The sequence below is a fragment of the Phalacrocorax carbo genome, chromosome 4, assembly GCF_963921805.1.
Source record: "Phalacrocorax carbo chromosome 4, bPhaCar2.1, whole genome shotgun sequence".
NCBI lineage: Eukaryota > Metazoa > Chordata > Aves > Suliformes > Phalacrocoracidae > Phalacrocorax > Phalacrocorax carbo.
Window position 1 is genome coordinate 26,313,505 of NC_087516.1, and position 131,313 is coordinate 26,444,817.

Consider the following 131,313-nt stretch of genomic DNA (forward strand, 5'->3'; position numbering starts at 1 on the left):
TAGCTTGCTCTTCCCATTCGCGGTGGTCGTGTCATCGGCTGATTCATCATTAGACTCTCAAGACCGACCGTCATTAACGCATTTTCCTTCTTGCTTGGTTATTCCAGCTGCAGTGCTCTGTAGGTAGCAACTCAACTTCAGATTTCTTCTTGCTGGACAAACTCTTGCAAGTCATTTGCACTGTACTGTGATGTGATGTTCCTTCTCTGCTGTTACCTGCTTTGTAGGCATCAAAATAGCTAGCCCATCGCTTCTGGTGCTGAGCCATTCATCAGTAATGTAAGTTAAGATATATGACTCAACAGATGAGGAAATGTACTGTGAAAATGCTGTACTTGTCCGTTTCCGATTTGCGGCAACTGCTGGTGCTCTGTGTGGTGTCTGAAGGAGGCTGCCATCATGTGAATGCGGATGTCAACTGTTGAAGAACCCTGCTTTTCACTTACCTTTTCCATCCTAAATTCTGACTTTTCTAATTGAAGACAAAAATTTACCAATAAAAACCCTGGCGGGAGGCTGGTTCCTGAGCATCAGCCTTCCTGTACAGGAGGAGTGGGGGGGCTGGAATGCAGCATCAGTGTTTTTTGTCTTGAAAATAAAAAGTACACCAACACTTTTGTACACAAATGATTTTTTAAATAAACACACATTTTAAAAGATGTTGATTTTCACTGGGAATGCTTAACAATAAATGCATGTTTCCCTGAAACCAGTTTTCACTTCATTTCTGGTAATTTGAATTGTTCAGAGATTACAGGGTTTACTGCCTCCACCTCAGTGAGGAGAGAAAGGGATGATAATTTTCACGATGCACATTTCTTTAAAAATTTCTAAGTTGTGTAAATATAAGCTGTGTAACAAAAGCATGCATTATTTCAATGAGGACTGCCTCAGGTGCTGATAGCCTAAGGCGGATATAGCACAACACCTCCTGTCTCCTCTCAAAGGCTGTGTCTGAAGAAAGGAAAAAAGTTTTCTTGGGATTTTCCAGCACTGCCCCCATTCATCTCATCTGTGTGCATTTTAAATGACACTCTATATAAACGACAGTTGGCTCTTACAGGGGGAGGTGGCAGCCTGGTGGGTATATAACACTGCCCTGAGGCTAGTAGAGATGATAGTGCTGGGGCTTGCTCTGCCACCAACACGTGCTATTCACTTTTTTGGCATTTGTCAACATTTGTTCAATGGGGTGAAGCGGTTTCAAAGCCCGTGTCTGCCCAGCCGAAGCTCTGAGCAGTGAGTTTGCTGTGGAGCTGGTTGCAATACTTGCTCTCAGATCTAGATCCCATCATCGTGGGGGGGGGGTGCGTCTGTGGCTCTGGGCGGGTTTTGCAGGTTTGCAGGCAGGCTCTGCCAGACGAGATGGTGCTGCACACTGTTATGGTGTTAGAACAGCAGTATAAGGGTTTTTTTTTTAATTTATTTATTTAAATTTACTATCCTCAGGAGCTATGTTGTATTGTGGTACCTCGTTCATTAGTGAGGGTGAGGGAGCAGGAGCACTCCCCAGCCCCTTTGCTGTGGGTAGGGGCTTCTCTTAGCCTGCCCATTGATTTAGAAAAAATGAAGAAAAATCCTGTGTTCTTGCAGTTAGACACTGCTGTGACATGAGTAACTGAGAGCTACTTTGTACTGAAATACTTATTAAGTTGTCCAACAGATTTGTTATTTCTTCCAGCACCCCAAAACGGGAGGCGAGTTCACAGTTGAAATGGACTAACAGCACTTACGAGCTCAACTCCTCCTGTACTGAACTGTCTGTTTCAGTTGCTGTAACGCTGACACGTTTAGCTTTCGGGCAGGTAACGCTGATACTGCCGATACAGCAACTCCAGGATTTTAAAGTGTTTTAAGGTCAAGGCTGGAGCTGGAGCTGGAGCACCTCTACCTGGTATAATGTCAAATAAATTACATTGCTTCGCTTAGTGGCTGCTTTGTGTTGAAATACATGAAGTCTTTAGGTGGGTTTGTGGCAGCCTGGTGTAAAACAAATAGTAGTGGGCTGGGATGGTGAGGAAAAAATTAGTCTGGCGTTGCTAGGGGGAAACTGGGAAAGAAGCTGTTTTGTGCTGATGTTATATAAGCCACCAGACCCTTTAGCGACCCAAGTCGTCGGTATACAGCTGCCTTTGCTGGCAAGTGTGGTGCAGAGCACAGGCTCGTGGCCTCCTGCTCTTATGGCAGGTGGGAAAGGGACTGCGCACAGCCAGCACCTTGCTTTTCCTGTCCTGGTCTCTTCCCTTCCTCCATCTCTCCCAGAATAACTCTTCTTGCACCTGGCAGTTTAAGAACATGATAGGCAGCGAATAGCCAAGGTTCCTGCTGATCCTGTTGGAGAGGTTTGGGAATTTCCCCGCAGCCGAGCCATGCTACTGGATTGTGGGCAGCCCTTGCCTGTTTCAGGGCAAAGCTGGCTGTCCCCAGCCCAGGTGCACAGGCCCAGGTGCACGAGGGTGGCTTCGTTGAAGCAGGAACACCTCACCGGTCACAGCCCAAAAACAGATGAGCCAGTTATGCTCCAAGGTGGATTTTGGTTCAAAAAGCAGACCTAGAACTGGCTGGTCCCATTTCACGTGGCAGTTGGGGGTAGCCTGGCAGATAAGCCTTTTTTTTTCACCAAAGAGCGAGTGCTGGAAATTGTGTCATCACCACAGGTTTAACTTTCCCTGAAGGCAAGCTGAAGGACAAACACCAGACACAGAGGGGGTCCCTGGTGTTCCTGGAAGTGGTGGCCAACGTGTCTTCACATCCCTGCGAGAAGCTGTGTTGGATATTGAGGTGGTTTATCTCTAAAAAGTGGCTAAAGGATCCAAAGCCGTCAGTTCAAATGGAATGAAAACCCCTCACGTTTATGGCTTTTACTGTTAAAGAGGAAACTGATACATGAATCCTGTGTATGAACTGCCCAGAAGCAAATAACGTGCTGGGATGGGGGCAAGGAGGAGGGGTGTTCTCCCTCTTTTGCTTGGCATGTGCATTCCCCATTATAGCATCTTCCATGTTCGAGTCCTTCAATGCTCTGAACCACATCAGAAGTGCCAGGAGTAAATTGTGTCCAGGCCATACTTGTCAGAAGAGAGAGCTATTTAGACGTAGACATGTATGAACAAAGTAGTTACCAAAAGTTCACCAAGTCAGAAGATGCCGAGTTGGGGGGAGAGAACCCCAAAAATCCCAGACAGTTCTTAAGAACAGAGAGGGAGAGGGTTGTTCTTTGTACTGTTCATGTACTGTTCTCCTCACCTATGAATCGTCCTCACCTGTGAGGAGTTCAGCAAGGGGAAGTGCAAGGTCCTGCACCTGGGGAGGAACAACCCCAGGCACCAGTACATGCTGGGACAACTGGAAAGTAAGCTCGGCAGAAAAGGACCCGGACTAAGTTGAAAATGAGCCATCAACCTGGCCTTGTGGCAAAGGCAGCAGTGTCCTGGGCTGCATTGGGCAAGGTGTTGCCAGCAGGGTGAGGGAGGGGATCCTGCCCTTCTGCTCGGCCCTGGTGAGGCCATGCACAGCTGGAGCGCGGCGGCCAGATCTGATGGGTTGGGCTGGAGGCAGCCTGCTGTCAGGCCAGGCAATCGTGGCCTCAGGGCGTCTGTGTCTGTCCATGTCTGCAAAAAAAAACGACCCAGAGGAAAATATATGATGGGGCCACATGCTGTAGATGTGACATGACAAAGCCCTCTTGATAGCAAAATGGTTGGGAAAAAAAAGACATTTTTTGACTTAAAGGTGTGACATTTTGGAAAGAAATCAGCTCAGTGATGCTGAGTCAAATGACATTCTGACACCATCTCAGCCAACAGCTTTGGGCAGCTTCCAAAACGATCCTCAGGAAAATGTGTGCAAGGAAAAGCCGTAAGAGCAGGAACCCTCCCTCCCCTGGCAGAGGCAATGAGCGTCCTCGGCCTGTGGTGCAGCTCCCTGGGCAGAGGGTGGGACCGCGTTTGGGTACAACCCAGCAAGGGTCTGTTGGAAAAGGAACACATTACGAAGGCTGAGGAATGACCAAATAACAAATAGACTTGAGCCCTTTGGATCGGAACAAGATGGTGAGTCTGTCTTACTAAATTTAACAGGAAGACCCCTACTCCTGTTATCATAGCTCTGGGGGTGGAGGTGCCAAGGCTGGGGGCACAGGTCCCCTCAAAATGGCCAAAAAGTTCCTAATACCCAACGGTTATGTGGGAAAGGCTTGTCCAACAAGCTTGGAGGATGTGTAGAAGGAGATGGAGTGAGGTGGTGGGGATGGAGTTGTACCACAGCCCTGGTGGTGCCCGTCCCCCTCCCAGGGGCACGCACAGAGCCTCAGGGAGCAGCAGCCCGCAGCCAGCCTGGGGGGGTGATGAGCCAAGCAGGTGGACACAGCAATGGGCATTTCTCTGGGGCCAGGTGATATACAAGGGACGTGAGCTCAGGTTGGTATTAATTGGTTAGGAGTAAGTTTGGCCTGGAACCAAGTTTCCTGGGCCCCCTTCCAGCCCTCTGCTCCCCCAGAAGGGGCACCTTGTCGCTTTTCTGCTGTGGGTCCTGTGAGACTTGTGGCCCCAGCACGAGGCAGAGGTTCAGGCCTGGAGTCTCAATCAGGTGACTGGTGTTTTCAGGTGGCTGCAATGCTGAGCATGCGCTGAGAGGATCTGTGCCCTAGGGAATAAGCACTCGCCTCTTTAGGCCTTTAGAAACATGGGGAGTTGCATGGCAGGAGTTAGGGGCTTCTCTGCCCCAAGTCACTCGTGAAAATGGCACGAAGGCTCTTCCTCTGTGCAAGGTGACAAAATGGGCCACAGGTCCCAATCCAGCACTGTGGCCCCAGCCCAGCACCAGCACTGGACTGTGGGCCCAGGCAAGCCCCAAGTCCCCGGCAGCCCAGACGGGGGGGCAAGTGCCTGCCCAGATGCAGCCGCACGTAGGCTGAGCACCTAAGCACTATACACCCCTGCAGCACTGCTCCTGCCAGGCCACAGCAGAGTCCCACCATCTCAGCGCTGCTACTCCAAAAGCTTCTGCCATGCGTGCAACTGCTTGGACATTAAGGAAGCTGCTGCCAGCCTGAACACTAATAAAATAAATATATTGTTTTCATTATATTGTTAAAGTAGGTCAAAGCTCCCTCCATTAGCCTACTTAGAAGGCTTTTGGTAACATCTGCTGTGTCAGTGCGTTGACAGGGTCGGTGCCTGAAGGTTGCAGGAGATAATACAAAAAAGCCCTTGCATCACTCCCACATGCCGGCCTTACTGGATGCGAGGGCCACTGACAAGTTGAACTTGGTGTTATGAACCACTGTTGTGGCAGAAAAACTGAGGATCAGCAGAAATAGGAAATGGGAGGGAAAAGCTCCTACTGCGAGGTAAAGCTCCTGACACAACTTTGTATATAGAAGACAAAGCCCAAGTAATGCTCAATGGAAACAACCATTGTCAGTTTAGAGGACTCAGAGCCAAATACTCAAACAAATAAATCAACCACCCATTTCTCTAGGGATGTACCTCCAAGCACAACTATGTGTGTTCAATGAGAAGAGCCTGGCTTTATTTATTTACGCTCTCCCATTTAGGTATTTATACACATTGATACGCTCTGGTGGATGATCTTGCCAAGATGCCTTTGAAACTTGGAAAGCCACAGAGATGACCGTGTCTACCTCACAAGCAACACAACAGGACTGTACATGCCACCACGATCTGGTACGTACAGTCTGTGAGGGTTTGGTCTTTCATATACCTGTGGAAACCAGAAAGAATTAAAAATACTTTTGGGCGGGTGGGGGAATGCTGGATTTCCTGTGATAGCTTGTAATAGTCCGGATGACCAGAAAATTTCCCTAAAGTATTTGGAGATTTGGCCATTCAGTGCATGTTGACAGACCTTCCGGCAGCTCCTGAGATGACTATGTGGCTCATAGACTGGGTGACATTATGGTAACATACAGGTTACCAGAACCAGAACCTGCATGGTAGGTGCACTGTGACAAACAACTCCCCGCTTGATGAGGAGAGCAAGTAACAGCAGCAACCTGTGCTGAAGTAGGGAGGACACCTACTCTGGACATGGAAAGTCCTTGTGGGAAAAGCAAAGTTTAAAGTCTTGCTGCTAAAGCAGAGCCTGATAAACTGTGAATGCATCCCCCCAGAAGCATCAGAAATTAATCATGGCACAGAGTCCTCTTTCTCCCCAAATCCTTTTATGCCAGAAACTAAGCTCACACAGAGGAAAGCGAGAAGGTAATGCAGAAGACGTGATGTGCAGGCGTGGATGGATACAGCAGAGAGGGCCTTGGAGAATAGCTGGGAAGCAATGTACTGCAGCTAGAAGGTTGCGAAAAGGATGGGAAAGGGCACTAAGGAAAGGTACAGAGCTACTGTGGTCATGTCCACTCCCAGGGACTGGAGAATGGCTTCCTTGTCCATGTCCCAGTTCTATCCTGGTGTAACAGCATGAAGAAGGATGAACAGTAATCACTGCTACCACCATCTGGAATAATTTATCCATACTAGAGGTTGCTCCATCCTTTCCTGGTAACACTCAGGGATGAAAACAGCCAAGAGGTGATAGCATGAAATTACTTGGGCAGTGACACTTTCTCCTAATTTTGCAGGAAGTGGAAAAGAGTTTATCTGTGGGCAGCAGGGAGCAGGCAGTGTCCATGCAGGGTACCCTGCATGTGCTCTGGGGATGGCACATAAGCCTCCTGAGAGGAGAAGACTGATGACTCAGACCTCTGCCACTAGCATAAGTCCACCCCATTTCTGGTTTGGGGGCAGTACTGAGATGGATGATGCAGAGGCACCTGAATATATAGCAAAGCAAATGGTATTTTGAGTTTTCACTCATAGCACAGGGCAAAATATTCTAAGCATCCCAGCTTTCCTTGGCGTAGGGTGCCAGCCTACATGCCCTCTACCCAGCCAGATGCTGGCTGTTGCAGCTATGCCATGCCAAAGTAAGAAGTCAGATTATCGCCTATGAATTTTCTAGAGCACACAGTGATAACCCACCTTTACAGCAATCGGACCCAACACCAAAGCAACTCAGCCATAATCACCCGCCATCTCTTGCTTCAGAAGCTTTGGTGCATCAGGGTCAACATAGATCCATCTCCGCTTCCAGGGCAATGAGAGAATTAAATGCCTGAACTTAAGGAGCAAAACATGTTTTCTTGTTCTGGAGCATGCCCGCACTATGAACACACATCTGAGCTCTTGTAGCTGTTGAGTAATAGTCTTGTCGTGGAAGAAGGATGCTCGGTGTATGCAAAGTTATTTGGTCATGCTTCTTGCCTCAGCTGAAGTGCTGCTGAGACTACACTGCTGCCAGCATGACTTCATGAGGTACAAATTAGCTCGGATAACCTCTGTGCTCCCACTGAAAAGCAGACTGTCCCCAATGGCTGTCCCTCCTCATCAACACAGGGCTCAACTGTGCTGCCCATCTGTGTTGCCCCTGGATGTCTCAGCTCTGCTGACCGTGGATCTGGCTGCACAGTTGGTGATGAATCCACCAGGTTCAAAGTTGAATGGCTTCCTTGAATCATGGAATCATTTCTTGCCAAAGCTAAAGGGGTCACCACAAGTCCTGGCTCTTCCTCCTGTTGATTTGCAACACTCAGCCGTTGCACAGTCAGACAGTTCCCTGATAAAAGTTTGTCATGACTTTTGTTAGGCAGAAGCAGGAGGACTTCTTCCAGGGCAATGGTATGACGCCTGCACACTGCCTGTTGCAGGCAGTAATTCGGGTAACTCTTCACGTGCAGTTTGTGTCAAGCACCCGTGAGAGACACCAAGGCTCCAAGGAAGACGCTCACATCATCTTTAGGCACGTGTGATGCTGAGTTCAGTTACAACACTGCTCCTGCCAATTACTGGAGTAATTGTGGCTGCCGCTTCAGCATTTGTAGCCCAAGGGAGGGGGAGGTTATCTGAACTGGAGCAAGCCTGAAAGGACCTTTTGCTGTAGTCCCACTCATTTCTTTACAAGCAGCTGCAAATGACAAAAACTTGCTCATTTCCTTTCAGACTGCGGAAAAATCAGGCCAGGAACTTGCCTTGAGTGAGAGATGTTCCTGCTCTGAATTTGAAGTATTCTAGCATGTCAGATTTATGAAAGTAGTCATCCTGCGGGTCACCACAGTGACTGGGTGCTAAGGAATCTCTGATGGGAGCCACAGGACTGGCCACCTTCAGTCAGAAGATCACAGAGCGTGAGATCGAAGGGAGAAACTGGGTCACTTGCTGTCTTTGGTCTCTTGCAGTAAAACCACAGGAGTAATAAATTTTGGATCCACTCTCCTGACCTGGGCTGGGCAGAAGGGAGGGGAGAGGCTGTGAGCCCCCGCCTCTGCTTCTGCATCAGGGCTTCAAAGTTCTGCTCCTGAGGAAGGCTGGCTGCCTTCCAGGAACCAAGCCAAATGGATCCAGTCGGGCTTAAAAACTCTTTAAAGAATGGAAGCTGCTGTTGGTCTTTGAAGCTAAGGAGTGTTTTATCTTACTGAGCTTCCCTCTGACTGAGTACCCGGCGTACTCACCAGCAGGATGTTTCCCTCCTTGTCAGAAATTTAAGCAGGTGAAGGCTTCAAGGGACATACCAAGTGCTGCTGTACCAGAGGACTTCACTAATTGCTATTTAACACCTTGCTATTCCCTACACAAACCTGCTCCTGCACCGAGATACAATTCCTTGCTGAGGCCAACTAATGCTTTGTTATCAGCTACGCACATCTGCAGCCTGGCTGGCAAGGAGACTTTAGTCCAGCTTCTTTAGTTTGGACTGTTTCCTTGAGCACTGATTTGGGACTTGATTTCCATGCAGAAACCTATTACTGCTAATAAATATAATAATGGAGCACGCATGCAAGCAAACTAGGATCCCCATGGATGATATCTTAAAGAAGCAAATTTCCTGCGTATCGCAAGTGTTTGGTGATCCCAAATCTTTTTGGATCTTTAGAGGAGATGGTTCAGCTGTGACAGCCCCATCAGTTAACTTGGAACTGAAGAGCCAGTCTGATGTTGACTTGGTCCAACAACTTGTGCTAAGTAGCTAATGCCTGGAAGTACATTTTAGATAAGGATCTATTATTTATCAGCTCTAGAACTTAAAAGGCTTGTCAGCTTGTCAGAAAAGATTTATAATGCATATTATTTCTCCTGTTTAAGATTGCTCTAGAAAAAAATATTACTTTGTCTAAAACAACTATTCAGATTTAATTTTGTTGAGTGGTAGAGGTTCAGTTTAGTACGTTACAAAGTACGTTCTCAGGACAGCCTTCCTGTCTCACTGTTACGAAAGCTGTGCAGTCCAGGCATCAGAGGACACAGAGAAACAGAAATAAATACATGTCCACTAAGAAACAAAGCCACACTTTTATGAAGATGGGAACTTAAAGATGACGAGAACTTAGCTCTAACTATGTAACTGAATGCAAAACCTCAGCACCTTTAAATCCTACACTGGATAAAAGCCGTAAAAGGCTGGGTTTTATTGGGCTTCCTTTTATTCTTTATTGTACATTAACAAGTGAAAAACTCTTGAGCATCAGTTTGCTTATTACAAGGACAGAATCCCCATTCTTATGTAAAATATTTAAAAACTCATACATGGCCAAGTACAAAACCCCCACCTCTTTCTCTGGAGTAATTTGCCTTCAATTCCACAGTTTTACACTGATTAATAGATTTTATTTTTAAAGCCTCAGAAGAACAACTAGTGAAGCATAAATTTATGTATGTATAAATTATGCCTGTACTTCCCTGTTATAAAGGCTGATGGTTCCTACTACTGTCTATCCCAAGTGAGGCTGCTGTAATGACCCCTGGCCTCAGGGGATACTGTTCTTACAGAAAGACGTCCACCACTGAGGCAGCTCTGAACTGTGCCACGGGTGCTCTCACGACTCTGGCGAGGGAGTAGCGGGGAGCGGGCAGGGAAATTCTGTACGTAGCCTTTTCTGGGCAAGAAATCAGGGAGCCACCAGTAGACCTTTCCTACACTTTGTATGCTGCATTTTTGCTCAGCCAATTATGTCCAGCATAATTTGCTGCATGAATGTACTGATTGTCTTTGACTACGCTGATAATCAACACATAGAAGTAACTCAAATGTCCCCTTAAAGAAAACAGAAGAAAGAAACTCTACATAACTCTGCTTGTAAAAAGACAACTGAAAACCCTGCTCTGAGCATGGCACTGAACCTCTGGGAACCCCTTCTAACCTAAACTATTCTACAATGATTCCTTGAGTAACTTGACATTTGAACTGATTAAAAACTGACCAAAAAAACCCACAACCAAACCCCTAAAACCCCAACAATTATCCACCTCACAAAAATCAAAGCTTTTGGAAATAATTCTCAATACTTGCAAGATTTGTCAAGTCCAGATTTCAAATCATTGCTAGAGGGGACACCACTAGGTGCCAGAGCTCATTTCTAAAAGAGAGTTTCTTTTTCAGGTAGCGCCTAAAATCTTCTATCAAAAACATTTTCAAATTGTTTTAAACCAAAATACCATAACTTTTGCACAAGGGAAGTATTTGACCAGAACACTAGAAAGAAGCTACATCACTATCAGTAAATCCATCTTGTGAAATTATTTCAGTTTTAGAAATCAAACCCCTGATGGATGTGTAATTAACTGCTTTTAAAATCTCCCAGTCTCCCTCTGTAAAAAGCATTTCAAATCCTTCAATCAAAGCATCACCGATTGCTTTAGAAAGAGTTGCATATGCTGCTTTGTGAAAAGTCTGGTTTTCTCTCTTACAGAGGAAAAATAACTGTAACACCAGTTAAGCACTCAATAAGAGAGACTCAGTCATTGTTTAACAGCACACAACCGTGCCCTATCCACTTCAGGAGAGCAAGTAATCCTTAACCAATGTCAACAGTGTCCAGCTCTTCCACAATGCATCAAGGGATTTCAAAACAATCTCCAAAAGAGAAATGGTGAGCTGAGGCACAGGGAAACAAAGTGAACTGAACTGTTCACTGTCACCCTGCAGACCAACCCCCTGCTTCCCATACAACTTTGCATGATAAAGCACTGTAACTTCACCTAAAAACTATCTTTTTAACTATGTAACTGTCTATATTACAACTTCTTTGCTCAATACAATATTTCTATGAATGTCCAAGACCACGCACAGATACAGCAAGTAGTTTTCTGTGAAAGAAAATAAGAAAAATTAAAAAAAAAAGACTGCCACATGACACCTAGAAGCGTTTATTTTATGCAACAAACTTAAATATGATCATGTGTACATAAAAGTGTACACTGTATCTATGCTGAACAATGCCAGGAAACATAATATTGATGCAACAATCGTCTAAAATAAACATTAAAAAATGAGGCTGGACAGGAAGACAAAATGCAAAACAGACTTACTTCCAATCAGCACAATGCTTAAAATTGAGAGCAATCCTAAACATTTCCAACTTTCCTTACAAAGCTGCCAAAGTCCAACTATTTTTAAAAATTGATTTTTTTTTTCTTTACATCAATAATAAAAATCTGGTGACAAACATTATAAAATCAAATGCTGGACTGTCTTTACTCCTTTAAAATTTAGAATATTCCAACAGAACCGCAGGAGTAAAAACACTTAAGTGATATATGTTTTTATAAAACAAACATCAATATGTACATTTATTGCAAATTATATTAAACTAAAATGGAGGGAAAATTAAAAAAATGAAATGTCTACTTGCGAATTAATAATAATTTTAAGTGATTACTTTCCCACTCTGATAAAAATCAGAAAGCAACATTTATAAAATTGCCACCACATGACTTTTCATAGCAGGGAACTGAAATCTGTACATCTTATTTTTGCAGAAAAGTAGGCAGGCAGAAAGAATTATACATAAAACAGTCTCCAAAAGTAAAGCAAAAAAATTTTTTTGTGATTTTTTGTTTTTCCTCTAGTCTTGTTTAAAATCCATTCAGTAGACTTCTACTTTTTCTGTGAAACATGGGAATACCTGGCTCTAGAATCATGAATTTTCAATGTCAGTGTAAGGACCTCCTCTGACTTGCTTTAAAAAAAAAAAAATGCAGCATGAAAATTAATGGTGTAAATACACTTTTAAACTCCAGAATGCAGGAACTGGAACCAAGTGTTAAGCAATTTGCTTAATTATTGACTTTTCATAAAAAAAGTCTCTGGGGAAATAAGTACAGATGCTTTTAGCCTCTTTCTCAAGAGTTTCTGCTTTACATTTCCATTGAGAAGGATTAATTTCGTGTGAAAGGGAAGCATAGTTTTCCTTCTGGTTTCAGAGCTGAAAGCTGTGTGTTTTGAAGTAATCTCAGTTCCTGTACAGGAAATTTCTGAATCCTAGTTTTTGCAGAAGCTTGGAGCATGCCTTTATTTGGCCTTCATTTCCTCCCTTTTCGAGCGAGTTTTCTTTTTACCTTTTTTTGGGGGAAAAAGGGAAATAAAAGTTAATCGTAAGGACATGGAAATTACAATTGATTCTGAATCAAAATCCTACTTATATCCTTTACATTTTAACTTTTACACTCTATACTGTGATTCTTCCATCTTTTATCTTCTCAGTGATTACATAATTTATTAAATACAAGTGAATTTCCTTATCGTATAGCACAACTTCCTGATAAACTTGGAAATACACAGGTTGAAGAATAATAATTCTTTAAGTGAGTAATGTCTTTTCAGCATAACAGAAATACATTTATCTGTAGCTTTCACTGGAATCAGAGAATAAGAATGGGGGCTTCTTCTCATTAACTGCATTTAGTTACCCAGGTTTATAAAAACAGTATTACTTAAGGACAAGCACTACTTCAGAAGTTTTTCAAATATTCACAGTAACATGTACACGTCTACTTAAAAGCAAAAATCAGACACAGCTATTTTTACATACATTTTTCTAGAAGACAGAAAAGCTTCTCTGATTCCCTGTTGTATAAGCTACAATAAAAACACAGAATTGTCCTAGACAAGATGCCTGCTACACCTTAAGGAAGCCTCCCTCTGCTATCTCTGTATCCTCAGTATCTTCCTGGCTGCTCCCACAGGCCTTAAAAAGATCCATTGCATTTTGGGAATATTCTGGACTTGAGTCTATCTCCAACAGTGAATCTCCATCACTTCCAAGCACCTGGCTTCTGAAAAACGTTAACAATGTTTTGGTAATTTTTCCAAGAAACACTGAGGTATTACATATTTCAAAGCAGCTATCTGACACAGGTGGCTTATTTAAGGCTATGGAGAGCGCAGTTTGTTATGAAGACTTTAAAGAAAATTGATGTCTAAAACAAGCATTGCAAAGCAGTACACAAATTACTACTCTCTTGAAAGACTGAACAATTTACTAGTATAGGAACCTTGCTGTGAGTGGAAAAGGTAATTCTTTTTGGCCAAGGTTCTCTGCAAGATCTTTACAAAATCTCTACAAAGAAACCATTCTAATGATTCTTTCTTCCTTAAGATTAAATTGTGATTTCTTCCAACACACTGGTTTGCTGACCTTATCTTATTGCTCTACAACTTTGGACACTTTTGCATTAAAATTATTATTGTATCAGATTCGGCTAAAAAAATGTCTCAGAGTTTATGCACATTTGTGGTTTGTTTATATTGGAAATCACATTGCCACATTTAAACACTGGAGTATAGAAAACTAAGTTATCATCCAAGAGCTGTTCTGTAGTTTACACAGTTCCAAATTCCACTTTCGATTTACTTAATATGTCCTTAAAAATTGTTAATATTAACAGTAAACAAGCACAGACAAAAATATCAAAAAGGAATGGCAGTTCAAATTACAACTTGTTCTGTTCATTAAAGACGGTCAGTTTTCAAGCCTTTGTTATCAATGGGCTGAAGCAGAGCAGAGCACCTGAACTCCTGTGTACCTGGCATTACTGAATGCACTTGAAATACTCTCAACTTTTAGTTCCTTTACACAGCAATGCTAGGAAGGGGAACCAGGATGACACAACATACAATTTGGTGAAAACCAGTTAGGTTATCCTGTTCTGACCAAACAAATTAAGTTCTCCAATTCCAGCTGCCCTGGTACTTAAATTTGAAAAACAGAACAGAACACAACACAATATATGCTGGACCATGATGTTTACAAATCTTTGTGATTTAGTTGTGCCCTTTAACATATGCTGGATCTATTATAATTGCATTTCTGGGTCTATCTTGAGACAAGAAAGGCCCACCCCATCCAGGCATGTTTTATTTATGCATTTTATTTTTACCTTTGTAGATCAATCTGTCTCTGTGCTGCTGCTGGTTTTTTTGCTGTGTCTTGCTGTTTTGGTGCTTTGGCGTTACCTGCCTCTAAACTCCCTGGACTTTCTTGACTGACTGCTGCCCTTTTCCTTCCCCTGACAGGTGGTTTATTTGTTTCCTCATTTTTTGCAGTGGTACCCTGAGGTTCAGGTTTGGGTGGACGCCCTCTCCTGGTTTTTGCTGCAAGTGATGGTCCTGTTTCATCTACATTTTTTTCTTCTGGTTTTTGATGAATATTCTCAGTTCCAGATGCTGTTGCTGTTCTTTTTTTCCCACGTTCAGTGCTGTTTCCTTGTGTAGCCTGATCAGAATTAATCTCCTAGAAGATAAAAATCACGAAAGTGAAGACAAAAAAAGATTCCCAAAGGAAAACTCAAATTGTTACCTTCCTCTGACAGAAACATGAGTTTTTAAAACAGAAAGTTCATCTAAAAACACATCACATAGGCTTAAGACCTAGTAAAAAGTTTTACTAAATGGGATTTTGGACATTAACCTTGCAAAAAGATTTCCTACAACGTGTGTAATGTTACTATCTGCACGCAATGTATCTTTTAATTGCTTGAAAGTGTGATTACAGTAAGAGTAATAATCTCAGCTCCTCCCATGATGGTTCTTCTGGACAAGCTCCTTTTACTGCCTCTTTGCAAACTGACAGGAGAGAACTGAGGAGCAAGAGTAATGACTCCGGTACAGTAAATGATATTTACTTCAATATATGCAAATTTTGAGACCAACCTTCAGTAAAGGTGCAGATTACTAAAACCCTAAATACCAGTAAAAGGAGAAAAACCAAAGCTTGCAGGGAATAAAAGGGAGTAAAACCTAGTCACAAACAAAACTTGCTGTCTTTGTTAATTCTTTGTCATGCCTGAATAGGTACGGCCTACATGCATGTTTTTCTCATTACACTGAACAAGGTAATGGAGTGATTAAACTTCATGAAGCACCGTCTGTATATGTGAAAGAGAAAGGGTGGCGGCAATGTAGGTCCCTACACAGAAAAGTATTCATATGGAAACAAAGAGGAAGCAACTGGATGCTGGACCTTCATTTGAACACTGGCTTCTGAAGCAGTTAGGAGGAGGGGCACAGAAAAGGGGACTGAAGAAGCATGGCTGGGATGACTTAGCAATTTCGGACACACCAATTAAGGCCGCTCATTATTGTAAGTGCTGTGTCTGAACCAAGGAGTTTTTTGTTAAATATTCTATCATTATTTCTTAAATTTTTAAATAAGCCAGGCAGTCTCTGTAATCTTTATTACTCTTCTGGCAGCTTCACAGCAGATGTTTACAACCTCTATTCATAAGAACTTTACAGGTGACCACTCTTAAAAATTTCAACTAAAGTCAGATTTCAAGAACATAGAAAGCATTTTTGAAGATTCATTTCATAAATGTTTTGCTGAACTTTTCAGAACCACCCTGTTTTGGGGAAATAGAAGAAAAGGAACCATACTTTGAAATTTAGAAAGATTTTTTTCTTCTTTGTTAGCTCACAGGTGTGAATGTCATGTGGATGTAATTTTTAAAGATTGAGAAAAAACTAACTTTATGTGATGATACAAATCCAAAACACCTGCTTCTCACTCTGATTTCATCTAATCAAAAAAGACTAAGTAGATATATCACTTCTTAAAATGGGTACAGCATGAACCATCTATGTATCCCTATATTACTACAAAAACCTATTTTGATTTTAGAATCACAGAATCATCTAGGTTGGAAGTGACCCCTTGAAATAATCTGGTCAATCCTTCTGTTGAAAGCAGGGCCTCAAGGTTTATCCAGGGCCCCTGACAAGCCAAGCTGTGAACAGCAACATTCCATCACTTTTCTGGGCAACCTATTCCGGTGTTAATTTTCCTCACAATGTTGTTGGTTTTTTTTTTTTTTTTTCTTGCACCCAGACAGTATTTCCCCTGAAGCATCTTCTGCCCGTAGCCTTTTGTCCTGTCACCATGCAGCCCTGAGAAGAGAGTACTTCCACCTTCTCCGTAAATACCTTTTAGATATTGAAAGACTGATTAGATCCCCGCAAGGCTTCTCTCCTCTAGGCTGAACAAGACCAGTGCTTTCAACCTTTCTTCATACAACTTCTCTGAGTCTTTATCATCTTGGTGGCCCCCTGCAAAGCTCCTTCCAGTTTTTCAATATCTGTGGTGAACTGGGGATGACACAGCATTCTGGACACAGCATTCCAGGTGCAGCCTAATGAATGCCAAATAGGGTGGAATAATCCTATCCCTCAATCTGCTGGCTATACTCTTCCTGATGCAGCCTAGGACCCAGCTTGCTCTTGCTGCTGCCAAGGCACACTGTCACTGCCAACTCATGCTCTGCTGGCTCTCCATTGGGATGGTCCCCCAGGTCCTTCTCTGCCAACCTATACCCCAGCTGGGCAGATCTCAGTGTATTGTACTGCTGCATGAGATGAATCTATCCCAGGTACAGGACTTCACATTTATCTCTGTTAAACTTCATGCAACTGAATGTTTTGTAAGTTAAAAATCATTATGATTTAGGCACGATCTTCTCTAATGGAAGGGGCGAAAAGCATTAAAAATCCTTAAAGTTTAAATAATACTTTAGTTGTGACACAACCCAAAGTTAGATGTTTATTTCATGCTACAAGACCACTTGAAATTTTCCTGGCATTATCTTCAGTTAAAGCTACAGGTGTCAACCTTCACTCTGAATCACAGCCTGTTATTTATACTGGAAAATATAGAATAAAGGTGGGAATCTTCTGGAATTTTAGAAAAAGAAGGAAGAAGTCTCTTCTGATTTGCCATTGCTATTTTTAAGCACATGAGCTCTATTAAAGACTCTGGATAAAATAAATAGTAGCTTTGAAAATAAGGGGTCTTAGTCTAGGAAGGTGATAAAACTACATGAAATTAAGTCGGACAATTACCAGTTCCTCAGAGACCACCTGCAATGATGTGTACTGAATACAATGCCAAGCCTATTACAGAGATACAGTCCATAAAATCCCCAGACATACCTTGTTTTTCACAGGTTCTGTCTTTGCTGGTGTGACTGAAATAATCCTCACAGGATTTTCATCATTCTCACTGACCCCAGTTTCTGATATATCTGAACTTTGTTCCCTGGTAGCATAATTGAAGATGAAATGAAACCAAAACATACAGGAAAAAAAAGAAAAGTGTTTGCAATTATTTAAAAAATACAGTTAAAAAAAAAATCCATGCAGACAGATTGAATTAGTTAAAACAAGTGTTGAATTTGCCTGAGTCCACACTTACATTTTCTCTCCCAGAACCCGGAAAGGTCTGACAGGGGTTGTCTAGTCACTGAGCCAAACCCCTTATCACAGACACAATGCCATATAGTTCTTTTTACAAACTTAAGACCAATGCTCTAAACAACGCTGTGTTCTTTTTCCAGATAGAAAAAAAAAGGATACTGGCAAAGATAGTGAAGAAAAATAGAGACCAGCAATGCTCAAACATCAAGTTAATTTAAGCAAACATACAATAGTTTTAAAACAATATAGTTAAAAAATAATCAAGATGATTGCAGCATAATCGTGCACACTTATAGAACAAATTCTGAACTGAGTTATACTTCCCTTTGGCCTTATGAAATGTAGCAACTAGAGTTGACTTTCTGTACTTTCTTTAACCCTTTATCTTAGCCAGTTAACCAATTCCAAAACAAATTAAGCAATCTTAAAATTTGAAAGTGTAAACTGTGTCTCCAGATTTATGACAAATTTAAAAACTCTGGATCTACATAAAAATAACACTTACTAGAAGAAAGATCAAATATTACAATCATATGTTGCATCTTTCCACTGCGATCCTGGTCCTCTTCAGCAAGTTCTTTTTAATTTTTCTTAATCTTAAATAGGTCAGAATATTTAATCTACATCCAAAACGTTTCTTATTACCAATCAGGATTAATCCTAATTTATACATCAAAAACGTGAGAGTTGCAAAACCTGTTTAGTATTAATTATGGGTGATCTTTTCAATTAATATATTTTCTGATGTAAATATATTATGAATATTAGCAACCAAAAATTCAGACAGTATAGCGTCTCTTCTCTTCCATTATATGTAATCACAGGCAGGCCACACCTGAACACCGGACTGAATTTTTGTCTACTAAAAACCCCAAAACAAAAAGCAAAGATAGAGATTTTTACCTATACAGAACAACTATATTTTTTTAAAAATTGACAAAATTAAGACACACTTCAAACACAAAGGTACACACACCAAATTACCTCCTCTCCTAAAACATGCAAGCACACTGGAGAACATGAAGTAAAGAGCTGATGAAAGAAATTTCAGATTCTTGTACCTTGATCGGTTTCCTGCAGAAGAGCTCAGCTCGGAGTTTACACTGATATTGCTTCCAGTCTCTGATCCTGTAGTTCTAATATACGGTCTCCTTCCAGTTGCAGATAACGGTTTGTTTACTGTACCTAATACACCAGTTGGTTTTGGCTAGAAGAAAATGTATAAATCTTAAAAAATATGAACTGCAGATAAATATTTAAATTTTAATTTAGTTTTAAAATATACCCTGAGTATATTAAAATACTTTTTCTGGATTAACAGTCTCAGTCATGATGCCATCAGTTGAGAGCTACAGACCTCATTCTTTACTTAAAAACCAGTCTATCTTACTTCTATTTCTTATAATTTAACAGCACTTCATCAACTGCCTTGCTCTCTGCCATGCTCTGAAGGGATAGCAGCTGGAGAAGCCTCAACAAAAGCCAGAATGTTAGGTAATGATTAGAGGAATGAAAGGATGTGGCAATATGCTTTTGGTCTCAATACAGTTGAGAGCCTCTGGGTAAGGATGAAGGGGAAGGCAAAGGAAGCGGACGTTGTTGTGGGGGTCTACTATTGACCGCCCAGCCAGAATGACAACACCAATGATTTATTCCACAAGGAATTAGGAATCTCTCTAGATCAACTGCCCTTTTCTTATGGGTGATTTTAACTTCCCAGACATTAATTGGGAATATCATACAGCGGAGACAAACAGGTCCAGGAAATCTCTGAAGCATAGGTACTACGGTTGCTGACTAGGAAAGGTGCCTTTCTAGATTTTTATATTTTTTTTGTAAACAGAGAGGGACTTGTGGGTGAAGTGGTGATTGGTGGCTGTCTTAAGTCACAGTGACCACGAAGTGGTTGAGTTTCAAAATGTTAGCGATAGGAGAAAAACTGCCAGCAAAACTTCAACCCTGGGTAGGGGGAGGGCAGACTTCAGACTACTGAAGGAGCTAGTTAGTAAAGTCCGCTGGGACCACTGGGGTCCAGGAATGCTAGTCATTTTTTAAGAGCCATCTCTTGAAAGTGCAGGAGCAGGCAATTCCAAAGTGTCAGAAGTCAAGCAGGTGGGGCAGAAGGCTGGCTTGGCTGAGCAAGGATCTTCTATAACTCAGGCAGAACAGGAAAGCCTAAGGACTTTGGCAGCAAGGACAGGAGACATGGGAGGACTACAGAGATGCTGTTTATTCGCCATTGTAGGGAAAAAATTTGTGTGGCCAGATCTTCATTAGAATTCAAGCTGGCCAGCACTGTGAAGGACAACAAAAAGGGTTTTTTAAATATGTTAATAGCAAAAAGGGGATCAGAGATAACATTGGCCTGTTGCTTGATGAGGTCAGTCACCTCACAAATAGGGATGTAGATAAAGCAGAGACATTTAATGCCTTCTTTGCCTCTGTCTTCAACACTGGTGATGGGCCCTGGGACCCCCAGAGCCCTGCCTTGGAAGACCACAACTGGGGGTATGACAAACTCCCAGCTGACCCTGAACTTGTTCAAGACTTGCTGCTCCAGCAGTATGCACATAAATCTAAGGGGCTAAGCTAGCTGGTATTGTTGAGGCACCTCTCCATTATTTTTGAACAGCCTTGGGAGTCTGGAGAGGTCCCAGTTATCTGGAAGCTTGCTGATGACACCAAGTTGAGTGCTGATGACATCAAGTTGAGTGGAGAAGTAGATACTCCAGAAGGGAGAGACACTCTGCAGGAAGATCTGGATAGGCTGGAAGAGTGGGCTAACAAGAACCTTATGAAGCTCAACAATGAAAGTGTAAGATCATGCACCTGGGAAAACATAATCCGGGAGTGCAGCACGGACTGGGATCCACCTGGCTGGAGAGCAGCTCTGTGGAAAGGGACCTGGGGGTCCTGGTGGACAGGAAGCTCAACATGAGCAAACAGTGTGCTGCTGCAGCCAAAAAGGCCAACAGGATGCTGGGTTGCATCAAAAAGGGCATCACCAGCAGAGAGAAAGAAGTCATTATCCCACTCAGCGCTTGTCAGGCCACACCTGGAGTACTGTGTACAGTTCTGGTCCCCGCTCTACAAAAAGGATGTGGACAGGCTGGAAGGGGTCCAGAGAAGGGCCACCAAGATGTTCAAAGGCCTGGGAAGCCTGTCATACAAGGATAGGCTGGGAGAGCTGGGTTTGTTCAGCCTTGAGAAAAGGAGGCTCAGAGGGGATCTCATTACAATGTACCAGTGCTGAAGGGGCAGCTACAAAGAAGACAGAGACTCCCCTTTTACCAGGAGTCACATGGAGAGGACAAGGGGGGAATGGACACAAGTTGCTCTTGGGGAGATTCCGATTGGACACCAGAGGGAAATTATTCACACTGAGGACGGTCACCATTGGAATAATCTCCGAAGGGAAGTGGTTGACTCAGCCACGTTGGACACCTTCAAGAGTCGTCTGGACAGGGTGTCTAAACAAGACAGACATCTTGTTTAGACTCTGCTCTTCCTAGAAAGGTTGGACTAGATGATCCCTGAGGTCCCTTCCAACCTGTGATTCTGTGATAACTGTCCCAGTTTTCAAGAAGGGTAAGAAAGATGACCCTGGTAATCAGAGGCCTGTCAGCCTGACTTCAGTGACTGGTAAAATTATGGAGAAGGGTATTCTGGGAGTTATTGAAAAAACACTTGAGACACATGCAGTCATTGGTCCAAGCCAGCAGAGGTTCACAAGGGGAAAGTGCTGCTTAACCAACTTAATTTCCTTTTATGACAAGGTCATTCACCTAGTTGACCAAGGAAAGCTAGTAGATGTGGTGGTTTTGGATTCTAGCAAAGCATTTGATACTGTCTCTCACAGTATCCTCCTGGATAAACTGTCCAGCACACAGCTAGACAAGCCCACAATATGTTGGGTGAGCAATTGGCTGATGGGTCACACTCAGAGGGTCATAGTAAACGGGGTTACATCAGGCTGGTGGCCAGTCACCAGTGGGGTTCCCCAAGGCTCAACTTCAGGCCCAGTGCTCTTAAAATGTTTTTATAAATGATCTAGATGAGGAGCCAAATGTACGTTAAGTAAGTTTGCTGACAATACTAAACTAGGAGGAGCTGTGGACTCCCTCGAGGGTAGAGAGGCCTCACAGAGAGATCTGGATAGATTACAGAGCTGGACAATCACAAACCATATGAAATTTAACAAGATCAAGTACCTCATTCTCCACCTGCGATGGGATAATCCTGGTTATACATACAAACTGGAGGACGAGAGGCTGGAGAGCAGTTTGGGTTGATGGCAAGCTGAATATGAGTAAATAGCATGCCCTGGCAGCCAAAAGGGCCATCTGTGCCCTGGGGTGTATCCAGCACAGCATAACTAGCTGGTCGAGGGAGGTGGTTGTACCACATTACACTGCATTGGTGCAGCCCCACCTCGAGTACTGTGTGCAGTTTTGGGCGCCCCAGTAAAGAGGGACATCAAACTATTAGAGTGTGTCCAGAGGAGGGTGACCAAGATAGTGAAAGGCCTTGAGGGCAAGACTTATGAAGAGCAGCTGAGGTCACTTGGTTTGTTCAGCTTGGAAAAGAGAAAGCTGAGGGGTGCCCTCATCGCAGTCTACAACTTCCTCAAGGCGGAGCAGTGGAGGGGGAGTGCTGATCTCCTCTCTCTGGTGACCAGCATTAGGACACGAGGAAATGGATTGAAGCTGCATCAGGGGAAGTTCAGATTGGACAGTAGGGAAAGGTTCTTCACTGAGAAGGGGGCTGCTCACTGGAACAGGCTCCCCCAGGAAGTGGTCACAGCACAAAGCCTGTCAGGGTTCAAGGAGCATCTGGACGACGCTCTTAGTCATATGGTTTAGTTTTAGGTAGGACTTGATAACCCTTATGAGTCCCTTCCAACCTGAGATATTCTATGACTCTAACATCCTATATTTGCAAAGTAAAGCACCTCTGGGAAAGGCTTTCCAAAATGTAATGCAGAATTAGGTACACTACAACAGCAGGAAATGTGTACACTTTCACTATACAGAAAGACAGTGTAAAAGTATGTCACAGATTCTGGTGTTTTCCAATACAGCGGTGGTATTTTAGATCTTGTTATGGCTGGTGTCTGTTGACCAGTTTGGTGAGGGTGAGGGTAGGTAGGCAGAAGGAAGATTTTGTTTTGTCTCTGGAAAGGAGTCAAAGTTTTCATAACTGGCATGTCACATTTCTTGGGTAATTTTACATGTCCTCAGAGACCAAGTTAATTTGTTAAGACATTCCCACAAGAAAAAATAAATCCCACGTGTGGAAGTAATGAAGGAGCAGGCAGGAGAGATACTACAGATGCTGGAAAACATTTGGCGGGGTGGGACAGGACACATGAAAAAGCAGCAATGGTCTCTGTAAAATTGGCCTGTTATTGAGAACATGTTCAGTAGCTGCTTCATCCTAGTGCTAATACTGCACAACATTTACTTAAACATATTATTCTTCTAATATTTTATTTGCTCAATTTACTGAGTATTTTATAAAAAGCAGGAAGCACTCAGCACAGCTAACAGGAGAGAGAAAAATGTTTAAGAGAGAAAACAAAGTGCTTCTGCAAACCAGTAGGTTGCAAATTGCTGGCACCTACTGCCCTAAGAGGTTGTGAAGGCAGAGCATCAGGTGGTTCAAAACCAGAGCAGATAAATTTGGGAACAAGTCCATAAGCAGATATCAAAACCAACAGGCACAGATACAGTCTAGCACCCCATTATAAAAATTATGAATGCTGGGGGAGTAAGAAAGGGAATGTACTGCAGAAAGTGGCTAGGCTTGCACACTGTCCTTAATCATGTTGTATTAGTCCCTCTGGAAAAACAATACCAGGCCAAAACAGACCATTGGTCTGAGTCAGTGGGGTGTCTTTACACATCTGTGTTTTCTGAACCTGAAGTAAGCAGAAAAAGCAGCATGTGTTTGTGTAATCTATTTGAGTATGGAATAAATGTTTTGTTTTCCCAGAACACTGAAAATTACCTAAATAATACCAGGTTGGTATGGGACATTCCCTGCCCCCCCACCAAACCTAACCCTGTTTTAACAGAATGCAGGAGAGAAGCCTGTCTCATACCAGTACATTTTGGTTGGGTTTGGTTTTTTTTTCATTATGACATATCTTTAGTACACATTGGTGAATGCCTTATTGAAAGAGAAATTTAGTAAGTTTACACAACCAACTAAACTTGCTTCAAATGCTTCATTCATTATATTTGAATGCTGTCAAAGGTGAAACAATTACAGCAGTAGACAGATACTTTGTTCTGAGGTTATTTAAAGCACCAGTTTGGCACTGGCTGCTGCTAAAAGATGGTCTTCTGCCTGCCTCCTCCCTTCCTAACTCCAACCCAGCTGAGTAGCATCCAGGCTGGTGTCACAGGGTGAACATGAAGCAAGGAGAGGCAGGATTCTGCCAACTGAGCAAACCTCACCCACCTGCTCTGACAGCAGAAACTTCTTTTAAAAATGAAAAATCAGTGTGAGAAAAGGCAATTTTAAATTATATGGCTATTTACAGAGTGATCATTTGTCTCTACTCTTACAATGAACAACTGCCACGAAGTTCTGCTCTAACTGAAGACTTCAGAAACTAATGCAGTAACATGAAAATTAATAAATTCATATGAAATTGATATTAAAACCATGACTTATACTGTTCTCAGGATTTTTATATTTTATGGGTCAGCCAGCATTCTCTCACTAAGCTCAAGAAAAAAACCAAACCTGCTAATTTTCTGAGGTAGACTAAAAAGCATTCCAACTTAATTTAACCAGAACCTAGGAAAGACAGTTTCAGAATCCCAAGAAAGGGCAGCTTATGGTAAAAAGTATAAAATAGGTTCTGTTTTTTATATAGTTTTTTTGTTGTGCTGCCCTGCCATTGCAGAAAGACTTGGTATTTTTTCTACCCTATGAAGGTATTAGCCAATTTAGGTCTGAAATAAAATGAGACGTTCAAAATGGTGTAGACATTTGCAGTCGAATCTAATAGCATTAACAGCTATATTAAAAATATTAAGAGTGACAATTTAAGACCTCTAATGCTAGTGGTGTCACAATTCAGTATCTGCACCATAACTTTATGCCACACTTATTTGAATAACGTAAAAACCTGTAATTATGTGAAAAACTCTAGTTAATCAAGGACCTATGCCTCACTGCACAGGTTATGACCTTGGTGTTGTTTACGCACCAGGTAGAATGTTAAAGGCATTAGTTATGCCATTAAATGGAAGAATCACAAATTATTGTTCACAAATTCCTAATACAATTCTTAAACTACGGCCGTCCAGGACATTTTAAAAAATCACAAGTAATACTGAAAGAATTTTAACTTGTCAAAATACAGTACCTTCCCTGTCAAAAGAAGAACCCTTATCTCTTCTGAAATATAATTCCTGTCATTGCAGAAATCCTGTATAGAAAAGAAAATAGACATCAGTTTGTGTTTTATCTCTCAATCTTGCTGTTATTTTTTTATTTATACACGATTGACTTCTCAAATTAGATGCTACTATCAAGTGCTACAGATATTTCACACCATGCAACTTGCTGACAAATTAATCAATCTAGTAAAGATAGGCCAAACTAGTATTCTGGAGGAGATTTGTAGTGAGCATTACTGAATGACAGTATGCCATACCTGAGGTTGGGATTAACATTTTTTTCTTCTTGAATGACACGAATCATTTGAAGTGAAGCAAGACTGCCCTCCCTAATTTTTTCACTTGCATCTTTTTAATGAGAAGTCCAAAAAGAGGAAAAGAGCTGCTGTTTTCTCTAAACAAGTTGAAAGTTGCTACCTTTGTCGTTCTGAGTACAGTTTACACAGACCAAAACACTAAACCTGAATGCAGGTAGCTATTGCAGACACCAGCTCCCTGTCACCATGGCATCTGCCACCTCACAGTTAAATAAGCAAACTAAATTTTGCTTAAACAAACTCTGGAAAGGCTGTTAATTAACAGCCTAAGAGACTGAAAATGTGAAATGTATTCTTCAGTACAACCGAAACATCAGGTCTGGTCCAGAGAATTACTTTGGTTCCACTTATATTTTTAGAAGTATGCCTCTTGAAGAATAGTAGTGCTATTGCTCACAGTAGAGCTGTACTTACCAAGACTATTACTAGGAAATAAGAGGACCACCTTGTACAGCAAACAAAATAGCCAAACAGCTATGGATAGATATAAACATACCACAGGTAACATGATAACTGTGTTGTTCCTTTCCCCCCCCCCCCCTTTTTTTTTTCAGTCTGCTTTGCATTCTAATTCAGATATACAGTCAGAATGTACATATATCCTCATATATTCAGATGCATTTGTAAAACACTAATGAAATGATCCAGCAATACGTGCTAACGTATCAATATCTATTCTAATTAGGTCTCACCTGGTTACAAACATTTCTGAGACATTTATAGGACAGAGACAGTGCACTGCTGATGTTAAATTTAATTGCTGAGGGTAAAATATATGCATTTTCCTACTCATGATATTATATGACGGAGATAACCAGCTCTCAGTTATAAAAATTGAAGTTATTAGCTGTTATTACTTTGGAAGTTAAATGAACAAATTTACCTTTTCAGGTTGTGTAAAAAATTTGGTTGGCAATACAGGGTCCTTCGGTGAATCTGCATTGCACAAAGCACTTTTGCTGTTGATTACACATAGTGCTACATCACATACAGTATAAAGTTTCTAAAGAAATAAAGAAAAAAATGCTTTAGGAATTACTCTTTTTACAGTGGACAGAGAATGTGGTTCTTTAAACAGTTTAATCAATGTGTTAAAATAATGGCCACTAAGGACATGTTTTGTAATTACATCATTAATCATACTGTTCGCTCTTCAAACACATACAGAAGTCCTCATTTTTCATGTTACTATTTAATAAAAGCTAGTAATACTTTACATGCCTATGCTGTACAATAGAAGCTCTTGCTCAATCAAATCACCATAAATGGTTTCTCATCTCTGCTAGAAACTAACAGGTTTAACAGTAGCCATATAATACACTATTTCCTCCCCCAAGAGCAGAAGATACTTATGTTGAGGAAAAGAGGCAGTAGAAGTTAAAATAAGGCAGGCGGGCAGTAACAGGAATAGTTAACAAATTTTGTTTATTAACTTCATTAGGTATTGTGTGCTGGATAAGGTCAGCAAGGTTATGAAAGAATGAGATTGGCAACATGAAGACAATGCTCGCAATTAACACTCTCTGTAAAAGACCATAAAAACGTCTGAGGTAGTGCTTTCAGATTTCCTGCAAATCCTGTTCATCAACTGCTTGTGAAACCCTCAGCCCATCACCCAACACTTATCTGAATTGCATTTCTTACTTCATTGGCCTTTGGCTCATCAGGAGACTGAGCATCTCGGGTAAGCTTGATGTTTTCTGCCATCTTTTTCATGAAGGCATGGCTATTATTCTCATTCTTTGTCATTAAAACTTCAAGCATGAACCACAGGCACCTAAAAAGCCATAAACCCACAAGCAATTACATTCCAACTTTTATACTGCAGCTCCCACATACAACGTCTTAAAAATTTTTGTCAGCCGTACTAGCTTTTTCTTAAGAAACCACAATCAATTTGAAGGTATCGTATAACATCATCCAAAGGTGTAAATAGAGTCTAAACCTTTAACACAGAGTCTTAATTGTACTCTTCAGAACAGATCTGCCAAATTAGCATGCTTCTCTATTTTATCTGTAAACACTGCCCAACTAAACAGCTTTTTTATCTTCCAAATATGAATAGAATCAACAATTCTGGTGCTACCATCATCTAGATGAAATTCTGTAATCGCTACTGTCATGGTTTTAGCTGGGATAGAGTTAACTTTCTTCACTGTAGCTGGTATAGTGCTGTATTTTGGACTTAGTATGAGAATAATATTGAAAACACACTGATGTTTTAGCTGTTGCTAAGCAGTGCTTATACTAGTCAAGGTCTTTCGCAGCTTCCCATGCTCTGCCGGGTGCACAAGAAGCCGGGAGGGGAGGGGGCACAGCCAAGGCAGCTGATCCAAACTGACCAAAGGGATATTCCGTATCATGTGACATCACACCCAGTATATTAACCGGGGAGAGTTGGCAGGGGGAAGCAGCGATCGCGGCCCAGGGACTGGCATCGTCAGTGGCAGGTGGTGAGCAGTTGCAGCACTTGTTGTTTGGGTTTATGTCCCCTCCAAAGGTTTTGCCTCTCTCTCTCTGTCTTTTTCCTTTTCATTATACTATTATTATTATTGTTGTTGTTGTTGTTACTACTATTACTATTACCATTTTATTTTCATTATTAAACTGTTCTTATCTCAACCCATAAGTTTTCTTACTTTGGCCCTTCCGATTCTCTCCCCATCCCACTGGGGTGGGGGGAGTGATCAAGCAGCTGTGTGGTGCTTAGTTGCTGATTGGGGCTAAATCACGACAGCTACCTTGGTCTACGTCTATGTTTCTATCAACAATGTACCATGCCCACACTCAAAACAGGCTTAAACAAATCATACTGCTGGTAGACAGTTACATACAATGCATGCTTTAATACTGGAATTCAAATAGGAGAGGAGATCCAAAACTGAGCAGGTCAGTTTCTTCCTAATGCTCCATACAGGAGGAAAAGAAATCCTTAACATATCCTTAGACATAATGGAATGATTTTTCCCATTTTCTTTCTTTCAATCTCGTTTATTTATAGGGAGAACCCATTATATTTTGACTAAGAGTTCATTTTAAGAATTTTTCCAATTATGATATAAAGCACAACTGGTCCATCCATGCTATCAATTTGCTATCAAGCTTCAGAGCTGCACGTGGCTGGAGGGTCAACAATAATCATAATATGGTAAAATAATACTTAGTTGGGAAAGACATATGGGTGGGTCTGAGAAACGCAGACTTTGCCAGTCGCTAATTTAATTTGGATGCTCTGAAGAGATATTACCTTGTAGAAAGAGACTAATAAAAATACTAGAAAAACAGGATGACTGAACATTAGAATACCCCATCCACAAAAGCCCCAATCTTCTTAACTGATACAAATTATCGCAGCCAAAACCCAACACAAATATTTAAATTTTCTTCACAGTAGCTAGTATGGGGCTATGTTTTGGGTCTGTGCTGAAAACAGTGTTGATTATATAATACATGTGTGTTTTCATTACTGCTGAGCAGGGCTTACACAAAGTCAAGGCCTTTTCTGCTGCTCACACCAGCACAAGAAGCTGGGAGGGGGCACGGCTGGGACAGCTGACCCCCAACTGACCCAAGGATATTCCATACCATATGATGTCATGCTCAGCATACAGAGCTGGGGGAGGAAGAAGGAAGGGGGGCATGTTTGGAGTGATGGCGTTTGTCTTCCCAAGTAACCATTACATGTGATGGAGCCCTGCTTCCATGGAGATGGCTGAACACTTGCCTGCCCATGGGGAACAGTGAATTAATTCCTTGTTTTTGCTTTGCTTGCATGCACAGCTTTTGCTTTACCTATTAAACTGTCTTTACCTCAACCCATGCGTTTTCTCATTTTTACTCTCCCCGTTCTCTCCCCCATCCCACCAGGGGGGAGTGAGCAAGCAGCTGTGTGGTGCTTGCTTGCTTGCTGGGGTTACATCATGACAAGATTGTAATGCAACAGATGAAGGAACATTCCTCTCAAAAACTCAAAGAGGGTTGTGCTCCATCAAAACACTTAATTATCTAGTGTTCAAATAAAATAAGACCTCCATATTCTGACTTCAATCTACAAAGGCTGTAAGTAAATAAATGTGTTTGATGCCTTTACATCCATCTATTCGCTGTTCTCAAAACTTAAATGGGATGAGTACAGGACCAATAACATACCACACTAACCCAGCTTCTCCAAAACCCTGTGTCGTCCAAAGATTACTATCGAGGACAAATTTTTCTCTGGTAATTCCAGTTAACAGATGTCAACTTCAATAGCTTGATTTCCTCACTAAGTCAACAAATTAAATAAAGCATTAATTAATAAAACAAGACCTTTCCAGAATGACAGTGGGATTTCATGTAGAAAAATAGGCACCTAGAACAGCAGAGTCACATAAAATAAGTTAATTCTCTGTATCCATTTCAGTATTTTTTGAATATGAATTTGGAAGAAAAAGACAGTCTCAAGATAAAAAAGAAACCCGAACCCAAACATACCTCTGTAGGACAAGCTTTAAAAATTTCATAAGATATTTTTTTAATTTCTTACCAATTATCACAGATTATGGTTACGGAACTTGCTAGGCATTTATTTACTTTATGTGACTGTATTCAGGCCATATAAAACCAAGACAAACTAGGGAGACAACTACAAAACACACTGCCAGTCTGCCTTTCCAAGTTTGCAAGCATCTATGTTAACACTTTAAAGTGAACAACACTACGACTCTCAGAACTCTTGAAAGAAACACTGTATTACATTATATGAGAAACATGTTTTGCATTTATCTCAGGGGACTCTTCAGAGAAGTATTCCTGCCAAAATTCCTGTACAGAGTATTTCTTTGTTTGGAGCAGTCCTCTCTGGCTAGTTCAGCCAGCCTGTGACAAACATGAGGGAGACAACAAAGGAGAGCTATACAAGGGGTGTCCAAAAAAGCTCTGTGCACTAGCAAGCACTTCTCAGAGAAAGCATTAACTCAACAACCGTGAATGAGAACTTGTTCCATGCATTTTGGATAAAGTACACGCTGGAGAGTGCTTTCAGATGTGCCAGGAACAGGGAGTCCTGGGACAAAACGTAGGCTTGATGATTACATAAGAAATCTTCACTGACTTCAGGTTCTGACCAGGTGTGAGTCAAGTAACTTAGAAATCAGAACAAATTAAGTCTTTCATTTAAAGAAAGAATCAGACTTGGACTGTCACAGGTGAAGGTGCAAAAAGAATTAACATGTAAACTGGTCTATTTGTGCCAAGAATTAACTGCTTTTCTGATTATGTATATTGTAGTATGTGGTTATACATGTCTTTGTAATACTAAAACAACATAGCTCATAGTTCAACCAAAAAATAAATACAAGAAAAATACAAAATAAAAACGGGGGCCGGGGGTCTGTGCTTTAACAATTTTTAGAGTTTTAAAATTTAACTATTTTTCAAAATTCATTACAAGACACAGAAATAAAAAAGTTGTGCTTAAGGTATGAGAGATTATTTGAGGCATACAAGAAGGAAACAGTATAGAATAAACTTCTGTATGACAGGCATATGTACAATCATCTTTGCTGAATACATTAAGAAGCACTAAGCCTGCACTTCAGATGTACAGTGCAAATGATAAGTCAGCAGCCAACTTTGCATGAATTCTAGTAGGTTGTTTGCAGGGGAGGAAGGGAAAAAATAAGGGGGGGGGTCAAAGTAAACCAACCGAAGAGGAAAAAAAAGAAAAAGAAAGAAGGTCCAGTGAAGCAGGACTCTGACCCAGCATCAGTGGCATTATGTTTCCAAGTCTTGGCGAATCTCTGCATTTTATAGCTTCCAAAATATCTGAACTGACATTACTTGGCATCTCTTAACTGTGTTGGGAAATTCTACAGATATTCCTAGGCACAAATACAAGAATCTAAAACCATTACTTCACTTTAAAGGAAGCCCAGACAACTCACTAATTTGGTATACTATGGTGTGACCTACAGGCTACCATTTGGGCTTTCAGAATATACTGCTAAGCAGTTGTTGATGCCTTCTTTCCTTGGATAAATTGTTACACATTTCCAAGATAACCGTTTTGTAAAATATAACAGGAGCTCCTCTTCCTAATAAGTTTTTTCCAAGCACGGAAAAATTCTCAGCATAACAATTCTAGAATCATTTGACACTTACTCTTTGACATCACGAAGCTGATCAACATCCTGAGGTTTTGTGAAATCTGGATCGTGTGCCAGTAAGTGAATCATATATGGTACCACGTATTCAGGCAGCAAGGACAGCAATTTTTCTACAGTAACAAAAAACCATAAATAACCTCTGTATTACACACACTTATGCATCACAAGAAACACTTTCTCAAAGTATTAATTTTCAAACATGGAATGTAAAATTTCAACTTGCATTTTCTTCCTGCAAATTTTAATTTTAATGAATCATTAAAAATAATTGAACAAGCTTTACTACTACAAAACTACTTGTTCTTACTTCAGGAAGAAGGTCATAAAGCCTAAAACATGAGAAAACAACATTTTATTTTTTGAGCAAAACAACTACTACAATAACAGCATTGTATTTCACATGTATAATTCTCATCAACATACAGAGAAGTCTTTTATGCTTTACGCTAATGCTAAACTAAGGAAATTTAGATCTGAATTTGTCTAATATAAAGATGAGGAAACAAATTAAACTTATCCAGTGTTTCTTTACAAAAGCAATTTGCTTAAGTTTAATGATTACTCCTTCCAGTTTAGTATTGGACTGTTGTATTCTTAACAGTTTTACTGAAATACTAACCGTTAGCCATAGGATTCTGCTTAATATATTCTCTTCGTATACTGATGTTTTTGAGCAAGCACTGTCTGGCATGTGCTCTTCTCTCTTTCACAGGGTCTTTGGCACACAAAGCAAAGATTGCCATATATTCCAAGGGGAGCAGTAATTTCACAAGTGCCTTATGCAGTTTCTGGGCAAATATCTGCCTCACTTGGTAGCACTCATCCTATAGCAACATAAAACATCTGGTTTTATGCAACCATAAAAATCTTGGTCTTAAAAAAAAAAGCATTCAAGGTGGAATTATGAGGAGGCATTTAAAAAATATCAACAGATGCAGCACAACAGATATTTGAATTTTCAAGAGCTCTTTTGAATAGAAAATACTCAATGTAGCAGCAACAAAAGCTCAGGTGTAAGGACTCTGAGCTCAATTAAGAGTCACTTCAATTCAAATGCAGTTACTTACATTAATGACAAGTGCACAGAGCTGGAACTGTTCTGGGGTAATTATTTCATGGTAACAGGGTTCCTGTGCAAGCTTCATTATTGCACTACCAGCAGCTAATCGCAGTCGAGACATATCCGATTTACTATACAAACATGAGAGAAAAAAACCAAAACAAAACACAACTCTCCACAACTATCCTTAAAAAAAAAAATTCATGACATTCAAGTAATTTACAAGATCAATGAGCGATTAAGGTTTTTCTCCATCAGATCAGATTACAGTTCCACAGCTTCAGATCAAGCTAAGTTAACCCAACCAAATTTGTGAAAATAAGGGGCTCTGCTTTCCCAACAAAAAACATAATTCCAGTAAAATAGTGAAATGACAAGAGTCAAGCTTCTTGTTTTCATATGACTGTCTAAATGCACTTTTGCCACAGATTTTCTCTTTCCTTCCTTCACCCTCAGAATGAAGATGAGGTGCAGTTACCTCACAGTTGGAATGAAGAAGCTCCACCCAAGATCACCCAATTCCTAAGTGTGTTAAATCTCATCACTCAATTATTTCCAAAGATAGTCCTGCAGGTCTTTTACTCTCTGGAATGTCTTTTACTATCAAGGTATCTACAGAGTTCTGAGTTAGGTTATCAGTAAATTACAAGAAAGAGGGATGATCAAGCATATTTTTATACTTGCCTTTCCACTCCTAAAATAAAACTCCAGTCAGATCCGTTTTCTATCATCACAGTAGCCAACATTATGCCCACCTTAAAATTCTAAAGACGCTCCAAAAGAATTAATATTCTTTGAAATTCTAGAACAAAATTGACAGAAGCCTGAAAGGAATAAAACCTGACCTGATGCGCTTCTGTTCTGTCAAGTCTCCTTCACTGACGAGCATAGCTGATAATAACCGGAGTGTGGAATTTGCGGATTTTGATTGGTTGTTTTTCATACCCAACAGCCAGCGTACCAAAAGTTTAATCGCTTGCACCTATAAATGTGAACAAACAATGAACTTACTTTCTGAAGTCGATAATGCACTAATACCTGCTGTCAAATTGAAATTTCCATAGACTCCTTTTGATTAGAGCTGATATATTTTTAAAGGAACAGAATGAAGAAGTAAATATTTAGAGTGAAGAAGTATCAGTCTTTGTGACATCGGGACTTTTCAGCTATGGTTCAGTGTCTTCTCACAGGTGCATCTAGAGGATACTTGCTACATGATTAAGAGCAACTAGGTAAATATTTCTAAAAACAGACATAACTTTATTCACCGTAAATAGCCTATAGAGACAAATGAATAAAATTCATCAAGGTCTCAATTTATTGCAAATCTGTTTACTGTCAGTAAAGTCAAATTACCTCTCTTGCAAGGAAAACTAAAACTTTTGACTCTCTCTCATTTTCTCAACATTCAGCATAACTAATATGGGTAAGTGAAGACTCCAAAAGGCACAGTTTCTACTAGTTCTATAACTGTGTGTATAACGCAAAAAACTCCAGAACAGTGCATATTCTAAGCAGACCAATACAAAAGTACTCAAAGGGATTTATTCTAATACTTTCCATTGCACAACTTGGAAAAAAGGAGATTTTTAATCTCAAAAATACACATTATTACTGACAGCAGATCATTCACCTTTGCTAGTACTTCTGGAGAAACTTCTTCATCTGGAGACCACAATTTTCCATTTTTCTCACCTGTTGACTACAGACATTCATGTAAGTTTAAGAACTGGTTCAACCCATACAGGAAATGTAGAGGTAAAAATGGAAAAAAAAGTCACGGACTAAGCTTTCTTTCACACAAAGATCTTTTATAATGCAATATCACTGTACTAGCCACTTATAGAACATTCCTTTATTGACCCATTTAACAAAAACAAACAACCCAAACAAACATTCCCCCCCAAAAAAACCATAAAAACCACAAAAAACCCAACCCAAAACAAAAACTCTATTTCCCAGAGAGTTAATAACAGGCAAACAGAATAGTAAGGACTTACCAAAAGAAGAAAATCTTACCCTGTCATTCATTAGGAGATCTTTCACAATGAAATTTGCAACAACAGATTTCATTGGAGAAGCAAACTGGTCTGGAGCCAACATAGAAATATGACCCAATGAGACTAATGGAGTTATAAGTTGTTCTGGTACATCAGCATTCAAACTTCTACTAAGAGGCTGAGGAAGGAAAAAAAAAAAAAAAAAAATCAAAATTCAACTACAGATAAGTAAGCTACCATGCTTAATTTATTTTACTGCTGGATTGCTGATGAGTTTCAGGGGTTTTTAATAAGAATTAATAAAGTTAGCAGGTCAAAATGGAGAATGAATGTTATTTCATAATTAACAGAGTAACCAAAAATCCCAGGAGATAAGGGCAAAAATGAATTTTATATTCTCTTCATATTTTAATGGCCAAACACATTCAAAACCTGGGAGATATGGGAAAAACTCTGACTCAATTTTATTCAGGAGCTGTAAAAACCTAAATTTTAACTGCAAATGGCAGAAAATAATAGCAGGTTAAAAAACCCTTGGAGACCACCAGGGACATTTCTATCAAGCCATCAGTATTTCCCTTCCAGGTAACAGTCACCAGGATAATTCTGTACTGCTTCATCACTCAGCACCCTTACACCGTATTCTGGTATTAGCAAGGGAACATGCACTCTGACAGAAGTCCAAGCAGAGATCAAACTCCATAAGCTTAATTCAAAGCTACTCACACTTCTGAATTATGCATAGGTTCAAAAGACAGCCAAGATTAAGAACCTAAGATATGTGCAGATTAATAATGTTGTTATTTAAGAGATTACAGTGAAAAGTAATAACCTCTCTGCTCTGTATAAGGTGACTTTTTGCTTTAGAGCTTGTCTAAGCAAGCAGCAAGTGAGCAGTAAGCTAATGTCTGAGCTTACTGTCACATAGTTATTCTGCACTAACTTCCTCAGTGAGAAAGTGCTGTATGTGCAAAGACCTTAAGGCATAGTAATTTAATACAGTTTGAAAGTAGGGTATGTTATCTCTCATTTAGTATCTGCTAAAGGTGTCCTCAGTGGGATTTAGTGTGGATCATTCCAGCATATTTAGTTTATTCCCCCCTAACTTTTCCCATGTAGACAAAAATGAATACCTTATCAGAATATTACAGAATATGTAAGAAACAGTCATAATTTGCTATTGTAAAATTAACGACTTAACTACCATGCACCTGTAGTCTTCCTGACCTCATAAATTGTTATCTGTTAATAAAGAGTATGAATTAAATTAATGGTAATTACTGATATCAATTAAGGAGAACAGAAACAAATCTTATAAACAGAAAAGCAAGACATACCTCAAATATCTGTGCAAGTTGCACTTCTTTATTTGAAAATATGGCATGTATACAGTGAACAGCTTGTTTTGCCTGATGAGGAGTGCCTCTTTTTGCTTTCTGATGCAAAATCGGAATTAGTGTTCTGTGAACATTAAACAAAATACTTCAAAATGCAATTTGCAATCTCCAAAAAAATAATGTTCTTCACCTATACAAATCTATCCTCACAGTCTTATAAATCAAGCATTCCTTTGAAGTCTGTTCAGGAAAGATCATAATCATAAAGTGAAAAGAAGGATGGAACTCTAGTAATACTTGTTGAACATCTGACTGTACACAGTTAAGCAGAATAAAAGCCCATGGGGAAAAATAAAACATGAAAGAAAATAATGATCAAAATAAGGCTGTTTAGGAAGCCAAATATATGGGGGGAACCTGACAGGTTTAGCTAGGGTAAACTCCTGGGCTTGTTATCCAAGCTTGGAAGTGACAGACCTGAAGAAAATTTATGAAATAACCATTAAACATTAGTGTGTTTATAGGCCTTTACTACTTCAACTTTGGCCTTTAATCACAACGTATAGTCAAGTGAACAACTGCTTTCTTCTGAGCTCTTGCATTTGAATCCCCTGAAATCCCTCTGCTAATCAGAGGCCACCGAAGGAAAGAGCAGGGCAGAAGCCACTACAGATATCAGGTCGAGGTTGCTCAGGCTGTTTGGTTCCACTGCTGAGAGTGCACTGGAAGGCAGGCCTGTCCCTGACAGGTCATTGCCCAAGACACTGACTGGTGAGGTTTACCATGCAACTCGCCAGAAACTGACATGGAAAAACAAAATTGCCTAGAAAGCATCTGACACACAAACATCTTTAAAAGAAAAAAAAATCCTGCTTTCTTGAAAGGCTCAGTAACAATACAGCACTCAATATGTGGACTATTTAGCACCCAGCCTTCACTGACACATTCTACATAATCAAAAATCAGCAACAAGAGGTGGAAGAGCTTGCAGGCTTCAAAGAACAAAGTCTCAAACATTTTCCTCAAAAAACACATACAACCCAAAAAAAACCAAACAAAAGAACCCTAGAAAAATGTTAACAGTATCCTGAAGGAGAATGTCTCTTCTCAAACCTGCTAAGATTCCACAAGTTGGATTAAATAAGAACCAAAATAGCGAAGAATTCAGTAAAACCTACAGTTAAAATAAGCTTCAATGCCTGACCTACAGTTTTCATAGTACATGCACATTCAATGGCCTTTGCGTTGGTGCATCGCTTAGAAACCATACCTCGTCTCACCCCAACTGACAGAAATCTGCAGAAGGTGAAACCTGACATGTTTACATGCACCTTTACATGTTCGCATCTACAAGTTTACACATGGTCCATAGGCTCTCTCTGAGCATGTGCAATGCTTCCATCAGACTCTGGCGTCACGTGGTGGTCCTTGCCCATGAACAAATCTATTCGTTTCCCATACAAGGAAGAACTTGGGCTACTGCTGGTGAACACTACTTCAAAGGCCAGCAGGCAGCCTGTTCACACAGCGGTTTAAAAAAAAAACAGGTCACTTGAAACAAACTGTCTTGTTCATCACATCAAATCTTTTGTTTATGATAAAAGATTTATCAATATATGAAACCTGGAACATCTACTTGTTCTCAGGTTTCTTTTTCTTTGCATCACTGTAAACACTGGCCTGGTTTTGGCTTTCAGAACGTTAACCTGACTTGCTTGCAAACCATGCCAAGGGCTAGACATCCATTTTGACAGTTATATTTTTAAGTTATTTGAGACTGCTCAGGCTATGCTTCAGCAATACCTGGCTAAGGCATGAAGCAAAAAAATATTTCAGCAATAGCAGCTCCTTTGACAGTCTTGACTGAACTCCAGTAGGGAACTATAGACAACTGGGACTGTACTGGAACTATACTGACAATGGGGGTTGCTAGGCTTTTCCTTCTCTTCACCGCTATAAATGTCTTAAAAGGCATATCATATGTAAACTTGTACATTTTCTTTTGCCCAAAATCAGATTCAAATCCATAAGAATCACTGAGGTTACATCTTCAAACACTGAGAATTTAAGGTGTACATTGGTATACATTTTAGCATGGTAATACCAGAGATGCTATTTCAATATCTGCGAACTTGAAACCTGTGCTTTATGATCTGGATTAGTTACTAACAGGCTAATTTTAAGGCTTTAGATGTTACCCACAAGGTTTTAAATAGTCTGTGAATACGTAGTAGATTATGCAGCTTTAACCAGCAGTTAAAGCATAACTTGCATAATGATGACTTATAGACAGCCAATTATTCTTTGTTCAAAATTCATCCCTGCTTTTGGATCTTGCTTCCCAGCTTGTTTCATAACAGAGCTGTTAACCATCAGAGATTATATTTCTCTCTTTGTAAGGAATGAAAAAATTGTGTGAAGGACAGGTATGAGTAGAAACGATGCCAAGGAATTACATCTTTGCCATATTTTTACTGTTGCTTATTTTGTAACCTGGGAAACATGCTACACGCTGTTTTTAATGTGCCTATTAGTAGGAAATCTTTAAGAAGTACCTAACATCTTCAGTAAATACACAAAAATTGTGGGAAAACAGAATTTAAAAATGAAGAGAGAGAAACGTAGCGAAGGAATACAAAATTATGGAAGAGAAGCTGTTCGTGTTTACAAGACTATAAAGTAATTTTAGGAGTAACACATTGAATAAGCCATCAAGAGGCACAATTCCAGGTATGAAAAGCAGCACGTAAAGTAATACACTCACGATCTTATCTGTGGCAGGTCTGTTTCTATTTTGTGACCTGTGTTTCTGAAAATCTGTATGGCTGCCTCGGCTACCTTATCATCTTCCATCCTGAGGCACTGCAGCAGAGACTCGTAGGTCTCTGCAGAGTGGAACGAGGTAGGATGTGTAAAGGACAGAACCTGCAAATACACATTAAAACAAAGGTATATTTACTCACGGTAAGTGAAACATTAGAAAAACAAATTATGGCTATTTATGAGCATTACCATCAACATAAATAGCTATTACATGCTCATTTGAAATTATTACATTCAATAACTACATTCTGGAGAAGGTGATATAGGCATTTCCAAATAAATTCATCTGTACTTTGTTCTTCAGGTCCTACTCTCCTCCAAATATTGTATAAGATACTACATTATTTGAATATGTAAATTTATTAAAATGAACAGTTATTCAAGAGTATTCGTTTATATTCCAATCTACTTAAGAATGCGTTTTTGAACTTAACTGAAATCTTAATTTCTCCAGAATCTATAGTCCTTGAGCAGAAAAGAAATCAAGAAGGTTAAGATATCTACAAACAAAACATATACCACTGTACTTTTAATCTAAAGTTAATGAAATATAACACATTCTGTTAAATAGAAGAAATGTAAAATAAGAAACTAAGCACACCGAGATTCAAGGCAGGACAAGAGAGAACAAAAGGTTATCCCAAAGCAAAACTATATTAAGTATAGTAAAGTTCAGATGACACAAGGCAGGAAGAACAACGAAAAGTTGCGTGTATTTTGTGTGTTCTTTGGATTTATCCTATCTTGCCTTCTTTGATCAGAGTGGCCTACTTGAGCGGGTATCAATGTGTGAAGTAACATTGACAGAGATATCCATGTCACTGCAACAAAATCTTCAACCTTGGCAAATTTCTTTTCTGAACTACATTAGCAAACAGACATTACTTCTTTGCATACTTCTGTGTAACTATTTCTGCTGTGGTTGCCCATTGCCAAATTTGGTGTGATATGTCTCCATGAACTCCACCTCACTCATTCACACTTCTGAAAAGTCTCACTTCAATTATGTGACCTTCCCCTCCATTCCCTCCTATATTTTATACTGCTCTTTGTAACATATTGAATATGAAGTCTCATTAGTGAGCTGCCAAATTCATCACAGATGTTTTCCAGACGTTTTAAATCCCTCTTTCTCTCCCAGCTATTTCTCATCACCACTGAGAACACAAGTTCCCCCACCCACCCCTTTTTTTTTTTTCCTACATGACTTGGCTCTTTAGTTTATTGCTTGCTTTCCTTCCAGTATCATACAGGCCCCAAAGAATGTGCCTCTCCTGATTTCCCCATTTCTCTTCCTCTCACTTTACTTCTGTCCCTTCTTCTATATGACTTCCCTAAGCAGAAACCAATCTCTGCTTTAATGTGCATATTTCAACTCTTGGCACCCTTTCCAAAACATACTTCTTCCAAGAAACCGCCTCTTTCATTATTCTTTTCTCAAGTGAGTATTAATAACCAAACACTTTCATACATTAAAAAAGTAATTAACTAAATAATAACTATTAAAATGGTGCTAACATCAATTTGTTAGTCATACCACTTTTGTCCCTTCCATTACAAGCTATAGCAGCATTAACGTAGATTACCTTGAGAAGTTCAAGTCCTGCACGAATAGCAGTATCAGGACTTACACCCTCCTCTTCATCATCAGCTGTCCCCTCTATGGATTTATTCATTAGTTTTACTAGTGCACTGAAGTAAGAGATACAAAAAGAAAAACGCAAATTAATATGACCATGTACAAATGTTAAAGGCTGGAGATATCAACAAGATTATCTGGTTTTGACAATAAATAAAGGGAAAACAATAGACCATTACAGAGGAGATGTAGTGTTTGATTTTAGATTGGTTTGTTTGTCGGTTTTTGTTGTTGTTGCTTGTTTGGTTTGTTTTGATTTTTTTAAATCAAGTTATTCCATTATTCCTCTTCCTTCTGACTCAGCTTTCTGCAAAGTTAATTCTTTAGGAAAAAAACCCAAACAAACAAAAACCCAAAACAAACAAAAACACACACATCCACAAAAAACCAACCCAAACCCAACCAACCAACCAACCAACAAAACCCAAAAAACACCCCCACCATTTTGGCAGCATTCAGATCAACACATAGTTGCATAGTTTCAGAATGTAATTAGTTTGCCAGACAAGTCTCAGAAGAAATCCAAACATTCTCTTACACAATCCCACAAAAGCTAATTAATTCAACTGCTATATGGAGGACTGTTGCAGTTAACTATGTGAAAATAATGATGATCATTTTCACCTTAAGCCCCACAAATAGCAGTTTCACTGGGAACAACTACTATATTTTTAAAAATAATTTGCAGACAGCACTGCAAAGAAGTAGAGGAAAGAAAAAAAATCCAGTTGCATTCTCTAGGCTGCTGAAAATAAAGACAACTATGTAAAATGTTTTTTTTAAAAAGCATATTTACTGCTAGGACAGATTAATCTAAGTCCCAAGTAGATTTTTTTTCCTCTTATTTTTATTTTGTGTCATTTAAATCATCTTATAATCACTTATGACTTAGTACGATCTTTCAAACTTACCTAATGGCTTCTGAGTCAATATGTACAGGGGCAATTCTTTCCAAAAGAAATTTGACCATTTCCAGAAAAGGATTTGTTGGCTGCTTCGGATTTGCAAGTTTCCGGGCTATCTCTCTCTACAAGAATGTTAGATGCAAACAAGAATTATACTCATTTTACTTACTTCTTAAGCATCTTGAATAAACTAAATATAGCCACTTCTTTTAACCACAGAAATTCTCTATATAATCAGTGAAACATATTTGAAGGGTGGCTGTTGTTATCTCCAAATCTTTCTTTATCACATTATATTCAAAGCAGACGTACTTTACCAAACTATTTAAGTGTAAGATGCATTTAGGTTTGTAGTGAGAGTTTTTCAGAGTTTCTTAAGGAACTGCAGGCCAGATTTAAAACGGTATCAAGGGAGAGCTATGTGCAATGTAGGCAGAATTTAAATATCTGTGTTGACAAGAGTAATTCATAAATCTGTGGGTAACCCTGTTGTATGTGAGAGTTTTCATAAGCAACAATGAAAAAATTGCACTAAAAGCTACACTACTGCAGATGTGCAGAAGCACTACACTACCTTGGCTAAAACAGATGTTCAGACCCTATGTGCTTGCCTATGAATGTTTTGCATCCAAAAATTTGTTTTCCCCTATGAATGCCCCAAATGTCAAGAACATTAAATTCAGCTGCAAACCCAGAAGAAGATGGATAAGAAGATATTTTGTTTTGAACAGAAGTCTAAAAATCTCTCAAAGAAATGACTTCTTGACCTTTCTCCTCCTAAAGGGCTGGATGCTGCAGACCCTACAAACTAGGAAATCATTCTAACTGCTACGTTGAAGTACCTTCAAGGGAGTGGGAAGAAACTTTCCCCTTGAAATTGCATCACTGCATTTCCAAAGTGCAAAATTTACTAGCTTAGAAGGAGACTACACTCTGTCCCCTTCCCTAGACAATTTCAGATGCATTAGACAAATCCCAAGAAGCCTATGTTTGTTTGTTGATGCTCGCTATTGTGATTTCTGTCAATGCAACTCCTTACTTTACCTTGGGACCATAATGAAGAAAAATCTGTGATTGTTGGCACAATCTTTAAATCTCTGTTAAAGTCCAATTTAATATTAAGGTGTGTATTTTCATCAAACAGGTTATGGGGGGGGGTGGGGAGAGAAGAGGCTGGTGTCAAAATAATGTTCTAGGAAGAAAAATCAACGAATAATATGCAGATGGTATAATACTCCGCTTGCTGGTACTCAGAACAAGTTTCATCAGTGTCAGAAGACAGTTTAGGAACCTTACCATAAATGAGACACTGGAATAAAATAGTGAAAAAAAATAAGCTGGTCTTCTAGTCTTTGTGCTTGACGCTCATAATCCCAGGAAAGAATAAAGCTAATATTTTCTTAGGAAGCAAGATGATGATCATAAATTGTATTTTCCATAATCTCTACAGATTAACCAAAAAGGTATTTTATGAAAATCAGGAATATGTAAAAATCATATTAAGGTACCAAAAGAGACTGTTAACACTGATTAACTGTTTTAAGCACAAATATTTAAGGTATAAAAGTTTGCTTTTCCATTTTCTTACCACACAGACATCTGCCTGTTTACAAGAACATGTAGGGCTAATTAACAGTTCAAGCTGGGACCGAAGTTTCTCATCATCACCCAGAACCTGATTGAATTTCTTCACAAAATCTTGTGCTTTTCCAGGATCTGGAAGGTTTTCTGTATGATTAAACACAATTTAACATAAGACAAATTTGCCACTTCAGCATGCCAAGATTCACAGAAATACATTATTCAGGAATGCTGTAATATATAGAACTTAATAACACTTACTTGCTATGGTCATCAGCTTTCCAAACATGGCAGCACTGTTTGCTTCTGACTGAGAATAGCAGCAAAAAATAAACAGACAAACAAATCAGTGATATCTCCTTTATAAAATGTAACTTTAAGCTGATATGTTAGCTCTTCTACAGCACTTCATTCTACTCTGGAATCTTATGGTTTATTTTTTTGTTTTAAGAATGAACACTAGAATAGTATAACAGTATCATTAGCAGCTACTACGCACAAAAAAGGGGAAAAAATCTTCCTGCAATATCAAAGAACTGCAAAAAACTCACTAATTCACATAACATTAAAATAAATTGTTGGAAAAAGACCTCAAAAAAAACCCCAAACCCCAAAGAAACAATTCCCCCAAGATCATCCCCACATCAAAACCCCAAAGCAATGCTCTTCTGTTTAAACTTTCTGCTAGTCTGAAAATATGCTTGTAAGTAAAATTCCAGTATAAATATTTTAAAACTTTTGTTTTCAAACAAATTGTTGCTTTATGTTATGACATATTCCACTCTCAAAACATGCTGTAAAATGAGAAACAAAAGAAGTATGTCAAAAGTAAACAAAACACTTGGAAGTTTTGTTTTTTGTTTTTTTTTTTTTTTTACTTTTTCCTACGTTATCAACCAGTAATATAAAATAATGGTAAACATAAGGAGCCCATATACCTTTAAGCGTTACTGAAAGTAACTTTACTTAATGAGAATGGAACATTATCTATATATGAAAATCAACAGAATAATAAAATTACACTGAACAAATAATACAGTATTTAAAAACCCCAGCAAATTGGTCTAACAGGTCCACTGGATGAAGTATTAATATTTTCAAAACCGTACAGTGGGCTGCTTGTGCAAGTCTAGCAATTCTCGTACGTGACTCCTTAGCATGTTCTGGCACTTCCACATCTCATTCAGTGCTCTGCAGAAGTGCAAAACCAGAAAAGAAAAGCTTAGCAATTTGTTCATGACAGGAACATGCTGAATGTATTAGCAAACGAGATTATTTATCTTACAAGTGCAACATCTGCTAGGTACAATCAAATCATACCAAGTATTAAAAATAACCATTCCAAACAAGGTGGAACTGATTCTCTCCTTTTATAGAGTATCATCTCTCTTATTATTTTACTTAGAATGATTTCACATATGTAGGACAGCCACAGTATGTCTTACAACCGCCCAGATTATCCTGAAAATAACATTTTCAGCATAAAAAAAAACCACAGGCCACTATCAACTGGAATTCAACTATAGATATCTTCATTATGGACCCTAATATAGAGTAAATCTAGAAATAATTACTTGCGCATTTTTTACTTCTGCATTGTTTTCACTGAATGAAAACAAATAGATAAACCCACTTTTCTCAAATATTAAGGTATCTTTTGTCTAAAGGGCACGTAGATGTTGCATATAAAATGGAAATGTTTTGAAATACTACTTGCAAATAACGCTAAGCACCAATTACTTATATTTTTATTTAAATCCTGATAATACAAGTAATATTATATATATTTATATATTATTATATATGTTGGAATAACCTGAGAAGGCAAGTATTTGCTGAACACAAACTAAACTCACTTGACAGCATTTGGATCCAGGCTAGCATACAAATAGTACAAGCACTTCATTCGCTCTTCTGTTTCCAAATTGTGTGGAACGAGATACTGAGCAAAGATTTTCTCTACCAGTAATCTGCAAGAAGAGAAGAGACAAAAACTGTACATTTCCAAAAGTGGTGATACCTTTCAGACAAGCTGAAAGAACAAGAAATTTCAGAAGTCATTGAAACTGGATTTTTCAACAGAGAAGAAAAAAAGTAATTGTCTTTTTCTCATCTGTAAAGTTACTTTCCACTGTTGATAGAAAGATTAGCAAGAAGTGCTTCCTGAGAGCTTTTCCATGTCTTTGATTTTTCACCTCTAAGAGGGAGTAACAGCTTTATTTGTCACAATCCAAATTCTCCTTTGTCCTTAGGCTCTGAGAATCTCCCTTTGTTTACTCTCATCCATAAGAGTAAGGGATACAGACAGTAAAAAGCCCAAATAAAGGAGAAAAAAAATGTAACTTGAGGGGGAGGAAAAGTAAAAATCTGAAGTACCCTCAAGGGAAAGATTCAGATAAAACTGTAATATTGGGGGGGGCGGGGGGGGGGGGGGGGGAACCAACCAAAACATTTGAAACTACTCGTTATTCTAATACAGAATCTAAAAGTCAGCATTAAAAAAATGGTGGAGACAAAGGAACACCAAAACATATACAACAAAAGGAGGAAAAAGGAAACTAAGCGAAAACAAACAAAACCAACAAAAACATTCTCCATTTATCTTTTTTTTTAATTACATACTTAAGGTTCTACATAAAATACAAAACTTGAACTATAAAGTATGACTGTACAGTTCATGTAATTATAGCCCCCCCAAATGAAAGAACATTCAGACGATAACTTAATCCATAGCAGTGAGAGCTGTGCACAATGTTCAGCTCTACAATTTTGTATTTATGGACAAATATTTTGTGTGTTTGAATTTACAAAATTTTTCACTATGATTCCTAGTAAGCACTCCAGGAGAGCCTTGTACAGAGAGCACAGAAGGCAGTGCAGGTCAAACACACCTTGTTTCTGCTCAAAGAAAATTCCAACAGACATGATGGCATGGCAGAAGAATAAAAGGATGATCGTGAATATGGCTACAACTATCTCAAGGCACCCCATTAATATTAAAAGAAAACTTGTCTTTCTCCCTTTAAATGTACATTTTACTACTGATAACTCCAAGAACTAAATTACTTGGGGAGCAGGATCTTCAGATCTCAGGAGACTGATCTCTGTTTAATGTAATAGGAGACTGGAGGCAGAGTTATCTTACTAATTTATGAACATTGCTCTAGCCCACGTCTCTACAGATACATGTTCTAGGAAAGCTGTCAATACAAATGGTGAGGCTGTTATCACACCTTCCCTGGCCCATGTTGGTTCAGGTAAAGGTTTACAAGTAGGGAATTCCTCTGGGACACCCTTTTCTCCTGTGAAGAAAATAATTGGCTAGCATATCAATGCCAGGTAACGGGGCATATGTGGTTATTTTACTCCACTCCATTCCCTATGCATTTGTTGTAAAACAAAGAAGCTCAGAGCACACAGGTGACAAGCAGTTCTTACGGCTGGAACCCAGTCCTGAGTAGACATGCACATCAGTAGTCAAGTAACAACAGAAACATTATCAAGTGACTGAGTTCAGTATGTGTGGACAAAATTGGTTCTATTCTACTTCATACCTGAATACTATGTGACACGGTGCTACTATCTTTTGAAAGAACTAGTGTTATCCTATACACACAATGGAAAATACTCCAAGGCTCAGACAGCTGTTCACTGTTACTTTTTATCCTCCTACCTCACTTTAGAAAGAAAACAGGCCAGAGCTGGCTGATTTTGACTTATGCTTGTGTGTTTAAAGGACGGGATGAACTCTGTCCTAAAGATCACAGCTTTTCTACAGCTCTTCAGGTCCTAAAAGTACTAACTTTCTAATTCTGACAATGGTAACATTGAAATGCATTTATTCCTCCAGTCTAAGATGGGGAAACCAACCCAGTGTGGTCACTGGGCAAGAATTTCACTGTCAGCTTTAAAAACTAGTAGAACTTGGCTTAAACTTCAAGGTACCAAACTGAACTAGAACAACACTGAAAATTAAGCCACCAATCCTTCAGTGTGGATGCCCAGAAAACAAACAGCATACAATCCATGCCTATTCATGCAAAGACCAGTTTCAATGGCTTAATCAGACTTTCAGATGAAATCACGTCAGAGAAAGAAACTCAGCTTTGATGACACACTCTTTCCTTAAAACTCCTTGCCTCGTTTCCCTGACAGTGTTCTCTGCATTTCCCATGAGCAGGAATATTGAAAACATCTGCCCCATTCACTATGGACTTTGATTCATCCCCTGCTCACTATCAAACCTGTGTACTGACAGTGAGATGTGAACATGATAGGAAAAACATGAACGAACCTCTCAATGCAAAATAAAGCATATTTGATGCATATATACATATGCAGAATTAGCTTTGTATAACTATGTGGAGATTTCCTAATTTTTCACTATTTGATACTTATACCTCAGCAGACTTTCAGTGTAATTTCTGTATGTATGGTCTTATAACCATATCTTTTATCTTCTTTTTTTTTTTTTTTTTTTTTAAAGGCAACTAATCAAATATGTAGCTATGGCCCACTTATGATCAGTCACATAAACAGTGAGAGCCTTCAGCACTGCAGCGCTAAGAATTCACTATCATAACTGGCAACTGAAGGAGGCTACTAGCCCATTCAGACTAGTCACTAAGGTCACAAAACATACTAAGATAGCAGACTGTATAAGCAAGATGGTGAGAAACACTATTTTAAAAAAGGGCTGATTTCTGTTTTGCTGTATTAAAAATCTAGGCTGAAACTCCACCTTTGTGTGATCTCATAGTTTCCCTTTCCTTGTGAAAGACAAAGAATTAATAGTGAGAGTTGAAAACTACCTTCCAAAACCTTGGCCAAAATACTTTTCTCTAAGCCAAAAAAGGTATTTCAACAATTAAAGGGACTGAGTGACAAAACAGGGAAGGGTAGACAACAGTGGAAGCACCCCTGATATTCCTTCAGCTTGTGTTCTTCCTAAAAGGTCCGTTTCTACATAGCATACCAAAATTAGATGTCTGCGTGCGTACTATGGGGAGTGTGTGTGTGTGTGTACATGCATGATGCACACAGATCATGGACTTTAACTGCTAGTTCCTGGAAAGTAGCGTGGCAAACAAGAACTGGGTATAGTAAATGCAAAATTTGACAAGTTTTTTTCTACACAGTAGTTAGTTAATGACAATCTACTGTCATCACAGATCCAGTTCCATCAGTATATAGAATGAATACATGAACAGATAATGCAACCACCCTGAATACCTCAGTACATATCTTAATGGTTATTAATTAAATATATCATACTTAAAAGCACAAATACAGAATGTGACATAACAGCTTTCTCAGGATAAGCACATATTTTCAGAGTAGCTCTTATCACTATACAATTAAAATTAGGAAGGCTTAGGTTGACTCACTTGTCATCAATGCTATTTTGATAATATATGTGCAAAAGTTTATCCTTTATCCAGCTCACTTTCTCTGCAGCATCTTTTCCAGCCTCGGCATGAAGACAATACTTCTTGTATAGCTGGGCAAGACCCATCATAGCTTCTTTTCTTACTCTCCACTTGAGGGGGAAGAAATGAAAAGGAGGTGGGGAATTGGTTTTGGTAAATAAATATCAAACATATACAAAATACAGTAAAGGTGTAGAAGTGTGAAAGACAAAACAGCCACATTCTGATCTCCTACATTTAGACAGTTCAAAAGCTGAAAAATGCTGTTCAGAGCCTCTAAATGAGAATTTGTAATGCCTACATAGGGGCTTTCTTCCCTGTACTATCCAGGCTGTGTTACCTTTACAGAGAAATCCAGTACTCCTCTGTGCTGAGCATAGAAAATCTAGGAGTTAGTCAGTATAAAAAAAAGTTAAGTACAGCTTAACACACATGCCTGAGTAAGTGTCTTCTTGAGCCAGGATTTGGAAGACTTATCTATTCAGAGACAGGTAACAATCAGAGGCAGCAGCCTTCTTTTGCCCCACAGCCTTATACTGTCTTACAGCATGCTTGTCTGAAAATGGGAGATCCAGAGCTTAGGCCTAGCTAAACTTGCTAGGGCTCGAACTCTTAGGCCACTTTCCATCCAGGACAGTGGGAGAGGCCCCTTTTGCTGAAGCCTCAAACTAACTGCTATAAGACTCCAGGGATCCAGGAAAAAGCCGGACTGCAACATCCACAGATGGCATTCCTGGGTTCTCATCCTTGCTTTTCATGGTCACTACTTTATCCGCTCATGTAAACGGGAAATGTCCCATTATTGAACAGTTTAACAGACAAGATCTGTAAGCTCTCCTATGCTGACCTGTGGAAGGAATCACACCAGAACAGACTGAGGATTAATTTAGACAGAATAGTGTCTCCCACTGAATGATTTACAAAGAAAGCCTCAGAAGAAACTTGTTTTCTCTCACCATTTAAAAGAAATGCATGAAATTAAGACTGAAAGAAAGAATTTCTTCTAGAACACAATAGATATCAATTTCTGCCTTGAACTCCAAGGACTAACAACGCTCAAAATCATTTCACCCTATCAAGCATGAATGTAGATACTATTATTCACACTGTGCATGACTTCTTCAATCTTGTTAAACTGACAGCTTGTTTTAATAACACCAAGTGAGATATTGCACATTTAGTTTCTTAATAGTTTTACTGAGTGACCTCCTTTTCTTGAAGGACAAAGGAAAGAAAAATCTTCAAGATAATACAACTTATGTCAGCACAACAGCCTTTGACATCACTTGCTCTGAGCTATATCAAGAAGATCGGGAAAAAACGGTATTTTGTTACACCTTTCTTAAATATAAAAAACCGCAGGTAACAGGTCAAGATAGTAATCACTTTGAAAGTACATAGTATAATACTCTTTCCCCGCACCCCCACCCCCCGAGAAAATCTTTAGACATAAACAGACGTTATTGTTTAACTTCTCTGCAGGAATTTGTTCATACCCACTGTGATCTAAAGCACATTTTAAAGAAAATAGAAGTCTGAAAGAGAAACATTTTCAGAAAAATATTAATATTTTTCTGCATTCAGAGATAACCTTCCAATGCAAGTGATAGCTTCATCAGATCTCCTATATGAGACAGGAAGGACAGTAAAACTATTGTCAGAAGACAATGGAGAAGGACTGCAAGAAATGATTCCAGAAAACTTAAGTACTCTGCTTTCATTTTAGGCTTAACAAGGGGTTATAAGAAAAGGAAATTAGGATTGTCAGTACATTTCTGATCATTGAAATTGCTGTAGAGAAGAAGTTAGAGCATGCAGAAAGGCAGTTTCAGGCAGAAGATGGGAAACACTGGACAGAAGCCCTTAGAGAATGCTTTGAGACACCATGGAAGCAAGTCACTGAACAGGAGATCCAGGCAGAAGAAAAGGAGTAAGCTGGTACCAAGAATTAAAGCAGAAACACATACAGTAGGGTAAAAGTCAAAGGTGAATGAAAATACAGGGGGACATAATAATCACTTTCAAAGGGAGCTGATCAATAAACAAAGTTAATTGAAGCATTATCCTGATTTAATTAACAGAAATTTTTGACAGTCTTAGCTTCCTTGGTTAACCAGCATAAACTCCTTCGCTGAACACTGCTGGGCTGAGTTAAAAAACCTCTTACCGAAAGTTCAAGACAATATCTTATCTGTTGGAATAGCTAACCTATTCCTTCCATAGAGTTAAGAAAACCTTAAAATCTTTCTCCTTCATCTGGAAAAACCAAAACAGTTTTTAATAAGCACAGAGAAGGAGGAGTTAAAACTGACGCATGCAGAAAAATGCGTAAAGAGAAATAGGAAATGGGAGTCTGTTCCTATGGCTCCTCATTCAATAGCTTCTGGCTTCAAGCTGATTATGTGAAAGTCTGTTCTCACAAAGGGACTCAGACTCTACACCACAAAGGCTGTTGGGAGAAATGGGAATAGAAGTCAGCCATCAAAATTCTCCTCTAACTTTTCAGGTTCTTCAGGTTACCCCATTAAAAAGGAAAAGTACTGAACCATTTTTAGAAGCTTTAAATTTTCTTTTTAAAAATGTCTCCTGAAACTCATTATTGTGAAAACTGAAGACATTGGAAAGACCATGGAGACAGTACTCCCGTGGAAAATTCCTCAGCACAATTCTTACCGAAGACAAGATTCCAGTTTTTGGGAAGCCTCTGTTCCAACTGGACCAATAGAAATGGATTTGAAAACTATTTGGGGGGGTGGGGGGTGGGGGGAGGTTTGTTGTTTTATAATAACTGTAATCATTGTGCAAATGCCCATACAGATTAAGTTAGCTAAGGACATTTAAAAAAAAAAAAAAAAACCACAAAAAAACCACAAAAAAACCAACACAAAAACCAGATCTAAGTACTGTCTTTTAGCCAAAACCTTTCATCCTAAAAAAAGTCATTAGGCTATCTTTTGTAATACTGTGCCATTTAGAATATGGCCAGGAGGGAAAAAAAACGATCACATAAACATAACAGTTAGCATGCTTTGAATTTGAAGTTTTCCAGATTCCTAATTGTTTTATAAAGAAAAGAGGCAGAACTGAAATGACAGATTAGTGTGTTTAAACAATCAGCATTTTACTTCACTCTCTTGGACAAGTGTTCTTTCTATTGTAATATCTATACTCATTTGACAGATGATTGCAGGCCCAAAAAGAATTAGATGAAGCCAAATTGATGAATGATCACTTAGGAGTTTGCAGTAGATTTGTCCAACAGAAATCTGGCTACAAGGGGTAAATGCAGTCAGGAGAACATAATTGAGTTCTTTAAAGCAAAAGAATAATTTAAAAAGGTATAATGCACTATGTCCGAAACTGAAAAAATCCTACACAGAAAATAAAGACAATTACATGGACATATCAATGTCCTTCTCCCAAACTTGAGAAAAATCCTTTTAAAAAATGCTGAAAGTTTTCAAGTCCTTGATATTCACTTTATAATACTAATTGTATTTACAAAGACATGCTATACTGTTAAGGTCTACTTCAAATGCTAAGTATTTGTTGTAGTCATTTCTAGCCAATCCTCAATTTTCCTTTCTCCTCAGGATGTATTTTCATTAAAGCTCTCTCCAGAGATTTTTATTAGAGAAACATCATCTAGAGGTGAAGTTCTTCTTCACTGCTAAGTGCCTGAAGAGGCACCTAACCTTGAAATGTAATATATCATCAAACCCACGACTGGTGTGAAATCACTGAGTCAAACATATTAGGAACATTAAGAAGTACTGCACTGGGTTTAAGACTATATGAACTGAAAATCCCTAGCTCTGCAGAAATGTGTATTACAGCTGTACAACTGACTGCCTCTTACTGATGGAGGCATGCTAAAGGAGAACAGAGACACTACGTACAAGATGCAGTAACAATCATCCCATTCTGACTATGAGGAAGTCCCAGTGTGAAGTGGTGGTTACACTAAAAGTTTTTAGATCTCATAAATGACTTTTTGGACATGTTTGTTTAATGGCTGAAAAAGAAGGAAGGTGGTCTTAATTACTCCTGAGAAATGTGCAAGGCCAAGCTGCAGATACAACTAACTGAAGAGCTATCTGCTTTTTAATAGTGAACATACTCAAAGTCAGTATTTCTCTTTGTGCAAAGACAACATCCCTTTCTCAAAATCCATTACAGTAACATTCTCATTTAAAAAGGGGAACATAAAAAAGACAAACTTATTTTAAAAGAATTAAAGCAACTAGCTAGAATGGCAAATGTAATAGAAAGGATGCCCCCTATCAAAAAGGAACAACAACAACAACAACTCAACGTGGCTATGCAGGACAGTGAAGTCTGCTATTAAAACATCATCCTCCAAAGATCATGGAGTCACATCTGGAGGAGTGTGAACAGGGAAGAGTATAAGCTCTGGCAAATTGAAGGTAAATTCTTGATGAAGCATGGCAAAAGTTTCAGAATCAAATTGTTAAAAGCATACTAATTAAACAACTTCACCAAAGCCTCCAGAAGCAGGAAGTCTTCCAGACCCTTCTGGAGGGCTGAAAGACAAAAAAGATTTATTCCAGGAGAAAGGTCTGAAGAGGTTTCTTAAGGTGTCATTAGAAGACATTTTAAAGCAAATTAAGAAAACAAGCAGTAACAAAATCATTAAGACAGGTTGTATCTCATCCATGACTTCTACAGGTATTTAGAAATGATACACCAAATGCTAACTATTCTGTTATTGCCATCTGTCAACGAACAGATTGAACAGCAAATGTGAAAGAAGCCAAAAGGTTCCGAGAGGAACAGAGTGCCACTCACCAGAACATTGGATTTTGAATGGGCAAACAGGTTGAAACAAAACAGTAACAACAACAAAGAGCAGACACTGCTGAAAAATGAAGTTAAGGGAATGAGCCATTACACTTTACATAATGGGAAGTTTTGTCTAAGATAAAATAAATTTTAGCAGACCCACAAGTATATCTGTAAAATGCATTAGGATCCCCAAAAACTTCCAACGAAGTCTCATACCAGAGGCTCTTAAAATAAAAATCCTCTTGTGAATTAATTATTGACTAAAACATAGGAGAGAATGGTGGAAATAAATGACTGGTTTTCACAATGAAGGGAACAAAGGGAACCTATTGATGGAGTCAGAAGGGAATCTGTGACACTTAACGTATGAAAAATTATTCGAAAATGAACTGAACAGCGTGTATAAAATTTACCAAGGTAGGCAGTTCTAACATTATAATGATGAACTGCAGAAAAATGTCACGCTACTAAATCTTTACAATATGAGGTGAAAGAAATTCAGATTAAAGCCAGGTTTTCCCACCTGCATTAACTCTGCATGTATAGTATGCGGCAATGTACCACCCAAAATTATTCAGGAAAGATACTGAAGTCAACATGGATGTTTTTCAAAATTGTCAGGTCAGTGCTCAGAAATAGCACAGAAGACAAACAGAATGGTAAAGAATATGAAAAAAAAAAAATCTTAAAGTAGGTACACAACACGGTGCACACCTTGAGTGCCATGGCCGACTCTGGTCACCATGGTTCCAACAGGATATAGAACAATCAGATAAGAATGGTCAGAAGTATGCAATATAATCAATTTGTGTGGAAGTAGTGAATCGAGTGATTCTTCAGCTTGGAAAGCAAAGGAGTGGAGAAGATATGAAATACATATATATTAATCAGAAGTGGGTCGACTAATATTTATTGTTTTTCATAATGCAAGAACTACGAGATACCCAGTGAAATTATCGGACAAGTTTAAAACAAACAAGTGAAGTTAAGTTTAATGCATGTGTGGAAAAAGTGAATTTACTGATGCAGATGCCATGGATGCTTAAAAAATACAAATAAGTTCAAGAAAGAACTTCATAAATATGGGGAATAAAGGTCCGTTGAAACCTATAATGAACAGGATCAAGCAGATTTAATAAATCCTTACAACACAAATTGCTGGAAGCCAAAACTGACCACTATGACAATTATACTGCGCTATAGGGACCTTTGGCCTAAACATATGTGGCAATTCTTATGTTCTTACTATACGACTATGCTCCTCACAAGTCAACGATCTTATTTGCTTGAAAACACTTGAGTGGTGCCTCCATAGTATGTAATCTACAGTAAGATATTCTGGTAAAAAAATTATCCCCCCCCAGCATTCTAGTTAATAGTCAATGCTAAGATTTTCTGTTTCTGTGGCTTTGGTGGTTTTTTTTTTTGTTTGTTTGTTTACTTTTACCAAATTATATTAGAAGCAGATATTCTTGAAAATACAATAGTAACACTTACCCGTTTGTCCAGTGTTCTCTCCCTTACAAAACCAAGCAGCTGGTCATTGACTAAAGAAAGATCTCTCTTGCCTGCAGTAATAATTGTAACAATAACATCATGTCGAATGGCTTCTTCTGGGTCATGTGATCTAACCTTCAAATATTCTGTTACAATAAGAAACATTAAAAAGCTTGGCTTTTTTATGTAGATGACGTATTCCGATTTATTAATAACGTTAAAACTATTAAATGTCAGTCACATAACACAACCATATAGTCTATTAAGTGGGAAACTGCCTAAAGGAAACATCTGTTCCACCACTTTCTATGTTAAATATAAAACAATTACATAACTGTAAATATCAGAAGAAAATAAAAGTTAATAGCTTTTACAATAACTTCATTTGCAACAAGCAACAAAGTGAAACAAAGCTGATTAGAATATGTTGACAATAAGGAGGTGGGGTGGGTGTGGGGGTGTGTGTGTGTGTGTGTGTGAGAAGAAATAAAAAGAGCAGAGACACTAATTCCCAAAGAGCTAAGAAGGTAAATAATAAATGAAAAATACTGACAATTGCTGTAGGTTAGCTTGCATCAAAAAAGAACAGTGTGAGCAGAATTTCAGACTTAACTGAAAATAGTTTAAATGATGGTGATGTGAAGGAAGAAACTTCATAGTTTAGATCAGCACAATGGCATTTTCTAAACTCAGTGGAAGAAGAATACTGGGGAATGCATTGACTGTTTTTGAAAATAAATCAAGATGTTGCACCCATACTTTGACTTGCCAAAAGTTTCATTAGAACCTAAAATTACTTTAAAACTCATTCTGCAATGGACAGCTTTTTAAGAAGCTACTCAATCTGACAAAGTCCACACAATGTCACACACTCCTCTTTCTAATAAGTAGTGCTGGTCTTCAGCAGAAAGCAGTAACTGAGTAGTTAGCTCTTCCATCCAGCGCCAACCACTTGACTTGATATGTTTCAGAAATACATTCCTATATACAGAAATAATTACATTCTTCCTTGCTCATTTCTTAAATTATTCTAAGCCCCTGTATGAGAATCTCACCAGTGAGGTCTTTTGCTAAGTCTGGATGGTTCATTAAACAATGACTGGCGAATTTCACGCTCTCTAATCTCACAGGGACATGGATATCGTTGAACCTAGAGGGATAGAAGATGATGAATGTTAATTTTTTAATTAGCCTTGCAAATCAAGATTATTATCTATGTAGTAACATGTGTCGATAGTATATTCCATTAACTATTAGTATACTTTTATATGGCAAAATAACACAATATAAATGTTTTGAGTTTATCTCCGTAATGTACTTCATAAATTTTTTTACATTATTTCTTGCGAAACTAAGTCAGGACTAAAATTAAAGGATGAATACACTATAGGTGGATGAAGTGTTGACCCAATGGATTTCGTTCATTGGCTTTTGAACATATGTCTCCATACACTGTCAATCGTGTGCGTATATATAAATATCTGAAATTATAAAAATATAAATCACCATGCAACATGTACCATTTGAAAACATTAGATTTTTTTTAAAAATGGTAAATTTCTGTATTTACTTGAAATGAAGTATCTCTTCACTCAAAAAGGTAAATGCCAAATAAAACAGATATAGTTGAGGATATTGCTGAACTGCATGAAATTTCAGACAATGGTGGTATATCTATTAATTTCTCCTATGTATGTAATGTGCTATCTATCTATCTAACCTATATTCCCATAGCTGACAGCAATATAGCAGCAGTCCTTCAGGCTTTTTCGTTCTAAAATATAACTGTATGTAATTCTCTGCTTTGAAGAGTTAACAAAAGAACTTGTTCAACTACAGACAGTTACATCCTCTAAAATCACAATGAGAAATGCAACACTATCAGAAAATTTAGAACACAAATAACAGACATTCAGAATTCTATTCCCATTTCTCTTACCGCCCAAGAAAGCACTGCCAAAGAGGACGGTTTTGTGTGGCCAGATCAGAATCTTTGGAGCCAAAGAGTTTTGCCAGAAGTCGAACAACAGCCAAACGTTCTTCTCCATCATTGCTCTAAAAATCAAAAAATGAAAAAGGAACTGTAAATCATTATCTGCAATAACAATTTCTGACTTCCTTTTTCTTCTGCCTTTGTAAGTTAGGTTAAAAAGTGAGTTGGAAATAATTTCTGGTAATCCCCAGTCTCCCTAATTAAACTACCAGATGAATATGAGTGAAAATATGCCTATTAAGTTAACATATTACAGCCATTGAATAGATGCCTATGCTTTGAAAATGCCTTATCTTTCAGGAATAAAAACCCACACGGTAGTTTCAATAACATATATCCCTAACAATTTCAACAATAAACAATCTTGGTTTTGTTTTAAAACATACTTCAAGATATTTTATGTGCGTGGGAAAGGCACCAGTTATGATGTTATAAATACATGTACACTAATGAGAGATTTGTTTAATTTCACCAAATACCTATTTCTTGGTTATTTTTATTTATTGCCACTGTACCCTATATGTAGATGCACACACATAAGATTATTTCCCTTTTCCACCTAACAATCTTATGAAAGAAAAATAGCTTTTTAATCAAAAAACCCCAAACCCCCAAATCAGAATAGATTAACTACTTCCAAGGATTCAGAAGAAGTCAGCTGACTTATTAGCTGATTGTGACAAATCTGAGAAAATATTTGGAAATACTTCCTCTATTATTAAAATATTATTGCACAAAAGAAAATTCTGCAAATCAATACTGAAGCTGACACACTTGTATTTCATGAGATAAGCCAACCACAACCTAATTGCTTTATAAATTTCAGGTGGAATCCAAAGATAAAGTACATAAAAGTTTTGCATTAGTTAATATGAATTTATCATCATAACAATTATATATTTTGTGTGCATAATACACATCTGCAAGCATAGAAAGCATACAGTTGTACGCAACTTTACAGTGTCCTCCCTTTAATATTACATTCATATTTCAAATAAAGGCATAAATGTAAAATTTTTATGCCTCCAGTAGAATACTTATTAAACCTACAGCACTGCACTCTTAATATCCACACAAGTTTGATTACTTTTCCAAAGCTACACTGTAACCTACCTTCAGCTTGAATTCAAGCTGTGGCATGACAGACAGCAGTAAGTGAGGATCTATGGCAAAAAGCTCTTGTATCAAGTCAAACACATGTTCTGATAAGTCACTCACTGAAGACTTTCCCAGTACCAGAACCTGGTTAAAAAACTGGAATACAAACAACATTATTTAGCAGATTTTTCTTCATTAATGCAAGCACTATTTTTAAAAATTGTTTTAATGTAGTATCATTAACATTTTAATTGTAATGGAAGGTACTCTATGCACTTTTTATTACATCAAAGCATTTCACCCTTACAGTTCTGGCTCAAGCGAATTAAAACAAATATCCTCCATAATTCAGTTCTATTACTTCCATCGGGATCAAATTACTATGAATTAATCGACTACTTAAAATATCAATAACCATCTCCCCAGCAAAATTAACAGGTAATAGAAGAACTGTTGATTTGAAATGCATATTCATCCAGTAAAAGTTGAGAAACAAATTAATATCTTATTTTTTATTTTCTTGTAATTTAAAACCAATAAAATTGAAGATCACCAAACATTGAAAAAGAAGCTTCTCTACTTCTAATCCATTTTAAAGAATGTCAGGTGACTTTATGGCACGTCATGTGATATTTGACGGTACTGTATCAAAGTTGTTTAGTGATCTAACAGGAAAAAAAACCAAATTAGCCTAAAATATGAAATATTTCTTTTGGATTTGTTAAATTTTGATATGCTTTATATACTTCCTATTAGACACTGTGGGTTAATATTAATATTATTTGAGCAGTGCGAATGCTACAAAACTATTACACATTTGAATAAGAAAGTAAGAACAATATTAAATCAACTCAGAGGTCACGCTATACACTATACTGTTTCCAGCTATAACTAATTACAAAAGCTTAAAGAAACAGGGGAATTGGAAAGTGGTACTTGCTAGTGAGACTCCTTGAGCTTTTAAATACTTACTGATTAATCTTTTATGAATTTGTCTAGTTCCCTTTTTAAACTACTCTGACTTTTAAGAACTCTATTGGCTTTAGCACCAAGGAAAGGCAATAGAATGGACCAAACTATATCCCCCTCACAAGACTGTAGTAGCTTTTTTCATAGGAAGAACATACAACATTGACATTCAACTAAAGGTATTATAGTCAGAGGAAGTTTTCTAAAAAACTCAATTCTTTCAGTCTTTATGACTAAAACAAGTTTAGGATAGGAAAAGAAGTCTAGTAAAGAGCTGGTAGTTTGGAATCCTTCATCCTAAAGCTTGGAATGAAATGAGGCTGTCTGGTTGCTGGACATCTGAAGTACTAACAATTCCTTTTGTTAGAACAGGATTTTTTCGTGGCCACCTCTTTTCACAGCCTAGATTTAGACTTCAGACCAAGATGGGTAGAAATCAATTTCCTCTTCACTTATTTCAAACACCCCACATACTTCTTTAATCACCAAGCTAATAATATCCTATTTGGAAAATGGTATTCTTGTAGCCATGTTACAAAATGTGACTTTTATAAACAATCTTTTTAAACAAACAAGCAAACCTCCACTAAATCAAGACAGCAACAAGAACACTTGTTACTCGCAGGTAAAATGGATTAGTTAATTTACATACGTTGGCAATACATGGTTCAATGGTCTGGACGGTCCTTTTCAACAGGACTTTTGCAAGATCAAATGCTTGTTTATTAAGGTTCTGAAAGAAAGAAAAAATAATAATAGAATTTTGAAGATAAACTATTTCAGATTACTTTACTTTCCTCTCCCAACCTATTGGTGTTTTACCACCAATCCATTTGTTTTCAAAGCTATCAAGGTTCAGTTACGTTATTCCATAACTACAGACTTAGAAAAAACCTTAAAACTAGTTTTTTCCACACACTTAAAAGAAATCTAAACCCAAAACCATCACTTCCTGAATATCTTTCTAAGACTTTATCACTCCAGTTACTACCGTTCACATTGCATTCCTATTTATAAAATTTTCACATGCAGTCACATTAAAAATTTTGAAGAATCATTACCACACCTCCATACTTTGGTAATTAATATGCACCAAATTTTGCCACTGAAAAATGAAGTAGTCTAACTTACTGATTAAATGTGGTTTTGTTTCCCCCTCACATACTCATTAAACATACACCCTGTAGCAAAGTTCTTATCTAGAGGGTAAAACTGTGTGCTGACTTCTCCATGGACTGTACTCTATGTTCTGAGATAGCTCACAGAAAGCACCTATGCTTGGGCAGAGTTAGCTGCAAACCTTCCAAGTAAATGCTTGATTGCAACATAACAAATCTGAACATTGCTTTTATTACTCTTGGGCAAGATAAGGAATGTAACTGCACATCTGAAAAATGTGACTGTCCAAATCTGCACAAAATCCAATATGCAGTATCTCATCTCATCTCGGGATTAATGCAGCTTGGGGCGGGAGCAGGGGAAGAGGGGAGAAGAAAAAAAAAAAAAAAAAAAAGAAGAAGGTGGATTAGCTGATTGCCCTGAAAATTACAAATGACTGCAGACAAAATACAGGTAAAGCCTAAAAATGACTGATTCTTAGAAAGACAGCATTTGGCAAGTCTACGTTGAGAATGACTCCCTCACGTTCTTTTAGCTGATGAGGTGACAAACCAAAAGACAGTTCATCAACTGATAGTAAAGAGAAACAAACGGCCAAAGGCTCAAACAAATATCTCCTCAGTCACCATAGCACTAAACTGATGTCTCATTATAGAAGCAGACAGATAGGTATAAACTCTTCCCAAATTCAAAACAAAACCATTTCTCTCCAAACCAGATGATGATTAAAATCTTGTTGGCAGGTGTGTCTGTATTAAACTAAAGGACTGTCAACCTCATATAGAAAATATATTTTATTTGGGTCCTCAATACAGCTTCAAAGATTTCTTGTAATGAAGATGTTTTGGGTTTTTCCCTCCCCTAGACAGGCTCACCAGAGCTAAAAAAAAAACCAAAACAAAACAAAAAATGCCCAAAAGAACCAAACACCAAAGCAGGCTAGAAAATAAATACATATTGATAAAATAAACAACTATTAATAAATAAACAAACAATCAATCTGTTAGGAGAAAAAAAAAAAACCCTTGAAGGTCTGGATTGGCCATGCTGTAGAGGATGCAGAAGAAAATACAGATTTTAAATACATGAAATGTATGTTTTTAAGGAATAACCTTGATAGTAAGAGTGTGAAGAAAAATATTCACTAAATAGCACTGGTTTTAAAGTCAATAAAAAGAACTACAGTTTGATGCCATAGGTGGTCTAAGCAAAATGTGACATACCATACTGCTATTGAAAACCTGGATTTACTAGAGGAGAGCCACATTAGCACACACAAACAGAATAACATACAGTAAAGCCACTTTACTGATAATGCAGGTACAAATTAATTTAATTTAAATGCTGAAGTAGACTCTACTTCATGTCTAGGTACGGGTATATTTCTCTTTTTTTACTGCAGTGTTGTCTTACACAATCTAAGAGTTTAAAACAAACAAAAACCCCCCAAACCCCAAAAGGAATAGAAAACATTACCAAAAACACAAAAGCTCCTTTACAAAGACGAACTTCCATTATGTATAATAGTCTAGCCAAACCGATACTTTTATTATGTCATAGCAGAATGATTAGTATTCAATTGCTTTGCTTTGTACAGACACAGAAGTATTGTTACTGTATGTTCTCTACAAGAAAATAAACTATGCTTTTCAAGCTATAGTGCTTCTGATTTACATACCTAAGGACAAACAATTAACAAAATCAAAGAATTTCCTAGAAGATCTGTTCATGAAAGGAGAACATAATTGTTGCAGTCAAACTCTGCTAGGTAGAACAGACAAAAGAAGTTTCTCGTTTAGTTTTTGTTTGTTTGTTTGTGTTTGGTTTAAAACAAACAAACAAACAAAACCCAACAAACCACAACACCCAACCATGGTAAAGCAGTTAAGTTCTGCTGTGACAGGAAACAAACAAGTTAAAACACACCAAAATACTGACTAAAGTATCATACTGAGCACTGACTACGGCATATTATCTGCTCGGTCATGATGGCCAAGAGCCAGTAAGGACTGGCCACCACTCCTCTAAGAGATACTAAATATGCAGTACTTCCCAATATTTACACCAAGTTTATCAGACACTTGCTTGAGAATTTCCTTCAGTAGGCGAAATTATATGATTATGCTAACAATGTTAATGCTAAGGGATCATATTCACTTTTACTTTGCCTACACCAAGTACTCACAACACACTGTTCAGTTGTACAAGGTTTACCAGGTCTTTGCATCCTCAGAGCAATGCTCACCATTAATAGCATCACCCAGCACCTGACATACACATCTCCACTCCTCTATTTCCACTCCAGATCTCTACTGCCTGTAATTGATTAGAAACAACTTACAAAGAACAGCGTATTTTCAAAAATACTTATTTTCTGTTGTTACGACTGAGGCCTCCCTTCCCATTAGCAGTTTTAATACGACATCATCTCATTGATGTCAATAAAAATGAGTTGATACAATGCTGTTGCCATCTCATGGTTGTGACAGAAGGAATGCAAACTGACCTCAGATGACAGATACTATTATACACCCGTTGCTGAGATTTCACAGGTAAATGCAATGGCCACAGCTTAGTCACTCCTGTGCTATACATTTTCATGAATTCTCCCTCCTCAAGTAACCAAAGGAATAACTCCTACTTTTACGTGCTAATTTAACTTTTAATTATGGTGTCATACATGGAGCTGCCTTCATTTTGTCATTATTTTAAATTAATAAATGAACAACAGAAACTCATACTTGGTAATCAGAGTACAATTCATTTACTGTAGCTCATAAATGAAACTTACTGTTCTCCATACAATTTTTAGTAAGGAGCACATGTGTTTTAGCTGGGGAATTTTCTTGGTCAATGCAACGCAACACCAGCCTGCATGTCACTTTCTCTCATTTCACGGCTAAGGCAGTTGTGTTTATTCTCCTTTCTTCAAGTTTATTTAGCCATTATGGTAAAAGTACTTCAAAAGCTCAACTGCAGACCCAGTGACCAGGTAGTAAGTTGCACAATGAAACAAGAAGGACAGCATCAGGGACAGTTAATGAAGCTGACTGTAAAGGGGGAGTCTCTGAAAAACCTGTCAAGGGAGCTGTGTAGACAGGCTAAGACAAATTCTGCAAGACAGCAGCAATCTGCTAGGAGGGGCTCATGTAAGACTCCTCTAGGAAGAGGGTGGGGGTGAGTGGGGGGTGTCACTTATAAGTAAGTTAAAGGGATACTGAACTCTGCAAAGGGCAGAAAGTTTATGTAACTCATAAAAAGAATATGGAGCACTAAAAGCAACCAGCTAACTAGCTTTAAAAAAAAAAAAGGACTACACTTCAGGTACTAATTAGGTTTTATTAAATGGAAAGTTTAAGCAGGGGGACAACTAGGGATGTGGAGGGGAGCCTGACTGGCAAGCTGAGGCAGCACAGCAAGCCACCACAGATGTTCATATCTTTTCAATTAAAGAAAAAAAAACAAAACCAAAACCTACCACCCAAAACCAACCAACCAACCAAAACCCAAACAACCAACAAACCCAAAACAACCCACAACCCTTAAGATATAATATTCTTCTATTACATATGCTTGAAAATGTTTTGTTTCAATACAGAGTTCCTGAGGTGGCAAGTAGGCAAAATCTCTTTATCCAGAATAATCTAGACAAAGCTAATGAAGTGACCAAATAATTCCTAAAGGAAATTTTCAATCCACTGTTACCAATGCTGGGGGGTGAGGGGGGAAGCAGTCGTGACGGCTAAAGTGCGTGGAGAGATAAACAACAAGCAAAAGGCAATAAAAATTGTTATAATGATATACTACTGTAATATTTTACTTTGCAGACCTTGTGTGCAGGGATGAGGTTAATCAAAATGGAGTCCAGCAGCTCCTGAGTTACTCCATCGCCTTCCATGATGATAGAACTCATCAAATCCAGCATATGCATTTGTACCTTCTGGTTGTGGCTATTACTAAGATGATAAAGAATAATATTATCAATACGAAATTTTCAGACCCTGACAAATACTAACAGTACTGTTAAGAAACAAGGTCTAACACTGTCTAACACTGCCCTCCCTTACACTCTCCACATCTCAAAACTATTTTATGTGCCTTTCCTCTCTTACAGAAAGCTTCAAAACCCTAGAACACCCTAGCTTTGCTCTAAGAAGTGAAACAGAACAAAAAAGAGCAACAACCATGGAAATACAAATGTAGATAAATGAAGTACACTGTTGTAACATGGACAAGACATTTTAAAACACATCTACTTTTAGACACACACCCCACCACATTGTCAGTAATTCTCATACATTTGCTTTCCCTCTATCTGCTCATTTGGAGGAATAAAGACTTGTTCTATTCAGACATATCTATTTTGTTACTATGCAAGGATTCAGTCTACTCCTGAAACGGACGATATTTTGACAGTTCAATACAATTGAAGCAATTCAACTTACTTGATAACTGAAAAAAGAGTCCTAAAAAGCTGAATAAAAATTTCATTGCAATCTTCCAACTCAAAGCAGATGTTGTAAGATTTAACCCAAGCTAAATTCTAAAACAAAAATAGGATATTCAGGATATTATAACTTCACATTAAGTCACATAAATATAACCATGTTAGTTACATTTTTTTTTTCTATTTAAGGAAAAATATTATACAGTAGATTGTAAACCCTTTGGGGAAAGAGACTGGATATTTGCTTTGCATATAAAGACCTTGCAACACAAAAAGGCTGTGCAATATGCATCCAGAAAAAGCCCTAAATATAGAATAATCTGACTTCTTATGAATAAAAGCAGATTGACAAAAATTGTTAATCTAAGTCCATGTTTCTATACTTTTTTCTTCATGGTATGAAACAATACAGTTTTAAACATCAATAAAAGGTTTACAAACAAGATACTATTTCCAAATGCAAACAGATAACTCCCCTACACTTCTTGTCAAAAATAGTTTTTTCTAATGTTTTTAAACCAAAAATCTTATATTACTTCTCCCATTATCAATATAAGCAGATCTGCATTTTAATCAGCATTTGAAATTCTCTTGATGAGTTAACATAACCTTAAGGGTGCATGATACAAAAAACACGTATAGAATTGTAAGACAAAGGCTAAATGTTAATGAATAGCAATCGTTTTAACATGTTCTCAACCATAGTCTGCATAAACTTATTAAATGCAAACAGAATTATAACTGCTAAAAGAAGCAATTCATTGAACTTTAATGAGTCTGGTGCGATTTACAAAATAAAAGAAATTTCCCAGGCATACTGGCACATCTGGAGAAAGACTGATTACATTTCTTAGGCTTACATAGCAAATACCATCTACTGGAAGTTACAATTATTGTGTTACCTCTAACAAGTAAAAGTATCTGTTAAATTGAGGGCTCTTCGTGTCCTCCAAGCCTTTTAATTGTCTTGTAATAAACAAGAATATGTCCTGTCAAAAAACAATAGTGTTTACAAGCTTGATTCAGCAGATAGTAAAAATACAACCCTTTACTAGTGACATCTACCCACATTTACAAACTCATGGTTCTATGAACGTTAAATTGTCTTTTTTAGGCACTGACAGAAAGCTATCACCAACACAGATACTGGATATCTAGTGTTCCTTTATACATCACTGGCTCACAGGACTAAAGAAACATCTCTCTAATAAAACTGAACATCAGTCTAAATGCAAGTAAAAAATGTTTCAGTTGGGGGTTTTTTGTTTGATTTTGGGTTTGGGGTTTTTTTGGGGGGTGGCACGGATTTCCTCAGTAAGAGAATAAGGTAGGAAGAAAAGCCTTTATTTTATAAAGTGTTTTTACCTTAAGTTTGTCATGGGAAGTATATGGAGCTTCAGGAGCATAGATACGAAAGATATCAGCCAAGCAACATGCTACAAGGAGGCGCACATCTTTATTGGGATTCCTGAGGAAGAATTCAGATGCAAGGTGCAAGGCTAATGGGAGATACTGCTGCTTCTCATCCTCCGAGTCCTGGTCCATATCCATGAAGGTTTTTACCACCATCTGAAAAACACAGGGGGGAGGGGGAAAACCACCAAACATTCGAGTGCTTTCTGCTTTTATTCCTAATTACTAAACAACACTTTCTAAAAGGATGCAATGCTATCAATATGTGTTCCACTGCATAATCACAGTACTACAAATTTTTTGTTAGGAAAAACATCAGAAAAAGAGAAGTGTTAATCTGATACTTAAAGGCTTATTAAACTTGGTATTTTAAATTAAGACACTTTGCAGCTCTGCTTATTTTTCCAGTCTTTACCTGAGGTGCAATACAGAAAATGCTGCACACTGCTGAGGTTGGAGATGGCAGCACCTCTTCATCAAAACAGCCCCAGACCACTTCAAAGTGAGAACTTGCCTCAGTACGGACAGTACGAGGGGCTGCAAGCCATCTGGCCTAATGTATAGGCCACAGTATAATGCAGCTGTTTTAAGAGCTACGCCAAGACTTGAGAGGAGCCCAAGAGGCTGGTGTTATGCTCTGCGTGTATCAGGGACAGAGCTCAAGAACTATTTTACATACGCACAATCCTTTTATCTGGTTTAAACAAACTAGATACCAGATGAGAATTTAATTCCTCCTGCGAACTAGATCTGTAGCATTAGACATAGTCTTTCTGCATACTCAAAACTGCATCTATAGCCTTACCTTTATAATGAAAAAAAAATCAACTACGTGGTTTTCTTGTTTGTTCTAGCACTACTAAGAACTACTAATTCCTATGAAGTGCCACCAAAATTGTTTCTTTTTATTTATTATATGACACTGGTTAATTGAAACATCTCAACATAATTATTTGGCGAGACTGAAAGTGCATATTTAGTTTGAATAAATAAAAAGTTGCAGGTTAAACTTTTGGAATTGGGTTTGTTAAAGGATGAGGATGACTTCTAGGACATCACCACAGAATGGGAAGATATGCCCCAGATTCTTAGTATGACCTTAGTCAAGTCGGTCTTTATGTCCCATTCCTCCATGTCACTTGAGCATCTTTAGAGTTAAAATTGTGAAGCACAGCCATATTGCATACCAGTAGGATTTAGTATACCCATTACACACATTAGAGAGATACAAAACACTGAATGATAAATCTTGACTGGTCAAATTCACCTCTAGAATATTCACAGTAAAACACAAGAGAAGATTGAGCTCGCACAGCTAACAAACATATCCCTTACCACAATTCTTTTGTTATCCTGTCACTCAAATGATATTAAGGTTGTTCCTCCTTTATTAAGCATGCCCCCACTTCCAACATGAAAACACTGTCTTTCAGCTTTACCTCCTCCCTGAGTTTTGGAACCCAGTTTTAAACTCAGTAGATCTTACAAATTAAAATAAATGTTTGACAGCAACCTTTCCTACAGTATGTTACTTAAAACTCCTCCTCAATTTCTATAAATGTACAAGTACATTCCTTCGTCAAGCAACTTATAGCAAAACCAAAAATCAAGAAGGAAACAGAGAGGAAAAAACCCAAACCCTGAATAAAAGAGAACTTTACAGCTACAGCCCATAAAAACCCAAATTCTGCCTGCACTTGCCTGTTCCCCTACAAATATTCTTACGCTACGTTTTGACACATCAGCTGAAAAAACAAAACCATCCTTCTATTGACAGCGCAGGTCGGTCTGTTACAGCGTCACATATCACCTGTCCTTACTAGACATTGGAATTAAAAAATATATATATATATTACATACTCTTCAGAACCTATCAGATTCTTTCAATATGGAAAGTTAAAAAAACAAGGAATTATGGCCTGTGACTTACAGCATGGAATTCAGATAAATCTTACTGAATGCTTTAAAAGATCTGTGGATCCTTCCCTGGAGACTGATGATAAACTATCTGTACCATATAAACTTGTCCCACTAAAGTTCCTTCCAGCCTTTATACTAATTTTATAGATAACACATATAAGTGATCCATTGGTCTTTCTCATAAGCCTGGTCTCCTTTCTCCCTATGCATATCATAAGCTTCATAACCAGAATACCCTCCCAGATTCAGATCCCTCCAGGTTCTCATACTCATATGACAATATGCATAAATCTTGCATATATCCCTTCTCTGATATGTAAAAAACAGACAAGGTAATGCAGCATGGTGCAGTGAAAACTCACACAACTTTCCCATTCCATAACAAAATGTTAGGGTATTCCAGGATTAAAGTAATGAAACTAGTCTTTGGCACTGTCTTGCCTGTTTGAAAACACACCAGCCTTACAGTTTTTCCTGTGTTCCTCTTGTATTCAGAGGAAACTGCCAGCAAATATCCATAAAACCTCTTTCTGTTTCCCTGCAAAGCGCTCCTTGATATTTCTTTTCTATTACAAAACACTTGGGCAGTAATTGGGCCATTGGCAAGCTGCAACTGCTATTTAACATAGTAATCTTTGTTTCCTCCATTGTTTCTTTACAGTCCCATATCTGCTTGCATTTGTGTGTTGTCTTTTGTTTTATAATAAAGTCTTTGGTGCATGATGTTCTGTTCACGGCATGCACAAAAACATGAACAGAATACTATCTTGGTCTTTATCTAGGATCCCAGATACCAAAGCAATACAAATAATGAATTGTATGTATGGGCTACACAAAATGTATGGTATAAAGCAGCTAATATAAGTCATATATAAACAAGCTACCCAGGGCTATAGATCACAGTTAAAAGCACGATGTAAATTCTTGCTAGTAGCAGGACACATATAAGACTTGAGTAAAAGGGAATTAATAAAGACTTGCATTTAAGTACAATCCATAAATTTGTTGGACTCCGTCACCATGGTTCAACAAAGTAATTCTATACATTTCTTGAATACATGCAGTTAACTATGTCTAAAATCCTACAACCTGGGAGTAGTGTCTATAGCCAAGCAACTACTGGTACCGATTAAGGTATTACACAACAGAATTACTTCCAAACGCCTGCTAATCTACATACTAGATTAACTGTTAAAATAGGGGAAAAAAAAGTCCAGACATTAAATACAATAGATGCTTGGCTCTTCTCACTCGCTAGAAAGCCAAGAACTCGCTCAAAGTTTCACCAGTTACAGGACTGGTACTTTTGTCCTCTTGCACAATTGAAAAATTAGTCATCAGGCAACAATCAAGTGAGCAACTTAACTCTTTAGAAGTACAAGATATTGCATGTTCAATGAAATCACTTATTTGTGACAGAACCACATATCCTCGAGTACAACACATTGATCAACAACCGTTTCATGATTTCCTGGGGTACTCATGTCTTTCTCTCTGCAGCCATCCATTATCTTGTTTTCTCTAAGACAGGAACTACCTTCCCTTCCTTCCCCCACATTTATACCACATCTAATGCAAAGTCTTGGTCCAGGACTATCGTTCACAAAAGCATCCATAATACAAAGAAATGAAATCACAACACACTGCAAGTTCTTTTCTGTGTTAAGGTCTGACAAAGAAAAGTTACTTCTAATCACCTGGATTGGTATTACTAGGAATACACAGAAGCAACAGAAATATTAGTATTAACATTGCACATACTTATCCAGCCCTTCCCCAAAATCTTTCTTAAGTTGTACTGTAGTCATAGTTCCCACTCTTTGCACATTTCCTATAACACCATTACATTTCCTGTTACAAATTAGGGGCTTTCTCAGACGACTTGAAAAAGAAAAAAAGGCAGTATGTAAGTTGCATGATGCCTAACAAATATTGATAACATGTAATGAAGAAGTTATAACATCCTATGAACAACTGCTCATAATTGGTTCAGAAGGATTTTCATTGTTAAAGTTTTTAGCCATACCACTGCAACACCAGTATTAATTTTAACAGCTAGAATTGATGTATTAAAAGAATCTGCTAATGAAACTTAAAACCTGAGAAAAACCTCTACATATACAAAAGGCTAAAGGTCCAAAATATAAAGTTTTACATTATTTTTAAACCGAAGCTGGAAACCACTCATGTAACTGGTGATATACATAAGTGCAACAATGAAGGAGTATCACAAAGCAAGTAAGCCTCCAAAAATTCAAGAGTGTAGTTAATATTTCATTGAACGAGAGGGAAGAAAAAAATACAATGCAGAGAAGAGACATGAATTGCTACTGCCAGACAGATTTTAGTACAATTACTTTTTCCAAGAATCTGCATATTAAGAAAATCTTCTTTACTAAAGTAGTTATTAGTATTATAGGTACTCTATTAAAGCAAATTACATTCAAGATGTCATCTGATCCATCCTAACTACCCTTATTTTAATTGCAAAAAAGCCCAAAACAAACAAAACCCCACTCCAGTTCCTCTTTGTTTAAGATTTTCATTTTAGGTCTAAAAGGAACCTCAATTTCCCAACATTTTGATTCAACCATTACATAAATATTTCTCTAGCAGAATGCAGTAGTTATTTCAGAGTTAGGTATTCATTATTATCATGATAAGCCAGTATTTCTTCCAGGAAAAAGTGATTAAACCAAACAGGAACTCACTACTTTTTCAAATTACAGTACTATTGTCTAACTGAAGTCTTGCTGTACAGTTGAAACAACCCTGGCTAGAGCACTAATATTCAATTATATAAAACCCTACAGACTTAGTAGCTTTCACCATAGAAAATTGTTACTGTCCTCTGTGCAAAAAGCAGGAGACAGAACAGTATTATTTAAACATATTAATGTAACATCATCCATTCTTTTCCAAACAATTAAGTACTCAATTTAAACACTAATTGCTAGCAAATGTAAACAAAATACAGCTATGCACTTTTACGATTAAATTCATTCTATGTTGCTTTTGATTTAATGCATCTCCATTAAATTATCACGTACTGGTACTTTAGTTGCCTTGCAAAAGTAGAAGTGTTAAAACTATTCTAGAAATTTTCATTATTGACGTTTTTGCCATCGTACAATGAAATTCTAATTATCAGACCAAGATTTTACTCTTCCAAGCTCTGCAAACACTTAAGTGAAATGCTCTGATTATAACATTGGAGGTGGTACCAAAATGCAAACGCCTTCGTTCAAACTAGCGAGAACAGTCAAATTAAGACTGCTAAGTCACTCTTACCACATTATGAACATACTGAAAATTAAATAATTTGACGCTTTCAGGGAGGTGCCCATCCAGCTGCATAAAAATGGCACTGTGCAAGCCAGTCACTCTGGGCTACCCTTTCACCCGTTGGAGAGAAATGCACACACCATGACTGAATTCAAGCACAGATGTCTACAGATGCCAGCTCGGTTTTGCCCTGGAAGAGCCTATTCTCTGCACTGACCCTGAAAGCAGGTCAGTGTGACCAGATGCCTGAAATGAGGCAAGATGAACTCTACCTGCGGCTTCTTCTGACACTGTCAGCCTTTCAATTCTTTGAAACATACACCAGAGGTTGCCAAAGCGTTCAGTCTGCCCACAACTCATATGCAGTTTACATGTAGCCTGTTTTCAAAAACAGTAAATCAGCATAGTAGCTTGCCCTTACACGACTCAGCTGCATGTGGCTCTTGTGCAAGACCGAAGCCTTAGACAGGAACACTAACTTTTGCTGTTCGGATCCTGGTTTGTGCTTATTGACCACATAGATATAGGTGCATGGTTTGTTGGATCAGGAAGCTCAGCTACTGCTGAAGGATACAGATGATTCCAGTATTATAGGGAGGAGAGCTATCTAAACACAAAGAGAGGACAGGGTAATCAGTGGCGATACAGAAAAGACTCAAAACAGTGCTTGCAGAGAGAAAGAAGCAGGCAGAGGTTGGAAAGCCTTGCTGCAGTTGGCAGGACAAGCACAAACCTCCAAACTAGTCATAGCATGGGGAAGGTGTGTGCAGGTTGCATTTGTTTTACTGTTCTTACAACAGCTTACTCATAGTATTCTAAAGTAACACTTAACCACCCTTGGCTTCAAATAAGAACAGGGAAGGATAGTCAGTATTTAAAAACTCAACTTGCAATCATCAAAAGAATAAATTTTAAAATTGAGAAAATGTGGTATCATTTACTGTTACAGGAATAACATTAGAAGTTAACTTCAGTATTAAGATTATATACAAAAGTTATTTGGAAGTAAAACTTCCCCAAATTGATATGAACCCAGCTGACTCTTCTAGAACTTGGACAGCTCAGGGAGAGATGTCAAGAGAAAGCTGAAATCAAAGTACATTCAAATGCTGCAATTTTCAACTCTGCCATCAAAGCATTTTTACTTTACTTCCTCACATGGTTTAAGTAGTATTATGGGTGACCCTTGCCATTAGCTATTAACAATAAATTATGTTATTTGATTAAGATCTAATTGTAAAATATAGCAAAATACACAGACTTGTGTATCTGGTAAAAAAACATACTTCTAAATGGTGCAGATTTAGGATGAGAAGTCTTGGTCTCCCTCAGATATGGTCCTATCTATCAGCCGGAACCACCAAACAAACATGAAAAATTGAAATTATTGTGTGGATAGAAACAAAAGAAAAGATCTCAAAATATTCAAATCAGAAGGACCAGATGATTGTAATTTAGAATCTTTAAATACCCGACAAATGAAATCACAAAACCTAGCAACACAGGTTCTTTTGCTTTTCTTTTAAAAAACCAAGCAAAAAACTGATGACAACAACAACAACAAACACCCACACAAACTAACACCAGAACAAGGAGGATACCAACTGGCTAGAAACTAGCAACCGTTAACCTAATAATCAAGAAAGAAGATCCTGCCAACACATCCAACAGGCTGACATCAACAGAATTTTATAATACAAACCTAATTCGGAAAGGCTGAATAAACGTTAAGGAAAAACAGGGTTAACACATAATAGGGGAATCATGTTGCTAAACCAAAAAACTTCCTTTGATGAGATAATCAACTCTCTAGACAAGGAAGAACAAGACAGACAATTTGTCTGAGTGTCAAGAACAGCATCACACTGAGCCACATGGAAATTGAGGACATTGGAAGAGATGAAGCTTAGCCCAACATTGCCTCCTTAGCCCCTTCCTGAAGTGTTAAACTGAGAGGACCTTTTGGACCTGAGTGAATTTATTGGTGGAGAATGGTGTTTGCTATTTCCATAAATAACTGTGGTACAAGAAGTAGGAATGGAGCGTAATGACCACAGTTACGGACTGGCAGTACAGGACAGGATATTATATGAGAAGAACAGAAATACCAAAAATTAATAATTGCTTAATGGTCATATGCTTAGTGCATTGTGCTATTAAGAGCTTATCAGCTGGAAACAACAGGAGAAGAGAGAGATGGGCATTTATTAAGCAATTGTAAAGAGATTATGAGCCAACAACAGACTATGTGCATGCAAACAATGAAAATGCAATTGCAGGATATGACAGAAGTAGTATTTCCAGTCAAGGAAAGGAAAAAACAGCAATACAACTCATGGAATGCTAAAAATACTAAATGTGATTTGAAATAGATCGCTTAGGTCTGATTACCCTGACATACTAAACAAAATAATTCAAAATGGGAAAGGTACAAAAGGTGGCTACCAAAGGAGTCTCAAAAGCCTTCTCTTGTAAGGGGACATTAGAAGACTGTGGTTTGCTTAATCTACCAAAACAACAGCCAAAGGTCTCTCTTTTAATATGCCTTAAACACAGGAGTGCTCTTTATGCACTGGAAAAAGACTACAAGTAGAAATGGGACAGCAGCATCTCCAGCCTGAGAACTGGGGCTGCTTTCTGACCACAGAAGCATACACTCTGGAACACCATCCTCTTGCGGGGTTTCACTTCATGGCAAACAAGTCCTTTCCAGGGTCTACATTTATCACAGTTGTAGCTAGACAGAAGTAGATGCACAAATTAAGCAAGAGGCATATGTGAATCATAGAAATGAACTGGAAAGGAGCTGATGGATTTTTGCGTTTGCTGCTGCTGTTCATAAAACAAAAAGTAGCACTCCCTTGCTGGTACTGTTAGAAACTTCTGAAAAATAAATTTTATTGCCTGATTTCCACTACAAATTCTATCTCTAATCTACATTCTCTGACAAGACACCTAACTGGCTCTGAATAACTCAGAAAAAACCCCAAAAGTTGACAAAAGAAAAGATTATGAAAAGTATATTGTACGTTCTTTGGGACAATGACTATTAGCCTCCTTCTTTATAGCATGCTCACCCAGCTAAGCCAATGACCAGGGTTTCTAGGTGGATGAAGGGTGGCCTTTAGCAAGGCCTGTTGTGACAGGACAAGGGGTAATGGTTTTGAACTAAAGGAGAGTAGACTTAGACTGGATATAAAGAAGAAATTTTTTACAGTGATGGTGGTAAAACACTGCTTTTACCTCTGGTTGCCCAGAGAGGTTGTGGAGGCCCCATCCCTGGAAACATTCAAGGCCAGGTTGGACAGGGCTCTGAGCAACCTGATCTGGTTGAAGGTGTCCCTGCTCACTGCAGCGGGATTGGACTAGATGACCTCTAGAGGTCCCTTCCAACCCAAACCGTTCTAAGATTCTGTGTATCATAAGAGATGTAAAGCTTACACAGGAACAGCAATGGTAGCCTGTACAGTAATATCCCTGTGACTAGGCAAACAGTTTAACTGGCTATCCTTCTCCTGGGAACTAACTGGGCTTTTCTTTGGAGGTTTGGCCAACTGCCAGATCATGTGAAAAGAAGTCTTAGATTTCTGGTTTACCACTATATTCACACTGGTAAACAGCATATTTTGTATTATTTTACTTACATCGAGCAACTCTGAGAATATTTTCCAGGAGCCCAGATGTTAAATTAATCCGACACGTGAAAAGGCAGAGAGACTGACTACTACTAAGAAGAGTGTACTGAGCAGTTCATGAATTACTTGATGTAGTTTGCTTGATACACACATTTTTAAGTAACTACATAATGAATATAAACATCACACACATACAGCATCAGAATCAAAACAGGACAAGTATTGTTACCAATTTGGGAGAGAGGTTGTACAATTACCCACATGTTGTATCTCCATATCTAACACACAGCAGAATTTCAGTTCCGCTATAAATCTAGATGATTCCTCAAATAACATAAACGCAACAGATGGAGGGAAAAAGGCAAATAAAATGAGAAAAATCAGATGCCTTAATATAAAATGTCTTTTACAGCACAAATTAGAACATGATATTTAAATAGTGGTGGACTATTTTGCTCTGCAAAATCAGTCATGTAACGTTGACTTATTGACCACAATAACTGGTATGGACTGCTGCAAGGAAAGGTTGCAAAAAAGCGTGCTCCCCAAGATTACAACAGCACAAAAGGAAGCAAAACAATGTCCTTCCTACCCAGCAAAAGAAAATCCTAATACCGTTATCACTGTGTGTGATAAATCTTGTACTCTCTGGCCATGAACAAGCCCACAGGAAGAGTCAGATTCATGATGTGCAAAGAAAATACTACATGCCTGTCCTTATCACTCAAACTTCGACAAAATATAACATTTTATTCAGGACTGAGTACTTTAGACGGTATCTTTGATTTTAGATTTTTACTTTAGTAACATTTGGAAGATTCAAAACCATTTTTATACAACCCCCGTTCCTTCACTGCTATACATAATAGTGAGGTGCTTTTTCTTCCAGGCTAAATGATACTTTTAAAGCCAAGTCTTTTTTTTTTTTTTTTTTTTTCTTTTTCTTTTTTCTTTGTCTTTTTTTTTTTTTGGTCTTGAAGCAGGTACCACTATTCTTCATGTAAGAACATCCTGTAAGTTCATTTATATCCACTGCTGTAACAATATGAGATCTTTCTCATCTCTCCTTTCCTTTGAAACGGGACTGTTTTAAGCTGTTTAAAAAAAACCCAAACTGCTCCCACCAAAACAGGCTGTGCTTTTGTTTGTTCTGAAGATGCTGAAATTTGTCATTAAGGAGAAAGTATATTATAATCAGCTTTAATGGCCAGGAATTTAACAGAACTTCCCTTGTAACTACTGGCTGGACTACCATCTCTCTTACAGTTCTGTACACGCTGACAGCATAAAAAACACCAAAGGAAGACAAAGCACAGACATATTCAGACCTGTTTGCCAATGAGGAGTCACAGCAGTACACAGTTCAAACCCCTCTCCCAGTAGCTATGGTTTTGGTTCCCTGTGACATGGAGATCCAGTTTAACCACTTGCTGCCGCCACCTCCTCCTTCCTTTCCCTTTATTCACCCTGGCCTGCTTCTGTCCATGCAGTGCCACTGCATATTTTGCACTGGCCCCAACACTTGTTGAACAACTCAATGAGTCAATTTAACTTAATAATCTGGCCTAAAACTGCCTCAGAAAAGGTCCTGGGTAGTTTTCTGACAGGCATATAGTTAGATCATGGACAGATCTGATACGTTCCAAAGCCAGTTGAAGGGAAGGGAGGGAGAATTCAATGGCCAAGAGCAGGGAGGAAAGAAGAATTTAGTCTTCTGGAACATGAACTCTTAACAAACAACCTAACAGGGACACAAACTCTTGACCTTGATAGTGGCAAGCACATGAAGTCTGAAACGGGCAGCTATATCCAAATCCTACTAGTCCCCCAGAAAATCTACCTTTACCTCTATTAAACAGAAACTGGCATAAGCATAAGATGTGATCACTGAGAAATATGTTGTTACAGTAACTTCCAAAACTTGTATCCAATGTATCAATTCATTTATTCATTTTCATTTCATGATCTATTTCCTGGTTTTGTATCATGACCTGAGACAGCAGAGGTTCCCCATTTACTCTTCTAGAACATCACTTTTACTTTGCCTTCCATGTTCTTATTGTTCCCATCACATCCTCATCTCATACCTTCGGAGGCAAAGGTTCACTAGAACTATGGCACTGCACAGAGCACATTCACACAGTATTCAAACAAGCACACGTGCTTAATTTATACAAGGGAAGCGTAATATCCATATTGTTTACTATTTGGCTCCTTACCCAGCGTTGAGTTCTATTAGATTTTTGGACAGAAGCTGTTTGGCGAAAGATTTCAGAGTGGCCTAGACTGATGCATCAGTCTACCCTGACTTAGTCAGCAAATAGTTTTGCTTTCTCTCACTATTCCTCACCTTGCTTTTATTGACATTAAGCCTAAAAGCTTCCACTAGATTCACCCCACTCACTTAAATAATTTGACTTAATAGGAATTCTGTCAAATCCTCCTTGGTTGCGATCAACCAAACCAATTCACCTCATCATGTTTCCTGTTTCCCAGACAGCTAAAAGGTTTTCAAGCACGCAGAGACTATCTAACCTTAGGTCACTATACGGTTTGTCATTAACAAAAAATATTTCTTTCAATCTGCTTTTTGTTTTGATGCATGACAGTACTTGGCTACTCAACCCACAACCTTTTAAAGTAATTTTAATATAAGGAACATTGAGAAATATTGTTAGTTTGGCCTTACCATATTAAAATCCTTTAGGTATTTTGTTATCCTAGTTTTAAACTCTTTCACACAATTTTCTGTGACACAAGCTATAATACTGTGGATCAAACCACATGTTTGAACAATGTATGTATACTTCTTCTTAAATAATGAGAAGTAAGAGTGCCCATATTTATCAGCACATTATCTCTTCTTACTCATGCTACTCACACTACTCACCACCTCTTACAAAAATCCATGATTTGAGTGTGGTGCCACAGCACCAATTTTTTAAATATTTATCTTTTTTTTTAAGCAACCCAGTCTTCAGCAGCATCTAGTCTTTATCACTGGGAAGATCTGTAACAGGATTCTTTCCAATTTTCCTGCCGAAGTGTAACAATTGTTTAAGTACTCTAAAGAAGGTTCATAAATTAAAACACTAAAAAGTCTTCTAAGTTCTCAGAAACTTTGCTCCCACGTATATAGATACATAACAAAAGAGTATTTGCAGAGGGACTAAAAAGAGCCTATTCTTTAAACATTCTAATGATAATTCAAGACATCATCGGTTAGAAGCATTTCATTAAATAGTCCTTTTCCCCCAGGTATACTAGCAAGTGTTATGTATGGGCTGAGACAAACCCAAAAAATTCTTAAAAGCATATTCCCCACAGTGAAGGGTTTTCTATTTCCATATGAAGTTTCCCAAGGACTTTGATAATAGCCTCCAGATGAACGAGAGAGGATTCTTTATAACCAGCTCACTGCTGTGTGATAATTCATTTCCTCTTCCAAAGAGAAGGTGGTGCTGGACAGGAACAACAATGACTTTCTCAGTTCTACTGTGAATCGACTATAAGGGTTCATTTTGAAGTGAATATTTAGGCTCGGTTCTCACAACAAAATGATGTGTTAGAGTTTCACATTAAAACACAACAGAAATGCTATGCTTCCAGCAATACTGATGTTTTACAGGCTATACCCATGTCTATTTCTACACCACAATGCAGGTGCATCCCGTGATACATCATACAGTCTTCCTGACTCATCACCCAGAAGGAGATGGGGGGGTGGGGGGTGGGGGTGGGGGTGTATAAAGCACATCATGCTCTCCTTTCTGCTTGTGTTCCAACACAACCAATAAATGAGACCAAAAAAAAAAACTTTTTTTGTCTAAGAAAACACAGTTTCTCTATTTTAGCAATCTTGTAAATTGTGGTGAGTTGAAAACTTGCTGTACCTACTGAAACAGAAGATTATGAAAAATAATGGTAGCTTGGATCTTTAGCTCTGATTGCACAGTCTGTGACAGTAAGAGAAGAAACAAATTAAAATTTCTTTCATGGAACTCCTTCAATGACTGGCAATTACACATAATACCATCATGCTCAGTCGCACAAGAAGGTATCAGGGTGAACAAGAAAATACTCTTCAGCCATGACGTTTGTTTTCAGCTTTCTTTAGAAGCCAGATTCTACCGAGCCATAGGACTGAACATTAGGAGGCAAATCATGTGAAACCCTAGCGCGAACTCATATCTAGTGATAAAACTGCACTGAAGAATTTTGTCTGTGTGCTGGTTGTCTGCTGGAGCCTTAATACAGGACTGTCATATTAACGACGATAATCATTATGCAGATGATGTGGGTTTCCATTCTCAAGTGAGAGGCTAGACAAAAATCAGAACTGTCAAACTGCAAAAAGTTTTGATATTTCGCAATCAAAACTAATACTGCCAACTAGCAACAACAATAAAAAAAAACCCTGACCAACTGCGTATCAAACCAGAACCTGCTTCTCACAAGGCACTGGCTGACATGGACGTTCCTGTTCATCTCACTGCAGCAAGCTTCAGCCAGCAGCTGGTGGTGTACCAGCTACTGCACCTACCAAACCAGACACACTTCTGCAAAGAATTTCTATTCAGACAAATTAGCTTTCTCCAATGAAGCACTATTTTACCAGAAAATTTTGGTACCTGTTGAGCATTATTATCTGTATGATTAACAAAAAAAGAAAGTTTTTAGGGAGCTACCAAGCTCAAAAACAGGGCACTGTAGAACGGACTGAAGGCAAATGCAGAAAATTGCTTATGCTGCATGTGGCTGGTGGTTTCATTTTATTTTTAAGTAACTCAATTTAAAAAAAAAATTCTGGAAATTCTTAAAGCATAGGAAAAAATTGGTGTGTGAAAAATTAGTTCTGAAACGTATCTGGAATGGTTTCCTGGCTATAAGTCTGATTTAATTCTTTAATAAGCAGGAAGAAAATTATGTATAATTAGTGCATGGAAAGTCCTGTATTGGCAGAATTAATTTAATAAGCTTAAATTACCTTACCCTGAATAATGACAAGTATCCTTAGTAATAAAGACTGATTTCTGATACATTAAAATAATTTAAAAATATTTTGAAGAAATTTTCTATTTTAAAAATTTTCTTTAAAATGGTGTGAAAGTAAAGGAAAAATAAAAGGCACCAATATTGCTGATATAATATGAAAGTCAAATCCACAGTGTTCAGCAACAGGACAATGCTAAAGACAATGATATTCAGTTTCTAAGAAATAAGCCTGGAAAATGAACATGACATGCCTATGTATCTTATTATACTGTAGGCAGCAAAGAATAATATGAAAAGTCTTCAATAAATTCAGCTTGTAATGTTACCATCATAACTGTCTATATTAGTATTTGGAAATATTTCAAACTGCATATATTCTATACAGAAAGCATTTTGGAAGACTTCATATTACAGTATTTATTTTTAATGATTTTACTGTTCATTTTATGACAGAGTATTTCAGACAAGAACGTAGACTTTTCTATTTTGGGTATGGGAGTGAGGTGCATTTGCATGTCCAAGGAAGAAGTAAAAATTAAAAAGGAAAAGGCAAAGACAGGAGACTGAGGAAAAGAAAGGAAGATAGAAAAACCCCACAGTTTTTCCCATTCATTTCTCTATCTCATATTTGGTTTTATTTGTTGGATCTTGATGTTTACACCCAATCACCATTCACGGGACTATGTTTTCACTTGTTTCTAACTTTTCTAAATATTAATAATATTTTCAAGCCATATAGATACATTGACCTAACTGAAAATTATCTGCCATCCAAAACCTGTATTCTATTTCCAAAACCAAGATAATTTTTTTTTCCTAATTAGAGAAAGAAAATCAAATAACTGCTTTTACAGAACTCTACTATACCTTTCTGCATTAGTCATACTATTTTAGAGGATAACACGGCACCTCTCAGAGTTGTGGTGGTTTTGCAGTTATTTTAATTTCAGGTTAATAAAGTCTTGTCTGGGAATTCTTCTCTAGTATTTGAGAACTTTAACTCCTGCTTTCTTCCACAAGAGTTCTGCAACTATTTTGCCTATCAGTTCCATCAAATTCTTGCCTTGTGGATAGCTAGAATATGCCTGTAACTGCTGTACCTGTCCCTCAACATTCCTCAGATGTAATCAGAGTTTTATAGCTACTGATTCAGCTAAGATAAGAAGCAGACAATATACCAGATATAAAGTGTTACTGCAAAGATTTTTTTTAAAGAATGTTTTCAAAACATGCTGACTTTCTTTTTAAGAAGTCTTCCTGTACTAAAATTTAAATATGTAAAGATCAACAATGTCCCAAAAATCAGAGAGAGCACTAAAATTTCCTTTCTTTGCTAAAAACAGACTTCAGATTAAGACTTCATGGTATGACCATTCCCACTACAGACAGCAGGCATCCACCATTAGACAGATTCCCCAGACTGTTCTTGGTGAATCTACTGACACCACCTGCATTATGCAGCATTTTCCCATTTTACCCTATACATTCACTTCTGTTTTATTTTGAAACTCTCCAATTAGTATAATAATTTCATTATCTAAGAAAAAAATGGTATTTTCTCCAAAAAGCAATTATGTATCTATGCAAGGAAGAATTCAAACCAAGCAGACTTTTCAAAGTTAAAGGCTGAAAAATCATTGTATACATTTTTAAAATTATGTATATTATACTTAAATTAGACATTTAAATATGCTATTTAAGTTCAGTGTCAGAATTAACCATGCTGAATTTAGATTAAAATAACATTTTGCTAAACTACATTACTGAAATCAGCAACCTGCAAGTACTAAGTATCATCTAAATAGCTGCCAGCAACATTCTCATAAAGAATGCCTAAAACAGTAATCACAGAAAAATTTTAAAGGTCCGACATACTTAAAAAAGCACTTGAGGCACAGTAGTTCTGTATTTGCAAAATGCTTTGTTAATGTTCATCTGGAAAAATCCCTTATTATCTCCATGGCAAAATTGAGAAATTTCAATCGCAAAAGTACAAAACAACGTAAGAGTCAATATACTTCTTGATGTTACACCCCTGTAATTACTTTAAATCTAGCTTGATACTTTATTAGAAATAAAGTGGTTTGCTACCTGCTAAATTTTACAGTTTAAGAGTCTCATAGTACAGTTATTTAAACATTCAATAAATTCTACTAATACAACAGTACCACTGTCTCAAGACAGTGCATATACTGCAGCAGTGAGTAACTTTTGCCTTCACTTGAAGTAGCTGGAAGATGTGGCTGATTCCCTTTGTAAGATCAGACACCTAAAACAATACTAACCTGTACCCCAAGCATGAACATAAATTTGGTACCCATTGACAGAGGATTTGGTCGTTTCACATATGTCTGCATCTGTGACAAAGAGACAGTGCCAAAGAGAAATCCAAGAAGCTTACAGAGAGGGCAGCAAGCCTGGCCTAAAAAATTATGATTGCCCAGAACACATAAGAAAGTGTACACTTCACCTAGAGTACTGAATTGAAGTCTATATCTATTATTACATATATAGATATTATAAAAATAATGCCTCATTGTTTAAAAATGATCTTTGGTTTTGTTTCTCTGACTCAAAAATTGAATGAGAGACTCAACTTCACTTGCTCAGCTACTGTGACCTCAGAACAGTAGTCCACATACACGTGTTGGAGATTTAAAAAACAGCTAAAACATTTTATTTTTAAAATGACTGTGAAAATTTAAAAGAGGAGGGGAAATGTTACCTATAAAAGAAAAGGACACAACAGATATTTCTCTCATACAAACTCTGCAGGAGAATGACAACTAGTTGACCAGGCGAATGTCAAACCATTTCTTAAGCATATATGAGACATGTCATAGCGCAAAATTTAACTTTTCTTATCTAAAAACATTCTAGACAATATAGTTATTGCCTTCAGGTGCTGAATCCCATATAAAATTATGTTTGTCTTAATCTTGCATATACAAAACTTAAAATACATGAAGTTCCATTACTTTTATTCTTCAAAAAGCCGAAACCAGATGAAACTCAATTTCATTCACTTTCTGTATATTGTTTCTCTGGGTTTTTGTGTGTTTTGTTTTAATTTTTTTCAATCAGCTTCATGATCATAGAATGCAGGTCAGTAGCATATTGAAACAGTTTACCAAAAAAACCTGTGGAATGTACCTTGCTAAATTTGTTTTCTAACCTTTCCATCCTAAAAAGAAAAATGTAACAGTATATAAAATAAATGTATTCCAATTGAATTGGTATTGTTGGCATTTTTTGTTTTGTTTTTAAACATTCCACAAGGCAAGAAAGGAAGACTTCAGAAGCGTACTTTGGTCTACAGATTGTGCAAGTTTGCAACAGCCTTCAAAAGCTGCAGGAGATGATTGAAAATCCTAAAAATGGTGTTGGTTATGATTTATGATCGAGAAACAAAAGCTGTCAACTATAATCTTTAGTACCTAAACTCGGACATTAAGCTGAAGCCATTTAGCACCTTAAAGAAAAGCGCTGAGACCTAATATTTGACTATGAATTTTATGGGAAATGAGCATAGGAGGAGACAACAAGTTGCTGCCCAGGTAACTTATACTGAGGAAAATGCCTCAGTATTTATATTAGCTAGTCCCAAAATACTGATACATTCATGATAAGATTAATCACAGAATTCTGTTCCAGATGTTGAAATTCCTAGCCAAGAGAGGCCAGAAGGTGTTACTCCTAGATGCTAATATTGGCAGTTTCCTCACTAGTGGTTAAGTACTGCCCTGTACTAAGGACCAAAAAGAAGTAAGTACTAAAGGGAAACATCCAGAAAGGATGGAGAAAAATGCTGCCTGCTTGAAACCACAGCCTCGCTCAGCTTTAGCTTTACCCATCTGTCTTTTGCCAGAGCTCTGAATGCTCACACACAGGGTTATCTTGATAGTGATAAAATCATGGGGTAACATACAAATCAGGTCATGGCCATCTGCATATGGTTGACACTATGTCTACAACATTTGTTTTGAATTTGCTTAGGAACTGCTTTCAGATGTCAAAAGGAGGATGTCAGAAGACAGCTGATCCTTGAGAGAGTCAAGTATTGAGAGGCCAAGTGGTAGAAAAGTAGTTTTCCATCACTGAGTATACTCTTCCAACTTAAGCATTTCGTATCCTGTATGCTTATGACTTGTCTTGGGTGAGAAAGCAGTATCTCCTAGTCAGCAATCTCAAAGAAGCCCTGGAAAACCAGAGCATCTTCCCCTTTCATTTTCAGTATGACAGTTTTGTATGCATTCTTGTCTCAGTTGAGACAGCACAGTCAGTTTACAGTAATATTCGTATTAGCCTCCATCTAGCTTCCCTTTAAAACATAATAATTATCTAGAAACAATGTACCCAAGTTTGTTTGTGCTGGTCAAGCCTCTGAACATTTGATCCATTGGCCATGAATGGTATCGGTTACTCACAATTTTTTTTCACGTATCATCAAAGATTTGAGAGGTAATTAGATATTTTGAATCAAAACTCACTTAAGATCTCCAGAATTTATTTACAAACAAAAAGGCTGAACCCCATGAATCCCAATATACTACTGACTGGTGAACATATGGAAAGCATATCCACACATTCATTTCTTATGCATTATTTTGAAGCTTTCTGAATTAAGATTACAAATAAAGATTTGCTTTAATAACAATACAAAATGAAACAACTAAAAACAACAAGCCACAAACCCACTCAGTAACAAGAGATGAAATCAAATTATTTCAAAGTGAGGATTTGTATAATCAAAATTATCCATACAACTTCAACCAGCAGTTTCTGGCAACATTCCTATGCAGCTATTTTCATAGAGGTTTCCATATACAAACAAATTATTACTAGAAAAACATGCAAAATTCAGTCCTATGGCTGGCTAAAGTTTGGCAACTACAGAATTCCAATGCATACACGACCGCACAAGTGCAGGCTCTTTGTAAGCACCGTCTCTTCAAATAAACAAAATCACGTTCAAACATTTTTCAACAGCAGCCGGATTTTTGGCCTATCAAGGAGGCCTGAATATATTCTGCACAACTCTCAGGCCCTGAAGTGCAAGAAATATGAGTTAAATGAGCAACATTTAAAGAAGAAAGGTTTTCACTTTCTTTGAATAATTCTGGAGGAGCTTCATGCGCAACAGTAAATTCGTGGTCTGTCCCTGCTATGAGCCCTGTGGAGTGTTAATAATGCTGGCTTTGGGGTGATACAAAAAAAGATTCCACTGCTTGCATTTTTATCAGTTCACGCTTGGGAGGGATAAAGCTATTTACTGTGCCTATATGCTGGGCCATACAAATTTTTTTTTTAATGTCTGATTATCCGCAAATAAAACATTCATTTCTGTATATGTGTATGTATGCACACACATATTCCCCTACAGACAGATATACATCCGGTAAGTTAGCACAACTCTTTGTTTCAAGAACAATCAACTACAGCAGGCGGGGGGGGGGGGGGGGGTGGTGGTGGTGGTGGAAGAACTAAAGCTGGCATGAAGACAAATCTGTTTGCAAGCACTGACGTGTACCGCCTACTCTAGTTCAAGTCACAGCACAAGACTCAGTAGTTTGGATTGCCGAATGGGAGAAGACCAGCCTAAACACCAAAGACCACATCTCATAATGGTAATACTGGTACAGAACTGTAAGCCTTCAGGCTTAGGGAGGCCTGAAAAAAAAAAAAACAAACCACAACACTAAAAGCTCAAATTCTTTCTTTTGTACAAATAGGAAAGACAATAAGGGGAAAAAAAGAGGAAGCCAAACATTCCTAGAGAAAGGACAAGTGTATGTAAGTACCTCTCACTAAATATTACCATACCAATTCTGAATTCCAATATAAAATCAATTTATTTTGAAAGCAATCATGCATTAATATGAATAGCATGATCTATTACAGCAGCCAGTCAGCGAAAACATTAGAAAAGTCATCATGGATTCCACAACATTCGCATTAGTTCAAAATTACTGGCACCAGCACAATCCACACATTTGCGTATAAACTGATTTCAGTTGTTTCTAACCAGAGAACATTCTCTCCTCTATCTTTTCTTTTTCAGACACTGAAGGGTAGAGTGCATCATTCACTGCACTTAGATTTGCAGCTCTCCGAAACAAGGGGCACACTTCATTTTCCGTACAGATACTGCCTCACCAAATTGGAGGGGTAGGGGATGTTTGTAGGATTTCTTACGGTGCAGTTTTATAACACTGAGAGTCAACCCAGATCTGTCAGACCTGTCCCTCTGTTACTCCAGCATACACGCGTCTGATGAGTGACACTACTGAAAAATCCCTTTTTCTGGCTAGGTTACCTTTCAGATAGATCTGCTTCTTGAACCAGCTCATTACATGGCTGTAAAAACACACAGGGGAGGGTGGGGCTGCTTCAGCCCAATCTCAGGGTGCAGGTTAATGAAACTTTGAGTTGATTTAACATGGTCAAACCAATGTACACAGTGTCCCAAATTAACCAATCCCTGCAAGTAACAGTTCTGCCACCCCAAGACTGTCATACAGCTTCTACCAGCACAATGAGGGGGTAGTAGGTGACTGTTTAAGTCACACTGATCCAAATGAAAACTAACCTGGAAAAAAAATGTTTTTGAATTGGACCACTTCCACAACCCAGTATCCTGCAGGCCACAGGCACGCCTGAGTTGGTGTGTAGAAAAGGATGGCCCACAAGCAAGCAAGAGTATTTCACTGGCTCAAAGTGCTGGCTTTGGTGTTTGTGCTTCTGCACGTTCCAGCAGAGTGAAGGACACCAGGGTTTGATTCAGGGCAATCCTCCAGCTACTGGTGTAGCAACTCCATCCTTTCCAACTACCCTACATTCCCCCTCCCTGCCTACAATCAGTACATGCTTCCACTTTTTACTTTTCTCCTCTTACTCTTCACAAACTTGATTTGTTTCTACAACTCAGAGTGCTGCTGACTCAAACAAGGCAAATTACTTTGAATCGTTATTCTCCCTGAACAGCAATGGCAGCAGTGGGGAAGATGAATAACTGTTTCCTTCAGTAGCAGCACCAACTTAAGAGTACTCAAAGTAGTCAGGTACAACAGTGTCAGGATGACAAGCTTCCAGACACAGTTCTGGCATCCTGTAGAGAAGACTTGCATTTTTTTATTTTTAGATACACTAACTTGCTTTTGACTATGTTAAAATACCCGCTATGCAGGTCAGCTCAGATTACTAAGCTGACTTGCAGTACTCTGCAGAACTAACCTGTCATTACTTAGCCTCCACCTTTTCACCTTCCTGATGAAATTATTTTTGCCCACAGCTTTGTTTTCAAGCAGAAGATTGATAAATATGATGAAAAGCAGTGGGAAAATCCTCAACATCCCCTAAAAATGCTAGCAATTAATATTTTCCTCATTTATAAAATTTTGATGTGATTGGCTAGTTTTAAAATTAATATTATGGGGATGTTGCATGATGCCAGGAGTTCAACCAGTGTTGACAGGCGTTAAATCAAAAACTTAAACTCATCACAGCCCACATACTGACTGAAGTCAGACTGACTCTCAAGATTCTCAAGCCCGTCTGAATTAGGGCACAACCCCAGAGTACAACTTCTCAGGAGGCAGAGCCGATGTAGGAGAGTCCCTGAAGATCTCTTTCAAAGCAGCTTCACTGCTAGGTAAAATGTAGTGAACTCCATCCTCGTAGATGTATATGGGTGTCAGAAACCAATTTTAGCATCAGAAATGGAGTGGCACACAGAGCTGCAGCTCTAGGATGAGTATGCTTTAATCTACATAAGAAATCCAACTCAGAATGTTCCAATGTGCAGAAGAGCCTAAACTAAGAACAACAGGCAAAAATGTCAAAATGAAACAAAATTAAATAGCAGCCTTTTTACTATGTCATCTGACTGAAGGTGTTTTAACCTTTAAAGGCAAAAGGCTAGCACTGAAAGAGCTTAAACTTTGGAAAACATTACACACCACCCCCACTTTCCCAGCTGAGGTTTAGAAACATAGCCTTTAACTTCGTTTTCACTCCCAGTTCCCAAGTAAAGAGATTTTTTTTAACAACTTATTAGGTTTTCTACTGACCTACTTCCAGTTGTACCAATGTGTATATATTCTACAAAGATATAGCTTTAGTACTTGGTGAACCCTCCATTTTCCTAAAGCAAAATATTCATGATTTTACAGCAGTCTAGACTACCAGTTCCAACTGCAACACAGCTGAAATCTTATTTCCAGATTCCCAATTTCCCTTAGGCTGCAGAGTTATGTCTACTTTCATATTCTACATACATTTTCTAAGGAAAAAAAGTCACTAACGGCTCACAAATGCAACTCCTAGACCTTCATTTACTGACTTCACACAAGCAAAAATAGTACTATTTTTCTTGTCACTGGAATTTTACTGGTGATAGCAGAAGTGGGAGCTTTAGAGAAGAGATGGATTAGAAGTTTTTCAGAAATAGTGACACATGCCAACTACATTTACAAAGGATGACTGAATAACTTATTTAAATAAACATGTATTTTCAGCAAAAAGCTTTAAAGTTGCCTTGCATTTCTTTGTTTTGCTTTTTAAGTGAATGAACGTTAACTCTGCAGCAATTCAGTGCTGAGAAAGAACAACCTGTCAAAAACCAAACATATAGGGTAACCTTTTCCACCTCCCCCCAGAATGCTGAATTCGGTTTCCACCATCAAAAGTAAGTATTGAGGTTACGTTATTTCATTCTTAATACTGAAACAGCTTAAGAATTAAACTTCCCTTCATTTATCCTACAATACATTGAGCCATTGCACGAACAAAGGGGTGTAATTTCTGAATGGTTCCTCTTCACTGTTTCATGCAGACGAAGTTTTTAAAGAAAAAAAATATCTATTCTTTCTAATGACTAGGACTAGGACTTCAGGACTAAAGCCCACAGAAAGGCACTGCAGGAAGTAAGAGTTAAGTGACAGTATGAGGTTTTACTCTTTTAAATCACAATGAAAGAACAATTTTTATATTCCTCAAAAATTAATTTCAAATAATTCCCTACTAAATTATGGCTATGGTTTGATTACATTTCAATGAGTTTATTATGGAGAACCATTACTGCATTTTGGATAATTAAGTACATGCATATAAGAACACAGTTAAAACACAAAATGGTATTAAGATAACAGGATTTACGCAACTTTTACTACTCTATCTGAAGATAGAGCGAAAATTTTAAGGGGGAATAACCAACAGCATTTTCCTTTCATTAAATTGGTAACACAAATAAAGTCAATTGGTGGTGTTTGTTTTTTTTTTTTTTCAAACTGCACATTTTCTTTGTATTAAGCACTTCCTAAGTTCAAATCTACTTTTGCTGCACACATTTAACTTCAGCATTTGTACCAATGAATGCAGCTATCGTTTTAGTTAAAAACCACCACTTTAAGTTAAAAAATTAGTAATATTTTCAAATACCATGCACAGGTCTCTACCAGTCTGTGGGTTAAGAAAGTATTAAAACATTTTTGTGCTTTATTTTAGCTGTTTATCTCCTTTACTGCTCTTATATGAAATGAGTTTTATCATAAGCAGCAAAATTAACAATGGCTGGTTTCCAACAGACCTGTTCCCCATCACTCTCCTCCAAAACGGCTGCCAATTCACTCCCTCTGCATTCCTCACTCTCACCCTCCTGCCCTACCTGCCTGCTCCCCTCAGGGTGCCGTGCCTGGAGAGCTGGGGAGGGGGCAGCACATCCCAAAAAACATTTGGAATACCCATGTGAGAACTAGCTGAATCTACTCCAGCTAGCACACTGGCTGCTGCCTTCTGAAACGTTTAACAGTGCTGGTCCATTTCCCTTGTATAAACAGAATTTGGATGCGTCTATTCTGCTCAGCACCAATTAGACAAATCTTGCATCTCTGAAACCTTTGCCCAACTGCCAGCAAGTTCTGAACTAATGTAACTTCAGGGAAGATAAGTAATGAAGAAATTAGACTGATCAGATAAAAACCTGATTTCATTACAAAAGCAAGCTAAAATCATTTGTCCAGACAAAGCACTATCACATACACAAAGTAAACTGAAAAACATAAATATGCTTTTCTTTCAATTTTTAAGAGACTAATTCTCAGGCACTTAAAACTACAGTAATAAGATTTTCACAGTAAGTACAAGTTTGAAGTTGGTCTTTCAACAGTCTCTCACATGAGATCATAGAACCATAGAATCGTTAAGGTTGGAAAAGACCCCCAAGATCATCGAGTCCAACCGCTAACCTATCACTGCCAAGTCCACCACTAAACCATATGCTCAAGCACCACGTCTACCCTTCTTTTAAATACCTCCAGGGATGGAGACTCAAACACCTCCCTGGGCAGCCTGTTCCAATGCCTGACAACCCTTTCCGTGAAGAAGTTTTTCCTAATGTCCAACCTAAACTTCCCCTGGCGCAGCTTGAGGCCATTTCCTCTCGTCCTATCGCTTGTTACTAGCAAGAAGAGACTGACCCCCGCCTCGCTACAACCTCCTTTCAGGTAGTTTGTAGAGAGCGATAAGGTCTCCCCTCAGACTCCTCTTCTCCAGACTAAACAACCCCAGCTCCCTCAGCTGCTCCTCATAAGACTTGTTCTCTAGACCCTTCACCAACTTCGCTGCCCTTCTCTGGACATGCTCCAGCACCTCAATGTCCTTCTTGTAGTGAGGGGCCCAAAACTGAACACAGTACTCGAGGTGCAGCCTCACCAGTGCCGAGTACAGGGGCACTATCACCTCCCTGCTCCTGCTGGCCACACTATTCCTGATACAAACCAGGATGCCATTGGCCTTCTTGGCCACCTGGGCACACTGCTGGCTCATGTTCAGCCAGCTGTCAACCAACACCCCCAGGTCCTTCTCCTCCAGGCAGCTCTCCAGCCATTCCTCCCCAAGCCTGTAGCGCTGCATGGAGTTGTTGTGACCCAAGTGCAGGACCTGGCACTTAGCCTTGTTGAATCTCATACCGTTGGCTCCAGCCCAACGATCTAGCCTGTCCAGGTCCCTCTGTAGGGCCTTCCTGCCCTCCAGCAGATCGACACTTCCACCCAGCTTGGTGTCATCTGCAAACTTACTGAGGGGGCACTCAATCCCCTCATCCAGATCATCAGTGAAGATATTGAACAGGACCGGCCCCAACACTGAGCCCTGGGGAACACCACTCGTGACTGGCCACCAGCCGGATTTGACTCCATTCACCACCACTCTCTGGGCTCGGCTGTCCAGCCAGTTTTTAACCCAGCGCAGAGTGCACTTGTCCAAGCCATGAGCAGCCAGCTTCTCCAGGAGAATGCTGTGGGAGACAGTGTCACAGGCCTTACTAAAGTCCAGGCAGACAACGTCCACAACCTTCCCCATATCCACTAAGCGGGTCACCTTATCATAGAAGGAGACCGGGTTAGTGAGGCAGGACCTCCCTTCCACAAACCCATGCTGGCTGAGCCCGATCCCCTGGGTGTCCCACATGTGCTGTGTAATGGCATTCAAGATGATCTGCTCCATGACCTTTCCCGGCACCAAGGACAGGCTGACAGGTCTGTAGTTCCCCGGATCCTCGTTCTGACCCTTCTTGTAGAGGGGCATCACATTCGCTAGTTTCCAGTCATCCGGGACCTCCCCGGTTGACCACGACTGCTGATAAATGATGGACAGTGGCTTGGCAAGCTCCTCCGCCAGCTCCCTCAGTATCCTTGCGTGGATCCCATCCAGCCCCATGGACTTGTGAACATCCAGGTGAAGAAGCAGGTTGGTGACTGCCACCTCTTCAACAACTGGGACTTCATTCTGCATACTAGCTCCATTTCCCAGCACAGGGGCCTGACAACCCTGAGGATGACCAGTCTGACTATTAAAGACTGAGGCAAAGAAAGCACTAAGTACCTCAGCCTTCTCCTCATCTTTCCTGGCAAGGTTACCTTCTGCATCCAGCAAAGGAGGGAGATTCTCCCTGGCCCTCCTTTTGTCACTGATGTATCTATAAAAACATTTTTTGTTATCTTTAACGGTGGCGGCCAGTTTAAGTTCTAGTTGGGCCTTCACCTTCCTAATCTTTTCCCTGAATAACCTCACAGCATCCTTGTAGTCCTCCTGAGTCACCTGCCCCTTCTTCCAAAGGCAGTAAGCTCTCCTTTTTCTCTTGAGTTCCAGCCAAAGCTCACTATTCAGCCAAGCCAGTCTTCTCCCCCACCTGCTTGACTTACGGCACATGGGGATGGCCTGCTCCTGCGCCTTTGACACTTCCATCTTTAATAACATCCAGCCTTCCTGGACTCCTTTGCCCTTCAGGACTGCCTCCCAAGGGACTCTGTTAACCAGACTCCTTAACAATCCAAAGTCTGCCCTTCTGAAGTTCAGGGTAGCGGTTTTGCTGACCTTCTTCCTTACTTCTCCAAGAATCGAGAACTCTGTCATGTCATGGTCACTGAGCCCAAGACAGCCTCCAACCACCACATCACCCACCAGGCCTTCTCTGTTCATAAACAGCAGGCCCTGCAGGGCACCTCCCCTGGATGGCTCACTCACCAGCTGCGTCAGGAAGTTATCTCCCACATACTCCAGGAACGTCCAAGACTGCTTTCTCTCTGCTGTGTTGTATTTCCAGCAGATATCTGGTGAGTTGAAGTCTCCCACGAGAACAAGGGCTAGAGATTGTGAGACTTCAGCCAACTGCTTGTAGAGTACTTCATCTGTCTCCTCATCCTGGTTGGGTGGTCTATAACAGACTCCCACCAGGATGTCTGCCTTATTGGCCTTCCCCCTGATCCTTACCCATAAGCACTCAACCTTATCATGACCGTTGTTGAGTTCTAGACAGTCAAAATACTCTCTAACATACAAGGCTACCCCTCCACCTCTCCTTCCTTGCCTGTCCCTTTTAAAGAGCTTATAGCCATCCATTGCAGCACTCCAGTTGTGCGAGTCATCCCACCACGTTTCCATGATGGCGACCACATCATAGTTTTCCAGGGCATGCAATGGCTTACAGCTCCTTCTGTTTATTGCCCATGCTGCATTCATTGGTATAAATGCACTTCAGTTGATCTATTGATCTCTTCTCCAACACAGGCATGCCACTCCCAGGCTGATACCTAGCAAGACTGGTTTTATCGCCTTCCCCCTTTGTATCTAGTTCAAAGCCCTCTCAACGAGGCCTGCTAACTCCTGAGCCAGAATCCTTTTCCCTCTTTGCGACAGGTGAATCCCATCTGTCTCAAGCAGGCCTGGGGCCATGTAAACTGCCCCACGATCCAAAAAACCAAAATTCCACTGCTGGCACCAGCCTCCGAGCCAGGGGTTAATGAGATGGGACTTCCTGTTCCCTTCCGTATGCCTCCCGGCTACCAACTGGATGGAGGAAAACACTACCATGCTCCTGATCCTTCAAGTAATCCCCCCAGTCCTCTAAAGTCCCTTTTGATTGTCTCTGCACCTCTCTCAGCTACCTCATCACTGCCGACCTGAACAACCACTAGATGCAGTGATAAAAATAGTTTCAAGATCAATAATTACACAATATTTTTAAAAAATAGTAAACCTGCAGATCTAAAGCTGTTGCCTGATGGTCAATCAGATTATTTCCATAGAAAGCCATAAGAAAGACAGAGGCTACAACTGCAGATGAAAGGGAATTCTTTAATGACTGCAAGCAAATGCTAGTACTACTAAACACTAACATATCTACTTTTTTTTTAAGCGTGTGCATTTTTCAGGTGCTGTAACCAGCAATGAAGAGTGTGGAAGAAGACTCCAGAAATATTTGATATCTCCAAACTCCTTTTAAAATTTTCTTTCTCCTTCTCTTTCATCTTCAATGTCTGTATCAGTTCAAAAGATCATTTGTAAACAGAAAAGACATATGTCTCTCTGATTTTTATTAATGTATTTTGCCAGTACAAAACTTTTTCTCTGCTTCAACAGTTTGGAGAGTTTTGATAAATCTCTGGAGATAAATATCTTAATTTCTACCATAAGGTATTAAAATACAACACTAAAAACATTATATAAATCCTAAAATTGCTAATGACTACACCAAATAGTGTTTCAGCAAAAGGTGACAGGCTCTATTCATGGAAGACAATAGAGTACCATTAAGATTAGGTAATATTACTGAACTAGAAAGAAATAGGAATTCCCTTGAGAATAAGACATTAAAAAGGCTGACCAGTCTTCACAGTAATTTTGAATGGATTTTCCCCCACTGTGGCTGCAAAACTGATCCTAACATTGCAAGCTCTGACATCTCCAACAGATAAGTACGTATCATCTGGCTCACATAAATAAAAGATACGTTTAGGGTATCCCATGCTATCTAGGTACCACAAAGTTTTCAATCTTCCTTTCCAAGCAGGAACCTACTTTGTGCCAATTTTATCTTTGTTTACCTTTAACAGTACTTCATCATGCTTAAGACATCTTTGCAACAGCCAAATTCTGATGTCAGCACAGCAGTGGGAATACAGTTCATTAGTTTGCTGCAGCTGCAGAGCCAGCAATCACACATTGCTTTGAGTGACACCAAAAATAAGCATGTGTTTTAGATTTCCAGGTAACAATGATGATTAAGAAGATATTGCAGTCTGGAGAAATTTCATATACAAAGAATGTTTAACACAGATTGGGGACTAGACAAAAGTTTTGTTTCTTTAACTACCAAAATGGCTATAATATCTACTGTGAACAAATGATCTGCTAATTATTTTGTCTGTTGTTTTTCTTTTTGGTAGCAAAGATGCACATAGGCATTAAGCAGATAAAATAATATGAATTGATTCAAGTAGAAAGGGAAGAAAAGTAATCTCAGAAGTAGTTTGATTTCCCTCCGTATCAATCATCTCCATATTACTGCCTGCAAACCAAGGGATCATTTTTCTTTCATGCCATAGCACTGTTGTGAGATTAACACCTCGTTTATGAGTCTTTGAGCACAGCTAAAGCTCCTGCTGTTTTGAAAACTTATGCATACAAACTCCTCATAAGAGTGCAGTGATATGTCAAGGATTTTGTACCTGAACTTTATTTAAAATATTTGAATACACAAGAAGTCTCCCACATTATACCATAAAAATACCTACTGACAGCCACACCCACCTAAAGTAGGTGATGTATATGATTAAAGCATGTCACTTATATTAAATACATCAGTTCAGCTCTGCTCTGCCACCACCCTCCAGTATAAGCCTAAAAAATACTTAACCTTCAACAATTTTTTAAAGTTACAACTTCAATGAATGCCCTTTCTTCAGGAGAGGGGAGGAAAACCCAGAATTTCCTAATTTACTGTCTGTCATTTGTTATTTTGTATGCTTTTATCACAACTCTTATTCATCTCCTTTCCAAGGTATACGATTGTTTACTTCTCAAACCCCTAGTCAGTCTCACAGAATCCCAGGTTGGAAGGGACCTCAGGGATCATCTAAGTCCAACCTTTCTAGGAAGAGCGCAGTCTAGACAAGATGGCCCAGCAGCCTGTCCAGCCAAATCTTGAAAGTGTCCAACGTGGACAAGTCAACCACTTCTCTGGGGAGATTATTCCAATGGTGACTGTTCTCACTGTGAAAGATTTCCCCCTCATGTCCAATCAGAGTCTCTCCAAGAGCAACTTGTGTCCATTCCCCCTTGTCCTCTCCATGTGACTCCTGGTGAAAAGGGAGTCTCTGTCTTCTTTGTAGCTGTCCCTTAACTACTGGTACATTGTAATGAGATCCTCTCTAAGCCTCCTTTTCTCAAGGCTGAACAAACCCAGCTCTCCCAGCCTATCCTTGTATGACAGGCTTCCCATGCCTTTGAACATCTTGGTGGCCCTTCTCTGGACCCCTTCCAGCCTGTCCACATCCTTTTTGTAGAGCGGGGACCAGAACTGTACACAGTACTCCAGGTGTGGCCTGACAAGTGCTGAGTAGAGTGGGATAATGACTTCTTTCTCTCTGCTGGTGATGCCCTTTTTGATACAACCCAGCATCCTGTTGGCCTTTTTGGCTGCAGCAGCACACTGTTTGCTCATGTTGAGCTTCCTGTCCATCAGGACCCCCAGGTCCCTTTCCACAGAGCTGCTCTCCAGCCAGGTGGATCCCAGTCCGTGCTGCACTCCTGGATTATGTTTTCCCAGGTGCATGACCTTACACTTGTCCTTATTGAGCTTCATAAGGTTCTTGTTAGCCCACTCTTCCAGCCTATCCAGATCTTCCTGCAGAGTGTCTCTCCCTTCTGGAGTGTCTACTTCCCTGCTCAATTTGGTGTCATCCGCAAACTTCATCAGGCTACACTTGATCCCGTTATCCAGATCACTTATAAAGGTGTTGAATAACATTGGGCCCCATATCGATCCCTGGGTGACCCCACGCGTGACAGGTTGCCACTTTAAAAGACAGCTATGTACCACCACCCTTTGGGTGCCACCTGTCAGCCAGTTCCCCACCCACTGCACAGACCACTTGCCTAGGCCATAACGCATCAATTTCTCCAGGAGGAGTCCATGGGGAACCGTATCAAAAGCCTTAGAGAAGTCCAGGTAGACAATGTCCACCACTTCCCCCTGTCAACCAGGCAAGTCACCTTGTCGTAGGCCACCAGGTTTGTCAAGCACAATCTGCCCTTAGTGAAGCCATGTTGGATTTTCCCAATCATATGCTTCATTTGACTTGTGATGGCCCCCAGGAGGATTCGTTCCATAACTTTCCCAGGGTCTGAAGTAATACTGATGGGCCTATAATTACCTGGATCCTCCCTCGAGCCCTTCTTGTAGATAGGGGTAACATTTGCCTTCCTCCAGTCCTCCTGGACATCCCCCACTCTCCACAACTTCTCAAAGATTATGGAGAGTGGCCTCGATCTTCAAACCTAATGTTTATATGTGATTTGGCAAGTGATTACACACCTTTTTTATTTTTCTTTTAAAAAAAACAAAACAAAAATCCAAACAAAAAACCCAAACAAAACAAAACACCACCAAAAACCCAACACAAAAAGAAGACCCCAACCAAAAACTTGAGGCCATTACTTCGTTCAGTCCACAGAAAGGACTTGCTCTGGAGTTAATCAAGGTTGTTTGGTAGAGGACTGTATTGCCCAATCACCAAAGGCCACCTTTCTTACTTATTGAAGCTGGAAGACTATAACTGAAGGAAAATATTGCAGGAAAGGAATATTCTGTGCTATGTTTTAGAACAGTTAAGCCTGGAGACTTGCATACTAGCCTCCCATCTATTAGAAAGTTTCTATATGATGCCTGTTAAACAGCCTATAACAAAGTTTCCACAGAAAATGTTTGTCATTTTCTGTGTTCTTAAGCAGAGATGATGAGGCCTGGTTTACAGAAGTGCTAGCAACTCAGAAATATAACTGAAATCAAAGGAACTTGTGGTCTAAACATGTACAGTGCAACAGAATGCACAGTCACTTCGGAACTCACGTTTTAGAAATGCCAAATCAGGCATATGAAGCCAGCTTGTCTTTCTTGTGTTTGGGTTTGGTTTTTTTCATTTCAGCAGCTCTTCAGTTCCCCATCTTTTAAACTGTGACTAAGACCACATCCTCACCTCACAAAAAAGCACTAGCACAAGAATAAATTTAATAATTCTTCGAGGTTTATAACAGAATAAATAAGGGCATAAGAACTTCTCAACTAGTCTGTCCATTTTGCTGGTCAATCATCAGAAGTTATCATTCCTAATTCAGCAACCTCTATTTTTCCCCCTTTCAAATTGGGGCTTCTTTTCTTTCACAATATATTTATCTTCTTGTTGCCAGGATACCATTAGAATAATATTGTACATGTGAAATTGTCATTAATTAGTGATGCACTTGTAACAAGAAAATTATCAGATACAAAAACAAAGGGTCTCATCACCAATCAATTTGAAATTAAGTAATATCTGGGTGAACTGGGTGAGCCTACATGGTCTATTTCTCTAAGGATTGATTAAATTGGGACATTTACAAAGCAAACAGTTAATATTCCATTGGAAAAAAAAATCAGAACAAGATTTCTTCTTCTCTGACTAGTGGCCTGTCCTAGTTAATGAAAAACTTGATTGTAACAAGAGTCAAACTAATTAAAAAGATTAAACTATGAGCAAAATCAAATTAGAAATTTGGCTTTAGGCTTATGTGGCCAGCAATAGCTCAAGAACATTGCAAACTGCAGTCTGCAGTTAAATACAATTAATGGAAGTTTTAAAATTGTTAGAATAATTAACTGCTGATCATTACTGTAACCTGGCTATATGAAATCCACAAAACTACTTCTCATTCTTAAATGTAAGCATCTAAGTACATGCAAGTCAGAGGGCTAAGCCATGAAAATACCCATGTCACCTAAGTCTTGTCAGCAAATAGTATTATTAACTAATACAATCCAGCATACTTAATACATATATCTTTCCCTCTCCAGCACACCAAATTCTAGTGTGTGACACAATATATAATAGATTTTCTCCCCCCACATGATACTTTAATTTGTTAAGTTTCCTTCAAAATAACTACCTAAGCTTAGCCAGGTCAGATCAAAAGTCCATCTAACTACACAATCTCAGAGAGTGGTCATTAACTTATACAGAAATACCAGGTTGAGTAAAGAGCAACTTTTTTTTTCCTCTCACATACCTCCAGCCTACTCCAAAACATTTAAGTAGCAAAAAAAGTAACCTTTCTCAGTTTTAGCATTATGTAACAGATGCCTAAAACACACCTGTGCATAATATGATAAATTATTAGCATTAACTATTTCTAGTGATATGAGGATAATCTTCCAAAGATAAAGACACAACAGGCCCAACTACAAAGAGGCCAACATCTAACAACCAGAGGAACACGCAGAAAGACAATGGGAAGAAGGAGATGGAATGTGTTTCACTCTGGCACAAATACATATCAGATAACTAAGAAATGCCATGGAACAAGATAAGGAAGACTTCATCGCACACTAAGACTGCTAACTTCTCCAGAGGATCACAATCTAGGCCTTGGGGTGGGGTGGCAAAGTGAGAATTGGGGAGAACATGGAAGGGTGGGGGGTGGAAATCAAAAGAAACTTGCACAGAAATGCCTTGTCAGACTGCCACCATGGGAAAAGCAACAAGACTACTGGACTGATTGAAAAACAAAAAGGAAAATCACTTCCCCACCCCAACCCAAAACACCACCCTACCATTCCACCCCACCCCCCAAAAAATACAACCAAAAAAATCCAGAAAACAGAATATTAACCCTAGCTATGGTAAAGAACTACACTGCCTTCAACAAATTCTAACCTATAAAACTCAATTTCACAAAGAAAGGTTTTTACATTGCCTTAAACCTTTGTTAAAAATCTCTATGCTGAAACTAATTTGTCACTCCTTTTCCTTTGGAAGGTTTCAGAAACTTTTGGGGTTTTTGGTACTTTTGTATCTTAAGTGTCTGATTAAGCGTGCTTTTTACAGATGTCATGAATTAGTGTTGCTTACACTGATATCCATAGGTAAAATAAAACACTGCACTATAAATGTTTTCCTTTTTTCTACAGACTTGTCATATGCTTTACCAAACTGTACAGTTGTTGATACAAAGCTATATCTGAATTTGTCATCGTGCATTATTTCTTTTACTTAAAAAATCTAGCAGGCAAGACAGAGACAGGGACTTTTACATTGTTTCTGCAAAACTATCTCAAAAGGTAACATTTGCCAACTGTCACATTCAAATCGACTCTGAAGTTCCTTCAACACTCTAAGGCAGGACTGCCACAGGAAGAAGTTATGACTTACCCTATGCCAGCACAAGCATTTGTGAGCTCTCACAATAAATCAGGCAAGAAGACAATTCACGCTGAAGTTAACACAGATTTGGTGGGGTTTTTTTCCTCCCAACTTTTAACCCAGAGATGTTCACCCATCCATTTTGACATGCTGCAAAACAAAATGCTTCTAGGGAGGGTACAGAACAGAGGTTGGGAAAGCAGCAGCAGAGCGTGCCACTTTTCAGTGGCAATTCTGGCTTTGCCTACAGAGGCTGTTTAAGTCAGTCTTCTGAGAAACTCTATACATTTTGGCTTGGTGGTACTATTTTTAGTTATCTGACAATTAAGTATGCTACTATTAATCTTATTCATAATGATGACAAGGTTATATATAAAGACATCAAAATATTCTCTTGTGACCAAATAAAGTTATATCTGATATTTAACAGTTTACTGACAACAATATAAAAGTCTGGAGCTTGAGAAGGCAGTAAAATAGAGTCAATTTTGAAAACATTTCAAGAGTCATAAAGAAGCTTTGCAGCAAAGCAGATGCTGAGCTTCTAAAACTTCTTTCAACCTTCAACTATCTTACATGAAGAAATATGATATTGCTAGGACAATTGTTCTCAGTTTGTATTTAGCTGCTGGCTCGATTTTGGAACTCAAGGAGAACTACTTGGGTGCCTCGGAATTGTTTGTTTTCCGCTTCTATGGCTTGGTTAAATAAAAGTTATCACCTCTGCCCACAAGCCTTACTAAATTGACAAGCATTTGACTTACAGCCCTGAAGGCAATCACTATATAACTTGAAGAGTTGCACTGTAAAGAGGAACATTATCCCCCCTCAAAAAAACCCAACTTTTGTAGTCAAAGTACCATAAGCCTCAACTCCCTGCTACATACTAGCTGCCTAGTTTGGTTAAACTTAATTGGATCTCTTAAATGGACACTTGTCCCCAACCATAGCACATCACAGTTACAATCGCTTCTTCAATAGCTGAAATTATACACCTCATACTGTCCCACTCCAAGAAGGCACCGACCCATCAACGTAATCTAACACACCAGAAACCACCTTTTACTCCATCAAGCTCCTGAACTAGTGTTTCATTCATCATACATATGCAATCCAGAGGCGTTTCCTTTCTACACTGCTCAGAAGGTACATGTTGATTTTAAAATTCTCAATACTTCCATTTTTAGGACAGTGCTAATGTTATCATACAGATATATCAAAACACTGTAAATGAATCTGGCCTACATTTTATTACCCACAACCCCAAGCAGAAGGAGCGAAAGGATAGAAAAACATTCTTTTTAAAAGTCCTTGGCACAAAAGCTGCTGCTCAGGCACTCTGGGACAGGTGCCCAGAACGTCTCAAGTTCCAATAATAAGAAAAGCCTTCATTACAAGAAGGTCTGGACACAAAAATACAGATGTGATATCAGAAAAGTTGCTAATAAGGACACAAATTTGTAACCAATTAAGCTGACCATGACTTCAATAAGCTAAAAGAACAAAAATTTGCAGGAACTGATCCAAACTCTGGTGGCCAAAGCACTAAGTTACACACACATGCATCTTCTATGAGAGACACAGAGAGCATCTTTAGATCATGCACAGCCAAGAAGGTGGCAAAAACTCTACAGTTTCTAAGATTGATTCATGCCTAAATTTGTACATTCTGCTAAAGCTGGCTTTTAATATTAAGTCATATTTAAAGTGTGGAAAGTTATCTTTTAATTGATCAGAACTTTTTCAAACATTTCCATCCCAAGCACTGCATCATCATAATATTCCACATGTCGAAGTTTGTTTTCATAAATCAAGTTGATATAAAGATTTAGATTTAATAAATAAAGATTATATATATCTCTCTATTCAAAAACATAAGCAAAAAAGTATCATTGGTTTAGTTCCAAAGGGTACAGTACTTCCAATTTTCTCGATGCTTCAGTAAAGCCAATATCTGACCAAAAAAATTCCTCAAACTCAGATTAAGCAGTACCGATAAGATAAGAAAAATCTTCCTCTGTTATTTCAGTGATGGTAGGTCCACTACCAAAGTATTTGTTCCCATTTAAAGCTAATATACAGTCTTGAGGTCACCTGACTTCCTTAACAGTAGTTCATAAAAAAATGACAGAAAAAAAAATCTGCTCTCAGCCTGAAAATTATGCCCAACACACACACGTGAATTCAGCAAAACATATATACATGAATTGGAAATTCTATTATTCCTATTATCTAGGAATGGCAAGCTCACCGCTGCAAGTTCTCCACTTGGGGACAAAATAAAATATCCACTTCGGTGAGCACCCCAAAACTGTACTCCTCCCCATTCCACACAGACTTTGATTCATGGTCTCCATCCAAACAATCAGAACTCTAGGATCTTCTCCTGTGACAAGGAATATGGACTTGTCCATTCAATAATTTTCAAAACTGTAATTGGACAAAAAGGCTCATTTTCAAAGAAAAAACTGACATCTGCCTTGCTGCTCTAAAAGCAAAGCAAAGCACAAAGCCTACGTTGTCTTCACGTTTATGGGTAAAACATTTTTCAATGTACTACCTGACTGGCCAAGACCATGACTGCTACTTTTAAATCTTTGTGGGGTCACTGTTGTGATGGGAAACAGATCATCAGATGAGAGAATATTTCCGATCTCTAAAAAATTATTACTATATCTCCACCCTGGGCACAGGACCAAATCCCAGATTATGACAACTTTCTGGTCCGAAGACCATGGCGTTAACGAATGAGCTGTGCCAATACTTGATCAATCTCGACTTTATTCTCTATTTTCAGCAGAGTTAAGAAATAATAACTACAGTATCACAGTAGTGTTTCATGTTTCTAGTGGAAAAAGGTATTAAAAAAATAAAAAATACAGGTAAGCCTCACAGTCCCCCAGAAGGCTGTCAAGCAAGCAGAGATGCTTTTTTAACAGTCCATTTTGCTTATGAAAATGTAGCAACTTTGCCAAGCACCAGTTATACTGAATAAGAAATAAACAATATGTATTACATCAAATTGCAAAATCTGAGGCAGGTTTTAAATGTAAAACAATTTCAAAATTCCATCTACAAGCTCCAGAAATTAATCTTTGCTGTTTCTGAACAGTCCTATCTTTTCAGTCGATAGCCTTAGCTAGATCTAGTTGTCACCTCTGCCCAACTACGCTCGGTCATAGTGCTGGAACCCATACGAACCTTCTAGCTTACTAACAAAAACTTTCAGTAACATATCCTGCAATTATTACTTGTGATTCCAGTTCAGACCTCTCCCCAAAACCGTGTATGTATTTCACATACAGATTAGCAGTTTAACGTATCAACTCTGGCTTTGGGAGAACTCACAAAAGCAGAGAAACAAATTACAAAAATGACTCCTCTTTTAAGGAAAAGTAAGGAAGCAGTATTCCCATTATGGTGTGCAGGCACGAAGGAGACATTTCAACCATGACAAGGAAACAGTCCTCTGGCAGTTCTCCTTTCCCCTGATGAAATGTTTACCTTAAGAAGCAAAAGCTGCAGGGGAGGGGACAGTGGTCAGGATTGCTTACCTACCTTTAACCGTTTAACCACCTCATCGTTGGTGATCTTGTCCGTGATCTCCTTCACTCCAGGAGGATAGTAGATGATTTTACCATCGGCAGCAGGTTTTGGTTGGGTAGCAGGGAAGTCCATCCTGGTGCTGCTGGTTATGAACTTTCCTTCTCCACAGTCCTCTACCGGCCTCTATCGGTCAGAAAACAAAAGTTCAGCAGAATGGAAATGACTTTCTAACCCTCTTTTTCCATTTCTCACCCTCAATTCGCCGAAGGCCCCGGTTATCCCCCCGCCGGCCGCGCCCCCCGCCGCTGCCCCCGCCGCACCCCCCCGCCCCGGGCGGCGCTGAGGCGAGGCCCGGCCCGCCGCCGCTCCCCGTAACTCCGGCCCCGCCGTTCCCCTCCTTTCATTGCGGGGCTCCTCCAGCCCAACACTATTAGTTCGGAGCCGACGGTTTTACAATGAAATTTCGGGCTCGATCGAAGGATGCCCCGGGTCCGAGGGCTCGGTACGGCCCGGGCGGGGGTAGGAGGGGGCGGGGGTGCAAATCCCGGCCCCGGGGGCGGGGGGGGGTGTGCTTCGGAGCCGGCGCACCGGCCCCGGGAGACGAGGCCTAAACAGTTAGGCCTCAAAACTATCAGGAGGCAGAGAAACCAACAGGAGAGGCGGAGGGAGGGAGGGAGGCGGCGGCGAGCACAAACAAAACACCCCCGCCGCCCCCCCCCGCCCGGCGCCGGGCCCCCCGCCCGCCCCCTCCGCAGCGGCGGGAGCCCCCCCGAAAAGGGGGCCAGGCCATTCTCCACTTTCCATTTGTTCCCGCAACTTCATGTCCCCTCAGCCCTTCGCCCCACAGCCCCTCCTCGCCCCCCCGCCCCGCACCCGGTCGGGCCCACAAAGAGCCCCCCCTCCGCGCCCCGGCTCCGCGCACACACCCCCGCCCGCCGCGGGCGACGGGGAGAGCTGGGGTGGGGGGGGGAGCGGGGACGGAGGGAAGCGGGACCCGGAGCCGCCTTTACCTCATGCAGCTCCGGAAGGTGCAGCATTGAGTAGCCTCCGTGCCGGGTGGTCCTCGCCGCTCCGCCGCCACCCCCGCCAGCCGCTACCCTGGCTGCTCCCGCTGCCTCCCTGCTCCGCGGTGCGGCGGCGGCTCCTGCTCGGGGAGGGAGGGCTGGGGGGAGGGGGAGGCTGCTCGGTGGCGGCAGCGGCGGCGGCGGCCGGGGAGAGGGGGAGGCTCCGGCGGAGCGTGCGCGGCGGGGACACAGTGCCGCTCTCTGTCCGGCCGGGGAAGAGCAGCCCGGGAGGAGGCTCCGCTCCACGCCGCGCCGCCCCCCTCCCCTTGCCCGCCCTCCGGCCTGAGACCGGGCCCGCAGCGCCGCCCAGCCAGGATCCCCCGGCCCCCGGGGCAGGGGCGAGGCAGGCCCGTAAGTCTTCTGCCCCGCCGAGCCCCGCGCAGGGCGGCGGCGGCGGCGGGTAGTACCGGGCGCGGCCGCCGCAGCGCTGCCTCCCGCTTGGCGCCAAAACCCCCGGAGCGGCCGGGCAGGGCCTGAGGGCCGCTCTGCGGCCCGGCCCCGGCCTTTCGGGGCTCTCCTCCCGGGTGGCGGGAGGGGGTCAGCGGCTGGTGGCGAGGATGAGGCCAGGGCCCGGCTACTGCCGGGATTGCTGGGGAGGGGGTCCGGCTGCAGGGCAGCAGCGCCGTGCGCGGGAAGGAGGGGGAACATGTTTGTGCTTCCTCACGCAGCCGGGCGGCTCGTGGCTGCGCCGCCTCGCCCTGCCGGTTCCGCGGGCGGTGGTGAGGCCTGGTCGGCGGGATAAATAAGAAAATGGGGGGAGAAGCTGTATGGGGCATCACGGATGGTGCTGCGGGAGGGAGAAGTGCCTAGCCCTTCGTCAGAGAGGTGAGGGGGAAGAGGAGCATGCACGCATCGACCTCCAGATTTTTCTTCCTTCATTGGCAGAGGAGTTTCTTAAACGTTTAGTCATAAATCTTCAGGAGAAACTTGAATACGCAGACCCAAAGAGCCCTTGTCAGCCAACTCAGGAAATCCTTCCATGCAAAATGTCTTTTTAATTTAATATTTTTTTATATTTCCAAGAGAGGGGGTATGTCTGGAAAGTCAGTGGCAAAGTGGGGTATATCTGTTTTGAATCCATGTTATGTGCCCTGCATGTCCGAAGTATACATGGCTAGAAAGTGTTTTCCAGATGTCTACCCTGCTCAGAGAAGATGTGTGACAACTGAAAGATGACTTTTAACTGATCAAGACTAATTTGGGGTCTTCAGCTGACTATTGGTTACTCAAACCAGTTAAAAGTATAATTCTTCTCAGTTTTGAAAACCTCTGATGAATTTTCTGTAGAGCAAATTAAAGGCAGGTGGCTGGGACCCATCTGCGTGGAGGGATGGGTTTCTCTGCTGGGGCTGTGCATGTGTGATGGGGCCTCGCTGGGCACAGCGGAAGGGCCTGCCAGTCACGCAGGAAAGATGCAGGAGGGTGAAGGGATGGGAGAGGGGTAAGTGAGTAAGGTTATGGTGAAGTATGCCAAATTCCAGATTTACAAGGTGCGGGAGGAAAACATACAAAGACTGAGGTGCTCTCAGTGGTTGGACTTGATCATCTTAGAGGTCTTTTCCAACCTCGATGATTCCATTATTCAGGTACTTCTGGTGCAATAGCATGTGGTTAGGAAATTACTCTCCTATACCTGCATTCCTTGTCTCCCTGCAGTGTTGTCCTAGGGGAGTTAAAGCCTTGAATGTCTGTAGCCTCTATGAAACCACCAATGAGAATGACTGAGAGTTGCAAGGAACACTTAGGAGATCTCAGACACTGGTGTGGAAATCTAGAAGGGTGCCACCAGACAAGGTGTTTAAATCTGGCTGCGAGTCCAGGCTTAGGTAAAATTATTCTCTCCAGGCATAAGGATCGATGGATTGGGGCATTCAAAATGGACAGGTGACTAAGAATTGGATACACGATTCAGTTTTAACAAAGTTGTACTAATTTAATAAATAAAGCCAACACCAAGCTTTTAATATTTTTTTTTTCTAATCTGAATGACAGTGGCTGTTTAGATTTACCTTAGAGCTGAAGTACTCAGATGAGCTATCAGCTCTTATTTGTTGTCAATAAAAGAACATGTACTGTCAGCGCTATTACGCTTCTAATGAATTTGGGGTTTATATCCTTTCATTTGTTACATTAGGCACTTTGCTTCCCAAATCAAATTACTAGTACAATCAATTAATTTGGTGTAGATTCCTGACTTTTAATACACTTGTACTAACACAAAAATGAGAAACAAATCCTGGAAGATTATTCTGTTGCTGAAGAATGAATGTATCAAAAACCTATATGAGCTGTATTCAATTTAAATATAAAAAGAGAAGGTAAGTTAGTAAAAACGATGCAAGAAGTAAATTTGAAGTGACCTTTGCTGAGGATTTTTTTTTTATGACCCAAGCATAAAGCTAGAAAGATGTTGGGCAGACTTCTCTTTGGGCAGAATTGAAGTATTATGGGTGTCATATTCTAGAAATTTCACTCAAGTATCTGAATTTCTTGGGTTTTAATGTTTATTTTCAAGTATTGTTTTCATGTTATTGAAAAGTGATATTTTACATATATCATTCACGTGACCTATAACATCATAACATTTTCTTGTAATCTTGTGGTTACAAGTTTTTCATGAAGTGACACTACCTAGAAATTTTTATACAACAGGTCATGAAGCAGGAACAGAGTGAAAAGGTAGAGGGCTACACTCCCACAACCTGTTTTAAGTCTAAATTAAGGACAAACACAACGCAGCGCCCCTAGTATGAACTTCTAGTAACTTTTGTTTTCCACTGAAGAATAAGATAAACTCTTGCATTCTAAGGCATATGTACACTGTCACTAACACATAGTCAGATGTGGTGGTTCAGAGATTTCACTTGAAAGTGCCAGGGAAAGTTTGCTCATTTAATTAAAATTTTATTTCATCTTGAGCAAGTTGTTTGTGAAGCCCTATACTGGAGTACTCTTGGTTGGGGACCAAGATCTCTCTGTCTTCTTGCAGACTTCAGGTAAATAGTGAAGTTAGCAATTACTGTGCAGTAATGTTCAAAGATTTTTAATTCTCAGGATTGCATATCTGTAATATAACATAGAAAAAGTCCTGAAATAGACTAGTAGAAAGCTGAGTAGGAGAGGTTCACACTAGACTTCTGCTTTCACAGGTAATGATTAGTCAACCATATGAAAATTTGGACCACCCCTCAGCATCAATGTTGTTGGGAGTCCGTAGCCATTAAATGCAGGTGCAGTTTCTACTGGTAGACTGTTGCACTGCTGGTATAATTTGCTGTCTGACCGTAGGTTGTGGTATCAACACAACCTTGCTGACATACCCTTGGTCCACAGCAGGAGTATTTTGCCAGCATACTAGTGTAAAACTGCCAGAGTGCTCTTGGGATAGCCATTAATTTAGATGTTAGTCAGATATTCGGTGTTTTGGATGAGTCTTAGAGAAATCATGATCAGCAAAGTGGCTGAGAGAGGAGTAGGTGCAATTCCATAATCATGGGATGATTAGGCAATGGTCCATCTTTTCACAGAAGAGAAACAGCAGATTAGTACTTCTGCACTATTTAAAATTCTAAAGGGCTAAAACAAAGCGTGTCGTTCTGATATCACACCCAATTAGGGGAGGTATGAATGAACACTTAACTGCCAATTAGCTTGAATATATCCATGGCATTTTCAGAATGTGCAAACATAAAAACTTCAGATAATCTGACTTGTGGTACTCTTAATCTGAATAGTCCTGAAATCTGCTCGCAGATATGATTACTGCTAGTGTCTGGTTTGTTGCCTTTGCTTGTTTGACCTTCACCCTTCTAATTTCAGCAAGCAGCTGAGATCTGACTTGGACTCTGCTTCTTGTACAGCTGTAGCCAGGTTCACATGATCCCTTGGGTTTTAATGGATGGATCTGTCTGATAATAAGACCCAGTCCGTTAGTCTTTACCCAGATTTTATTGAGTCCCTACCTGGACAAATTTATGTTGGAATTAATTTACGTTTGCTCCCGTTATTTTTATTGGAATGTATTTACTCCAATCTGTTTGTTGTTCATTTGTTTATTAATATATTTTAGACAGCAGGAGAGGTTAGAGGAAAGTACCAAGAAAATAAGAATGTGGTGTTTTTACTGGAAGGGGAAATCATGCAGCACAAGGTTTTCAAAACAAAACAGCTTTCAGGTGAAACAGAAGAGAGTATGGAGTGATTACTTTAAGCACAGAAAATCCCTTAATTTATGTTGATTAAATTAAGCTATGTGCACATCTTTCCAGGAACAGCTTAACCGTTATCCTTGGGTGTTTGTTAGTACAGTAAGCATGGATAGTAATAATGATCAAGAACTAAACAGTCATATCAAGACACACCAGTGTGTCAGGAACTGCTGAATAAGTCGTATCTGTCAGTCAGCTGGGCAGACAAGTAAGAAACCCTATCTGGTGGGTTAGGAAAACACTTGTCTTCCTAATAATAGCTGTGCTCTTCAAAGCCCCTGCTTTGCAGAACCAGGTGGTGGAGTGTGGTTCTTCACTATTAAATCTTTTAAGTCACAGTCAAATAGGGCAGGGGGCGGGGGAAGCTTTTTTTACTTGTTTTCAACTCTAGCATTTAGCCAGTTTTTGATACCTAGCAGGTTGCTTTCTGGGAGGCTGCTTTCCAATCATGAACACTTCCCCCTCCCCCCCCACTTTATTTTTTTCAGTGTTACACTTTTTTCTGCAATGCATCAGTTCCTCTGAACTCAGTAAAAATCAAACCCTGGAAAATATTTTTTTTGTCCTCAATTTTGCACAGAAGCTTTCTCTCTTAGCTTTTTGACTTTGGTATTAGTTCTTGTTTCTGGTCATCTTTCCTATTTGTCCGTCTGTTGATTCTCTCAGACATGTAGTTGCACATTGCACACAGGTCCTCCTGTTAAAAATTATAGACTCCAAGTTTGCTGCGCTGGATCTTCAGAGATATCCCTGAGGTTTCTAATTAAACTTCACAGTGTAATATATCTTTGATAACAGCACCTAATTGTTTACCTATTTTTATAAAAGAACTTGTTTACATCTGCTGTAAATTGAGAACAGTGGTTACACTCGCCTGAGTCAAAGGTGGGTTTCTTCACAGTGTGGGTTGCCATAACGAAAGACCTCCAAAAAGTAACTCATTCCTGGGGGTATTTGCAGTGGAATTACTCTCATCTAAGAATAGACCAAGAAGTGTGTTTTATCCTGAAAACAGGGACTTACATGTGTCTCCTATGATCTACATTGACAAAGCAAATCCCTAGAAGATTGGAGGTGGACTTGTGTGTGTTATCTCTTAAAGATAATCAGGTGGAGACACAAAGGGCTTCTTTAGAGAAGAGAGAGTCCCACAACTTGCTGCCTTTTCATGGAGTACTACCAGCTCTGAATAAAGGGAGGGACCAAATGCTGTATGGATGGTACACTCATTTGAAACTGATCCCTAGCCATGATCTGCCGAAATGTTACCTTGCTCTGGTTTTGGTAAAGAGGGCTTTCTCCTCTGCTGTCTGAAAATGTCCTTATTCTGAGTCATACTTGGAGGTAGGGCAAGTTATACTTGCCACCTGACTTTTGTGGTACCACAGCACGTCCAGAAATGACCAGAATTGTCATTGTCAATATATTTAAGCCATTGTGAAGAAGTGTATACTTGCGAATACGGTTGTAATTTACAAAATACTGTATTGACAGAACAATTGCACTTGTTTCCTTTGCTTGCAAGTGAAGTAAAATCAATTTATTGGCACCTGTGTGTTGGTGATTTCATAGGAGAATTTTTAGAGGCCCCCTTGATCCATTGTTAGTTTTGAGCACTCAGAAACTGAAGTCCCAGCAGCCTACTGCGTGCCATCTATCCACCTCCCTTCTAGCTGCTCTCTATTATGATGACTTGTCACCATTCACTCCATAATTACATTTTCAAGGTTATTTCCATCTTGACTCCTGATGTGTCCAGAGCATATACATTTAAACCTATTAATTTCTGACAACCAAGTCTACTTTTCTCCAATAATATATTTGATATGAGCATTTATCATCTGTGCTGCCCAGGAGATATGCAAGGGTCTTCGCTTCCACCATGTCTCAAAAGCATCAGTTTTCTTCCTGTCACTATCAATAATTTCTCAGAATTCACATTCATAAGTTGCTACAGCAAAAAAAAATTAAGCATTTCACCAGTCAAATCTTTCTACTTTTTGAGGTGGAGTGGTTTTTGGAGGCTTTTATAAGGGAAACCATGGATGGATCAAGTATTCTTCAAGTTTTTCTAGTTTCTGTTGGACAGGTTCTGGCTGGATAAATTTGATCCCAGGTAACTGAACTTATGAACAGTCTTTGCAGCTAGACCATTAAGCATGAAGTTAGCTTATATTCTACTTTTATTAATTAAGTAAAGTTATTTTATGGCACATTCAAGAATAGCCTGTATTTTTCATTAGCCTTTTATTGGCTCTTTAATACTTGCTGCACAGCAGAAGTGGTTGTGACAAAAAGCGTTACGTCATCAGTCAAAGGTCACTCGAAAGGAGCCTGTTTCAAATTCAACTTTTCCATTCTGTAAAGTCCTTCCCAGATTTCCCTTCCCCCCCAGCCAAGCTGCAAGGAAATCTGCAGTTACCTGCAGCTGTAATAGTAGCATATGGCTCTTTATGTTTGCTTGATATTTTTTCAAATAATAAGGTAGATTTGGGGAATTTCTGGGTGCATGGGAATGCTTAGAGGAAATACCACCGAGGAAACTGGGAAAGTTTGGTAACGTATTTAGCCCATGGTGGCTGCCTACTGGGGGGAAGGCAGTATGAGCAGTCTTTCCCTCTGCCCTGTTAGATGAGAATTGTCCTATGTTCTGTTAAAAAATGATGTGTGGTACTAGCAAATTCTGATTAAGAGCCTCCTTTGTGAAAACTATCGATGGCATTTGTGATGCTGCTGTTCCTAAATCTTTCACAGCTATAATGTCTACTGCTCGCAGTAAAGAAATGTATGATACAAAACTTTACAAATTAATATGAACTTGGAATTTACCATTATGGTTAAAGAAAGATGTTTGATGAATGGATGTGCAGTCTCAGAGCTCTACAGTAAATGATGGGGTCATTTCATGATGATGGATAGGTATGTGGTGTACTGTTCAGAGGCTGCAAAAGGGGTTGCATTTATCAAACTCAGGGAAGCACCAAAGTGTTTGGGCATGACTCTGTGAGCAATAGAATCATTACCATTTGCCTTTGAACAAAGTCAGGAAATGTATTGATCATATGGGTTTATGCTGCTATGAAAGCAACTAATGATGATACAATCAATGTGTTTTGTGAATGACTTGGGGGGATAATCATTAAAATGTTACACCACCGTACCATTTTGGAACTTGAATATGAAAATTGGAATTTGAAACTCTTGTAAAGCACCATTTGCATTTGAATTTACAAAATAAAATTACTTCTTTGGATTGTGCAGCTCTAGTCCCTTCATCCTTACAAGTCTACTTCAGTAAACGCACTGGATGTTTGCATCCACGCAGGTCATGACAGAAGAGCACACTGACAATGTAGTGATCCAGCAGCAGGGAGTACTGAGTATCAGTTGAAGAAGATTTTCCTAAATTCAAGATATTTGGCAGCAGAGGTTTTTTGAGCCTGTGCTTGTATGGGTATTTAACAAAGTGGACAATGCATTGGTATCTAAAGAGGGGACTGAATATCAGGTATTGAGTAGGCAAAGACAGAAGTAGGCAAGACAAGGCAAGAGCAAATATAGAAATGAGAAAAGTGCTTTCTTGACAAACATGAATGCTTAGTAATACAAAAGCTGTGTTCAGAATAGTCAGATTTCTAACCAGAAATTCTCCATGATGGAATACAGAAAAGTCCATGATGGTGGAGTGATGGCCAGAGGTGATGATATTAAATGCCAGCAGAGGAATTACTGCTTGTAAAGTAGGCTGATATGTATCCACTTACAATTTCACCAACATCTAATACCACTATTTATATCCTGTCTGAATTTGGCAAGGCAGCTCATGTGTACTCTGTGTCATATACTATAACTACACTGTATCAGGCACATAAACACTTGCTTTCCTAAGTATATCTATGTACTGTTCTTTTTATCTTCCAGACACTGCATACTTATGCCTAATCATTTATATCTTCAGGGAAGCGTATGCTAAAATTGTAAACTTCCTTTATCTGAGACCATTAAAAAGGCAGACACTTTTACCCAGCATGTGAACGTTTAAGTCACTACTTTAGATGAACTCAGTTTTTGCTTATGGAATGCCATTGGTCTATATTTAATATTTTTTAAACTTCCTTCAAGATCTGCTCAGCAGCCACCTCTAATCCAGCACATGGAGAAGAAAACTTGAGTGAACCATTTTTTCCATCCATTTTCAGTATCGCTTAGCTTGACACTGCCTGGATGCACTCTTAGGCTTGTATCCTTGCTTCAGAAACTGGAACAATACGTTCTTTCACACAGCTTCACAGAAAAAAGATGTACATGAAAAAATATGTTGACAAGTCTATCAGATTCTGAATATAGTAAGAGAGAACAGAACAACATTACTTCTAGGGGAGAAAAACTTTATCTAGCAATAGGTCTTTCCCTTAAGGAAGCAGCTTCATATAGCACGTATGAAATAACACTAAAGGAAGTACACAAATGCTGACATAATCTATGAATAAAAAAACCCAAGGGCTTTACAGTTTCCTGAATTCAAGCAAATTTGCAGTAATATTTAGTCTGTCTTACCAAACCCTTATTTTGGTGTTTGTCTCTGTGTTCCTTTCTAAAAGGTTAGTCCCTTGGCCCATTGCTGGATACAAGAAATGGGAACACATGAAAAGGTATCAATGAACAGGAGAAATGGGAAGGAGCAAAGATGAACACGTGGTAGACAATCTGCAACTGGCTGAGGATTAGGGAGTTCCACGTGAACAAACAAAAAATGCAGAGATGGAAGGTGAAAAAAATAGCCCTGAGTGAATTGCAAGTATATTTTAAATATAATTATTTGTGATCAGTAAGTACGATTTTGCCAAATTCAAGCTGAATTGGAGAAGCCAAATTCTGAGAACAATAAGATTAAATGTTCTATTATATATCTTAAAACTAGTTAAACCTAAGTTTATATTTACTTAATATAAAGGTTCCTTTAGAATTCTATTTTGGCTTTGCATATCTGGAAGCTACAAAAGTAATATTTTCCGAAACTAGCAGAACAAACTTGGATGAAGATTTTTAAAAATCAGAGCATACTATTAACATTCAAAGTTAAAAAGGAGATTGTGTTTGATTTCTTTTGCCCCCAGAGTTCCGGGTCAGCTGGAGACCTACACCAAAATATATTGGGAGCTTTTCTTTCTGTGTGCGTGTGTCCTGCGTGGTGTTTTGATGCTGCTGTGGTTAGTAGATGTCATCTTGCTGAGGCCAGGGAAGAACATATACATGACAGTGGCAGCAGTCGCACTTGGGAGTGATACAACCTGCCATTCGCAAAGGGGTGAACCTCACAGTGTGGAGTATTCCCAGGTGAATGAAACAAGCATAAATTATGGAAGTGTTGTTTGTTTTCTATTTCAATCCTAATAATAGGTTTAAACGTAATCCAGATAGGGATTTACTTGTATGTGCCTTTGATCACTGATGAATTTGAAGAGTAGATGTATAACCAGCAACAATTAGGAGAGCCCCAAAACGTTTGCCTTTAAGAGTCATCAGAGCCACAAACTGCATAATGCTGCTGAGAAAAATAATTACCAATGTGTACGGATGACAGGAAAATTGGCGATTTGTTCTTCTGCTGCATATTTAACCTTTTCGCTTTGTACTCTTCAGTACTGTGTAGTGTGTATATATAGGGGTTTTTTTGTGTGTGCAAAATAGGCAAGTTCATAACAAACACTGATGTAAAGATAAAATTCTTACTTGGTTTTGAGGTACATATTTTTATCTCCTGTCACCTCTGTACAGAAGAAGAAATCATAGTTCAGAAGTTGAAGAACTACATAGAAAATATGAACTACTCATGTTTCAATGCTGTTTTAAGTTAGTGTGTTATTTCGTCCAGATTCTGAGGAATGTAAACAGAGGAATAAAGTAACTGAAAGAGTTCGGTGTTTGATCATCTATTTGAAGAAAGCTTAAACATGTTTTCATGCTGGTTGTATCAACTGTTTTGTTTTGTTTTAATAAGTTGTCTATTACAGATGGGCCCAGATCCAAATTATACCACCTCTCCTCCATCCTGAATTGTGTGTGTGAGCTAAATCTGGTTATAGATACCAATCTGAATATCACGAGCTAGGGCAAGGTGGAGTGGAGCTTGTCTTAAGATCCGACTTCCTCATTTGCTGGACATGGAATTGGCATGAATTTGTCGGGTCGGAGCTAATTTTTACCTAGTCCTCAAATCATGAACTGCAGACTGCCCTGTTACAAGGAGCCACTGTCCTTTTATGTGTCTGAAACCCTAAGGTGGACCTTAGCTGCCTGCAGCTTTCTAAATTTTAGTTTCTTTTGTTGCTGGTGTTACTCACTGGGAAAGAATGTGGCCCCTTTTCCAGTGACAGAGGGTGTGAAATGTTAAAAAGTCGAAGTGATAGGTGGATTTTAAAGGAACCAGAAAAAAAAGAGTCAGAATTTATAGGAAAGCAAAAGAAGGCCCTGTTCCCCATTCAGCAGGGACCAAATAGCCATGCAGTCAATTTCCTATCTAAATAATTAGGTTTTATCATGTGACATACAGAGTCACATACTGAACAAAGGGTTTCCGTAAAAAAAGTATTCTATACAGCTGTTTTTAAATGCACATCACTCCCTGCTCCATTACCCCATCTTGGCTTCTTGTTTCAGCATAAGACACACAGCATACAAGTTATTCAAGTTTAGAAACTAGTTAGTGAAATTTAATTCATAAATTAGTGCTAGTGGGTTTAGACCATAACAAGTTCCCTAATTTATTTTTATAAGCAGTTGGAGAAATTTGCAGATGTTCGTGATAGAGGTCAAGCGGAAGGGTTGCTGTAGCTAGCCACTTTTTGTGTAACAAATGGTGAGTGAGGAATACTGACGCCAAGCAGGATACCTGCAAGACACTTATATATCATAGAATTTTGAAGCCATCAAGTTGTGGTATCAGAAAATTTTGTAAAATATGCAGGTCTGGATAGGATCTGTACTTGAAAATAAGGCCTCTATGAAACTCTTTGGGAAAAGAAATAAAATAGATTTTTAATATTTTTTTAATCTTCTGTTAATTGAAGGTCAGTCACTGTGAGGTAAACTGGTTCATAAATCACTTATGATTGGCAAGCAATTAACTTCTGGTAAATGAATTGTACAGACATGGAATAGAGTCTTGACAGGTAAAAGCATTTGTCCATTCAAGGGACAATAATAGATGATTAAGACTTGCCTAAAATTCAGGCTTGTACTTAACATTAGATCTACTTAGAAATTTCATTCTGCAGCAGGATCCAATGTTTTTACATTTAAAAATTTCTGAATTGGAGCAAACAATAGACATCCCAAAACCTCCAGTAGAATGAAAATACTGGGTTTTATTTAGAATCACTGAAAAGTTTTAATGATTTTTTTCCCCAGTATTTTAGTAAATGGACTGATAACATTTAACATCACAAAACCCATAAAATATGAAAATATATAGATTGAAAGAAGCCAAAATGTTAGCTGAAATAATATTACATAGTCAAATGAAAACAATATCTGGTGGCTTTTTTTTCTGTTTTTTATAATGTCCAATTGACTTTTTCAATAAATGGTTTGTTTTCAAGTGTTTAATTCTGCATCTCATTATGACCTCGTCACATCAAGTAAACTTGGGCATTAATACATTTGAGGAAATGCATCTGTTTTGCCCTAAGGAAAACAGTTACTTTAGCTGATACAGAATACCTTAATGTGATAAAATCCTAATACGAGCAAGGTAGTTTGTAGCTTTTATATGTGTGGTGAAAGTAAACAGGTAGGAACAGTGGATTATTTTAACTCTCTAACACATAGAATATGACATTCTTCCAACTAAAAGAAACAAACTTCTTTCCCTTTCTGCCTCTGCCCCATTTTTTCCTGAGTGAAGATAAAGTCCAACATAAGATGATTTGGATTCAGTAGCTATCACTTACATTAGGGACTTGACTCTGGATAAGATATCCCAGTGAGAAGCTCATCTGCCCAGGAAAATAAAATGCTGAAGTCTCACTGCAGGTTCTTGAGTTATGTTAGTTCTGTCTTAACCTAGAAAATGTTAGCCCAGTTCAAAATAAGTGCAATTTCTTCTGCAGGTGTGGCTGTGCTCTTAACAACCGCCTGAAGGCTGTTACCTTGCAGATTGGAAACCTGGAGTTTTTTTGTCCTGGGGCAGCTTTGTTTTAACAGCTCTGGCTTTACCAGTGAATGGAGGCCATTAATGATACTGTTCCTTGGAAACGTCCTCTTTCTTGATACAGAGCATGTGCGTGTCATATGAGATGGCATACAACATTTGTTTTGTGAAAAACAGTAAGTAAACTTTCATGTCCAGGTCAAATATCCCTGCTTACAAAGTTCCTACAATTTCAACTGGACCGTGTATCAATGTCTGTTAAGCTACTCTGGGGTATTGCATGTTGTAGTTAAACAGCTGTTGCATTTTGTTTGCGAGGTGGTCTCAGCTAACTGATGTATAAAGTGGATCCCCATGGTTGGTTTTTTTTTTTTTACAAGACATTTTGGGGATGGTAAAAGTTATAGAAGTGTCAAACGTTATTGTTTTTTTTTTTCTGTTAAGCTTGGCCTAATTACTGCAGTGATATAAATATTTTTTTTAAAATAATACAGATATACAGTTTTACTGCTAGCATCGTTCTTAGACCATGTCTTAAAGACACTGATCTCTAAGATCTCTGATATTAAATTTGCTATGGGGTAAGATCAATGTAGTTTTTAAAAATAAAGGCAGTGATATTTAACAGTTAAGAACACGACAGTTACAATGAAAGTCAGCTTATTACTTTTTGTCACGTGCCAAGGAGACATATTAAGCATCCTTTGTTTTTTCTTTCTGCAGTTTAAACAGATTAGGATGGGTTTTTTATATCAATGAAATTTGACATATCAGATTGATAAAACCAGCATAGCAGAGAACATCCAATACAGGAATCAGATTCGCCACAAATCAAAACTGAAGCGCGAGCTTATTCCAAATGCAGAAGGTCCTTGTAGCAGTGAGGCTTCTGTCAGCTCTATAAACATGACCTCATTCTTTGCCTGTAGAGAAGATACAATTAAGTATAATTCTTTACTTCTTGGATTTTAGCATTTGTTGTCATAATGTCTCTGCATCTCCTTTCCAAAAACCCAAGCATCTTGGTAGTTTGTATATTCTGGTGATATTTAGTTTAGCAGATATAATAAGCAGATTTTATTTCTGTTCCGCAATATATCTGGAGTATATCATTAAAGTACAAGTAGTTTAAAAGGAGACTAGTAATGCACTGCTTTAGAATGCCTTTAAACAAGAATTTGAAAATTTACAACTATACGCTTTCAGCAGTAACCTTATAAACTCCTTTGATAGTTTACTGATGGCTACGTGAATCAAAGTACAGATTTGTTAGGTAACTTGTGAATTCATTAGTGGTAATACTGGAACCAGTGGGACCTGCTCACCTAAAATCGTGATCCTGTTGAAAACAGCAGAATTTTTGCTGTTGTCTTCAGTGGAGCAAAAATCACCCCATGATCTAGATTTTTGCTGCTTCTAAATACTAATTTTTCCCCATTTAAAATAGTGCTGAAATAGAACCATGTAGAAAGGGAATTAAGGCATTACTTCAATATAGGTATAGTAAAAATGTACTATCTGGAATAAAAAAAATGTATACGTGAATTAACTGCAATTACTGCAGTGACACCAACGTGACAGTCTCTACAGTTAACTATGGAATTGATAGCTACATGGAACACAAGATCATTAGTTATACTTCAAGTACAGAAGCCAGATGTGGAGTTCCTTTATGGAGATAAAACACCACAACTCGCTATACATTTGACTTAAATTGGGAGAGGGGTGGAGGAGAAGAGACAGTTATGTGACTTTTTGCTGCAAGCATTTATTTTTATAAAGCTTCTATCCTCCACCCCCCCCCCTTTTTTTTTTTTTTTTTTACTTAGGAATTAAATTTCTACTTCAGAAATCAAATTCTGGCTGAGGGAAGAGTTATCTTTTGTAGGAACACAAGCTCCAAGATCATGGACAAAGTAATATTAACTGGAGACAGACATTCCAAGAAGCCAAGTTAAACATCTTAAATCAGCATTAAGGTAAATCCATTGGGGGGGGGGGAGGGAAAAAAAAAAGCAGCTAACACTTTTTATTTCCCCCAGTGGTAAATGAAACCTAAAGCTGGCAATAGAATGTGGAAGGCTCCTTAGGAAGAGGAAAGGTTATAGCATGGAGGGACTGAATCAACTTTTATGAAAATGTTTTCTGCAGGAACTAGATGAGGGCTCTTTTCATCTCTCCTTTCTGAAGGATGGAAAAACCCACAATGATTTGGGGCTTTGGTTGTATGTAATGTAATGGTCCAAAGTAAAATTCTGAATAATGATAAAAATTGTACCTTAAGATCCTGGAAAGATAACTTATTTGAGATTTATTGCAGGCAGGCATGAATTTTTAATGCACCCTAATTTCTCAGGCATTTTCTTACAGTATTTATGACTGTATATTCAACATGTTACAGTAACGTGTTGAAGTAAAATATAGCCAAGTAAAAATAAGTCTTTAAAACTGACAAAGTTAAACACGTCTTTCTTGCCACACCAGAATGTTCTTCAGACCAAAAGTTTAGCTGCAAATTGTTCTTGCAAATCAAAATCTAATCTTTTTTAACTATAGACCTTCAAAGACAATTTGAGCATAAAAGAAAGGAAATTTCAATTTGCTGAGTAGACTTAGGCTGTACATAAGCAGAAACATTGAAAGGGACTGACATTTCCTTGTGTTTATGCCCCAGCTCAGCTAATAATACTGTTTTAATGTGAGTTATAACATAAGCAAGAACATAGTGAAGTATTTTTACTCTCAGAAGGCAGCACTGTAAAAACTGAAATGGAAAAATCTGTTGTTAAAGCGTTCCGTGAAGACCAGACTAAATGCTTGAGCCAAACAGCACAGATTACATGCTGTATGTTCAAGCCACTCCAAGTAAAAACAAGCCAGCTGTAGACAAGGAGACACAAAGGAATGAAAAAAAAAACCAAACCGAAACAATAGCAGATAATAGGTGATTATTATGTTTGAAAAAGTTGGGCGAAAACTCAAAAAAAGAGGACACACTTAAAAGAACCTAGATTACAGTGATTATAATTATCTAGATACCAAAATCCCTCCTATTTAAAGTGTTAACTGTTGTAGTGAGAAATCTGCCAGTACCCAAATTAGTCTGGCATTTTCATGGTGTCAAATACTCTAATATGTACAACTGGCAAAGAACAACATAGTTTCATGCATCAAATGCCAGCAGCAACACCCCACTAGCAATGCAGTTGAATGGAGGCTATCAGACTCCAGCCTACTGAAATCCTCTCTCTTCCTCTTTCTTGGCAACCTTAAAAATACAAAGACACAGTCATTAGACTGGAATTTACGTGACCTATTTTTCCAAATGTATGATTAACACATTACCAGCATGACACCCTTAAAGAAAAATTATTTTGTTTCTGATAATTGTCTGGACACTGAACACAAGTAAAGAAACAGTTCCTGGTACATGCATGAAACCATCACTTGACGCCACACGCACACGCAAATTCTGATCAAGGCTTCTCTTCCCGATTTTGGAACATGTACAGTATCAATGTATTGAATAATTATTTATTTTCTTTTTTTGAGTCATGACAAGAGACAGCTCTCTGAAACTTAACACCACATCTCGTGAATAAGTATGTATATGCTTTACGTATTGTATTAGAAATGTAAACGCTTGTCCGTATTTAAATATTGCACACAGTATAACTACAAGATAAGCGCTGAAATAGCAGAGACAAATTAGCAATGCCTAAATCAATTTAATTCCTAAATCATTAAATGCTTTGAATACTGATTTTAGAATTTCTGACATTACTTTTATTGTGAAATATGTACAATCCTACATATAAAAACTATTTGCTTTTCAGTTGTGGTGCTACCAAATAGGCAGCACTTTGGGACTGTGATCTTCATAAGCTCTAGAGAAATTACTCTAAGCACCCTTCTGCAGTTTTCACAAGGCAACTACAGTGAGCTACCCGCGCATAATTAGTTCACCTTAAAAATAGCTATTATTTTTACACTTGCTTATTCTTTATTGGCATTAAAACTAAAGTTACGTCTCTAATGTGAACAAGTGGGTCCTGGTGGCAGCACAAAAAGACTCCAGGCCCCAGAAGGAAGCAGCAGTGGGAGTACCAGTGACTAAGACACAAAGCTGGCTGTGACTTCTTGGTCTTTCTTGCAAAGCATGTAAGATTAGGTGCTAAATAAGCAGCTTTGGTAGACTGCTAAAGGCCGCTTCTCAGTTTCCCTCTTTGAAGGAAAACGAAGGACAGACGACACTGGGGGTGCCACCTCATCCTTAGATGGGATGAATCACAAATGTGAGGGACCTTCAGGCAGGGAGACAACCTTACTCCCCTCGGGGGGGAAACGCTTCTCCCCTTTCACAGGCGTTTCATTGCCTTGCTTCTGTTCCTAGGAAGATCGCAGCGGGACACCTGCAGCCACGGTCCTCCTGAGGCATTGTGCCTTGATGGGAGGTGGTTGAATAGAGATGGCGGGGAGGTATCGCAAGACAATGGAGGGTGGGAAGGCACCCATCTCCTTCTGGGAATCAGATGAAAAAGCAGGAAGAAGTGGAGACCCTGCCTATGACTATGTAATTAAGTCCTATTCTTAGAAATCAGTAATGGGTAAACTTAATCAGTAGTTTTCCAATTACATTTTAATGCCTGTTTGTTGACCGTGAAATTTCTCAGATTAACAAACTTCTGCAAAATTACAGAAAAAGTTTCCCAGTAGAACTTCCTCATCTTGAGTGTTGGGGTTTGGTGGTTGTTGGGTTGGGTATGGTTTGGTTTTTTAAAATATTTTCAGAGCTTTCCCCCTCGCGTTGATACATTCCAAACTCTTGTTCAGTGTCTAGTTCCCTTTGCGGTGGCTTCACAGCAGTTCTAATTTAAGAACTGCTTATCATCATCTCAGTCTGTCAGAATCATGTCTCTTCCCTTTCATCTTCCCATGACCTTCCATTGTCTATCTCCATCAAATGTCCATTGCTTTTTACGGATAACGAAGATCTCTCCTAATTAGTTGCTCCTCTATTCTATTGCATCTCGTAACCTCCACTGCAATCACTGATGCCAGATCCCACCAGACTCTCCTGAGCTTCTTTGAAAACTCTTGGATCTCTTGTCCGCCGCTTCCGTACCCTTTCTCCTCCAGCATCAGCCCGCAGGTCCACCGCATCATTCTGGGCTGCAAGGAGCCTTCTTTTCTGCTGCGACGTTAGAAAATCATTAGTAAAAGGAGGCAGCGGCGCCAGAAATTAAACATTCGTCGTCTTTGTCACAAGTTTGCGACCTGTCACTCCGTGGCGCCGGGATGCCGCCGCGCTCCTCCCGGCCGCTGTCACCTCCAGGCGTCGCGGAGCCCGCCCGCGGCCCGCAGCCCGCAGCATGCCCTCTGCAGGTAGGGTCTGGCTCCTCACGCTGGTTTTCCCCACCCCGGCTGAGCACACGGTTACCCTTTTCGAGGGTGAACACGTGAAGCCGTACGGCGGCCAAGTTTTATCGGTGAAAGGTGGCGAGGGCCGCCCCCGGGGAGGAGGGCTGCCCTCCGGGCCCACGGCCGCCAGAAGGCGGCAATTCCGCTCCCCCTCCCCGACTTTCTCTGCCTTCCCCTTCGGCAGTGACCCCTTGGTGTGAGGGGGGGGGGGGGGCAGCGCCGGGCAGCCCCCGGAGGGCGCCAGAGGCCAGGCACGGCCGCCAGCCTGCCCCGGGAACCCGGGAGCGGCCGCTGCCCCCGCCCAGCGCCGGGGCGGCCCCGCGGGATGCGGCTGGGCGAGGCAGGCCGGGGCCGGGGTTGGGCGAGGCAGGCCGGGGCCGGGGCTCGCCGGCGCGGCGCCTCCTCTAGGGCTGCTCTTCCCCGGCCGGACGGAGAGCGGCACTGTGTCCCCGCCGCCGCCCGCTCCGCCGGAGCCTCCCCCTCTCCCCGGCCGCCGCAGCTTCCACAGTCCCCGCGTCCGCCGCCGGCGGAAGCGACCGAACCCAGCGGTGGGAGGTAAACACCGGCGGGGTCTGGGGCGAAGCGGCCGGAGTGGGGAGGAGCCTCGCCCTCCCCCTGCTCCCCACAGGGCGCAGGCCCCGCGCTGCTCGCCTCGGCCTCCGCCGCCTCGGGGGCGGGGAGGCGGGCAGCTTCCCCCCCGCGTCGGGGCGGGCGTGTGGGGGCTCCCGGCCGCGACCCCAGTGGCGCCGAGGGGCCCGTCCCCCGGAGAGGAGCTGCCCGCGGGTGGGAGGAGAAGGGGCTGGGGCGCGGGGAGCGACGTCGCTAGGTGCGGTCGGTCGGGCTCCGCCGCCGCTCCGGCCTGCCCCTCCAGCGGCCTCCCGCTGGGCCTGGCGGCTGGGGCCGGCGCCTCCCGCCCCTGCGGGGAGCGCTGCGGGCAGTCCGAGGCGTGAGGTGCCGGCTGCCCGCCCGCCCCTGCACCACCGGTGGCTCTTCCTCGCCCCGTAAGCGGCTGCCGAGGGCCCAGCCTTCCTCTCAGAAACACCGACCGCTGCCCCGGGAGGGCCCGGACCCCTGCCCGGCCTGGCCTGCCGGCAGCGGCGGCCTGTGCAGCGGCACCGGCCGCGGGAGGAAGGGTCCGGGCCGACACGGTGCAAACGCTCGGCCCCTTCGTCCCGAGCGAATGGTGCGGCGTGTCCGCGAACTTTAAAAGCATCTTCCGAAGAGTAGAGCCCCTCGCGAGATAGAGCCACCCCCTGCAAAAGGAAGTCAAAGGATTTTTAGTACTTCAAGAGGTCGTTCGTTTTGAACCGTCGAGGACCGCTGAAACGTGTTTATCGTGTGGTTGGTTGTGTCTTTCGTAGCGTAGTATTCCCACGTGCTTTGGACACGGTCTGCAGTTTTGATCTTCAAGTGCCGTGAGGTCACTGGGGCTTTGGAGGAGCTTGACTTCAAAGGAGAGGGGAAAAAAATTACTATTACTTTTCTTAACTCTTGTTCTAAGCGACCAAAACCAGTTTGACTCTCAAGAGACTCTTAAAACGTTTTTATACAGCGTCTAGACAAAGTTTAGTGTGCATCTCAAGTCTTTCAGTAGGAACTTGTTGTGGAAAGTTGAGAACAATTCATATAGAACTTAAGCAACAAACCTCTAAAAATATTTTGGATATTTCAGGTAAAACAAAAGAACAGAGAAGATAATGGGGTTGCTTTTCATCATTTCACCTTTACTGGAATATGTACTGGAATATGTATTGGGATGTGATTGGAGAACTAAAAGTTGAGATATAAACCTGAAGCAAATCATAGAGGGCAGAAAAAATTGAAGTATGGTGTATGTTTGTAAGCATGAGAGTTTTAGCTCTGATTCATCCAGGTATAGTCACCATGACTAGGACAGGGCTTGCTTGTGTCATGTGTGTGTAGCACTTTCAAGTTGCAATAGTTTGTATTCCCATAGATTACGTGAAGAGCTTGTGAAGGAAACTTAACAGCATCAAATCATATCTTAAAAATCCTTTAATTTCCTCTGTATATATTTCCTCTTTCATCTTGTGTTTTGGTTTTGTTTCAGCTGTGGAATTGCCTTGTGTTTTTTTTCTGGGCTCTTTTACACTTTTTTAAAAATAAGAACTTTCCCTCTATTTTATTAACGTTAGTGCATTTCAACTGTGGAAGGCACTGATATAGAGAGAAGTGAGATTCTTAGTGTCACCAATGTGAAAGCGCAATAGTACCTGATATAAATGTTAGCCTAGGAGTGGTGTTAGGGAACATCCATGGTATGCTTACAGCTGTTTCACTTCATGGTGTAGGTGGATTGTTACCTGTTACCTTGTCCATTTCACAAAACAGAATTATGTTGTCTTGAATTAGTGTATAAATATGTTGTAATAGGGACTTGGGAGGGTTGTAGTTCTGAGGTGTTGCATGGTCCCTTGTCTCTCGCTCCTACCTGCTGCTGATCTGTAGTCTGTGCTAAATGGCTGACGTAATCAGTCTAGTTATTATTTTAAATAGAGTTCTTCTGCATGTGAATTTAGCTCTGGTAAAAGTTCCTGAATTATTAATCCTTGAGTTTTAGGAAGTTGCTGCCTTTGTTTTTCTTACAGAGGCTCTGGTACTAGAAAAATGTCAGTAAGGTGTTAATTAGCTGTCAGTTACTCTGCCTAGGAATTAAGTAAGGCCATACGCTGATACTTTCTTCTAAATCCAGCTGTGGTTATGGAAGAGGTTAAGTTTTGCAGTTGTTTCTTCTCCCGACTCGACTGAGATTTTTTTCATCTACCGGTGGGTTGGTTTGTGTAACTGTTCCATGTCAAAAATTGCCTGTGTTAACTCAAAATACAATTCAAAACTATTTGAATGGACCTGGCTGACATTTTTTATGGTCATATAAGATGAGCTCCTGTGAACTACTTTCTGAAGTTTAAGTCTCTACCAAGTAAGTAATGACAGTCATTTGGAGGCTGTAAGCTTTTTGTTGCTGTACCTATGTCAGGATGAGGGAAGTCATCTGTATGTGATTTACACTAAGCTGAAAATAGTTTTAATCTTTTTAGTAGCTGTGTATATGCTATGTTCAGCTGGCCTAGTGGCTTCAGTAAGGGAAGTGCATTTAAATACATGAAATAGATATAATTGCCCTGATAGGTCTGTGTAGTTTCCAGCCTAGGACATGATATGTGATTTTAATTTTTTTTTTCCCAAAAAATATTTAGGATGTCTACATGAATAAGCTATTCTCATTCCTATCTTGCTTTGTTATGTGCTTTGCTTCTTGTGGTTTGGTTTCTTGCTTCTTTTAAGTTGTACTTGTATGGTGCAACTTGAATCAGTGCGAATTGGCTGAGTGTATTACATGTCACTGTAGTATGTTCGTGTTTGGGAATGTTGAAGTGGTTCTCCTGTTGCTGTTTTATGTGGTCCACCAGCAAAGTTCACAAAATGCTTTATGTCTCTTTCCAACGTAACTCCTCAGCTTCCTCATCTTGCTGCTACTGTTCTGAGGTCACTGGTTAATAGATAACACCTTGGTGAAAAATCTGGCTTATGTTCCGGTGCACTATGTGCTCTGATGCTCCAGCAGTCATGGTCTTCTCATCAGTCTCCTGTTCTTGCAAGTGTTCTGCAAACCTGTACACATCTTCATTTTGTTTCTGTTTTTGAGCCCATGTTGAAGTCCAAAAAATTTCTTGTGCTTCAGCTTTGTCCCAGTGTCCAACAAACCTTAATTTGGAGTCACAGAACTGGAAACTGTGTGAGGCCATTAGGAGGGAAGTGGCGGCTGAGGATCACCTGAGTGCAGCACTGTATGCATCACAGACTTGAGGTCTTAAGCAGACCTTCAGGTAGGAAGAGATTATACTGCAGAAAGTTGGCCAGACAGTGCTGCCTTTGAATTGTTCTGTGTATCAGACATAAGGGAAAGGTGTGGAGCTGAGAAGCCTTTGTACGTGGAAGCAGCAGAACCAAGACCTGGTCACATTGCAGTAGCCCTATTAGGTGTCAACATAGGTCTGAAGATACATGCTGTGGAGTCTGAGTCTTTGAGAGCTGCTTCACTTTGTTCCCAGCCCTGTTAGAGTTGCAGCATCATCTGCAGGAAGAAAGTAAACCTGCCTTCATTTGCATCAACAGCCAGAGCAAGCCAAGATTTGGGGAAGTAGCATCTGCATTTATTGCCAGCCCTGAACGCTGCCAGTGCAGAAAACTGTGAATAAGTATTCTTTAAATGTTCTGCTTTTCCTTCCTCCATAATGCCACCTGCATGTGTGAGCCCATAATAATAAGCATCAGCTGTGATCTTCAGTAATACTCCTCTTTTACTCCATCTTCTCATCTTGATGGAACCAGTCCTCACCCTTGATGCTGCCTTTTTGCTGACTTTCCAAGCTCTAAAATAAATGCTCACCATTTTGCCAGGTCTCAGTCACAGAAAAAAAACCCAAACCACAAAATGCTTATGAAACAGGAAACAGTAATATAGCAGAGTACTGCAGTATTAAAATTAACCTCATTAGGAGAGTCTTGCTCAGCTTTATAATGTTATATTTTCTTTTTTTTATCAGCCTCAAATATTTTGTGCTTCTTAGCTAGATCTTGTCAGAGTTGCAATTTATAAAAGATTACAAGCTATTTCCAGCAATTCAGAGAGCACCAAGTCTTGAATTAAAAGATCCAGGCACTGCTGTCTGTATGAAGGCTTTTCAGAGACAAGTATGAAAGTTCATCTGGAGAGGACGTGAAAGGAAATTCTGTTGTGCCGAGGAACTGTAATTTTGCAGAGATGTATTACTTTTATTCACTGCCCTTCGGCCTGACTTACATACAGAGTCTCTGGAAGCATGGTGTGGACAAGTCACAGCTCCATCTGGCAGGAGTTCTCTTTTCTCTTTCCAAATACCCCTCTCTCTCTCTTGCCATTTTATAATGGGGAGCAGGAATATAACTGTAAGTAGTAGTACTGGTGGCAGGTGTGAAACTGCAGAAGCACCACTGTAACTGCAAGTCTGGTCTCCTTTGTTGCAGCCTGGACATAGGTCACAGCAAAGCAGCTGAGCTGTATGGAGTTTGCACTGGGGACAGCCCAGGTAGCCTGAGACCTCTGCCTCCTGAAAGATCTCCCCTCAAAGCTGAGTGTGGCATGGGCATGGGTAAGCCTTACTTCAGCATGCTCGAGCAGGGCTGTGAGCTGTATGGGAGGCTACCAAAGAATGTAAGAGGGAAGCTATAGAAGGATCTGATATCTCTAAGCTCTCCTAAGGTTGGAAAGACATTTTGCAGATACTCTTTATTATTCTCTGGAAAAAAAAAACCCAACCAAAAAACACAAGCAACAACTCTCTCTACCTAAACTAGGTGTTTGATTTTTCTATCTTGTCAGGCTGCATACCTGGACCCTCCATAATCCTAATGCCACTTGTTTTTTTGCCACCTCCCAAGCTTTGACCTTCATCACACAGCAAAAGGAAGGTGAATACAAAAGTAATTCTTACCAAGCAGACCTGGTGCTGGAGAACATGCTTACTGGTGGCTCTCCCTCTCCTACCTTGCTGGTTTAATCATGTGCGCCCAGCAGGAGATCTGCCTGTCTTGGAAGGAGCACCTTTCTGGAAGCTAGTCCTCACCTGTACAGAGGGCCTCTAGCAAGAGCAGCTTCCCAGCTTAAAAGGAAACCCCATGAAGTTCAACACCTTCTGTCACCTGTCAAACACCAGCCGACTGCCACTGCAGGTTGACTTCTCCTTGTGACATGGCATGCAGCAAAGACCCTTTTGCAAACAGGGCTCAGCTTTTCCTGAAAGTTGCATTTACTTCCTAAGCATCTTCTTTGGATGAGTTTGTGCTGGCTTTGTCCTCTTGAACTGTGTGTGTACTTGATGGACAAAGTTTTTGTTTTGTGCTGAAGGCAAGGGGGTTTTTCTGCTGCTGCCTCAAAAGAATCTGTCTCTGGTCCAGGCCATACACAAGGCTTAAATCTCCAAAGTGGAAAAAACCCCTAGCAGAGCAGATTGCATAAAGCAAGTGTATTGAGACATATGCATTGGTGTCTTGCACTTTGAAGGAATTTGATGTGAAAAAGAGGACCTTAGTTAAAACTGTTGAAATAGCCAAAGCCCTTGGAACAGCCAGTAGGAATAACGAGAAGGAAAAGAGCAGAAAACATGCTTGAAGTGTGTTTAAAAGTTCTTTGTCTCAAGCTGGGTATAGATTTTCACATTAAATAACAAAGCATTTAGGTGGCCTGTTCTGTTGCTGACTGCTGACAGAAATGGAAGAATATAAAAGGCTCCTAAACATTCTCCTTTGCTACTCTTAAGCTTATTGAGTAAAATCTGCTAGAAGGCATTTCCTTTTTTTCCTCCCTTTTTTACCTTGTGGTTTTTAGAGGGGGGACTCAAACATCATCCAAAAAGAAAAGCTTGTTGTATAAATACAACTAGAGAGTACAATGATTGGTTTGTAGTTTGATTTCATTGTCTGCTTTTTTCTCTTGTGCTTGTATTTAAATGCTTGTTTCGCTCCATTTATGAGACTTCAAAGTGCAAGTGAACAAATGTGGAAATAACCTTTGTATTTTAATGCTTGTGTTAGTAGAGCCTTATTCAGGAAGCAGAAATCTGAGTAGTGGAAATAATGTAGCATTATGGTGCTATCAGGTACACTTAAGCCTTTTTGTTCTGTTCTAGACTGAATTATATTCAGAGAATAAATGTTTTCTAAAAGTCATTCTTCTCTGGTGTGGTTTTTGTGAAGCCACATGTTTGAGAGTGGGGTGAATAGCGTCCTCTTCCTGCAGCTTGTCCTTTAATTTGTAAGTTTGGATCCTCATCACCAAGCTCTTGCTTATTTGAAGTGCTTTGTACATTTTGGTGACAATTCTTAATGCTTTGGAGCAGTGGGATGAGGTTAGATGCAAAACGGGATGATTTCTCCATCTCTTGTGAAGACTGTTACAAGGTAGCTGAGTCCTCAACCTGCCACCTTAAGAGTGCGACAGAGTATTTGTTCCAGATTCTTTACCTGATTTAGGTGTGTATGCTCATAGGCCTTTTTTTGTTTTTGTTTTGGGGTTTTTAAAAATGAATTTTAATTTGAAAGCACTCAGCACAATGAGCTCTAGGCTAATATGTATACTGGAGTTAGATCTACCCAAGGCCTGATTTAACGTCTTTGTTATGTACAGGGAATTAGGATTTTGCAGCCTTTTGATGAATAGAAGTGCAGTTTTTCAGCATAGGTAGGGCATTGCAAATTAGTGGTGTATCTGTAAGTAACATACTCTGATTTTGATGTACCAGGTTTTCATTGCATAAATTCCCCAGATGATGGAACCAATGTTTTCTTGACCAGCATGACCACATAAACCTTTTCAAGATGGTTAAGAACTGTGGTGAGGAACCAAGTGGAATGACAAGTGAGGAAACTTACTTTTACTCCTGATTCTGCTGCCATTATGTTATTTCTTTACCTGATGTAAGTAATTTTTTTTTTTAGATTACAAATCAGTGGCTGAAATCAAGTAGGTATTCTTACCCTTAGGAAAACTTATATTTGAGCTCAACTTGGCACGTTGGGTACTTTGTCAGTAAAATGTTAGCTGTGCTTAATCTACTAAAAATAATTATGTGTATTGCTCACTGTTAAAACTTTGCTTAAAGTTGGTATGGTTTTTGAGCAAAATAGAAATTTTAATTTGTGTTCTGATCATTCCTTTGTCAGGGGGGAGCATCCACTTCTGCTGACCTCTAATTTGTATGTTTGAAAGTATGGTTTCCTGACAGAAGAGTACATTGTATTTTTTAACAGCAGATCTTTATTAAATGTTCCATCAGTGGTGGTTTTGGAAAGATGAGAAGGGACCTACTGCAGGGCAACTCAGTGAAGCTGAAAATATAAGTTCTGTGCCATTACTGTTTTATTTGAATTACAAATACAGATTTTTTTTTCCAGTCTCCAGCATGTTGGTTATATATATATGTGTGTGTGTTTTTTTTAAAAAACCAGAAGATTCAAATTAATCTTACAGGATAAATATTTTGTGTAGTTTGAAATTTTAAAATTGTTCAAACACTGAAACCAAAACAAACCAAAACAAAAAAAATAAACCAAAACAAACCTATTTTATATGTATGAAATTAACTTTCTTAAATTGATCAGGGGAGCATAAAAATATATACAAATCAGGCAGCTTTGGTTATGTTGATTGAATATTACATTGTGTCAAGGCTAGAGGCTTCCTTTCTCCTTAAAAAAGGAAGAGAAGTAATACTGATAAATTACTTGTCATTTGAACTTGATCACAGTTAAACCAGAAATGTCCCATGCTGCTGAATGTTTTTAGTAAACCTTGAGTAGTGGTTAGACTATTTTTGTGGTCTGTTTGCTTAAAAAAATAAGTTCTCATAATGACTTTAAAAAAATATATTTACTGCTGATTGTTTCCCAATGCAGTATCTCTGATTTAAAGAGCTTTGTGAATTCTTTGGTGTCAGCTAACTCACTTAAAAAGTAGTTTATTATATTTCTTCTGTTATGATGTGTGATCTGTCTTGTTTTGAATACTACCTGTTTCCTTCCCTTCCTATACTTGAAATTATATGTGTAATAGGACTTGCCATCAGTCCACTCTACTCGAGAATTTTGACACATCTTGAAAATGCAAGCTACTATCTTGGTTTCTAAGAAGACATCCCAGTGTAAAAGACGTATGGGATGTGTCAGGCCATAATCAGATCTTTATTTGGCAATGGCATATATATTTTCATATTACACTGAAAGTGAAACAATAATGCATGAATCAAGCCTGAGACCTGTTGCTTTTCCAGAAATTTTAGAACAGTCAGATGGTGCCTAATATTGTTTCATAGTAGCTTTTGTTTGATTTTGTGAAAGTACAGTCCTTCAAAAATATAGAAAGCAGGGAGGGATTTCTAGCTTTTGCTATGGAAAATGATGTTCAACTGGACAAATTTAATGTCCAGTTAATGCCCCAGCATAAACACGACTTGTGTCTTTTAACTTAATTTTAGAAAACACATTTTTAGCCTGATCTTTTTTTAATTTCTTGAAAGTTCACAGCAAGTTTGCTAATATAACAGTACTGGTTAGCAATGTGATGGCTTGTGTATGACAAGTTTATGTTAGCAATTATCTTCCAACATAAATGAAATCTTAGATCTTTTAAAAATAAGATATTTGGTTTTGGAAGATCTTGGGGATTTTTTTGCCCCCTTAGATTTTTGTTTGGATGGTTTAAATGTTTTGAATTCTTTATGTTTCATAAGAAAGAGTACACTTTGAATTTTCCTAAGGGCAACTTACAATTAAGTTAAAGTAAACTTACAATTTGCTTTACCTATGTTGGAGGCTGGAGGGTTGGGGTTTTTTGTTTGTTTGTGGTTTTTTTACATTTTTTTTCCCTTTAATGTGAAGAGTCTGACCAGGATGACTATTATACTCCTGCTATATTGGATTAATTTCTTCTATGGACAATTGTGTTAATGAAAATAAATTGGAACTTTTTGGAACATGTGTCTGCAAGGGAATTCCTTGATTTAAGTTTACTCCATGCTTTATGGAAGAATTTTCTTAGATATTTTCCTAAGACTGTAATGCTTCATCAATTAGTTTATTAATTTAGTTATGAGAGTGCAAAAAATGAGGGCAGGGAGGAAAAGCTGTCACATTTTTCCTGTTCTGCATAACTGACAGACACTTTGTATTTATTGGAAACATTGGTCATCTTTTTTTCTTTTTCCCCTAGAAAATTATAAACACATTCTTAGAACTACTTTATGAAATGACTGTGTTCCTTTCACTGGA

General features: G+C 39.3%; 1 protein-coding gene and 1 long non-coding RNA gene across 3 annotated transcripts; one reads left to right on the forward strand and one right to left on the reverse strand.

The window, feature by feature from the left end:
- Window positions 1-11,200: 11,200 nt before the first annotated feature.
- Window positions 11,201-103,925, reverse strand: PDS5A (PDS5 cohesin associated factor A). Of its 2 annotated transcripts, XM_064449316.1 has the most exons (34): window positions 103,654-103,925; window positions 102,656-102,826; window positions 65,482-65,685; window positions 65,019-65,105; window positions 64,115-64,212; window positions 63,499-63,625; window positions 59,203-59,283; window positions 57,597-57,737; window positions 56,430-56,545; window positions 55,546-55,640; window positions 54,491-54,636; window positions 48,146-48,297; window positions 44,615-44,728; window positions 43,868-43,949; window positions 43,020-43,068; window positions 42,766-42,905; window positions 41,184-41,299; window positions 40,220-40,325; window positions 38,575-38,735; window positions 35,811-35,934; window positions 34,493-34,651; window positions 34,107-34,175; window positions 33,319-33,455; window positions 32,481-32,604; window positions 32,033-32,237; window positions 31,409-31,523; window positions 26,912-27,044; window positions 26,151-26,270; window positions 24,917-24,979; window positions 18,597-18,742; window positions 17,272-17,377; window positions 14,229-14,581; window positions 12,974-13,124; window positions 11,201-12,407 (listed from the first exon to the last, which is right to left on the reverse strand). In XM_064449316.1, exons 1-34 carry the CDS (start codon window positions 103,678-103,680, stop codon window positions 12,372-12,374), a joined length of 4,254 nt encoding a protein of 1,417 aa, XP_064305386.1. In that variant the 5' UTR covers window positions 103,681-103,925; the 3' UTR covers window positions 11,201-12,371. The 2 variants fall into 2 exon arrangements, with proteins under 2 accessions (XP_064305386.1, XP_064305387.1); XM_064449317.1 differs by lacking the exon at window positions 12,974-13,124 and having other exon boundaries at window positions 103,654-103,924.
- A 1,202-nt stretch (window positions 103,926-105,127) lies between these two features.
- Window positions 105,128-120,762, forward strand: LOC135313046 (uncharacterized). Its single transcript, XR_010372613.1, has 4 exons — window positions 105,128-112,567; window positions 113,791-116,243; window positions 117,897-118,046; window positions 120,461-120,762. It is a non-coding gene; the product is annotated as an uncharacterized LOC135313046 (long non-coding RNA).
- The last annotated feature ends 10,551 nt before the right edge of the window (window positions 120,763-131,313 follow it).

Coding starts and splice junctions, on each gene's coding strand:
- PDS5A (XM_064449316.1), bottom strand. CDS start 103,680: ATGCTGCACCTTCCGGAGCTGCATGAG. Junction 63,626..64,114: donor ACTCTTTTTTCAGTTATCAA/GTAAGTTGAATT, acceptor TTATCATCTTAG/TAATAGCCACAACCAGAAGG. Junction 17,378..18,596: donor TCTGCAGGAAACCGATCAAG/GTACAAGAATCT, acceptor TTATGCTACCAG/GGAACAAAGTTCAGATATAT.